At 40.8% G+C, this 108,229-nt stretch overlaps 1 protein-coding gene across 4 annotated transcripts; it reads left to right on the forward strand.

Annotated features, from left to right (window-relative positions):
- Window positions 1-10,024: 10,024 nt before the first annotated feature.
- LOC140483683 (inter-alpha-trypsin inhibitor heavy chain H3-like) lies at window positions 10,025-104,282 on the forward strand. 4 transcript variants are annotated; one of them, XM_072582058.1, is made up of 28 exons: window positions 10,025-10,165; window positions 10,252-10,308; window positions 11,148-11,177; window positions 13,582-13,745; window positions 20,081-20,185; window positions 21,413-21,575; window positions 21,684-21,794; window positions 21,874-22,002; window positions 22,085-22,201; window positions 28,546-28,714; window positions 29,829-29,954; window positions 31,303-31,484; window positions 39,395-39,580; window positions 42,014-42,153; window positions 42,493-42,649; window positions 47,224-47,278; window positions 54,381-54,479; window positions 74,228-74,248; window positions 76,276-76,296; window positions 82,875-82,892; window positions 86,934-86,957; window positions 87,091-87,114; window positions 87,249-87,272; window positions 98,880-98,993; window positions 100,553-100,754; window positions 102,094-102,266; window positions 103,643-103,754; window positions 103,847-104,282. In XM_072582058.1, the coding sequence occupies exons 1-28, from the start codon at window positions 10,076-10,078 to the stop codon at window positions 103,965-103,967; spliced, it is 2,934 nt and encodes a 977-aa protein (XP_072438159.1). In that variant the 5' UTR covers window positions 10,025-10,075; the 3' UTR covers window positions 103,968-104,282. The 4 variants fall into 4 exon arrangements, with proteins under 4 accessions (XP_072438159.1, XP_072438157.1, XP_072438158.1 ...); XM_072582056.1 differs by having other exon boundaries at window positions 10,026-10,165; window positions 42,493-42,656; window positions 47,225-47,278; XM_072582057.1 differs by having other exon boundaries at window positions 10,026-10,165; window positions 42,493-42,656; window positions 47,225-47,278; window positions 82,878-82,892.
- The last annotated feature ends 3,947 nt before the right edge of the window (window positions 104,283-108,229 follow it).

Here is a 108,229-nt window from a genome sequence, read left to right on the forward strand (position 1 = left end):
GTTTTGGGCATAAGCCCTTCATCAGGAATGTTGTGGGGGTGGGGGGAGCCAGGTGGCTGAGAGATAAATGGAAGGAAGTGGGGCTGGGGGAAAGATAGCTAGGAGGGCGATAGGTAGATGAAGATGAGGGGGGTGATGGTGATAGGTCAGAGCAGAAGGTGGAGTGGATAGGTGGGAAGGAAGATAGACAGGTAGGACAGTTCAACAGGGCGGTGTTGAGTTGGAGGGTTGGATCTGGAATGAGGTGGGAGGAGGGCAGATCAGGAAACTGCTGAAAGTGACATTGATCCCATGTTGTTGGAGGGTCCTAAGATGGAAGATGAGGTGTTCTTCCTCCAGGCATCAGGTGGCTAGAATTGGTGGTGGAGGAGACCCAGGACTTGCATGTCCTTGGCAGAGTTGGAGGGGGAGTTGAAGTGGTCGGCCACAGGGCGGTGGAGTTCTTTGGTGATTGTGTCCTGGAGATGTTCTCTGAAATTTTCCGCAAGTTGGTGTCTTGTCTCCTCAATGTAGAGGAGACCACATCGAGAGCAATGGACACAAAATGAGGTTTTTGAATGTGCAGGAAAATCTCTACCAGATGTGGAAGGATCCTTTGGGACCCTGAATGGAGGTGAGGGGGAGAGGTGTGGGTGCAGGTTTTACACCTCTTGTGGTGGCAAGGGAAGGTGCCAGGAGTGGAGGGTAGATTGGTGGGGATTGTGGGCCTAATGAGGGAGTCGCAGAGTCTCTGTGGAATGCTGATCGGGGTGGGGAGGGAAATATATTAGGGGAGAATATATTAGGGGTCTGACTATAGGTGGTGGAAATGCTGGAGGATCATGCATTGTATCCGGAGTTGGTGGAGTGGAGGTGAGGACCAGGGAGGTGGGGAGGTGGGGGGGCGGTGGGGGGGGGGGGGGGGGGGGGGGGGGGAGGGTGGGGAGGGTTTTATCCTTGTTGCAGTTGGACGGGTGGGGTTCAAGGGCGGAAGTGCAAGAAGTGGAGGAGATGCGCTGGAGGACAATTATAGAAGAAACAAGATCGTTATTCATCAATGTGCAGTAAAGTTTGTTATTTAAAACTGGTAGGGCCTGAATCACACAGACATTATAGGCACAGAAATAGCATCCCTTAATTGTGATGGTAACCATAGGAAATCCACAAACAGAAGCCCAACAGCCAAAAGTAGTGTATTTTTACGATCAGAGGAGCCTGGAAGTGGGTTTTATTTATTCCCCCCAATTGCATGATGTTAAGAAGTGTAACACTGTATCATCCTGATATATAGTGGATATATAGTGTATACAAATGGAAGAGTGAATTTTCAGATCTAGCAACTTAATAGCTATCCGGTTGAATAGATTGTCTAATCTTTACATAAGGTTAAAAACAATGACTGCAGATGCTGGAAAGCAAATACTGGATTAGTGGTGCTGGAACAGCACAGCAGTTCAGGCAGCATCCAACGACCAGCGAAATCGACGTTTCGGGCAAAAGCCCTTCATCAGGAATAAAGGCAGTGAGCCTGAAGCATGAGTGAAGAGCTTCAGAGCAGAGGAAATGACCTGGGAGCTGCAGTGGGAGAGGGACTCCCTGAGATTCTTGTAGAGAGAGGAGGAAAACTTCTTCAAGGCAGGCATCCTTGCAAGAGGATTCGCAGTCGGGTTAAAATCAATGAGGTAAAAACAATGACTGCAGATGCTGGAAAGCAAATACTGGATTAGTGGTGCTGGAAGAGCACAGCAGTTCAGGCAGCATCCAACAAGCAGCGAAATCGACGTTTCGGGCAAAAGCCCTTCATCAGGAATCTCTACAAGAATCTCAGGGAGTCCCTCTCCCACTGCAACTCCCAGGTCATTTCCTCTGCTCTGAAGCTCTTCACTCCATGCTTCAGGCTCACTGCCTTTATTCCTGATGAAGGGCTTTTGCCCGAAATGTCGATTTCGCTGCTCGTTGGATGCTGCCTGAACTGCTGTGCTCTTCCAGCACCACTAATCCAGTAATCTTTACATAACCCATTTCAGTGGAATGAACATCAAGTTGGACAATTCATGTCACCAGATGATTGCAAAAGAGATAAAATATAACCACAACTTGTTTTAAAATCATTAAATCATGTTGGTGAACTGTACAAATTAAATGGCAGATGCAACTCCAGTTAATAGCTGTTGATAACTGAGTGAAGACCATGGCAATTTAGGGCAAACTAGTTGAGGACTTTCCTTCTCAAACTCTCCTGCCACCTGAGGAGTGGTGACCCTCAGGTTAAACCACCACCAGTCCCTCTCTAACGAGAGTGCAACCCTATGGTCTACTAGGACTATGGTGATTTTAATTTAGATCTTATTGGTTGAGGAGGTAGTGGGATAGAAACCGATTGTTTTGATATATAATGATGATACTCACTGTAGCCGAGCATGGGCTAATGATTGCCATGTGATTCATTATCCCAAGGCTTACAGTAAAATCCAGCCCATTACTTTGTGGGATTATGATTATATTGCTGAAACAAGAACCTTCCAGATTTGAACTTGACTTATAGATTCATTGCAATTTATGAAGTAAACAATGATTTTTGATTAACTCAATATCACTTCAGTGTGTTAAGAAATTTAAGTATGAATGTGGAAGATACAAACCAATTGAATTTTCAAAGCAATATTAAATCATTCTGGGGAACCAAGTGATATTTATTACACTATCCTTACTGAATCCACTTAGGTTTAGTGAATTATTTATGGGATGTTTTTCAAAATGTGGCTTGTATAATCAGTTGGATAATGTAGGTGCATTCCTGTGTGCACTTCAAGTATCACACATGTGCTGGCAGTGATTGTAAAAGATTAACCAAGAGATACAAGTTCTTACTTGAACAGTTTACATTGTCCTGAAGTATGAGTAGAGAACGGGTATGGACATATGTAAAAAGTGTTGTCTTTTGTATTAATCAACTGCAATGGGGAGCTTTTTTTCAAAACATGTTTGGATCTCTGTTCTTCATTCAACTCTATAACAACCTGTGAGCGGGGGAAGATAAAATAAAATTATGAATAAAATAAAAATGTATCCCAATTACATTGATTGAAACTCATTTCAAATTTTACATTAATAGAATCTGTTTAGAAAATTGAGGATACAAAATTCATCGGAGACATTATCTCAAAATATAGGATCATGCATTCAAGATAGATGTATGGGGGAATTTCTCTGTGAGGGTCGTAAAACTGTAAAATTATTCACTGTGGAGAACGGCCTAGGCTAGGTTTAAGGAAATCAAGGAGTATGAGGATTGGCTGCATTTGATGATATTGGTACATGTGTGCTTTGCACCATTTTTCTTAATGCATGCAAATTTAAACAGCTTCTGTCTGCCCTCCTCTAGATTCTCTCCCCATCCCTGGTTCTCTCTTCTCACAACTCCGTCTGATTGTCTTCTCCCACCCCTATTTTCTCCCTCCCCTCTGACTCCTCCTGTGACCTCTCTGCCGCTGAACCCCATTTCAATACAGTATGATACTTGCATGTGGTGTCGTGTACTGCATCATCTGGATATGTTCGCATTCACATTTCTAAATTAGCGTACATGCGTTGTTGCCTGCAGTTGTGGGCGTCAGCAAACACTGCCATTGGAATAAGGTGGAAAGTGGAATTGAGGATTATCAGATTGGTCACAATCTCATTGAATGGCTGAGCATGTTCAATGGGTCGAACAACCCACTTCTGTTCCTATGTCTTCTGGTCTTATGTTCAAAACATAAATGCAGTATAGCCAATTAGATCAACAGGTCACAATGCCAATACCCATAGATAAGCAAATCTTAAATAACTAAACATCTAAAGTTTGATTGATGCTAAATTTCTTACACTTGGAGCATTTCCATTATCAGAAACAATCTGATCTGAATTCTTTTTTGTCAGTGAACACAGTATTCATAATTCAATGGTTTTATATTTCAAACATTATATTCCCAGATGAATCATTTTAAGCTTTAATAAGCATCACATTGTTGCCTTAATAAACTCTCTGCAACTGGTGTCAACATGTTGACCAAAAACTTATATTTACTTCTCCACTGCATGACTTCTCCACACCACCCTCTTCAACTTAATATCTTTCAGAATATTGAATTCCACATATTTCCCCACATAAAATTAAATCCATCCCACATAAGCTATTAGTTTGACAACTTCAGAAGATTTAGTGAAATATCCAGTTCTTTGCTTTCAATTCCCTTCATACCACCCTCTAGAGAGTCAGATTATTGTTTTTGGAGTCATTCTGACTCCATGAAAATCCAGGCCTGTCTCTCTAGTTCAGTAATTCTCATCATTGATACACCATGACATATACCTTCCTGATCAGTCCCGGTGTCAGTACCTCACTTCCTCTATGAAAGACAAACCTTTAACAGATTATATACTTAGCCTCTGAAGTCTTTCACTAAGCCATTCCTCAAAACCTCCTTTGTTGTATTGGGCTCAACTCCAATTTCTCAGATATTTCCTTCTTCCTCTATTCTCTCCATCAACTGTGTTATAGAGTCACAGTTGAGACCCCTTGACTCATTGATTTGTGCCAATCTATCTGCTAACTCCACATTAAACTCCACTCCATTTTAAATGCCTATGAACATCAGGAATACTTCAGAAATTTAAACTGTTGTATCATTCAAATGGTAAATATTCACCAATCTATACATTTCTTAGACTGATCTCAGGTAAGACAGGATCAAATCAACTCCTTAATCAACACCCAAATCAACTTATTCTTCTCAAACTATGTGCCTCTTGTATTGTGTAATGTCCATTTACGCCATATACTTACAGAATTTGACACAAATGCGAAATGTTAAGTGCAGATGGAGGCTATTTGATCCATTGAGTGGAATCCTCTCAGCCCCTGAACAATGTGAACAAAGAACAAGGAAAATTACAGCACAGGAACAGGCCCTTTGCCCCTCCTAGCCTGCACTAATCCATATCCTATATCTAAACCTGTCACTTCTTTTCTAAGGATCTGTATCCCCCGCTCCCTGCCCATTCATGTATCGACCTAGGTACATCTTAAATGATGCTATCGTGCCCGCCTCTACCACCTCAGCTAGTAACATGTTCCAGGCACTCATCACCCTCTGTGTAAAGAACTTTCCACGCATATCTCCCCTAATAATTGAGTCTCCACTATAGGAAAAAGCTTCTTGCTATCCACCCTATCTATACATCTCATGATTTTGTAGAACCTCAATCAGGTCCCCCCTCAATTTTCATCTTTCTAATGAAAATAATCCTAATCTACTCAATCTCTCTATATGGCTAGCGCCCTCCATACCAGGCAATATCCTAGTGAACCTCCTCCAATACCCTCTCCAAAGCATCCACATCCTTTTGGTAATGTGGCGACCAGAACTGTATGCAGTATTCGAAATGTGGCCAAACCAAAGTCTTATACAACTGTAACATGACCTGCCATCTCTTGTACACAATATTTTGTCCAATGAAGGAAAGCATGCCGTATGCCTTCTTGACCACTCTATTGTCCTGCATTGCCACATTCAGGGAACAATGTAAATGTACCTGAACACCCAGATCTCTCTGTACATCAATTTTACCCAGGACTTTTCTGTTTACCGTATAGTCCACTATTGAATAGGAGTTTCCAAGTTGAATCACCTCACCTTTGCCTGGATTGAACTCCACCTGCCATTTATCTGCCCAGTCTATTTATATTCAAGTGTATTCTCTGACAGTCCCCTTCACGATCTGCTACTCCATAGTGCTAGTGCTAGTGTTGTAAGATTGTGGGTAGTGATGAGTCAATTGGGAAACTGTGCTCAGATCAGGAAAATTTGATTCTTGACAGAAAGGAAGTCCAATTTTCCACCCAAGGATTTAATAGTAAGGCAAGAATCTTGTTAACGATTGGCAAGAGACCAATTTGCATTCAATAACCTCATTATTACCTAATCTTGCCTAAATCATGCATCTTGCTAATTTACCAGTCAATGAAGAGAAACTAGACAATTTCTCTCACGAAAGATTATTTGTGTACCTGGCAGCTCCAGGTTGCCCTTGATACCTCAGGCCATTCTCCAAGGGCAATGACTGCCTGCATTGATCATCCACAGAAATTGGCATTGGACACACAACAGCTCATCTTATCATCATGGCAAACTTTCAAATCACTTGGAACACAATTCACCATTCAGCACTGCATTTTGGAGTCCGTGAACACCTTTCATTGTTGTACTGTTGCCAGAATAGTTTGTTCATATGGTCAGGCATTGAAACAGGGTGGAGCTCAAAGCTCTTAACTTGATTTCTTCACACTCTCTCACTTTGCACTTACTTGATGCTTCCAGCTTTGCTTTATTTTTCCTAGCCTCTGTGAGTATTGTCATCTGATTCAGAATGTATGGCCTAACTGTATTTCTGCTGTGCTTTTCCTGTTACCACAGACTCAAATCCAGGCAGCTTGTCATGTTTGCTGGCAATGAACAATTAAGGGTTGGATGTCTTGCTATATGGCACCATGCTATGACAATATTACACCTACAGTGAGTGCTAGCTGCTCATGCAGCAAACACACTTAATGTACTTCAACCAATTGGCCATATCTGAAACTCGAAGGGGAGTAGTCCTCAGTTGGATCCAGAGAGACATACCGCAATCTTTGAGGTTCCGATGCAGAAAGTCATGAGCATCATATGATGTCTGTTCAGCTCCTTAGACATGTTCAGTCAGTGGGGCAATTGGAGGATCCATATCATCATAGTTGGGGGAGTGGGCCATGGTCAGTCCTACAGATTCAGTTCAATCAGCCTCAGGAATAGTGGTAAGTCAGTCAGAGAGATGCACAGAGATGAATCAGGGGTTTAGTTACTCATCAGTTAGGTCTATCTTTCTAAGTTGGTCAGGGGGTGGATCTGTCAAGTGGTCTGATCATTGAAAGTAAATGGGAGTATCAGACATCACTCTGGTGGTGGGATATTTCAGAATTCAGTTGTGATTATTGGAGACAGCATACTAAGATGCACACGCAATAATAATTGTGAAGAGGGCAAATCAATACATAAGGGTGGGAGACAATAGACCAAGAATTACTATTGGCAGGTGGAATGCAAGGAGATCATCACTGGGTATCACCACCCTGGCTTCAATAGGAGTCAGTGCATAATTATACTAGCATGACACAAGTTTATGCCTGGGGCTCAGGGATTAAAATGGGGAGCCAAGCAGTGATACCTGTTATCACATAATTCTGCATGTGAACCATATGCACTGATGTACTGTCTCAGCTAAAATGTTTGGTCATAAACAATCTTGACCATCTCATTGAACATTGCAAATTAATCCTAGTATTGGTTACAAAGCACAATTAATGTTGGGCGAGCTGCAAAGATTCTCCCTAGTCTCACAATTTGGAATCCCCTTCTAAAGTTTTGTGATCCAGGAGCTGCTCACTTCACATCTTGGACTAGCAAATGTCCAACCATTATAATGTATGCAATGCTACCTTTCTTGGGTAATGTGATCATTGGGGGTGGGGGGAGAAGTTTTCACTTTATTCATACATGAGGAATAAGAGAATGATGAGGGAGAAGGTATGGCCGATCAGGGATAGCAGGGGGAACTTGTGCGTGGAGTCTGAGCAGATAGGCGAAACCCTAAATAAGGTTTTTGCTTCAGTTTTCACCAAGGAAAGGGACCTTGTTGTGAATGAAAACTTTAAGGAGCTGGGATACATTCTTGACCAGATCAAGACTGATGAAGTTGATGTGCTGGAAATTTGGAAAACATTGAGATTGATAAGTCCCCAGGGCCAGACCAGATTTATCCTAGGCTGTTCCGGGAAGCGAGAAAGGAGGTTGCTAAGCTTCTGGCAAGGATATTTACTTCCTCACTCTCCACAGGAATCGTACCGGAGGATTGAAGGGAGGCGAATGTTGTTCCTCTTTTCAAGAAGGGTAATAGGGAAATCCCTGGCAATTACACACCAGTCAGTCTTAAATCTGTGGTCAGTAAAGTTTTGGAAAGAATTCTGAGGGATAGGATTTATGATTATTTGACAAAGCATGGTGAGGCAGTCAGCATGGCTTTGTGAGGGGCAGGTCGTGCCTCACAAATCTTGTTGAGTTCTTTGAGGAAGTGACAAGACAGGTCAACGAAGGCTGAGCAGGGGATGTGGTGTATATGGACTTCAGCAAGGCATTTGATAAGGTTCCCCATGGTAGGCTCATGCATAAACTCAGGAAGTATGGGATACAGGGAGATTTGGCTATCTGGATTCAGGATTGGTTTGCTGACAGAAGGCAGAGAATGGTTGTAGATGGAAAATATTCTGCCTGGAGGTCAGTGTTGAGTGGGGTTCCACAGGGTTCTGTTCTTAGGCCTCTGCTCTTTGTAGTTTTTTATAAATGACTTGGATGAGGAGGTTGAGGCATGGGTTAGTAAATCTGCAAATGACACAAAGGTTGGAAGTGCTGTTGATAGTATAGAGGGCTACTGTAGGCTGCAGCATGACATAGACAGGATGCAGAGCTGGGCTAAGAAATGGCAAATGGAGTTCAATCTGGATAAATGCGAAGTGATGCATTTTGGAAGGTCGAACTCGAATGCTGAATATAGGATTAAAGACAGGATTCTTGGCAGTGTGGAGGGACAGAGGGATCTGGGTGTGCAAGTACATAGATCCCTCAAAGTTTACACCCAAGTGGATAGGGTTGTTAAGAAAGCATATGGTGTTTTGGCTTTCATTAATAGGGAGATTGAGTTTAAGAGCTGTGAAGTTTTGCGACAGCTCTGCAAGCCCCTGGTGAGACCATACTTAGAATAAAGATACAAAGGCTTTGGAGAGGGTTCAAAGAAGGTTTACCAGGATGCTGCCTGGATTGGAGTGCTTGCCTTATGAAGAAAGGTTGAATAAGCTCGGGCTTTTCTCTCTGGAGAGAAGGAGGAAGGGAGGAGCCCTGATCGAGGTATACAAGATAATGAGTGGAATAGCCAGAGACTTTTCCTCAGGGCAGGATTGATGGTATGAGGGGTCATAGCTTTAAGGTATTAAGAGAAAGATATAGAGGACATGTCAGAATTAGATTCTTTATGTAGAAAGTTGTGAATGCATGGAATGCGTTGCCAGCTGTGGTGGTGGAAGCAGAGTCATTGGGGACATTTAAGCGACTGCTGGACATGCACATGGATAGCAGTGAGTTGAGGGGTGCTTAGGTTAAGTATTATATTCTACATTAGATTAAACCTTGGCACAACATCGTGGGCCAAAGGGCCTGTTCTGTGCTGTACTTTTCTTTGTTCGATGTTCTATCACCACTATACTTACAATCTCAGACTGTCTTTGTGTCAAGTGGCCTGTGTTGTACATTTCTGAAACATGTCAACAATGTGCCAGTCCACAAGGATGGATCCTATTTTAAAAGGCAAATTAATGGACAGAGATGGAGCAAGAGCCAGAGTTTTGTCAAGATTTTTGTTTTCTGGCGTTGGAAAGGGCCTCAGTGTAGTTGCACTGAGCTGAGGTCTACCAGCCTCTACATGAGGATACGTGGGCTTTATCATTCACTTCATCGAGATCAGCAAGCTATGTTTCTAATAAGTATGAAAATACTGAGTTGAACAGAGGTATTCTTTCAATCTTCATACAGAAAATTGTCAGAATATCCACTCAACATTCTGTTCCTAAAATGTTTTACCGACATTGGGAAACTGGCAGAGGCCTGGGTGCTTATCCAATCTTGTGGATTAAAATAATTAAGTTGTCAGTTAAATTAATTCTCAATTGCAGTTGTGGATGAATAACAATTTGTGCCAGTGCCAATCAGTCACCTGAAAATTTTTTTTAAAAATCAATATTGAGCTTCATATACAGAATATTCTTTGGACCTGACTGTCCAGATTTCACAATTTGTCCAAAAACATTGTTGTTTACTTTAAATTGCATTGCTGTTTACATTGTAACCTTTGTTGGGTCAACACTTTTCAGTAATTGTGGGAGTAGGGTCAATATCACTGTTGCTCATTAACAGAACTCAGAATCAGACCTCGACCCCGATAGCTCAATTGACCAGAGCATTTTTGCAAAATGAAGTCGGTACTGTCCTATATTTTAGTAATTACTATTCCAGCATTATTATCTGCTGATTACATAATAACAGAATCAGAGCATCATCAGGTAATGTGTTATTTAAAGCACCAAATAGTTAAAATAACTTTATTCTTAAATTCATTGACTTGAAGTTTAGATATTTTACTTTGCAGAGAGATGATACAAACTATTTGTCAAATGTTCTGAAGCTGCCAGGAAGAATACTGAAGGTATATTTAGCTAATTTGTAGATGTAAACTTATTAAGCTTAATTTAATAACTGGAAAAATTATTTCAATTAAGGCATGAAAGTATTAACTATTGATTATGCTTCATGTCTGAGCTTCTTTCATCTGAGTCATTGTTCCCATCAGTTGGGATTCGCAAATCACAAATCTAAGATTGATTTTGAAAAATGCAAATCAGTGTACCAATCTAGGTAACCTTTGCAAATAAAATCTTGTGTGAAAATAAACCAAGGACAATGAATCATCATTGAACTCTCAGGTTTGACTTCAACCACCATCTGGCATCCAATTTGCCTTAATATTATATACATCTTCAATCCTGTGTGATTCTTTATTTTGCTTCATTCTTGATTGACAACAGTTGTCAATGCAGCCACCAACAGCAGACAGTCTTTGCACCAAAATGTTAATTATTATGGTATCTTTATTTCAATAATGTTTTAATCAATTATGTTAGATAGTACTGTATCACTTTTAATTTTTATCAGTTGCTTTGGACAGTATTGCAATAAAATTGAAAATTCAGGTTTCGATCAAAAATAAAAAGCAGTTGCAGCCTGAGATATAGAGAGGTATTTTATTATTAGCTTCAAGTATCCAATTTATTATTACTAACAGTACATTGTCCAGTTTATTAAATGATAATATATTCTGAGACTGCCATGGGACATGAGCCTCCATGGATTCATATGGTGCAACTGATGATTCACAAAATTATATTTGCAGTTTAATTTTATTCCTGATGTTACAATATTTGTGTACTTTTGGTATTGCAAATGCACTTTATAACATTTTTTTATCCTTTTCTTGGTTGGCAACAGAAAAGAAGCACCAAGGAGAATGGCAAAAAGGCAGGTTTGGTTTCTCTCATACTATTTATTTCAGTTACATTTTTTTCACTATGCACAATACCCCAGCTATGTATCTTTCAGACCAGGGTTGACAGCAAACATGGACCAGGTATCTTTTAAGTATTAATCTTATTAATTTTAATTAACTAAATTATAGCTGGGAGAACAACAGCGCATCCTTCTATATATTTCTCTCTCTGCATGTCTGTGTCTTTGTAACTCGTTTCCAGTTCTAACCTGCTGAGTAACTGAGAACCAATCTTAGCTCCTGGTGGTCTGCAGATTGTAGGATCTCACAGCCACAAAAATAGAGTTCACAATCACTATGAAATTCTTTGCTGTGACATTATGACATCCTGGGATATCCCAATTTTAAAAAGGTTTTTTTTATCCTTGCATTCTGCAGTTACTTTAAAGACCCAAAAATAAAATGACATGGTCCTTAAAAATTGGTATTTGTTTTAAATGTGTTGTGAGACTTTTGTCAGTTCTTGTAAATTGTCTTTTTTCTCTCAATAATAGTTTGATTTTGTTTTATGTGTTTAGACCTATGATTCTGTAAAATACATTTCAGATTATATTAGTTGCACACTGTGAGCATTTATAGCAAAAACCTTGGTTGTTGGTTGGCATTTTTCCATCTGCATGAGATGATGGGGAATGAAAACTCAGAACTTTGGTGAAATTAGATAAGATCATCCTCTGCACTCCTTTTGATGATTAAGAAAATAATTATAGCGTCACAGAATCATACAGCACAGAAACAGAACCTTCAGTGCAACTCATCAGCACCAACCAGGCATCCCAATCTAACCTAGTCCCATTTACCAGCACTTGGCCCATATCCCTCAAAACCCTTCCTATTCATATACCCATCCAGATGTCTTTTAAATGTGTAATTGTACTGCCTCCTGTGGCAACTTGTTCCATATACGCACCATATACGCAGCTGTATTCCTGATGCAGGACTTTTGCCCGAAACGTCGATTTTACTGCCCCTCGGATGCTGCCTGAACTGCTGTGCTTTTACAGCACCACTCTAATCTAGAATCTGGCTTCCAGCATCTGCAGTCGTTGTTTTTACCATATACGCACCAACCTTTGCATGAAACAGTTACCACTCAGGTTCTTTTTAAAACTGTCTCCTCTCACCTTAAACCTATACCCTCTTGTTTTGGACTCCCCCTACCTGAGGGAAAAGACCTTGGGGATTCACTTTATCTCTGCCCCTAATGTTTTGTAGAGATTTACCTCAATAAGATAACCTCTCAGCTCCAGGTAAAAAGCCCCAGGCTAGTTTAAGCCTTTCTCTCTGTCACTCAAACCTTTCGGTCAAAGCCACATTGTTTTAAATCTTTTCTGCATCCTCTCAAAGTTTAACAAAATCCCCTATAGAATTCTGAAAAATAAAGTCTTCTTAAGCTTCTGAAACTACATGTCATCATATTTGCATTCTCCTACTCACAACTGATGACTCCATTTTTATCAATCATCAGCTGGAGTTTCCCATTTGTTGTGATCGATATGGATGACTTTCAAGCCTGCACCCTTGCTTTGGGTGGACTGCCGACCTCTTGTCATGGGATTCTTTACCAAAAAGAATATTTTTGAAGATGTGACAATTTTCCATCCTGTATGTGTGTCCAAGCCAGTGATGTCTTGCTTGATTAATATTATGTTACTGCATAATTTCCAAACCAGACAGAGTGTTTACCTTTAAGGCAACAGTGATCTTCTAGTATAAAGAGTCTCACCTCACCTTCATTGTACAGAACATTGAAGTCAGTGCAGTTTGTAATTAGTCAGGGGTGTGAATGCTGCTGCTGTTGTGTTATGAGGCTGCAACATCAGCAAACATTGAACCTAAACTATGTGCATATGTTATCTATCTTATAGCACTGTAAATCATTAGTGTTGTTAATAAACATAAAAAATCTCTTAACAAAAGCTCAGACTTTGTGGTATATATTACGTGGGGTATCATACAGGAAAGCACTAAGGTCGTGTCATGCTGGCAGTGAAGTTTGACCCAAAAAAAACATTAATTAATGCTAACATATTGGCAAGGACTGTTTTATTGGTGACATATGCTGTCAATGATATTTCAGAGGCACCAGAAATGGAAGTGATTGAGCCTTTGTTCTTGGTAGCTACAAATTGTCTATGCATTGTTTCTGTACAGCGATGTGTTGAAGATACAGGTCTTGTAGATAAACATTTTGGTGTTATGAATCAGTTTTTTTCTTGTCAGTCTTATGACATGAAAGTTTGGACAAGACACTTTTTAATCACAAATATCACAGTAGTGCAGCTTACAGTGCTAATTTAAGACAGATTTTCTAATAATTTTAGTCTCTTTCATGAATTGCTTTTCCCTGAAAAATTATACTTTAATTTCCTTCAGGGAAGGGATCTTGAAATCTATAATATGAAGATTGATTCCAAAGTTACTTCTCGATTTGCTCACAACGTGGTAATCAGCCGGGTAGTGAATCGAGCAAATAAGTCAAAGGAAGCTTTCTTTGAAATGGACCTACCCAAGACAGCCTTCATTACCAATTTCAGCATGTGAGTATCAGCTGCAGTATTAAGCAAATTAGCACAAATGAATTGTTTGCATTTTTGATTATTTTCTTGTATAAACCTGGTAAATTTGTGGAGACTGTCGTTTGAAAATATCTGTATTCAATATTGATTCCTTGCTGATGGATTTAGAATGTTGCCATTAAAGGGTGTAAACAGCATGAACACTAAACTAACATCTTGTTTAACTTGTTAAAGAAAAACTCAAGCAAAAGGAAGAGATATTAAAAAAAGGGCAGAAATCCTATATGGGTACATTCTTTGTTTCCTTTTAGCTTTGGATTTAATGGAAGATTGTGTAAATATTGCACAATAAGCAAAAGTAGTCAACCTCTGTTGTGCTGTGCCATTTTGTTACAATTTACAGTGCTGCAAACTAATAAATGAAGAATGCAGCTTTAAAGCTGAATATTATACAGCAGTATAACCAGTAGATGGAGAGCATAACATTACTGTAGCTCCCAAAATCTAGTTCTTTTCTACTGTTTTAATACACTATGTTCAAGATCACTTGCCAATTGAAGTGTAAGAAATTTGTGTAATAGTAAAATACAAAATAAGAAATAAGAATAGTTCTACCAATCCATTGTTCTATTTACACCATCACAGATCCTACTTGTGATGAGGCAGCTCATTCTGGCATGGTTAGATTGTCCTTGATTTTTTTTTTCAGTGAGGTTGTAAACAGCCCAGACTCTGAAAGGTCTGAGAGTTTGGATAGATTTTCGGATCCATTTGTTTACAAATAGCAGATACTGCCTCAGAGAGAAGGCTTTCAAGCTTAACAAAAGCTTGTATAATGAAAGAGGAGTGGCCAGTCCTAGCAGCTGAGTTTTTGATTCAGTTCAGTAGCAGTTTGTGTGAAGCAAAGCTGCTGAGGGCAAGCTCAGGCTGGACCCTCCCTCCTTCTAACCTCACGCCTGTAAGCCCTTGTTATATTTTGGCTTTTGTGTCAAAGGGTTTTTATTTTGATGTTGCAAGTATTTCGGAATAGCATCAGTAAATTGGGATAGCTTATTGTGTTCGGATATGATAAGTTATTTTGGTATTCTATTTTCTGTTCTTTGTGTTTCATTCACTTATCTTGTAAATATCTTCTGTTTTTGTTTAAAACTAAGTAGTCTGACCAGTTAATTCTCTCCTGGAATAGCCACTGTACACTTGCTTAAATCAAATAGCAAAGTTAGGGTCTGGGCTACCTTCTTCAAATGTTTTGAGGAGTCTGGACTGATCCATAACATACCATACTTCCTTAGAAGTTCATTTTTATCTAACTTTTCAACAGAAAGAAGGCAGGTTGGGAGTTAAAACACGATAGGTTAGTTGCTTCCTTTGACCTTGCCCAATTTTTGTCCTTTATAGTCTTAACCTGCAAGGATCTTCAAGCAACTGAGGCACCAGCCTAAAGCAGGCAGAAAGGCTTCATTCATGTATGCAAATTGGAACCAACTACTGATGTAGATGGTAATGGTTCTGAAAGAGTAATGTTGGAGACTCCTTTAACTTCCCACCCAAACTGAATGTTATTAGGATTTGGATGGGAAAAGGGTGAACAACTTAGAATCTTCGAAAGTGAGAATTAGGTTCTTAGGTCTCCTCATACTTGTAGCAACTTACAAATGTATCTTGTACCTGATTTTCACCATGTAAGAAACTACATCTTCATCATAGTCATTTGGTCCACTCACAAGTGTAATCATAGACACAATGTGTAACCACCACACACCACCCCCCGACCCCCCCAATTATTTCCCATGGATATTCCACCTAACCTATACATCCCTGAACACTAAAGGTCAACTTAGCACATCCAATCCACCTAACCTGCACATCTTTGGACTGTGGGAGGAAACCGGTGCAGACATGGGGACAATGTGCAAACTCCACGCAGACAGTTACCTGACGGTGGAATCGAACCCGGATTCTTGGCGTTGTGAGGCAGCAGTGCTAACCACTGAGCCTCCGTGCCACCCCATCTTGTTGAAGACAATAGCAACTTCCTGTTAGGAAACATTGTTGGTTTTCTTCTACCACTGTTGTTCAAGTAAGGCTTTAGTCATAGTCAAGGGAAGAGGATTGTGGCAGTGTTCATACCGGGAGTAGGTAGCCTCTTACTTCAAATCTGGTGAAACAAGCACAGAAGTATGAGTTAGTAGACCTGGGAGGAGCAATACTGATTAGACATTCATCAAAGAATCAAATAGGCAAAGACCCACCTTACGTTCCCCCTCACCTCCATCCAAGGCTCCAAGAGCCTTCCACATCCATCAGAGATTTACTGCGCTTCCACACATGTCATTTACTGTATCCATTAATCTCAATGTGGTCTCCTCTACGTTGGGGAGATAGAAAGCCTACTTGCAAAACTCTTTAGAGAACATCTCTGGGACACACGCATGATGCAACCTCACCGCCCCATGGTTGAACACTTTAACTCCCCCTCCCACTGCCAAGGACATGCAGGTGCTGGGCCTCCTCCATCGCCAAACCCAAACCACCTGACGCCTGGAGGAAGAACGCCTCATCTTCTGTCTTGGGACCCTCCAAACACACGGGATCAATGTGGATTTCACCAGTTTCCTCATTTCCCTTCCCCCCACCTTATCCCAGATCGAACCTTCCAACTCGGCACTGTCCTCATGACCTGTCCTACCTGTCCATCTTCCTTCCCACCTATATGCTCCACCCTCCTCTCTGACCTAAAACCATTACCCCCACCTCCATCCATCTATTGCACTTTCAGCTACCTTCCCCCCAGCTCCACTCCCTCCCATTTATCTCCCCCCCCCCCCCACCCCCAAGGCTCCCAGCCTCATTTCTAATGAAGGGCTTTAGCCTGAAACATCAATTTTCCTGGTCCTTGGATCTTGCCTGACCTGCTGTGCCTTTCCAGCACACTCTAAACTTGACTCTAATCTCCAGCATCTGCAGTACTCACTTTCTCCAAAGAGCCCAATGAGTATAGGCCAAAATCCCTGTTGGGCAAAGGGGAGGAAACTTTAAATTAATGGCGCAGAATGGGTTGACTGAGCCAGAAGTTAAAAAGGAGTGCTTACTTACCACTTACAATGAGTATTGCGTTGAAGCAAGCTGGTAACATGAGGCATGGCTATGAATGGGAAAACAGGAACCTTAGAAGGAATTGAAACTGACATTTCTACGCTGGAGAATGACACAAGGCCAGAACTAAGGTGACAAATAGGCAATTTGACATCCTAGACTGACTGAAGAAAATGATAGAAAGACTTTTGTGGCTGTGATAAAAATGGGAGATCCATAACTTAAACCAAGGTTCAGGTGGAATAAATTTATTCAGGTCATAGGCACCACGCTATGTTTGGGTAAGTCATGGGACAGTCTGACATTGTTGATAGGGCTGTGAAATATAGGAAACCATCCACTTTGTCCATGAAGCAGGAAATATCAACCTTGTCTACAGAAAGGAGAACCTCCATTTTGCTCACAGAAAGTGGGAACCATGCATTTTGACCACAGAAAGTGGGAAACATTTATTTTAACTACAAAGGCTTGGGTAATATCTCAATAGCAGTACAGAGATACACTATAGCTAAATTACAGGGTTTAAAAAGTCTTACAATGCATACAATTCCATGTGAGCCAACATTGAAGTGTGATGACCAATGTCCACAGATTTAGGACACAGTCAAGATGAAACTATGTGGCACAGAGATTCAGAATATTGCAAAAGAAAAAAATATTTGTTTCAACAGAGCAACCATCTTCCATGAAGGGAATTCATGAGTTTAAATAACCCCCAGATAATGTTATGAGGCACGTTCCACTGCAAACAAAATCCAGGAAATTAAAAATCCTCCATATAAGGCAATGGGCTGACCACCTGTTTTACCATGAATGTCAACCTCAGTGAAAGACATCCAAGGTGTAAAAGATCCTTCGTGTACAGAAACTTTACAGACCATGCAGAGTCAAGAACCGAATCAAAGTCAACAATCCTCAAGTCAAAAATATATCAATCTTCCTAGGCCAAAGAGGATGTCTTCCAGAAGAATTGTGAACTCCCCAGACTGCCTGAATTTGGGAAGTATTGGGGCAAATTGGTTAGCAGCAATTGAAATTATATACATGAATGTATAAATGTTAAATACAAGAAAAAAGCTGGATTGAAATGTTATACAAGTTAATGATTCCAAAAGGATTCATATTGGAGTCTGCATCAAGGTCCGCCCATCTGTTGATGTCACAAAGACTTGGATGGGGAAAGATAGAACATCTGAGGATCTTGTATACCCTGGGTCTTCTCACTGTTTTGTTATGATGGTTTCATTTTTCATGATTTTTGTGGACTTCATTTTGCAGAGTTGTGGGGTTACCTAGACTTTTTTTTAACAGATCAATGAAGAGTCACACTGGAACTTCTTTTAACAAGATATTTCTTGGAAACCATCTGGTTCCAGACAATTTCTGGTCCTGCTAAATTGAACTTAGTTCATGCAAATTAACTAACTTTTTTTATGGCTTTGTGTTGTGGCTATTCTGTTTGAACAGTGTTTTGCATTCTTGGCAATGATTTTGAATTCCAGTTGTGGAAGCCGACTAGAAGGAAAGAACTGCTTAGCTTGAGACATCTGTTTTAAGGCATCGTTGTAGTGAACTCAATGTTAAATCTGATTGCCTTCTTGAAGAGTAACTGGAAGAATCTTAATATTGTGTTTCCTGAGCATGCTATGCCTGCCAGAGATATCTGCCTACGTTAGTCACAACAGTTTTCACATGCCAGAATGCTAGACTGACAGCCATCTGAACATACTGCACCTATCTTTCTTTACTACAAGAACTAAAGTTATTGACCAAAGTGAAACTCTGCACAGAGAGATCATTTTTTTCCTCTGCTCCTTGTGTAACTGGTTGTGTGTTTGTATGTGTTTTGGGTTATTTAGAGGAGTAAATATTGATATTTATGCATTACAACTTATGTATTTTAAGCAATTCTGTGTTTTGGTGAAATACTTTTTAAAATGTGTTTATTAATGAAAACTGATTGATGAATCTTTAAATTCTATGTCCAATATAGTGAGAGCATGTTCTTACTAAATTAGGAACTGGGTAGAACAAAGTTTAGATTTCCAAATTAATCTTCCAGAACATACAGGAGAAAATGAATTGCTCAATATCTGATGCAATTCAGGCTTTGTTCAAAGCTAGGAAGTTGATTTCCAAATGCAAAACCCATGTGTTATTAATCGACTGGGCACAGTCCATGTTGGTTATAGTTAAGCTCTTTATTATACTGGACACAAGCCAGACTTCCACTTGGAATTCCAGGAAATATATAAAACACTCCAATTCTCTGAATTCAATGTGCTTGGAGCATTCAGTTCAGAGTCAAAAAAATTATTGGACTATTTACAAGTAATTTCAATAAATGGGTATAAATTGCAGATAATAAATAGCTTGAGGTGAACTACAAATGAATGGTTCATAAACTATCGAACCCTTTGTACTATATTCCAATTCTTTTTGTGTTTCTAATTAATTCCATTTATTTCAGTATTCAGAATCAACACTTGATCATCTGGAAAAGAACAGTTGATTCAATTCACTTCAATCTGCAATATATTTTTTTCCTATCTCTCTTTTTTTTCTGTAGATTTGCAATCTATGAGGACTACTGAAAATTCAATGTTCATGGGACTGTCTCTCTGTGGTTATGATTTCTGTCTGCTTTATGCCTTATCTCAGTCCCAGCCTTCAGGATTCTCCAACCCAGTGTCTGACATCCTTTTCCTTGTCTTTTTCTCCAGAGAAAGAGTTATCCTTATTGCTGTTTCCAAGACTCATTTGCTCATTTTTCTGTATTCATGTCCATCTGAAGTTGAAGTGGTATTTTAAACTCAGACTGCTAGGTGTACACCAGTGTTTAAGTCTGGTACAGACCTAGATACATACTAAAAATGTGTGTGTCCTTACAAGGAATGAAAGGATTTGATTTAAATCTGTTCATTTTGGTTCTTGTAGCAAAGATAGAGAAGCTTTCCAAGATGTCTATGTTCATACAAATTGAATATATTAATTAATAATGGTGCAAAATAGTTTCCCCTGACCTCTATCCAGGCTCTCCAGTCAAAACAGTCATAAATATTTAATCAACACATGTCCTGGCAATTAAAAGATATGTCAAATGTGATGTAATAATTATAAATCTTACTGTGTTTTACAAGAAGACTTTTTTTTACCAAAATAAAGAAAATGTGGAAGACTTGTGGAGCATATATGAAACAAAATTAAGCAATCAGGCTCCTGTTATACCGTCCATGTATTTTCTCTCTCTCTCTCTGCAGGACTCTAGATGGAGTGACTTATGTAGGAGCTGTAAAAGAGAAGGAAGTTGCTCAGCACCAGTACCAACAAGCAGTTTCACAGGGACAGACTGCAGGACTTGTGAAGTGAGAGTAATTTTATTTCACTTCAATGATAACTTTGATCTTTCAATTGTTTATTTCCTTTACTATCTGATGAGTGAAAGGCAGTAATAACAGCAAAGAAATGAGAATGAAACTTCAGTAAGCAGGGTTCATCATCCCATCCAATCCAAAACAGATAAGCCATTGTCCATTTGTCATCACCTCTGGTCAAGCCAGTTTTCAACCCAACTGGCTAAAATTATCTTAAATCTATGCTCGCTCAAAATTTCAAAATGTGCCAGTGTGATATGGTGATTCTACTGTTCTGAGCACTCAAAAGGAATACAGCTGAGAAGGAGTTATTCTGTGAAAGCTTCAGCTCTTGCTTGTAACCTGCATCTGGGAATTCCCTGCTGATAATGGAACATCACAGAAAAACTAATTTATATTATATAAACTGAAAAGATTCCATCCAATCTAAAGGCGTAACTTGAGCAAACCTAATTGGTAAAGTGGGCTGTGAACCATAATCCATTTCTGGTAAAGGGAAAGCATTCATTTAGTCACTCATCCAGCGATTTAGTGACAGCACATCCTGCTCTCCAATGTTTAGCATTCTGACATGCAAGAGACAAGGTTGAGGGTTCATGAAAGCACTCTGAGTAGAGAAAAATAACTTGTCAATTTGTAGGTAGCACCAATAATGCATAAATTAAATAATTAATTTTTGCTGTAGTTCAAATTCAAATCTTTCATTGAGAAACTTCAAATAACTAACTGATACCTCATGATGTAATTCTTATGATGGATATAATTGGTATGATTGAGCTCAGATTTTATATAGGTCAAAGGAGTAACCATGTGTTTCTGATCAACTCAAGTAATTTAATTGCATTAAAGAAATGCTTGAAATTATTTTCTTCTTTACATCTGACTTAAGTCTATCAATTAACATTTTGTATGGATTATATAATTATTTCATTGCTATTTGTTGGGCCTGTTTGTACGCAAATTGACCATCACATTTCCATATATTAAAACAGTGACTACAATTCAAAAGTAATTTGTCACTGAGATGCATTTTTTAAGACATTCTGAATTTGTTGAAGGCACTACTTAACAAACCATCAATCTTTATGCCACCCTTGTCATTTTTCATATAAACTTTACATTGGCATAACAAATTAATGAGAACTTGCTCCTTACAATATCCATCATCTTACATGTACAAGATTTTAACTGCAGCTTTTTGTTTTCTATTAAACGAAGAGCATCTGGCAGAAAAATGGAGAAGTTTAAAGTGTCAGTAAATATTGGAGCAACCAAAAAAGTCACATTTGAACTAACATATGAAGAATTATTAAAACGTAACTTGGGGAAATATGAGATGAACATCAAAGTAAAACCCCAACAGTTTGTCAAAGAATTCCAGGTACATTTCTACTACTTGTCAGTAATTACTAACATATTTTAGATGTGGCTGTTCTGATTTTCCGATTTGATAACTAAACATTCTTGCATTTTTATATGCTGTTTCTAGATTGATGTACATATCTTTGAACCACAAGGCATTTCCTTTCTGAATGTTGATGCAAAGTTCTTAAAAAATAATCTGACTTCACTTGTGAAAAAGACACTTACTGCAACAAGGGTAAGTGGCTATGTACATTTTGTTAGGTTAAACAAAATAATAACTATATAAATTAACATTGGGTCACTGTTTCATTCAGGGCCATATTTCTTTCAAACCAACTCTTGAACAACAGCGCAAGTGTCCTGATTGTCATGAGACAATTCTGAATGGAGACTTCATCGTAGTATATGATGTCAATAGAGACCTATCTGCTGGTAGTGTTCAGGTAATTGAACATTATAATTAAAATGGAAGTTTCATAGGATTTTTTATTCTGATTATTTTATTTTATATTTTATATTCTTTAGATTGTAAATGGATATTTTGTGCATCATTTTGCACCTGCTAATTTACCCAGGATCCCTAAAAACGTCATTTTTGTAATAGACCACAGTGGATCGATGAGGGGCACAAAAATGCGTCAGGTAAGGAAAGTTTTTTTGGTGGAGGAGGGAAAATGAAAATCACTTGTTTCTCGCTCTCTTTCCTACCCTGATGTTTGTGTGTCAACAACCATTCCACACATTCACCACCATGAAAAAGAAGATACCAACTCAAAAATTGTTTTATAGCCAGTGAAGTTTCTGTAGAATAGTTGTTGTTTAAACACGTTAGTTTTGGAGGTCCTTGATCGCAGTTACTAATATAGACACCTGACTGTCTGTAAGCAATTTTGTACATTAGCTTGCTGAACTTGAAGCTAACTTGCAGACTTATCATCAACCTGAGCTAGAAATCCTCTCAAAAATTTAAGCTAGTTTATTGAGTTTGATAAGAAACAGCAGTTCAGATATATGCATTATTTAATGAAATGAAAAAGATGGGAAATATGTGACTCATGACAGATGAGAATGTTTGATTTATCTCAAAGCCATTCTGTAGAAGAGAGGAGTGGGAATACAGACCCCGATAGGTTTGGAATAGTTGAGTGTTTGTCCATGATATTTTACTGTTCATGGTGGTAGTCTTCGCTGGTAAGAGTCCTCGTTCTTCCTTCTGAATTATTTCAGGGAACTCCTTGATTCCATTGATAAACCTTATTTTGGGGACTGGCAATCTATGCTACATCAATTCTCCATCTGAACCATCTTGGCCAATGACCATTAGGCAGTTATACATGACCTCAGCATGACTGTTGTCCCTTTGCTCACCTCTATTTGAAATTTAGTTGTCGTTCCTTCTCAGACCAAAACATTATTATCTCCATAACAACAAACTGATGATAAGAAAGCGCAAACCTGATAAATATTTGGCAGCTGTACAATGGAACATCATGACTTTGGTGATTTTGATGACCTTTTCTTTGTTTTCATATGCTAAAGATTTGTTTTATGTTTGGAGAAGGCGTGTTCATACTGCTAAATGAGGTAACATGCTGCACAAGAAATACTAAATATAAGGGTGACCTCATAGAGGTTTACAAAATTATGAGGGGCGTGGATAGGGTAAATAGGCAAAGTCTTTTCCCTGGAGTTGGGGAGTCCAGAACTAGAGGATATAGGTTTAGGGTGAGAGGGGAAAGATATAAAAGAGACCTACGGGGCAACTTTTTCACACAGAGGGTGGTGCGTGTATGGAATGAGCTGCCAGAGGAAGTGGTGGAGGCTGGTACAATTGCAACATTTAAGAGGCATTTGGATGGGTATATGAATGGGAAGGGTTTGGAGGGATATGGGCAGGGTGCTGGCAGGTGGAACTAGATTGGGTGGGGATATCTGGTCAGCATGGATGGGTTGGACTGAAGGGTCTATTTCCATGCTGTACATCTCTATGACTCTATGAGTCTATGACATAGGAACAGAAATTAGGCCATTTAACCCATCAAGTCTGCCCTGCCATTCAATCATGGCTGATAACCCCATTCCCTCCTTTTCTCCCTTAACCATTGATCGCCTTGATAATCAAGAACCTACCTATCTCAAATATACTCAATGATCTGGCCTCCACAGCCTTCTCTGGCAGTGAATTTCATAGGTTCACCACACTCTGGCTAAAGAAGTTTCTGAGGTAAAAACAATGACTGCAGATGCTGAAAACCAAATACTGGATTAGTGGTGCTGGAAGAGCACAGCAGTTCAGGCAGCATCCAACGAGCAGCGAAATCGACGTTTTGGGCAAAAGCCCTTCATCAGGAATAAAGGCAGTGAGCCTGAAGCATGGAGAGATAAGCTAGAGGAGGGTGGGGGTGGGGAGAACGTAGCATAGAGTACAATGGGTGAGTGGGGGAGGAGATGAAGGTGATAGGTCAAGGAGGAGAGGGTGGAGTGGATAGGTGGAAAAGAAGATAGGCAGGTCGGACAAGTCCGGACAGTCAAGGAGATAGTGCTGAGCTGGAAGTTTGAAACTAGCATGAGGTGGGGGAAGGGGAAATGAGGAAGCTGTTGAAGTCCACATTGATGCCCTGGGGTTGAAGTGTTCCGAGGCGGAAGATGAGGCGTTCTTCCTCCAGGCGTCTGGTGGTGAGGGAGCGGCGGTGAAGGAGGCCCAGGACCTCCATGTCCTCGGCAGAGTGGGAGGGGGAGTTGAAATGTTGGGCCACGGGGTGGTTTGGTTGATTGGTGTGGGTGTCTCGGAGATGTTCCCTAAAGCGCTCTGCTAGGAGGCGCCCAGTCTCCCCAGTGTAGAGGAGACCACATCGGGAGCAACGGATACAATAAATGATATTAGTGGATGTGCAGGTGAAACTTTGATGGATGTGGAAGGCTCCTTTAGGGCCTTGGATAGAGGTGAGGGAGGAGGTGTGGGCACAGGTTTTACAGTTCCTGCGGTGGCAGGGGAAAGTGCCAGAATGGGAGGGTGGGTCGTAGGGGGGTGTGGACGTGACCAGGTAGTCACGGAGGGAATGGTCTTTGCGGAAGGCGGAAAGGGGTGGGGAGGGAAATATATCCCTGGTGGTGGGGTCTTTTGGAGGTGGCGGAAATGTCGGCGGATGATTTGGTTTATGCGAAGGTTGGTAGGGTGGAAGGTGAGCACCAGGGGCGTTCTGTCCTTGTTACGGTTGGAGGGGTGGGGTCTGAGGGCGGAGGTGCGGGATGTAGACGAGATGCGTTGGAGGGCATCTTTAACCACGTGGGAAGGGAAATTGCGGTCTCTAAAGAAGGAGGCCATCTGGTGTGTTCTGTGGTGGAACTGGTCCTCCTGGGAGCAGATACAGCGGAGGCGGAGAAATTGGGAATACGGGATGGCATTTTTGCAAGAGATAGGGTGGGAAGAGGTATAATCCAGGTAGCTATGGGAGTCGGTGGGTTTGTAAAAAATGTCAGTGTCAAGTCGGTCGTCACTAATGGAGATGGAGAGGTCCAGGAAGGGAAGCGAGGTGTCAGAGATGGTCCAGGTAAATTTAAGGTCAGGGTGGAATGTGTTGGTGAAGTTGATGAATTGCTCAACCTCCTCACGGGAGCATGAGGTGGCGCCAATGCAGTCATCAATGTAACGGGGGAAGAGGTGGGGAGTGGTGCCGGTGTAATTACGGAAGATCAACTGTTCTACATAGCCAACAAAGAGACAGGCATAGCTGGGGCCCATACGTGTGCCCATGGCTACGCCTTTGGTCTGGAGGAAGTGGGAGGATTCAACGGAGAAATTGTTAAGGGTGAGGACCAGTTCGGCCAAACGAATGAGAGTGTCAGTGGAAGGGTACTGTTGGGGACGTCTGGAGAGGAAAAAAACGGAGGGCTTGGAGGCCCTGGTCATGGCGGATGGAGGTGTAGAGGGATTGGATATCCATGGTGAAGATGAGGCGTTGGGGGCCGGGGAAACGGAAGTCTTGGAGGAGGTGGAGGGCGTGGGTGGTGTCTCGAACATATGTGGGGAGTTCCTGGACTAGGGGGGATAGGACAGTGTCAAGGTAGGTAGAGATGAGTTCAGTGGGGCAGGAGCATGCTGAGACAATGGGTCGGCCAGGGTGGTCAGGCTTATGGATCTTGGGAAGGAGGTAGAACCGGGCAGTGCGGGGTTCCCCGACTATGAGGTTGGAAGCTGTGGGTGGGTGATCTCCTGAGGTGATGAGGTTCTGTATGGTCTGGGAGATGATGGTTTGGTGATAGGGGGTGGGGTCATGGTCGAGGGAGCAGTAGGAAGAGGTGTCCTCGAGTTGGCGTTTGGCTTCTGCGGTGTAGAGGTCAGTGCGCCAGACTACCACTGCGTCCCCTTTATCCGCTGGCTTAATGGTGAGGTTGGGATTAGAGCAGAGGGATTGGAGGGCTGCGCATTGTGAGGGTGAGAGGTTGGAGTGAGAGCCTGGAGGAAGAACGCCTCATCTTCCGCCTCAGAACACTTCAACCCCAGGGCATCAATGTGGACTTCAACAGCTTCCTCATTTCCCCTTCCCCCACCTCATCCTAGTTTCAAACTTCCAGCTCAGCACTGTCTCCTTGACTTGTCTGGACTTGTCCAACCTGCCTAGCTCCTTTTCCACCTATCCACTCCACCCTCTCCTCCTTGACCTATCACCTTCATCTCCTCCCCCACTCACCCATTGTACTCTATGCTACTTTCTCCCCACCCCCACCCTCCTCTAGCTTATCTCTCCACGCTTCAGGCTCACTGCCTTTATTCCTGATGAAGGGCTTTTGCCCGAAACGTCGATTTCGCTGCTCGTTGGATGCTGCCTGAACTGCTGTGCTCTTCCAGCACCACTAATCCACTAAAGAAGTTTCTCCTTATCTGCATTCTAAAAGGTCTTCCCTTTACTCTGAGTCTGTGCCCTCTGGTCCTAGTCTCTCCTACCAATGCAAATATCTTCCGAACATCCACTCTGTTCAGGCCAATCAGTATTCTGTAAGTTTCAATTAGATCCCCTTTATCCTTCTAAATTCCAATGAGTATTTACCTAGAGTCCTCAACCATTCCTCATATGTTAAGCTTTTCATTCCTGAGACCATCTTCATAAGCCTCCTCTGAACCACCTCCAGGGCCAGTACACACTTCTAGAGATATGGAGCCCAAAACTGTGCACAATACTCCTAATGTGGTCTGACCAGAGTCTTAGAGATACTGAGAAGTACATCTCTGCTTTTATATTCAAGTCCTCTCAAAATAAAAGCTAACACTGCATTTACCTTCCTAACTACAGACTTAACCTGCAAGTTTACCTTGAGACAATCCTGGAGTAGAACTCCCAAGCCACTTTCCACTTCAGAGTTCTGAATTTTCTCCCCTTTTCGAAAATAATCCATGCTTCTATTCTTACCAAAGTGCATGACCTCACACTTTCCCTCATTATATTCTATCTGCCACTTCTCTGCCCACTCTCCGAATCTGTTAAAATCCTTCTGCAGTCTCCCTGCCTCCTCAATGCTACCTATCCCTCTACCCATCTTTGTATCATCTGTAAACTTAGCTGGAATACCCTCAATTCCTTCATCCAGATCATTAATGTCTAAAATGAAAAGTTGCACAACACCATCCTGAGAAAAATGCTTTTATTCCTACTGTTTGCTCTCTGCCAGACAGCCAAGCTTCTATCCATTTTAGCACCTTGTCTCTAACACCATGGGCCCTTATCTTACTCAGCAGCCCCCTGTGCGGCACTTTGTCAAAGCTCTTCTTGATAACCTCCATTGACTCTCCTTGGTCTGACCTATTTGTTACTTCCTCAAAGAATTCTAGCAGTTTTGTCCGGCATGGTTTTGACTTCCCTTGATGAAACCATGCTGACTTGGCCTATTTTACTATACACTTCCAAGTATTCAGAAATCCTTCACAATGGACTCCAAAATCTTGCCCACGACTGAGGTTAGGCTAAACAGCCTATAATTTTCTGTCTTCTGCCATACACATTTAACAAACTCCCAGTCCTCAGGGATCCTCCCTGGTTCTAGCGACTCCATGAAACCCTGAAATAATTCAGTTTTAAAGGGGTCCCCAACTTCCAACAGCGCAAATACACAAACAGTAAAGTGATAATAACCAGGTAACCTCCTCTTTTTCTTTGAAGTGGGATGCTGTGGGATGTTTTGCAACTGAGAGACAAGTGGGACTTTACTTTATCATTCCATCTGGAAGGTGGTACTCTCTCAGTATAGCACTGAAGTAGCAATGTAGAGTTTTGTGCTTCACTCTCCACTGAAGCAAAGGCAAATGTTTTGACATTGAGCCAGATGGCACCAAAAGGTGTTGAATTGATCAATAAGATGTAGATGGTTGAGGTCCAGTGAAAGGTATCCCTCTGATTATTCCCTGCTTTTATTGTGCTGCACCTTTATCCAATGCTTCGATAGAGCAGCTGATAGAGATGGGTTGAGTTTGTGTGATCACCTCATTGGAATTTAGCTTTGGTGGTTCGTGGTACTTGTCCAGCAGTCAGGAAATATTATGCTGTGAAGCATATCATCAAGTGATCAATGATCAATTAATGCCAGAAATGCTGATTATTTTGGTTCAGTATTTGAGGTTCACTGAATCAAAATGCACAGATGTAGCCTCACATTGAATCAATAAAGAATAATTGATGCATATTCACTTTAATTTAAGAAAGAAGACAATAAAAAGTAAACAGACTACTAGATTAAATCCACACTAGAATATGTTGACACTACTTCCTTAATATTGTTAATATTTCAATACTTAATTTATATATTTATTCCACTTCAAATTATTTCATCAAAATTCTTTGTCAGTTCAGCTATGATTCCTAGGTACCATCTTCACAGGATAGCAACTTGACATGAAAAATGGCATCAAAGCCTGTTATGCACAACAACTAATCTTTTCGATGAAGATGATGCTCTAAAGTTAAATTTTTAAACTGATGTTTTGTCCCCTCCAGACAAATGAAGCTCTTATAAAAATTTTAGATGATATGGACTCAAAGGATCACTTTGGAATTATTATCTTTGATCATTCTTTTGCAACATGGAAAAATGCAATTTTTCAAGCAACTCCAAACAATGTGACTGAAGCTAAACATTTTGTGAAAAAAATTTCAGCCAAAGGAGGTAAAGATTACTGTTTATCCCAATTGGAGATGAGACTTTCTTGTACTAAGCTCTTCAAAATTCATTTGCAGAAAATGTAATTCTTCAAAGCAAATCCCGAACTTGTCTCTGCAAGAGAATTAGACTCTGAATTAATTCTACTTTAAAATGTCAATATCTTACAATAGATTGAAACAAGTATAAACTTTAATACTACATTTTACAGTCTCCGGGTGTACAAGGCACTTTTCAGCCAATGAATTACTTATGAAGTGTTTGTAGTCTCTAGTATTATGCCAGTAGACGCAGTAATTAATTTGCTCACAGCAAAGATCCCACAAACAGCAATCGGATTAGTCATCAGTCACTAGTTTCTAGTGTTGTTGGTTGAAGGTAAATGTTGAGCACTACTCCTCTTCAAAAGGTGTCATGGAATCTGTTACCTGTGGCAAAACAAGAAGATTGTGCTTCAGTTTGGTTGACATCTGAAAGATGACATATCTGCCAATGAAAAACTACTGCACTGAAATATCACCCAAAGTTATGCACTCAAACTCTTGCGTAGAATTTGAACATTCTAACTGAGGTAAGGTTACTACTATTAAGCCAGGCTGACAAGATACTGGAAAGCCTTGTCTATGTATCTTAACAAAGATCAGAAACATGATAATGCTGTTTCCATATTACAGATGTAATAAAGGCACCAAATATCCAGTATTGTGCACAGCTTGCAGTTATTTATTCTGCACTGGAAGATTGCAGTAGCTTCAAGTGGTGTTTCTTAGAATAATTTCTGCCCCAGAATCCTTTTCCAATCCATCAAAACCACCAGTGCTGCACCAAAGAATTTCTTTGCTTTCTTTGGAGTTTGGACTGCCTCTCGCAGAATGGGCTTTTGGTCAATTCATTCTTTGCTGATGGACAATGGCAGAGCAACACAACCAGATAGAGTGTAGTCTACAGTTTTCAATGTGGATACACTTATGACCCATTTTGCTGGAATTATATCCCAGAAAGCAGTTTTCAATTCTTAAATATTGGCGGTCATCTACAACTTAGCAGTCGAAAAATGTTTTGGTGGCATCACACAATCAGACTGCAACATTTTAAAATATAATATTGCCTTTTGTTGCAGGAACAAATATAAATGACCCTATGCTAGAAGCAGTGAAACATCTGGATAAGGCCTATCATGACAAGCTTCTGCCTGAAAGAAGTGTCTCCATGATTATTTTGTTAACTGATGGTGATCCAAATGAAGGTTAGTGAAAATAATTGCCTTCTATACAGGACTTGTGAGAGTCTAGCTAACAGATCTAAAGCTTAAAACTGAACAGGGTAATGGAATACCTGAGACCAACAATTATAGAATCCCTAAAGTTGCAAGCAGGCCATTCAGTCAACTGAGTCCACACTAACCCTCTGAAGAGCATCCCACCTCGACCCACCCTAACCATACACCTCCTCATCCACCAGTCTGCACATCCCTGGACATGATGGGCAATTTATTATAACCAATCCACCTAACCTGCACATCTTTTGGAATGTGGAAGAAAACTAGAGCACTCAGAGGAAACCCATGCTGACATAGAGAGAATGTGCAAACTCCACACACACAGTTCCCAAGGATAGAATCAAACCAAAGTCCCTGGCAATGTGAGGCAGTAGTGCTAATCATTGAGTCACCATGCCACCCCAATACTGACCCTGGTGTTCTGATGCTTGCTATGTAATTATTTTTAAAGTTTAGCTTCTTTGGTAATGGAGAAAATTCAACCATCAATTTCTTAGAAGCTGATTCCACAAGCAGTGGAACCATATATCATGACCATATACTTTTTAAAATATGATCAGGACATCGGTGAAAACTATTTTTCTTCAAACTAATGCCAAGGGATCTTTTATATCCACTTGGTAGTGTTTGATTTCTTGATGAAAATGGCATCTCCAGTAGTGCAGTGTTCCCTCAATACTTCACTGAGAGTCTAAATTCCATGTTCAAGTCTCGAGTGGAACATGATCCACACAACCTTATGGCTGAGAAGTGACGGAGCTGTTCAAGACACAATGTGCCCCTTCCATTTCTCCAAGCGCAGATCAAAGAATGCAGGGTGATATTTGAATCACAAGCTGCTTTTTAATATTAGAGATAAAACATACAGAAAAATGATTGAGAGTGGATTGATAATATTTCTTCAATAAACATTTATGTAGTATAAAATAGATCAACTGTTTATGGGAAGCTAAGTTATTACTGAAGTATTTGTTGCATGCAATGTAAGGTACATGTAAAGTTGCTATATTCTTACCAGGTATCAGGGCTGCTCTCACATTAGGGAGATATGTGATTTAACCAGAAGTTCATACCTCAGGTGAGGGGAGTGGTTGAGAAGGCGAATCCTTCATAGTAGTCTCAGCAGGTGTGGGAATTGATTGATCAGTGATTAAAGTATTGTTGGCAGTCATTCTAATTATGGGGCTTCAACTATTAACACAGTGTCAAGTCAATCTACCATTCCTAATAGAGCCCCTTAACAAGTCTGTAAAAATGAATTGTGTTCATTAAATGATTGATTCCAAAGTAAATTGTATGTTTACTTTTATTACAGGAGAATCAAACCCAGTAAAGATTCAGCAGAATGTTAAAAAAGCTGTCAATGGCAAATACAATGTGTATTGCCTTGGGTTTGGTTATGATGTTAAATACAGTTTTCTAGAGAAAATGGCACTTGAAAATAATGGTATAGCACGGAGGATTTATGAGGATTCAGATGCTCCCTTACAGCTCCAGGTAAAATGATTATTAAATATTTGGCTGATTAACTATGGCCCTGAGTTTTCTCAGAGTTGATGCCAAAGCCCTATATGCACTCGTGAATGAAAATACATCCACTCTTCCAGTAAATTTAAACCATTGCTGTTGGAGCATCTCTCTGGGTAATTGCATGCATTGTACTGAGCTCTGTGTTTTTTTTATGTACTTTGTGATATTAAATGGCATGATGGCAGAGAAGTTATACCTTGCAAGTATGCTGCTGACCTGCAGTTAAACAATCAGAAACACTACATATTTAATTCAGTCTTAGTTTCACTTGAAGTGTGGCATGTAAATCAATAAGGAATTTCTATCTGACTGAGAACAACCCATGATGAGTATTTTTTTACAGATAAAATGAAGGAGCAGTTAAATGCTGAATTTGCTGAGATGGTGGTGAACCAATGACTCATGAAAATGGCTATCACAAAAATGCAATATTATAGGTTTGAGACCTGAAAGATGAATGTTGAAAATATTGACTGAATTAAATATGTTTGTCACACTTACTGATTCATGTCTGTTTTGTGATGGAGCCTCACTGTAGTCACCTTGGTGAATAAGCTTCGGATTAATTTTCTGCCACCTACTTCTATTTAGGTTGGAATCTAAAGAGTTTGACTGGTTGAGTGTGGTAGAGAAACATTACATAGTATTTGAACAAGAACTGGCTCTTTTTGATTTGATTTATTATTGTCACATGTACCTAAGTACAGTGAACAGTTTTGTTTTGCATGCAATACAGGCAGATCATAACATACAAAGATGATAGGGTGATCAAGCAGAGCAAGGAATACAAAATTATGGCTTCAAAGAAGGTACACAAAAAGCAAGATCAACATTAGACTTGAAATTTGAGAGGTCCATTCGGAAGTCTAGTAACAGTGGGGAAGAAGCTGTTTTGAATCTGTTGGTGCGTGTATATAAGATTTTGTATCTTCTGCCTGATGAAAGAGATTGGAAGAGATTACAACCAGGGTCAGTGGAGCCTTTGATGCATTTCTGAGACAGCCATGTGTAAACTGAGTCAATATATGGAAAGTTGGTTTGCGTGATGGACTGGGCTGTGCTCAGAATTTTCTGTAGTTTCTTACAGTCCTGGAGAGAGCAGTTGCCATACCAGATTGTATTGCATACAGATGGAATGCATTGTAAGGTGTATCTGTAGAAGTTGGTGAGAGTCTTTTATGGACATGCCAAATTTCCTTAGCTTCTTGAGGAAGAAAAGACATTGTTATGCCTCCTTGACCATTGCATCAACGTGGGTAGTCCAGAAAGATTGTTGGTGATCATCACTCCTAGGAACTTGATGCTCTTGGTCATCTCTACCTCAGCTCCACTGATGTAGATAGGGGCATGACCTCCTCCTTGCTTCCTAAAGTTGATGATCAGCTCTTCAGTTTAGCTGCAATTGAGGGAGAGATTGTTATCTTTACACCATGCTGCTAAGCACTGTATCTCCTTCCTGTGTCCTATCTCATCATTGTTTGATATCCGGACTACAACAATGGTGTTGTCAGCAAATGTGTAGATGGCGTTCAGATGAGATATGGCCACATAGTCATGAGTGTACAGGAAATACAGTATGGGGGAGAGTACACATTCTTGTGGGGCACCGGTGTTGATGATTGTCTTGGAGACAGTGTTGTTGCCTATCTTTTTTTAAACATCCACAATGCAGACATGGTAGAAGTCAGGTACAAGTTACATTGGTGTGATAGACATTAATACTGAGACCTTGAGAGAGACCTATAAAGAAGGTCCATCTCCTTAGAGATCCAAAGCAGTTCTCCACCCAAGTCCACATAACATTGAAATATTGAGCAATGCTTTATGCGTACCTTAGCTTTAATATATTTTCAGAGCCTATAGCATAGTAATAATTTGTACATATTCATATATATAATTACATTTACCAATACTGTATCTCTCCTAGGAATCTGACTTCACAAATTTAGGCAATCTGGTAATTTTACTATTCCACCAGAACATGTTCACTTTGAATGTGGAATATTGGTAGGTCTTTAGTTGAACTTGATTCTGTTATTGACAGCATGAATTCTGTAAAGTCCATTAACCTAGAGGACAATTTATCTTTTGGATATCCTTTTTCTTTCCCGCTAAAAAGACAACTACTCTTATACCTCATCTGGTGAACCTTTATGCCACTGAATTTCCTTCACAGACCACAATTTTCCTGCTGAACCAAGCATTTGTTCCACTACATGATCTGGAAGACATTTAATCTCATGAATTTTCTTCATGGAAGTTGGTTGTACTTTAGTAACAGGCACTTCTTTTTTGCAGAATCCAAAACTTTTAAAATAAGTGCCTTTCTCTTTTCAAAATAACATGAGCTGGGCAATTTCTTCTTTACCATGTAATGAATCAATGGAGATTTGTCATTTCATCTCAGTAGGGTCTCCCATGGAATTATATGCAAATAATCTTCAACCTGTGTGAGCAAATGTTTGTTCATAAATGGCTGACAAAGATGTGTTATATATATAGACTCTGTACTTCAACTTGTTGATTAGTTTGCATGATTACATTGACCCACATGGTTGTTTGTCTGGTGAAACGAATATGTTCACTTTCCCAGTATTACTACTGGAAGATTGTTCCTTATGAAGCATGATTTCTATCTTAATGACAGTTGTCTTGTGCCAACATAGCTGTGATTTTGGTCAAGGCTAGCAATGGAGTAGGACGCTCCAGCCAGAGTTTGTCTGCTCCACCCATTCTTCTTCTTTTCTTCACTTCATTTCCTCTTAGTGTTTCCTCCTTGTTCTCTCCTGGCATTTGGTGATGACCCTGGCCTTCAGTGGTGACTCCCAGCCTCCGATGACTGGCGACTTCCCAGCCTGGTGCAGTGGCCTCTCAGTGTGGTGTGGCAACCTACCATTCTGGCATTGTGGCCTCCCTGCCTATTGTAGCAGCCTCCCAGCATGGTATTCTCTCGGCCCATGGTCACCTCTCAGTCAAGCATGGCTTTGTCGGCAGTCTGAAATGATCTACCAGCCTCATGATCTTAAAGGAAAAGCCTGGCGCGATCTGGAGGCTTGGTGCCAATGTGGTCTGGGTTTGAAGACTGTTGTTCTGAACTTTTATTTCTGAAATGCTGGGCATTCCATTTCTTTATTTTCTCAGATCTTGTAACTAAAGGAGTTGAACCTAGGTACCTTTGTATCTAAGTGGTGCTGTAAGTGGGGATATATAAATTTTTCACTATACTCATTGAGTATATACAACAATAAAGGTTAGTTCAAATTCTAAAATTCCATTCTCAAGGGATTCTGTATTGTTAGTCTCCACAATGATCCTAAGAAGCCTGATGAAATTTTTTACTGGTTGTCTCTTGACTGTCCATTACCTGGCATTTCCTTCACTTGACTGACTATTCCTTGAAAAGTTCTAACTTGACTGGCTGTTTCTTGGCAGTTATCTATTGTTTAACTAATTCAGTTCCTTTTGTAATTTGAAAAACCGAAGGCCAACGCACGCATTCAAGAGTATCTCTTTGCCAAAGTCAGTTCACCTTTGGACTAATAATTCTCTCAAATATTCAGAAGTACTTCCAACAAGAATTCCGTCTTTTATGAATTCTGACTCCAAAGATCCATGGTTACATTTGTCCACTAATTTCTGGAGATTATTATCTGTTGGCTCAATGACATTTTCTTTCTTTATTCTTCCTGGATCCTGGTTGTCAATGGAAAGGCCAGTCCACCCATTTTCTCTTGAACTGAGTGATTGGCTAGACCATTTCAGGGGACAGTTAAGAGTCAATCACATTGCTATGGGTCTTAAGTCATACTTGGACCAAACCAGATAAGGACAGCATGCATCCTCCCTGAAAACAAATCTGTGAATCGGATGCATTTTTACAGCAATTGATGACAGTGTCTTGACTATCATTAATGAGATCTGTTTTCAATTGTAGATTTGTGATTTGTTTGCAATTCCACCAGCCATCATGGTGAGATTTGAAGACATATTTTACAGACCATTAGCCTGGTCCTCTGTGTTACTAATTCAGTGACATTGCCGCTATAAGTGTCTCCTTTGATGCTGAACTTGCCTATTTAGATTTCTCTTTTCAGGTGTTTGTTTGTCATAAGATTACAGTATTGCTCAAAATCTTGCATAAATTTATCAGAAGTATCTATTGCTTCTTTTGTGCCTTGTTGAGGTACATGTTGATGTGCTATAGTCACAATTGAATGTAAAATTACATTTACCTGATGGGTTTCTGATTTAGTATCTACTTTAAAATTAATTCTTAATAACTAATTTTAAAGTAGATACTAAATCAGAAATTTATCAGATAAATTAATCTTGAGAAGTGTTTTCTCCAAGATGTCCCACTCTGTGAACTATTTGGCTCATTTCTGAAATTAACTTTTCTTGGCAATATTAGTTCACTGTCATATCTACTTTATGTAATTATTTATTCACCTTAGTTTAAAGGAGTTTGATTCTGCAGTATCTCATAGAATCATACAGTACAGAAGATACCTTTCATCATATCAAGTCTGTACTGCCAAAATATACCACTACCTACACTAGTCCCACTTCCAGCACTTGGTCTATAGCCTTGAGTGTTATGACACTTCAACTGCTCATCCAAGTGCTTTTGAAAGGTCATGAGATTTCTCACTTCATTTCCCTCCCAGGTAGTTTATTCCACCCTCTGGGTGAAAAAGCATTTCCTCAAATCCCCCCTAAACCTCTTACCTTTCATTTTAAACTTATGTACCTTGTTATTAACCCTTCAAATAAAGGGAACAGCTGCTTTCTATTCACCCTGTCCATGCCACTCATAATCCCATAGGAGAAAGTGAGGACTGCAGATGCTGGAGATCAGAGCTGAAAATGTGTTGCTGGAAAAGCGCAGCAAGTCAGGCAGCATCCAAGGAGCAGGAGAATCGACGTTTCAGGCATGAGCCTTTCTTATTCCTGAAGAAGGGCTCGTGCCCGAAACGTCGATTCTCCTGCTCCTTGGATGCTGCCTGACCTGCTGCACTTTTCCAGCAACACATTTTCAACTCATAATCCCATATACCTCTAACAGGTTTCCACTCAACCTTCTTAGCTCCAAAGTAAACAATCTAAGCTTATTCATCCTCACTTCATAGATGAAATGTTTTATCCCTGACAACATCCTGGCAAATATCCTTTGCACATCTCCAGCAAAACCACACCCTTTCTATGCTGCAGTGATCAGAACTGTATTAATACTCTGAATGTGGCCTAAGCAAAGTTCTGTACAGCTCCAACATGATGCCCCCTTCCATCCCCTTAGAATGCATGCCTGAGTAAGTATCCCTTTTGCCTTCTTGACTAACTGGGTGGCACGGTAGCACAGTGGTTAGCACTGCTGCCTAACAGTGCCAGAGACCTGGGTTCAATTCCCGCCTCAGGCGACTGACTGTGTGGAGTTTGCACGTTCTCCTCCGGTTTCCTCCCACAGTCCAAAGACATGCAGGTCAGGTGAATTGGCCATGCTAAATTGCCCGTAGTGTTAGGTAAGGGGTAAATGTAGGGGTATGGGTGGGTTGTGCTTCGGCGGGTCGGTGTGGACTTGTTGGGCTGAAGAGCCTGTTTCCACACTGTAAGTAATCTAATCTAACTATTAACAGGTCCTGCTGCCTTCAGGGATCTGTGCATATGCACCCCCAAATCCCTCTGTTCCTCAGAACATCCTAGTATCTTGCCATACATTGAGGACTTCCTTACCTTTAGCATCAATCCATTCCAAGTCTTACACTTTGTGTACAGATAAAAATAAAATACTGCAGAGGGTGGAAATCTGAAACAAGCATGGGGAAAAATGCTGGAGAAATGCAGCAACTGTGGAGAGAGAAATAGAGTTAATATTTCAAATCTGTGTAATTTCTACCCATGGTTCTGCACTACAAAAGAAAAGTCAGAATAGAAGCATTTCTGCATTTCTGAAGACACCCTAAAAAGTGAGGAGCTATTGATTTTCATAAAATAGGAGTTGAGTGGCAAATTCCATGAGATTGTCACTCTTTGTAAAATGCAGTCTATAGTTTCAAGTCAGGATAATGTCAGGGTATTTCACTGTCCTTGTTTGTTACTTTCTGTTTGGTGGTGTGAACAATTATTATTCTTTTGCTGTGAAATTGACAAAAATACTGAAGCCAATCAGTCTGCAGGCTCTCCTCCAAATTGGATTTTTCTTTATTGAATAATACCATTTGAACTTTACAACTGTCTGAAAAGAGAGATAGAAGAATAGAATGCTCACAGCGTGGAAACAGGCCATTTGACCCAACAAGCCCATACCAACCTAGACCAATCCCACCTTTGTAACCCTGCATTTCTTATGACTAATGCGCCTAACCTATACATCCCTGAACACTATGGGTAATTTAGCATGGCCAATTCACCTAACTTGCATATCTCTGGAGTGTGGGAGGAAACCAGAGCACCCAATGGAAACCCGTGCATGTACAGGGAGATTAGGCAGTCACCCAAGGCTGGAATTGGACCTTGTTCCCTGGTGCTGTGAGGCAGCAGCACTAACCACTGAGCCAGCATGCTGCCCCTTAGCTTCAATTTGACGTTTTATCTGATAGATGATCCTCAACAAACCTGTCCGACACTATGACCTGTGAAATGTCAGAGACTGTCAATGTTGCCTGAAGTGTCACTGTGATATGATGCAGAAGTCAAGGATGAGCTTGAACTAATGACACCGGACTCAAAGGCAGAAATGCAGACTGATATGTGGCCATTGAATTGTGGGAGGGTGGAGAGACTGTTACACATCTCCTTCTGGAATGTGCCTTTGCAAAGGAAGTCTACAGAAAGACTTAATGGTTTTTGTCAAGGTTCGTCCTAAGCAGCTCCGTGATGCAGGACACACACCAAGACAAACATCAACCGTGTCTGGAGGGCTATCAACTTGGAGGAAGATGCTCTTTGATCTGCCTGAAAGTTGTTTGTCTTCCAGAGCAAGGAGTTGACCCCAACTTTTGCAGACTGGCACATTTCAAAGTCCAGGACTAGGTGCTGAGGAATGCACTAAAGCTTGGTGCAGCTGCCAACGAGGCACAGTGGAGGAAGACCATTGTCTGAGCTCTTTCTGCTGAAGTTAAATGGGGCTCTGTTCAGCTATTGGACTCTCCCACTGTCTCATTATAGATGTAAATATAATATTGTATAAGTAAGAATTGCCTTTGGTTTTGTTGGATAGAGTCAAACTTTAATGTTTGTTTGTTTTCTTCATACGCTACTGTACAGAATCAAACTGCTTTAGTGACTATGTATGTACATATATTTTTTACGAATAAAGTACATGTTTGAAATAAAACAATTTGGCCATTGTAGTACTTTTAAAATGAGGTGTTGTGGTACAAAGTGAGCCAGAGGGTGGAAGTTTAGGTTCCACTCCGCGACTTCATGCTATGAAATCCAAGTTCATAGCTCAGACAAATAGGTTGATTATCAAATTGTAAATCCTTACAATGTATTTTGGCCACTGATAAGAGTGGGAATGTCTCTTGGTCTGCCATGGTGTAGCACCTTTCAAGCCTCTAGTGACATCCACCAAACTGTTTCAGGACAAATTAGCTATGGAAACAGACATAACCATGGGTTTTCTCTGCCTCGTGCATACTATGTGTGGGAAGATAAAAGAAAAATAAATAGTACCTTAAATAATCATCTGGCCAACCAACTGTAGTGAGAATTAAAACTAGCTGGAAAATCTTACATGTACTTAATACCAGGAGTAAATCATCCTCCAAATGCATTCTGACCTCAGTTTGTGCTTTGCTATGAATTTCCAAGCTAAAATCAAAAGTATTACAATTATTTTAAAAGTATGCTCAATCTTTAATTTTTCTTTTTCACAGGGCTTTTATGATGAAGTGGCAAATCCCTTGCTTTTGGATATTGAATTGCAATATCCAGAGAATGCCATTTCAGAGTTAACTCAGGCCAATTTTAGGCAGTATTACGAAGGGTCAGAAATTGTAGTGGCTGGCAAGATTTCAGATAATAACCTGGAGTCACTCATTACAGAGGTCTTTGCACAAGCTGTAAGTACTCTCTTGAACCTACTCCAAATCATTTATTTACGTTTTAGATTAATTATAGAATACAATATTGTAGCACAGTGGCAAATCATTTAACCCATTTTATCCGTGCCTACTATTTGAAATAAAGACTGTAAAATTTCCTAATACTCTTACAAACAAAAACCCCAAAAATCATAGAGATACATTTGAGAAAGCCATTACGTTTGATAGAGCTAAATAATTGGCCTTACTTTCTTACATTTTCCTTGTAGCCCAGAAGCGTTTTTCTTTACGGTATTTATCGAACTGTCTTTTTAAAATTTATTATCAAATCTGCTTTCATAACTTTTTCAGGCAGTGCATTCTACATCATAATAATTCATTGTGTTAAAAATGTTTCCCATGTAGCTGCAGCCATTTGTCTTTCAATAGTTCTCATCACCAGCCCTTTTGCCCCAGCACCAATTTTTCTTTATGTACTCTACCAAAATCCTTCGATATTTAGAGCAAATTTGCTTTGAATATTCAGTGGTACGAGAACAACTTTTGTATTTCTAAATGATTTAAGTCTTTCTTCCATATTTTCATTTTCATAAAGCTCCTGTACGTTCTTCCTAATGCCTTAACATCCACCCTGAAATATGGTATCCAGTATGTCCACAACACTCCAGCCCCAGGAACCAAAAAGTTCTGTAAAGTTTCGATATACCTTAGTTATTTTTGTATTCTATGGCTCTGCTTATAAAACTAAGAATGGCTTTTCAAATACCCTTGTTACTTGTTCTGTCCCCTGCACAAGTTTGCATACCTACGCACCCTGATTTCTCTATCTAGCACAGGCTTTAAAATTTCATTCATACCAGTGGAGAGCCAGACTTCCATTAGTTTGTTTAAATAGGTGCCCACATAGGAACTGTTACTTGTTTGACATTATACTTTTCTCTGACAGCTTTTTGACTCAATGTTTATTTACACAAGATGAAGTGGTGTCAAGTGCCTGTAGTTTCTGCAATTTTTACTTTAATTATCTGATCACAAAATAGTTATAGCAGCAGTTTTTTTGTTAAAGAAAGCCATGAATGGTTGTTTTAAAATATTTTTCACATGTACAATTATCACAATTTGGTTCACACACACAGGGTGTGTGTGCAAGGAAGTGCCATAATTGGCATGGAATATTTGATGAACCATTGGGGCTGGATGGAGGAGCAAAAGCATTATAAGAAATTATGAGAGAACCCTTGAAGGTGACTTGCATGACAAGGCACTCTCCTGGACATGCATGGTCACTTCATCCTACCTTAGTCATTTAAGTCCTCTCCTTCAGTACTGGTTGCCAGCCTAACAAAGATTTGCGCACAGTTTCATTCATTTGAAGTTCACATATTTGATTACTTTAAAATGTAATCATAAAGGAAGAATTGCAAATAAAATCTTTCATACACTTCTGAAGTTTAGTCAATGTTACTATGTAGACAGCCAATTTGCACACAGAAAGACACAAAAGCAGACATTGAGTTCCCCGACTAGTTAGTCTGTTGCACAATAAATGTTGGCCAAACAGTTGGAAACTTCAAATCAATGCAAAACAATAATAAGATATTAAGGGCTAAAAGTTATATGCTCTGCTGGTCTGTGTTTCTGGTGTTAGACTGTATAAAATAGGGCAGGTGCCCAACCCTCAACCTTCTCACCCAATCTCACCCTATCGTACGTAGGGTAAATGGGTGCCAAAATTGCAACATGTGTATTCAAATAAATAAGATGCAATTGAGCTTGATAAAACCATAGTTGAACCCAATGTTATGCACCTCATGATGTATAAATAAGCCTGTATTTAAAGAGATTTTAAAGGATGATAAGTAAGTGGACATTATCTTGAGAAGGGTGCCATTTGTACATTCAGGTACTCATCCAGAAGAGATAACCTATTCCTTTCTCTCTGCATGGTCATTAAACCCAGCCTCTGTTCAAGTAGGCCAAACCCGGACTAGACAATGGCCCTGACTTATCTGGGTCTGGGCTTCCATCAGGCCTTCCTGGTGGGCCTACAGTCAGATTGGTCATCAACTCAAAAAGGCAAGAATTCCTTCCACTGAGGAGCAGAAGTACCACAACACTGCCCACAACATATTGTTGCTGAGGAGCAGGTTTCTTTCAGATTTGTTAGCTGATTTCTGAATTTCCTTCTGGGTTTGGGGTGGGAGAAGCAGGAGAAGCCATACATTTCTGCCCTATCTGCTTACATCATATATATCAAGAATCCTATCAGTTTTTAGTTTTCAGTTGATAGAAATAGTTGTGTCTAACATGTAATAATAATATAACAAATTATTGCAATTGTGTAATTAGCTGTAAATTATGAATTATGTCATGTAACAAAGATCAAAATGTAATATACTTTACCAAGCATTTTACTATCAGGTTCAACCTAACACTTTAATTCTCCAACAGGCTAATGAAAACTTAACTCTAAAAGCGGAAGTGCAGGTATCAGAAGTTGAAAATGTTACTGCGCAGCAGCAATACATTTTTGGTGACTTCACTGAGCGACTGTGGGCTTATTTGACCATACAACAGCTTTTAGAGGAACGGTAAAATAACAAAAGCTTTTTGTCTCTGAAATGGAAATTTTACATTTGTAGTTTATATACAAATGCAGTTGATAAATATCATGATTAATATCAAAGATATGTTAATGTTTTGGTTATCAATGCCATGCTATCCTTCCCAGCAGGAGCTGTCACTGTTGCAAAGCAGCCTGTAATCATTATAATTTAATCTTCCATTTAGATCACATAAGGACAAAAATCACTTAAACCATTAAAATGATTGACAGAACATTTGTATAAATGGCAGCAGAAGTATTTACTGAACTGGATTGCAATATGTAATAAAATTATTTAATACAGGGTATTAATTGTTTCATTCAGGATTTCTGCAGAACCAAATGAAAAGGGAAACCTAACCAACAGAATCCTGGAACTGTCACTCAAGTACAGCTTTGTAACACCATTAACGTCAATGGTGGTCACAAAACCAGAGAAAAATGAGAATGGCACATTTGTTGCTGACAAACCAACAGAAGATGATGATGGTTGGATAAAATTAACATTGACTATATCTTGATTTTGCAATTGACATGCACCATATATATTAGTCAGCTATGTGTGTGAGCTCAATTTTAAAAAAACTACATATTCTGTTCCCATGTATGTCCTTGATTTAATGTTTCATTCAAAATAGAGCAACCTTTGGCAGTACCGAACACCCTCAGTACTGGGGTGCAGTGAAAACCAATCATAGAATCCCAACAGTGTGAGAGCAGGCTATTCAGTCCATCAAGTCTGCACTGGCCCTCCAAAGAACATCCCGCTCAATCCCCATAACCTTGCATTTCCCATGGCTAATCCAAATAACCTGCACATCTTTTGACTAAGGGAGGAAACTGGAGTACCCAGAAGAAACTCACACAGTCTCAGGGAGAATGTACAAACTCCACATAGACAGTTGTCTGAGCCTAGAAATGAACCCAGTTCCCTGGCATTGATCCACCGTGCCACATGAGATTTCTATTCTCAAAACTTTAGAATGAGATGTCGATCTGTGAACTTCCAAACAGATGAGTCACAATTGACACAATTTTTACTGTACATAGAACGTAGAACATAGAACTTTATAGTGTAGTACAGGCCCCTCGGCCCTCAATGTTGCGCCGACCTGCAAAGTTAATCTGATGCCCATCTAACCTGCACGATTCCATCATTATCCATACGTCTGTCCAATGCCTGATTAAATGCCCTTAATGTCAGCGAGTCTATTACTGTTGCAGTCAGCCATTCCATGCCCCTACTACTCCCTGTGTAAAGAAACTACCTCTAATATTTCTCCTAAACCTATAATTCCTCAATTTAAAGCAATGTCCTTTCATGTTAGCCTTCACCATTGGAGGAAAAAGGCTCTCAATGTCCACCCCATCTAACCCTCTGATTATCTTATACGGCTCAATTAAGTCACCTTTCAACCTTCTTCTCTTCAATGAAAACAGCCTGGATTTCCCTCAAACTTTCCTTGTAAGACCTTCCCTCTCTGTTCATCCATACTGCCAAGAATTTTACCATACTCTGCATTCCTGTTACTTCTTCTGAAGTAAACTACCTCGCACTTTTTTGCATTAAAGTCCATTTGCCACTTCTTAGCCCAGCTCTGCATCTTATTTATGTCCCTCTGTAACCCATAACATTCTTCAACACTATCCATAACTCTGCCTACCTTAGTGTCATCTGCAAATTTACTAACCCATCCTTCTATGCCCACCTCCAGATCATTTATAAAAATGACAAACAGCAGTGGCCCCAAAACAGATCCTTGCAGCACACCACTGGTAACTGAGCTCCAGGATGAACATTTCCCATCAACCACCACCCTCAGTCTGCTTTCAGCTAGCCAATTTCTGATCCAAACTGCTAAATCTCCTTCAATCCCGAAACTCCTTATTTTGTGCAATAGCCTACCATATGGAACCTTGTCAAATGCCTTACTGAAATCCATATACACCACATCAACTGCCTTACCTTCATCCACCTGTTTTGTCACCTTCTCGAAGAAGTCAAAACCATGTTGACTATCCCTAATCAAATTATTCCTTTCCAGATTATTATAAATCCTATCTCTTATAACCTTTACCAACACCTTAACCACAACCAAAGTAAGGCTCACTGGCCTGTAATTACCAGAATTGTCCCAACTCTCCTTCTTAAACAAGGGAACAACATTTGCTATCCTCTAGTCTTCTGCCACTACTCCTGTTAAAAATGATGACACGGGCAGCACGGTGGCACAGTGGTTAGCACTGCTGCCTCACAGCGCCAGAGACCCAGGTTCAATTCCCGCCTCAGGTGACTGACTGTGTGGAGTTTACACATTCTTTCCGTGCCTGTGTGGGTTTCCTCCCACAGTCCAAAAATGTGCAGGTTAGGTGAATTGGCCATGCTAAATTGCCCGTAGTGTTAGGTGAAGGGGTAAATGTACGGGAATGGGTTTGGGTGGGTTGCGCTTCGGCGGGTCGATGTGGACTTGTTGGGCCGAAGGGCCTGTTTCCACACTGTAAGTAATCTAATCTAAAGGTCAAAGCCAAAGGCTCTGCAATCTCCTCCCAGACTTCCCAGAGAATCCAAGGATAAATCCCATCCAGCCCTGGGATCTTATCTATTTTCAGATCTTCCAAAATTGCTAAAACCTCCTCTTTGTTAACCTCAATCCCATCTAAACTTGTAGCCTGTTTCTCCGTATTCTCACTAACATTGCCCTTTTCCAATGTGAATACTGATGAAAAGTATTCATTGAGCACTTCTCCTATGTCCTCAGATTCCACACACAACTTTCCAATACTATCTTTGTTTGGCCCTAATCTTGCTCTAGTCATTCTTTTATTCCTGATATACTTATAGAAGGCCTTAGGGTTTTCCTTGATCCTATCTTCCAACAACTTTTCATGTCCCCTCCTGGCTCTTCTTAGCCCTCTTTAGATCTTTTCTGGATAACTTATAACTCTCAAGTCCCCTAAATGAGCCTCAACGCCTCATCCTCACATAAGCCTTCCTCTTCCTCTTGACAAGAGCTTTAACTTCTTAGAAAACCATGATTTTCTCTCTCGACAACTACCTCCATGCCTGATAGTATATGCTTACCAAGGACTGTAAAGTGGTGAATATCTGCAGGGTTCGTCTATTCGTCTACTATAAGTTAGGTGGTAGAACAGAGACTTCCAGTGGCAATTTATAGTCTATGGTTTCTATGTTGAATAGAATTAGGGCTGAACTTTATCAAAAATCAGCACAGTCTCAGTTTCAGGATTTTCAAGAAGGGTTTCTTTCTGTGAGCACTACTGAATTATCTCGTGGTATCCTCTGCAGCTTGCCTCATGAGCTATGTACTATACCTCTTTGACATCCTAATTGTGCTATCATGTGCTCAGCAATAGTGGCAGTAATTGCCACTGCTAAGAGTTTCCAGGATTCCAAGTATTGGCACCACTTTTAAAGCCAGGCCAAGCACTGCCAAACAGGAACATCCTTTCACTGTGCAAGTGGTAGGAGGAGAACGAATAAGAAGCACTCTTGAGGTCACAAATATGGTCCAAGTGACACTTTATAGCAAATGCAAATACACATTTATAAATGTACTGTTTATTTAAATCATCACCCCTCTGATTCACTGTCATAGTAACTGCAGTGACACAGGTTTTCCATTCTTAGCATCATCCCAATTTAACTACTGCTAACCTAATGCCCAGCAAAGCATCACCTTTTCCCATTGTTCAATATGGGAATGTCACATGCTGGAAAACCTTCCAACAGCTAAAGATATTCACTTTCATCCAACAGCAGCAAATGCAAAGCGAAGTTGCATTTGCTTCTGGTATCAGCTTTTGGTCAACAACAAATTTATAGTCAATGACTGATTACTGCACCCAACTCATATATATTGAAATCCAGTTGTCAATTAAGTCCTCTCTAGTTAGTTGTACTGGACACTGCACCACTGTAGCCCACCTCTTTGGAAGACTGCTGCAGCTCTCCCTGCTTTTCAAATCCCCTCTTTGCCTGCTCCACCAGAGCACAGAATGTGAACATGGCAAGCCATCGTCCCGTAAACTGATCCAAGCATCAGACCTCATCCAAAGCCAGTCCTATTGCCTGGTCCATGATGGCTCTAGTTAACGAATGGGCTGCATTGCTCAGCAACAGTTGGGGATTGTGTAATAGAATAATCATAGTACCATCCTTGAAAGGCATCTAGGCCTTGAAATACAGCAAGAACATAAGAATTCTCCGACATCATGGCTGCGCCAGGGTACTTGGCACAAGGACATCCAGATCACTTTGTACATCCCCAATTCCCAAAATATCACCATTTTAATAATAATCATCCCTTCTGTTTTTCACACTGTATCGTGTAACTTCACATTTAGCTACATTGTACTGCTGCTATCATGTCATCGCCCAAACACTCAATTGGTCTGAATCACCTTAAAGCTTACTTGTCTCACAAAATCATAGAATCCCCACAGTATGGCGACTGGCCATTCAGCTCATCAAGTCCACACCGAACTTCCCAATTAGCATCCCATCCAGACCCACCTCCCGACCCTACCCCAGTAAGCCTGCATTTCCCATGGCTAATCCGCCGAGCCTGCAAATCCTTTGACACTATGGGAAATTTAACATGGCCAAGTCACCTAACCTGAATAGCTTTAGACTGTGGGGGGAAACCACAGCCCCCAGAGGAAGCCCACAGAGACCCGGGGAGAATGTGTAAACTCTACACAGGCTGTTGCCCAAGGCTGGAACCGAACCCAGGCCCTTGGCGCTGTGGGGCAGCAATGTTAACCACTGTCTCCTCCTCACAACTGCGCACAGTTTTGTGTGGTCAGCAAACTTGCAAAAGTAACATTTGTTTCCCTCATTCAGGTCATTTATATATATATTGTGAATAACTTGGGCCCAAGCACTGATCTTTGCAATATGCCACAGTTACAGCCTACTTAAGAAAAGACTCACTTATTCCCACTTCTTGTTTCCTATTGACTAATTCTTGGACCATGCTAATATATTATCATCTGTTCCGTGTGCTGTAATTTTACTTAATCCCTTATCATTTCAGATAATGAGGAGCCATTAGCATTTAGAACTCAAACTGCTGGAAGATCTCATACACGTAAGATTTTTTAAAAGAATATTAATCTTATTTAGAGAAGTTTGTGTGAGATGTGGTAAACTGATATAACAGTGTAGGAGATATTGTGTCACATACAAATACGTGAAGAAAGCTATGATTTTAAGCAATTTCCACCTTATTTATCAAATACAGAAAGGATTGCAACTAGAAGTGCTATTAACAGGAGATAAAATAGTTGCCAAAACCACAATGGCTGAGGAATAATGTATGCCAATGAAACAAAATGAGAAGTCCAGCAGAAGCACGATGGAATGTGAAAAAGAAATGTAAAGCGTATCTGCACATTCACAGAAGTTTTTATTGTGTAATGGGAATTGTAATTGATTTCATGAAAGATGGTGAATCATTTGGGATTGGTATGTTACTTTAGGAATGATGAAGAATAAATTGCTCTCCAGCAAATAATTCACCTCCTGACTCCCCTAAGCTTGTCCACCATCCAGACAGCACAATTCAGGAGGATGAAGGAATACTTCCCACTAGACTGATTGGGTGCAGCTTCAAAAACCACTCAAGAATCTTGACACCATCCAGGACAAAGCAGCCTTTTGATTGGCACTGCACCCACAAATATTCACTCCCTGTACTACTGACATTCAGTAGCAGCAGTGCATCTAAGAAACAAAAAGCTCATCTCTAAACTCAGTGACCTAGGTCTTGGTTTGCCCCTCTGTAACTTGCTGACCTATATACCATAATCAGTAAGAATAGGCAACAACAGCTCTTCCACCATAAACCTCAACATCGGTGCCCCAATTATACTCTTTATACACTTAGGACTATGTGGCCAATTTTCTGCCCCGCTCCACTTACAACAAGTTAGCTGACGATAACACAGTTGTAGGTCAGATCTCAAACAATTATGAGAATGCAGAATACAGGAAAGAGATTGAGTGTCTCGCAGCATGGTGTAAAGACGTCTCCATCAACGTCAGCAAAACTAAGGAGCTGGTCATTAACTTCAGGAAGTGGAGTAGAGAACACACCCCTGTCAGCATCAATGGTGCTGAGGTGGAGGTCCTAGTCCACCCACATCGATGTGCCGGTCAAGAAAGCACAACAATGTCTCTTCTTTCTCTGGATGCTAAGGAAATTTGGCATGTCCACAAAAACTCTTACAGTTTTTACCATTCCAGCTGGTTACATTATAAGGCCGCAAGAAACGACACAGTCATGAGCACAGCTCAGTCCATTATGCAAACCAGCCTTCCATCCATTGACTCCATTTATACTTGCCGACACCTCAGGAAAGCAACTAACATAAGCAAAGACCCCTCTTTGTTATATTGTCTTCCACCCTCTTCTGTCAGGCGCAAGATATAAACATTCGAGTACATGTACAAACAGATTCGAGAACAGCTCTTCCCCGTTGTTATCAGACTTTTGAATGGACCTCTCAAATGTTAATCGTGATCTGTTGGTGCATGTGACAACAATAAATCAAACCAACAAATCTACAAGGTGTACTGAAGAAATTCACCAAAGTTCCTTACGCAGCATCTTCCAACCCAAGACCTCTTCTATCGAGAAGGATAAGGTTAGCAGATACATGGGAGTGCTATCAGCTACAAGCTCCCCAAGTTACTCACCATCCTGACTTGGGAATACATAGCCTTTCTCCTGTCCAGTCAGTGATACAGAAGCTGCTGAGGAAGATTGTGAGGGATAGGATCTATTCCCATTTGGAAGAAAATGAGCTATTTAGTGATAGGCAACATGGTTTTGAGCCAGGAAGGTCATGTCTTCTTTGAGGAAGTGACAAATTGTTTGATGAGGGAAGGGCTTAGATGCCTTATACATGAACTTCAGTAAGGCATTTGATAAGGTTCCCCTTGGTAGGCTGACAGAGAAAGTGAAGTCACATGGGGTCCATGGTGTTCCAGCTCGTTGGATAAAGAACTGACTGGGCAACAGGAGACTTAGTGAAAGGGACTTTCTCAAAATGGAGAATTGTGACCAATGGTGTTCCACAGGGATCCATGCTAGGACCACTGATGTTTGTGATATACATAAATGATCTGGAGAAAGGTATAGGTGGTCTGATTAGCAAGTTTGCAGATTGGTGGAGTAGCAGATAGTGAAGGGGATTGTCAGATAATACTGCAGAGTATAGATAGATTGGAGAATTGGGCGGAGAAATGGTAGAGGGAGTTCAATCCGGGCGAATGAGAGGTGATGTATTTTGGAAGATCCAATTCAAGAGCAAACTGTACAGTAAATGGAAAAGCCCTGGGGAAAATTGATGTACAGAGAGATCTGGATGTTCGGGCTCATTGTACCCTGAAGGTGGCAACGCAGGCCAATAGAGCGGTCAAGAAAGCATACGGCATGCTTTCCTTCATTGGACGGGATATTGAGTACAAGAGTTGGCAGGTCACGTTACAGTTGTACAAGTCTTTGGTCTGGCCACATTTTGAATGCACTATACAGTTCTGGTTGCTATATTACCAAAAGGATGTGATGCTTTGGTGAGGGTGCAGAGGAGGTTCATCAGGATGCTGCCTGGTATGGAAGGCACTAACAATGAAGAGAGGTTGAGTAAATTAGGACTATTTTCATGAGAAAGACGGAGGTAAGGGGGGACCTGATTGAGGTCCACAAAATCATGAGAGGTATAGACAGGGTGAATAGCAAGAAGCTTTGTTCCCCAGAGTGGGGGATTCAATTACTAAGAGTCATGAGTTCAAGGTGAGAATGGAAAAGTTTAAAGGAGATATGCATGGAAAGTTCTTTATACAGAAGGTGGTGGGTGCCTGGAACGCGTTGCCAGTGGAGGTGTTAGAGGCAAGCATGATAGCATCATTTAGGATGTGTCTAGACAGATACATGAATGGGCAGAGAGCAAAGGGATACAGATCCTTAGAAAATAGGCGACAGGTTTAGATATAGAATCTGGATCAGCGCAGGCTTGGAAGCCGAAGGGCTTGTTCGTGTGCTGTAATTTTCTTTGTTCTTTGAACCATTTAAATTAATTTACATTTAATCAGGTAGATGTTTGATTAGTTTAATTAGCCATGTCCTCAAGTTGTTCATCAACACGACCTTTTCTGCCCCAGACAGATGTCACAACCTGAATATGTCACACATGTCACCCTTATCCCAAGAGGTATGACAAAATCAATCAAAATGCTCAAATTATTTTTTCAGTTTGTTTTCCCCCACCTACTGAGCCATATTTAATTGTGGCATAGTGGAAATGTCTCTGCCTCTGAGCCAGAATTTTCAGGTTCAATTCCCACTTTGCAACTTGGTCCATGAAATCTGCATTTAAAGTAGGACTGACTATGTTTGTTGATTGTGAATTCTTCCAGTACATCTTTAGCAAGTAGTGAAAATGGGAGAATGTTCTAGTCGACTGTGCTTGATGCAGAGTGGCACCCCTCAAGATAAATTCTGATAGCTGACTGGTGACCTTTTGCAGGAAAAAAGTAGCCATGGAAACAAACATAAGCACTTGTTTTGTATGCCTCATGTTTCACTCGGAAGCAAGGAATTATATGCATCTAATAATTAAATTTTTAATTTAATGGATAAGTTTACATATCACATAATCCTTTAGAAATGCTGCTAAGTTGATTCCAGCTATCAATACCTACTAGAACAAAAGAACAGAAAAGAAATTCAGCACAGGAACAGGCCATTCGGCCCTCCAAGCCCTACTAGATACAGATTTTTGGACATAATGGAAATACCAGAAAGACTTTATGGGGCTGTGTGATATATAAAGCAATGAGTGCTTTTAAACCTTTTAAATGAGATGAATCATATTTCGACATGTTTTTGAGAGATTACTCAGCTTTTATACAAATGAGTCAAATAATTGTTGAGGTGCGCTTCAAGTTTTGACCTGACATGATAGAAGAGCTGAACCTTTGCTGTAGAGCTGGGAGTGACTTGGAGACTTTCCCATTAACATGCGGCATCTCCCAGAAATGTAACAAGTGTTTTGGCAGGCATATGTTTGTATATGGTAAAACAGTGACTGCGGATGCTGGAAACCAGATTCTGGATTAGTGGTGCTGGAAGGGCACAGCAGTTCAGGCAGCATCCAAGGAGCAGCGAAATCGACGTTGCGGGCAAAAGCCCTTCATCAGGAATAAAGGCAGAGAGCCTGAAGCGTGGAGAGATAAGCTAGAGGAGGGTGGGGGTGAGGAGAAAGTAGCATAGAGTACAATGGGTGAGTGGGGGCGGGGATGAAGGTGATAGATCAGGGAGGAGAGGGTGGATATGTTAGTCATTGTGAAGCTTAGTGTTTTCTTTAGTTTGATGCAACAGAGGCTTGATAATTGATGTTTGATCTTTAAGGTTTTTGCAATGGTCTATAACTTGGGCTGTGGTTAACTCACTGAGCTGCTGGGTTATCATGCAGGCAGTTCATTACCATGCTGGGTAACATCATCAGTATTACTTCCATGAAGCACTGTTGTTCTGTCCCGTTTGGTTTTTATGTGTGTCTGGTCTGTTGGGGTGATTGTCACCTCCATGTCCTCTCTGCAGCAGTTTGTACACTGGGTCTATCTCAATGTGTTTGTGGATGGCACTTTTTGTTGAAAACCAGGCTTCCAAGAACTTTCTAGTATGTATCTGGTTGGCTTGTACTAGAATGGTTACTTTTTCATGGTCGAATTGATGGCCCTCTTAGTCTGTGTGTATGGAGATGAGGGAGGGTGGATGATGTCATTTAATTGCCAATTGGTGTTTGTGAAGTCGGTTGGCTAGTTTTCTTCCTGTTTGTCTGATATAATGCTTGTTTCAGTTATTTTGCAAGGAATTTTGGATAGCATATTGGTCCTACATGGGTATTGGGTCCTTTGTCCTGGTAAGTAGTTGCCGTAGTGTGGCTATTGTTTGGTGTGTTACCATAATACATCGTGGTTGTAACAGCCTGGTAGTTAATTCTGACATGTTTTTCACACAGGACAAGGTGGCCAGCAGATCGGTAGATACAGTGTCTTTTTGGCATTGCCTGTTGGGCAGGCATTGGTTGAATAAGTTGATGGGGTATCTGTTGTTAGCACAGACCTTGTGTAAGCATTCTTCCTCTTCCTTGCGCAGTTCTGATGTTTTGCAGTGTGTCAAAGCTCTTTTGAGTAGTGTCCTGACACAGCTCTGTTGGTGGACATTGGGGTGGTTACTATTGTGATTGAGGATCTGGTCTGTGTGGGTGGGTTTCCTGTATACTTTGGTTGTAAATTCCAACCATTGGTCAACTGTTCTATCGTGCCATCTGGGAATGGGAGTTGGTGGTTGTATACTGTTAATGCGATGGTGTCTTTCCTTGAGCCTTGTACACTTGATGATAACAAATGTGTCATCCACATAATACATCTATAGTTTTGGTTGGATCAAGGGAAAGTTGTGTTTTCAAGTCTTTGCATGATTGCTTCTGCTATTAGTCCTGAGATCAGAGAGCCTGTCAGTGCACCATTGATGGTACATCTGGTTGTTCAAGACAAAGTGTGTGCAGAGAGATAAGTCTAGTAGCTTGAGCATGTTGTCTGTGCTGATGGTATTGCTAGGAGTCATTATCACTGGATCCTCTAGCAGTAAGGCAATTGTTTCCTTGGCTAGTGGTATGTCAATGGAGATGAATAGGGCTGTGACATCAAATGAAACCATGATGTCATCATCATCAATTTTAGCATTCATGAGGCTGTCAATGAGTTCTAGGGCCGGCACTTTGGCAATTTACCTCGCTGGCATCCTACTTACCATGAACCATACCCACCTGGCATCTTATTCTCCCTCGCACCCTAACTTCATACTTAATGTACTTACAGCAACTGTCAAAGTTACTGTCAGGACTTTTACATATCAAAATACTGTGGAAAGGAGCTATGGTCTGTCTTCCCCTGTCACCTCTGCACTACAACAGAACTGTCAGTATGGAATTTCCACTTCACATTTCGGACAGAACCCCGTGTGGAACCTCCTGTCAGAAATGCAGAGTTCCTTTCTTTTGTTCATAAAAAGGGCAGAATGGCAAGCTGCATGAAAAAAATCCAGAACGATAAATCCAAAGGAAGCATAAACCAGTATGTGAGCAGGAATGGAGAGATGCACATTGTTTACCCATTCCCAGAAGGCCGATTTGTCTGATACCTCATCGGTATTGCAATTACTTACATGACAGAAGGAGTTTTATCCCCGTGAGTAGTCTGTCACTTAACTTAAGATAGATGAAGAGGTGGTTTGGATGGGCAGAAATGGTTAGTATTGGGAAGAAGGTTGCCTTGGAAACTATAGGAGTGCCTTATTATCAATGAAAGCTTTTGGAGACAGTTTGTGTGAGTTTAGTTACTCTTCTAAAGAATTATATAATTCTAACGTATCTTCTGATATGGAGGTCAATTAGCACAGATGTCTAGACAGATGGTTTGCAATGCAGTGTGACACCAAGAATGTGGATTCACCATGAAGATCTTGCCTTCTCACACTTTCTCCTTGCCTGAGGTGTGATGACCCTCAGGTTAAACTCACCACCAGTTGTCACTCTGTAATGAGACAGCAGTCTATGGTCCTCTGGTGGTACATGACGACTGCTACTATCCAGTTATATATTAAATTGCTAGCTATATATATTTATTTTCCCGACCTAATTAAGAAAATAGCTTAGAAATTTGATCCGTCCATTTTGTGATATTTCCTGGTTATGAATACTAAAGGATAAATGCTGCTTGTTCATTTTTACCATTTGTGACTCACCATGAGAACCATCTCAGTTCATTAACAGCTAATCAATCAGATATTTGGTTTAAAAGTCAGCGAACACTAAGTTGAAACCACATTTGTTTTTTCTCATCTCATATAAATACTAAGCTCTGAAATATGACACTTTATAGGTGGAATGCCCTTCAACCAAAACTTACTGAAAAACCGATGAATCAAACTTTCTCATTCCAACTCACTGAACTATACGCAGCTAATAATTCAATTTTGAATATAATGTTTACCAATCATGTAATTCCTTTAAAATGTCGCGAAATTTTAAATGTCCAACAACATTCTGTGGATACATGGTAAACATAGTTTTTTTGACAAAGTAATATAAATTGGTGTATGTTTATATTTCTTTTTTCAGATTCACTTGTGTATCTAAAACGTCCTGTACTCAGTCCTTCCAATCGTCGGGGCATCCTCGGTTTTCCTGGCCTTTCTCATTCTTCATTTCGTGGACTGAGTAAGATTTTCAAAACAAATCTTAATCGTATTTTTAAGTTGCTTTCAAAACTGCTTTACAAATTTAAGGAACTCTCTGTCAACTTATAAAGATGTGACAACAGCCATGATTTCAGAGACTGCCACTACGTTTGGTCTAAGGGATTAGGTGAATTGAATTGAATTTATTGTCACGTGTACCGAGGCACAGTGAAAAGCTTTGTCTTGTGGGCTATACAGGCAGATCACAGAGTTAAGTAGCATACATAAGTAAATAATAGGTAAACAGCAGCAAAAGCAAATGTTAAGAGTTTGAGAGTCCATTCAGTATTCTAACAACAGTAGGGTGGAAACTGTTACAAAACCAACTAGTGCATGTGTTCAGGTCTCTGTACCTTTTCCCCAATGGTAGAGGTTGTAGAAAAGCATTGGCAGGGTGGGATGGACCTTTCCTTGACAGAGGGCCTGGTAGATGGATTCTATAGATGGGAAGTTGGCCATTGTGATTGTCTGGGCTGAGTTCACCACTCTCTGTAACCATCTCCGATCTTGAATGGTTCAGTTGCCATACCAGATAATGATACGTCCAGACAGAATGCTCTTCATGGCGCACCTATAAAGGTTGGCAAAGGTATTCGCTGTCACGTCAAATTTCCTCAGCTGCCTGAGGAAGAAGAGATGTTGTTGGGCCTTTGTAACCAGTGCGTCCACATGAAGAGTCCAAGAAAGCTTGTTAGGGATGACCACTCCCAGGAGCTTGACACTCTCCACTCATCCCACTTCTGTGCTGTTAATGTGTGTGGGGGGTATGAGTAACATTCTGCTGAAAGTCAATAATGAGTTCCTTGGTTTTGCCGGCATTGAAAGCTAGCTTGTTCTCAGTGCACCATTTTTCCAGGTTTTCCACCTCCTGTCTGTAGTCTGGTTTGTCGCCATCTGAGATTCAACCGACTATAGTGGTGTTATCAGTGAACTTGTAAATAGCATTAGTCTGGTGTTTGATGACGCATGCATGGGGATACAGTGAGTACAGTAGGGGGCTGAGTGCACATCCCTGGGGGGCTCCAGTGTTGAGTGTTAGTGAGGATGAAATATTGTCCCCAATCTTTATTAATGTGGCCTGTGGGTCAGGAAACTGAGGATCCAGTTGCAGAGAGTGGGGCTTAGTCTGAGATCTCCAAGTTTAGTACTCAGTCTCGAGGGGATAATATTGTTGAAGGCTCAACTGTAGTCCATCAGTAGGATTCTTACGTAGCTGTTCTTGGCGTCAAGATGTTCTAGGGAGGAGTGAAGGGCAAGTGATATGGCATCTGATGCGGATCTGTTGGTTCAATAGGCAAATTGAAGTGGGCCAAGCGTAGTGGGGAGGCTGGAGTTGATTAATGCCATGACCAGCCTTTCAAAGCACTTCATGACCGCTGAAGTTAGGGCCACTGGGCGGTAGAGATTGAGACCTGCTGCATTAACCTTCTTAGGTGCAGGGATGATGTTGGCCGTCTTGAAACAGGCAGGGAGAGGTTGAAGATGTCCAAGAGGACCTCTGCCAGTTGATCTGTGCATGTTCTGAGTGCACGGCCTAGTAGTCCGTATGGTCCCATCGTTTTCCTTGGATTCACATGAAGGAAAACTGATCTGACCTCTGATGCAGTGACTGTTGGGATAGGTTTGTCAGGACTTGTCAGAATAGGTGTTAGCTCTCCATCAAAATTCTATGCAAAGCAAGCATAGAAGGCATTGAGACTATCTGGGAGGGATATGTCATTGTCTGCTATCTTGCACTCTCTCTTTTTAAAACCTGTGATGTCATTCAGTCCTTGCCTTAGTCGCTGGGTGTCTGTCTGGGTCTCTAGTTTGGATCGGTCTTGGTCATTGGCTGTCTTAATGGTTCTGCAAAGGTCATACTTGTATTCTTTATATTTGAGTGGGTTTCCTGATCTAAAGACCTCATGCCTGGTTTTTAGCAGATTTTGTATATCCTGATTCATCCAGGGTTTCCTATTGGGGAACACCCGGATTGACTTCTTCAGTGCAGTCCTCCACACACTTGCTGATAAAGTCTGTGATGGTGGTGGCGGACTTGTCCAAGGTACCTGCGGACTGTTTGAACTTGGCCCAATCAGCCGATTCCACACAGCACTGGAGTTGATCCTCTGCCTCTTCCAACCAGCACTGGGCCTGTATCCGCGAGGGGGGTCTCCTGCTTGAGGTTTTGCCTGTAAGCTGGGAGAAGAAACACGGCATCATGGTCAGAGTTCCGGCGGGGGATGGAGCAGTAGGCATCTTTCACAGTGATGTAGCAGTGGTCAAAAATGTTCGGGCCCCTGGTGGGGCAGGTAATGTTCTGTTGGTACTTGGGCAACACCTTCCTTCATTCGTATAGTAGCTTCATTAACAGGAGATGCAGAAGGAATGCATTCCTGAGCCAGAAAGTTAGAGAAAAAAATTATGTCAGTGGACTGATATGGAATTGAGAATTCCAGTGGAAGATTAAACTCTAATTTGAGCAGGAGATGGAGGAAGGTGCATCATTTACAGCTTTACCCAAGTCCAAGTTACAGGGTGATGACTTTTCGGAATTGTAATTGGTTGCATGATTGAAGGAGTTTTCAGTATGGGTAATTTATTCTTTCGAAGAGATGGAGGATAAGTTGAATGGATGGAAATTACCAGTATTGGAAGGAGCTTGAAATTGAAAGTGTAATGGTGTTGGTGAAAAAGGGGAAGAAAGGACCAGTTGGCCAAGATGATGATATTGTGCTAAAATAATTGATTCTGAAAACAGAATGGGAACAGATATGGAAAAAAATGCTGGCAGAATCTCAGAGGATGTGAATGAAGTGAACTATGGTGAGATATTTGTGAGTATTGGATGGGGCCAGGAGTCATTCGATGTCAGGAGTATCCTGGTCCATCTTCTATGCTTTTGACAAGTAGCACAATAAGCTCCTTGCTTGGCAGCAACAAGTTTCCAGTTCACTGGATTATTACTTGTTGAACGCCTTGTTCACAGACCAACTCACCTCATTACTATTCAGCTTCCAATCTTAGAAAATAGGCTAGATGTCAAAAATTCTCAATATGGAAGTTAGGTACCTGGCAAATCCAGCTGGTTGCTTACTTGAAAGGACCTCCATGTTGGATATAGGACACCAACAACTCAGGCAATGCACCATGGGTATCAGCCACACATGCCCCACATCCATCCAACTTGTGCCATCCTCTAAGAACACTCATGGCACATCTCCAAAGCACTTACAGGACACTGGTAGCCATCATTGTAATGCTGCAGCAAGGACACTGTGCACTCAGAGACACACACTCAGCTTATGGACTGGAGCAGACTACATCTCAGGGCATTTCACTTGCTGCTGTAGCAATCACTCACTATGACCCTACCCGATGCTCACAGAATCCATGCCTTGTCTTGCCTTTGGATGCTTTGCCCCTTTAGTCAGATATTTGAGGATATGACTTGTACCTTGCCTTAATGATTAGCACAGACACCAAGGAAGGAAAAGTCGAAAAGTGAAGCACTGGAAAAGCACAGCAGGTCAGCCAGCATCTGAAGAACAGGAGAGTTGATGTTTTGGGCATAAGCCCTTCATCAGAAATGTGAAGTGGGAAGGGGCTGAGAGATGAATGGGTGTGTGGAGTTGGGGGAATGTAGCTGGGAAGGCGATAGGTGGATTTGGTGTGGGTTAATTGTGATAAGTGAGAAGGAAGATGGACAGGTAGGACAGGTCAAGAGGGTGGTGCCAAATTTGATCTGGAATGAGGTGGGGATGGGGAAGGTTTGAAAACTGGTGAAGTCAATGTTGATGCCATGTGGTTGTAGGGTCATGAGGGGGAAGGTGAGGCGTTCTTCATCTAGTTGCCAGGTAGCTTTGATTTGGTGATAGAGGAGGCCCAGGATTTGTATGTTCTTGGGGGAGTGGGAGGGAGAGTTGAAGTGGTTGGCCTCAGGGCAGTGGGGTTGTTTGGTGTATGTGTCCCAGAGATTTTCCCTGAACTACTCTGCGAGTTGATGTCCCATCTCCACAATGTAGAGGAGACCACATTGAGAGCAACAGACCCGGCAGATGAGACCATAAGATCATAAGACATAGGAGTGGATGTAAGGCCATTCAGCCCATCAAGTCCACTCCTCCATTTAATCATGGCTGTTGGGCATTTCAACTACACCTACCTGCACTCTCTCCGTAGCCCTTAATTCCTTACGAGATCAAGAATTTACCAATGTCTGCCTTGAAGACATTTAATGTCCTGGCCTCCACTGCACTCCATAGCAATGAATTCCATGGGCCCATCACTCTCTGGATGAAGAAATGTCTCCTCATTTCCATTCTAAAGTGACCCCCTTTAATTCTAAGGCTGTGCGCATGGGTCCTCGTCTCACCGCCTAATGGAAACAACTTCCTAGCGACCACCCTTTCTAAGCCATGCATTATCTTGTAAGTTTTTATTAAATCTCCCCTCAACCTTCTAAACTCTAATGAATACAATCCCAGGATCCTCAGCCGTTCATCGTATGCTAGGCATATCACTCTAAGGATCATCCGTGTGAATTGCCACTGGACATGCGTCAGTGCTAGTATGTCCGTCCTGAGGTGTGGGGCCCAAAATTAGACACAGTATTCTAAATGGGGCCTAACTAGAGCTTTAAAACAACTCAGAAGCACATCGCTGCTTTTATATTCCACTCTTGAGGTAAATGACAACATTACATTTACTTTCTTAATCACCGAATCAGCCTACAAGTTAACTTTTAGAGAATCCTGGACTAGCACTCCCAGATCCCTTTGTACTTCGGCTTTATGAATTTTCTCACCATTTAGAAAATTGTCCATGCCTATATTCTTTTTTCCCAAAGTGTAAGACCTGGCATTTGCTCATATTGAATTTCATCAGCCATTTCCTGGACTACTCTCCTAAACTTTCTAAATCTTTCTGCAGCCTCACCACCTCCTTAGTCCACCTAACTTCGTATCATCAGCAAACTTCACCAGAATGCTCCCAGTACCTTCAACCAGATCATTTATATATAAAGTGAACAACTGCAATCCAACTCTGAACCCTGCGGGACAGCACTAGTTACTGGCTGCCATTCTGAAAAAGAGCCTTTTATCCCAACTCTCTGACTTCTGCCAGACAGCCAATCCTCAACCCATGCCAGTAGCTCACATTGAATACTATGGGCCCTCACCTTACTCAGCAGCCACCGGTGAGGCACCTGATCAAAGGCCTTTGCGAAGTCTAAATAGGTAACTTCCACTGAGTTTCCCTGGTCTAACCTACATGTTCCCTCTTCAAAGAATTCTAACAGGTTTGTCAGGCATGATGCTCCCTTATTAAATCCTTGCTGACTTGTTCTGATCCAACCCTGCACATCCAAGAATTTAGAAATCTCATCCTTAATGATGGATTCTAGAATTTTACCAACAACCGAGGTTTAGGCTAATCAGCCTATCGTTTTCCATCTTTTGTCTTGATCCTTTCTTAAACAGGGGGTTACAATAGCAATTTTCCAATCATCTGGGACTTTCCCTGACTCCAGTGACTTTTGGAAGATCACAACTAATGCCTTCGCCATTTCCTCAGCCACCTACCTCAGAACTCTAGGATGTAGCCCATCCGGGCCAGGAGATTTATCTATTTTTAGATCTTTAGCTTTTCTAGCATTTTCTCTTTTGTAATGGCTACCATACTCAACTCTGCCCCCCGACCTTTCCTAATTTTTGGGATATTACTCATGTCTTCCACTGTGAAGACTGATACAAAGTACTTATTAAGTTCTTCAGCTATTTCCTTATCTCCCATTACTAGCCTTCCAGCATCAATTAGGAGCAGCCCAATGTCTACTTTTGCCTCTCGTTTGTTTCTTTTGTATTGAAAGAAACTTTTGCTTTCATTCCTAATATTACTGGCGAGCCTGCCTTCATATATGATCCTCTCCTTCCTTATTTCTATCTTTGTTATCCTCTGTTAGTTTTTGTAGCCTTCCCAATCTTCTGATTTTCCAGTGCTCTTCGCCACTTTATAGGCTCTCTCTTTTACTTTGATACATTTCCTGACTTCCTTTGTCAGCCATGGCTGTCTAATTCCTCCCACCCACGGATAATCTTCCTCTTCTTTGGGATGAACTTCTGTACTGTGTCCTCAATTACACCCAGAGACCCCTGCCATTGTTGCTCTACTGTCTTCCCCACTACTGCTTCCAGTCGATTTTTGTCAGTCCCTCTCTCATGCCCCTGTAATTATCTTTGTTTAACTGTAACACCATTGCATCCGATTTTGCCTTCTCTCTTTCACATTGCAGACTGAACTCAACCATATTATGATCGTTGCCTCCGAAGTGTTCCTTACTTTAAGATATTTTATAAAGTCTGGCTTATTACATAGCACTAAGTCCAGGATAGCCTGCTCCCTTGTAGGCTCCATCACAAGCCATCCTGTAAGCATTCCATGAATTCCCTTTCTTTGGATCCACCTGCAACATTACTCACCCAGTCCATCTGCATATTGCAGTACCCCATAGAACATAGAACATAGAACATTACAGCACAGTACAGGCCCTTCGGCCCTCGATGTTGCGCCGCCCTGTCATACTAATCTGAAGCCCATCCCACCTTCACTATTCCATGTACGTCCATATACCTGTCCAATGACGACTTAAATGCACTTAAACTTGGTGAATCTACTACCGTTGCAGGCAAAGCATTCCATACCCTTACTACTCTCTGAGCAAAGAAACTACCTCTGACATCCGTCTTATACCTATCTCCCCTCACTATAAAGTTGTGTCCCCTCATGTTTGCCATTCCCATACTTGGAAAAAGGCTCTCCCTGTCCACCCTATCTAACCCTCTGATTATCTTGTATGTCTCTATTAAGTCACCTCTCAACCTTCGTCTCTCTCTCTCTCAAGGCCCTCAGCCTTTCCTCGTAAGACATTCCTTCCATACCAGGCAACATCCTAGTAAATCTCCTCTGCACCCTTTCCAAAGCTTCCACATCCTTCTTATAATGCCGTGACCAGAACTGTACACAATACTCCAAGTGTGGCTGTACCAGAGCTTTGTACAGCTGCAGCATAACCTCCTGGTTCCGGAACTCAATCCCTCTATTAATAAAGGCCAAAACACTGTATGCCTTCTTAACAACCCTGTCAATCTGGGTGGCAACTTTCAGGGATCTGTGTACATGGACACCGAGATCTCTCTGCTCATCTGCACTCCCAAGAATCTTACCATTAGCCCAGTACTTTGCATTCCGATTACTCCATCCAAAGTGTATCACCTCATACTTGTCCACATTAAACTCCATTTGCCACCTCTCAGCCCAGCTCTGCATCCTATCTATGTTTCTCTGCAACCTACTACATCCTTCATCACTATCAACAACTCCACCGACCTTCGTGTCATCAGCAAATTTACCAACCCACCCTTCTAAGCCCTCATCCAGGTCATTTATAAAAATGACGAACAGCAGTGGACCCAACACCGACCCTTGCGGTCCGCCGCTAGTAACTGAGCATTTTCCATCAACTACAACCCTGTTTTCTTTCAGCAAGCCAATTACTGATCCAAACTGCAATCCCATTCCCACAATCCCATTCTTCCGCATTTTGTATAATAGTCTACTGTGGGGAACCTTATCGAATGCCTTGCTGAAATCCATATACACCACATCAACCGATTTACTCTCATCTACCTGTTTGTCACTTTGTCAAAAAAGTCAATAAGAATGGTTCGGCACGACCTATCCTTCACAAAACCATGCTAACTGTCCCTGATCAGATTAGTCATTTCTAGCTGGTTATAAATCCTATCTCTTATAACCTTTTCCAACACTTTACCAACAACTGAAGTGAGATTCACTGGTCTGTAATTACCAGGGTTGTCTCTACTACCCTTTTTTGAACAAGGGAACTACATTTGCTATCCTCCAGTCCTCAGGCACTATTCCTGTAGACAATGATGATTTGAAGATCAATGCCAAAGGCTCGGCAATCTCTTCCCTTGCTTCCCAGAGGATCCTAGGATAGATCCCATCCGGCCCAGGGGACTTGTCTATTTTCACACTGACCTCCGTGGATTGGGTGAGTCATGTTGCAGGTGGATCCAAAGAAAAGGAATTCATGGAATGCTTACAGGATGGCTTGTGATGGAGCCCACAAGGGAGCAGGCTATCCTGGACTTAGTGCTATGTAATAAGCCAGACTTTATAAAATATCTTGAAGTAGTAAGGGTATGGAATGCTTTCTGACATGTCCTATCTATTTCCTGGTACATCTTGCTCCCCTGGTCCTGACCACTGTTAGGAGGCCTGTGTATACCTCCCATTATGGTTTTTTTGCCTTTGTGGTTCCTCAACTCCACCCACATGACTCCATATCATCTGACCCTATGTCATTCAGTGCCATAGATTTAATTTCATTCTTAACTAATAAGGCAACCCCAACCCCTCTGCCCACTTCCCTGTCTTTTCGATAAGTTGTAAATCCTTGGATGTTTAACTGACAGTCCTGAACCCCTGCAACCACATCTTTGTGATGCCTACCACATCATATTCATTCATGATGATTTGTGCCTTTAATTTATCTACATTGTTATGAATACTATGAGCATTCAGGTAAAGTGCCTTAATGCTAACTTTCTTATCATTGTTACAGATATTGGAAATCATAAGGTGTCCTAAGTTATCCTTCGTTTTTGCTGCATTCTTATTCTGCCTCGAGCTTAAACCCACCTGCACACATGCTATCCTGCTGTTTATCTTTCCATTTAATTCCATGCTCCCTGTTGCTTTTGCTTTCCCTTCCCCTCAACTCAGAAGTTTAAAGTCCTACTTATCCTACTTATCCTTTTCACTAGAAAACTGGTTCCACATTGGTTCAGGTGGAGACTGTCTCAATGGTACCGATCCCCCCCAGTTCCAAACCTGATGCCAATGCCCCACAAAATGGAATCCCTCTTTCCTACACCAATCCCTTAACCACAAGTTTACTTCCTTAACTTTCGTATCCCTATGCCAATTGGCAAGTGGCTTGGGCAGCAATCTGGAGATTATGACCCTTGAGGACCTGGACTTCAATTTCCTTCCTAGTGCTTGATAATCCCCAAACAGGTCCTTCATCCTAGCTTTACCTATGTTGTTAGTCCCAACGTGGATCACAACAATTGGATCTTCCCCCTCTCGCTCCAATATCCTTTCAAGCCAGTCAGAGATGTCCTGCACCCTAACACTGGGCAGGCAACACACCATGCAAGACTCCTGATCTGGCTCACAAAGGATACTATCTGTCCCCCTAATTATAGAATCCCCTATAACAACTACTTGTCTTTTTGCTCCCCCTTCTTGAATGGCCTTCTGCATCATGGTGCCGAGGTCAGCTGGCTCATCCTGTCCATAACCCTTTTCCTCATCTGTAAAGGGAGCAAGAATCTCATCCCTTGTTGGACAAGGTCAAGGGCTGAGCCTCCTCCACTCCTGAACTCAGAATCCTCCTACCTGCCTCACTTACAGTCATACCCTGTTGTCCCTGAACACTTACTGAATTTGAATTACATAATCTACTCGGTGTGACTGCCTCCTGAAACAAAGCATCCAGGTAACTCTCCCCCTCCCAGATGTGCTGCAGCGTTTGAAGCTCAGATTCCAGATCATCAATTCTGATCCAGAGATCTTCCAGCAACAAACACTTGCTGCAGATGTGGTCACTGCCGTTCACAATAGGATCATCCAGCTCCCACATCATACAGCTACAGCACATCACCTGTCCAACCATTACGACTTATTTAATTAACTTTTACAATTTATGTATTAAATAATTTCTAGTGCTTCTCTGCTACAGTCTTATTCAATTAACCAATTAAACTTTTAATCAATCACACGATACACAAGAAATATAAATTGAAAAACCTTACTTTAACAACACACGAGAGTCCTTCTTGGTTAGAGCTTCCACTCCTCCTGCTGCTGGAAATGGAGGGCTCCGCCGGTCAAGGTAAGTTTTTTTGAAAACTTAAACTAGTGACTTACCGTGCCTGTAGACCCCCATTTGATGGTCCCATTCTTCCTGCTGTGAGTCTGTGGACTCGTATTTAGATTAGAGGAAGAGGGACGCCCTACTGTGTAGGAACTGGGGTTAGACCACAACAATTAAATAGCAATCACTTGCCTTCCCAACAGCCTCCCTACTCTGAGCTTACTTCTGCCCAGCTCCCGCTGCAGTCTGCTGTAAAAAAGACCGCGGGCTTCGAGGTAGGTGCTTTAAGAGCAAAGTGCTTAAATGAGCTGGATGGATGTGCAGGAAATGCTGCTGGTTGTGAAATAATCCTTTAGGGCCTTGGATGGAGGTGAGGGGGGATATGTGAGCATGGGTTTTAGACCTCATGCAGCGGCAAGGGAAGGTGCCGCGTGTGGACGATGGACTGGTAGGGGGCATGGACATAACGAGGGAATCACACTGGACATTAAGACAGAGAGGTGCAAGAAGTGGAGGGAGATATTGGAGATAGTCCATGTGAACTTGAGGTCAGCGTGAAAGGTGTTGGTGAAATTGACGAACTGTTCAACCTTCTCGTGGGAATATGAGGTGGCACCGATACAGTCATCAATGTAGAGAGGGAAAAGGTAGGGGATGGTGCCAGTGTACCTGAGGAAGATGAAATGTTCCACATATCCTACAAAGAGGCAGGCAGAGCTGGGGCCCATGGGGGTGTGCATGGCTACCTCTCTGGGCTGTAAGAAGTGGATGGATTCGAAGAAGTTGTTGTAGGAAGCTTGTCATGGTTGTCAGGAGGCTATAGTGAAGTCCAGGAGGCTAGTTCTTTGCTCAGGGGTTCCCAACACAGTGAGAGAAGGGCAGTCTCTGATAGCTGACAATAGGCCTAGGCACAGTGGGGGTCAAACACTGGGGATTGTCAGAGTCACAATGCTCTCCACACAAGGGAACCAAATGTCATGTAGACCACCATCCATCTGGATTCTTTCTTCCTTAGTTGGAGTTGCTTTCCTCCTAGAATGAGAGAAAGGTAGGTATTAAGGGAAGTGAATGTGGGTCGCACATTGAAGTAAGATTTGGCACTGATAAATGGGTTGATTGGCAGGATGAGATAAGTGGGATCTCACAGAAGTCTATGGTACAATCTCAACTTTCTACAATTTATATCATTGAATTAGGTGAAAGGAGCAAAGGTATGGTAGCTCACTTTGCAAATGGCACAGAGAGGAAGGAAAGAATGTTGTGAAAAGAACGTAAGATGTTGCAGATTGACATAGATAGGTTGATTGCATGGCGAAACATCTTGTATATGGATTATAATTTGGGAAACTATAAAGTTGTGTACTTTAGCAGGTAGAATTAAATGCAAAACATTACTTAAATGGGGAAAGGCTGCAAAACTCTGAGCTGTAAAAGGATCTAAGTGTTGTACTCATAACATGTTATATGTCAATACAGGAATTAAGAAGGCTAATGCAATACCATCACTATGACAGGAATGGAACATAAACATAACATGATGAGACTGCAACTTTAATACTGTGTGCAATTTTGGTCTCCTTAATTCAGGAAGAACATAAATATTTCAGAGGTGACTCAAAGGAAGTTTATTGATATCTGATGTAGTAGCTTGGAAATGATATTGCCTCTTGTGAGTCAGTTTAAATTGAGGAGACACTGTTTTAAAATTAGGTAGGGGTAGCACTTTTATGATAGATGAGGAGAATTTTTTTTCTGAGGGTGGTGCAATTTTGGAATTTGCTGCCTTAGAAGGTGGTGGAGAGGAAATTAATGAATATTCTTAAGGCAGAGGGAGACACCTGCTTGTTAAGCAGGGGAATCAAATGTTATCGGGGAAAATGAGAAAGTGAAATTCAAAACTGAACAGCACAATCATGATCTTACTGAATGGCAGAGCAGGCATAATGGGCTGAATAGCCTACATCTGCTTATAATTCATTTTTCTGAAGAATTAATAAATACATTAAAAGAAATACACAGGTCGATATTACATTTGCAAGTTAGATAGGTTGCCTGCCTAATCTTTGGCAAAATATAGTGTGAGGACGTTGGGTCAGAAATGGAACATTACTCTGTCAGTTTCCAATATAATGGAAGACAAGAGGATGCCGGAATGAGATACCCATCTGCAATTGTGAGAAAAATATTTAGCAAACTATGGTGCTTAGTAAAAAGCCAACTGAGTTTTTGCTGTCCACTGCACAGTTTTCTAATCACACAAGAAAGACATTCATTGTGATGGTATACTGGGGGAGGTGAGCACATCAGTGCACAAGACAAAGCTATAGCACTCACTGCAAACGTCTGAGTGGATGAATCATCTCAGCCTCCTCCAGATGCCCCAAGCATCGCAGAATGGTATTCAGAAATGGGAGGCATTAGATATTACAAAGAGTATGAGCCCTGACAACATTCCAACAATAGTACCGAAGACATGCTCCAGAACTTGCTGTAGGATAACCAGCTAGAACATTGGGTATTTACCCGACAATGTGAAAAATTGCCTATGTATGTCCTATACACAAAAAAGCAAGACAAATCCAACCTGATCAATTACCACCCCATCAGTCTACTCTCAATCATCAGTAAAGTGATGGAAGGTGACATCAGCAGTACAATTGAGCAGCATCGGCTTAGCAACAACCTATTTAGAGTCATAGAGTCATAGAGATTTACAGCATGGAAATAGACCCTCCATGCCGACCAGATATCCCAACCCAATCTAGTCCCGTCTGCCAGCGCCCAGCCCATATCCCTCCAAACCCTTCCTATTCATATACCCATCCAAATGCCTCTTAAATGTTGCAATTGTACCAGCCTCCACCACTTCCTCTGGTAGCTCATTCCATACACGTACCACCCTCTGTGTGAAAAGGTTACCCCGTAGGTCTCTTTTATATCTTTCCCCTCTCACTCTAAACCTATGCTCTCTAGTTCTGGACTCCCCGACCCCAGGGAAAAGACTTTGTCTAGTTATCCTATCCATGCCCCTCATCATTTTGTAAACCTCTATAAGGTCACCCCTCAGCCTCTGACGCTCCACGGAAAACAGCCCCAGCCTGTTCAGCCTCTCCGTATAGCTCAAATCCTCCAGCCCTGGCAACATTCTTGTAAATCTTTTCTGAACCCTTTCAAGTTTCACCACATCTTTCCGATAGGAAGGAGACCAGAAATGCATGCAATATTCCAACAGTGTCCTAACCAATGTTCTGTACAGCCACAACATGACCTCCCAACTCCTGGACTCAATACGCTGACCAATAAAGGAAAGCATACCAAACGTCTTCTTCACTATCCTATCTACCTGCAACTCCACTTTCAAGGAGCTATGAACCTGCACTCCAAAGTCTCTTTGTTCAGCAACACACCTTAGGACCTTACCATTAAGAGTATAAGTCCTGCTAAGATTTGCTTTCCCAAAATGCAGCATCTCGCATTTATCTGAATTAAACTCCATCTGCCACTTCTCAGCCCATTGGCCCATCTAGTCAAGATCCTGTTGTAATCTGAGATAACCCTTTTCACTGTCCACTACACCTCCAATTCTGGTGTCATCTGCAAACTTACTAAACGTACCTCTTATGCTCACATCCAAATCATTTATGTAAATGACAAAAAGTAGAGGGCCCAGCACTGATCTTTGTGGTACACAACTGGTCACAGGCCTTCAGTCTGAAAAACAACTAACCACCACCACCCTCTGTCTTCTACCTTTGAGCCAGTTCTGTATCCAAATGGCTAGTTCTCCCCGTATTCCGTGAGATCTAACCTTGCTAATCAGTTTCCCATGGGGAACCTTGTCAAATGCCTTACTGAAGTCCATATAGATCACATCTACCGCTCTGCCCTCACCCAGTTTAGATTCCACCAGGGTCACTCAGCTCCTGACCTCATTAAAATCTTGGTTCAAACATGGACAAAAAATTGAGTTTCAGATGTGAAGTGGGAGTGACTGTCCTTAACATCAAGACTGCAATTAATCAAATGTTGCATCCCATCACAATGAATGTCTTTCCCTAGCAAAGCTGGAATCAGTGGGAATCAGGTGGAACATTCTCCACTGATTGGAGTCATACCTGGCACATAGGAAAAAGCTGTGGTTGTTGGAGGTTAATTATCTCAGCTCCAGGACATCTCTACAGAAGTTCCTCAGAGTAATGGCCGAGGCCCAACCATTTTTAGCTGCTTAATTAATGACCTTCCCTTCAGCATAAGGTCAGAATTGAGAATGTTTTCTGATGACTGCATGATGTCCAGCACCATTCACAACTCCTCAGATACTGAGACAGTCCATGTCCAAATGGAACAAGATTTGGACAATATCCAGGCTTGAGCTGAAAAATAGCAAGGAACATTCATGCCGCACAAATGGCAGGCAATGGTCATTTCTAATAAAATACAATCTAGTCGCCTCCCACTGACATTGGTAACCATCACTGAATTTACCCACTATTAATATGCTGGGGGTTATTGTTGGCCAGAAACTCAACTGGACTACTCATAGATATATACAACGGCTACAAGAGCAGGCCAGAGGCTAGGGATAGTGCAACAAGTGATTCACTTCATGACTCCCCAAAGCCTGTCCACCATTTATAAGGAACAAGTCAACACTGTGATAAATACTTCCCATTTGCCTGGAAAAGTGCAGCTCCAACAACACTCAAGAAGCTTGAAAACATCCAAGTCCAGCAACCCTCTTTTGTGCGTATCCACTACCTCCACACCAATACTCAGTAACAGTATGTGTACAATTTACAAAATGAACCCCAGAAATTCACCAAATGCCTTTAGACAGATCTTCCAAACCAATAACCATGATCATCTAAAAGGACAGAGGCAGCAGACAAATGGGAAACCGTCACGTGCAAGTTCCCTTTCAAGCCATTCATTGTCCTTACTTGGAAACATATTGATGTTCCTTCAGTTTCATTGGGTCAATGCCCTGGAATTTTCCCCCAGTGGCCTATGGATCAGACATACGCTAATGGGCTGTGGGAGTTCAAGAAGGCAGCTCACTACTACCTTCTCAAAGGCAACTAGAGGCAGGCAAAAAAATCTGCCATTGCCAGTGATGCACACATCCCAAGAATAAAGAATATTATACCAGGTATGTTTTCATGGTGTCTAACTAATTGGGTGAATTTAATAATACAGAAAACTGAATATTAATGTGGTCAGCTGGTCTGTTAACGATGTGTCAACAAACGATAATACTAATAAATTGGCAGCTCACCTCGCCAGGTGAAAACTCCTGTAAAAGTCCTTCTATGGCTGTATTGAACAGTTGAGACTGCTTCTGAAGATAGCAATGCCCAGCAGCTTGTAGAACACCATTTCTTCAGCTTTTATAGACTGATAGAGCAATCAAGGAGAGTGAATGGTCAGGGGGTCTTTAGGTTGCAGACTGTGACTAACATTTGGTTCACAGTTTAACCACACTCTCATACCAAAACTCCACCATAACTAGATGCCAAATTTTGCACAGAGCACCCATTTCCCAATGCTAATCAATCAGCATTCCAGCTAATTTAGCTGACTGTCACTTGATATACCATCCTGAAACAGCAGGTATAGGAGTGAGCAAGCCATGCACTTCCTGGTTCACCAGCCTTCTTTGCCATCAAATGCCAAATAAAATCCAACAAAATAGTATGAATTTAAAGCTCCAAATGGCTGATAGACTGTGTCCAAACCCCTGAACTGGTATCAGAGGCAGGATCCCCTAAGTAAGGACTATCCCTCTTGACTTCAGTGAGGCTGAATGACAACCATGACAAGCTTTCTTCCTTTATGCTTGTGCTAAATGACAAGGCAAGACTGAAATAATATCAGCCTAATATCTCCAGGTGGGTAAAGAGTAAAATGGCAATGCAAGTCAGGGATACTTTGAGAATCCAGGTGGGGTCAGATTGAATGAGTGCTATGACAGCAAGCAAATCCCCCAGAAATGCAAACTGGTCCAGACCAGGAGCTAGATGTGCGTCCCTAAGTACAGAATGCCCTTGGTACAACATTACAGCGGATGTTGGTGATGTAGCCCAAGGTACAGCATTGAGATGCAGAAGCATCCAATATATAGACTGAAATTGTCCTATAAGAATTGATCAAGGCTGGTATATATTGGATGCCAAAGTGTGTGGACATGGGTATGTGTCCAGCACCCAAGGAATCTGTCTTGTATCTAACATGGAGCAAGCAGTCAGCTGAATGCAAAAATGTAAGAATGTAGAGTGCGGCTGCAATTGGCGTGTTGTGCATAGTTCTGGTCACCGCATTATAAGAAGGATGTGGAAGCTTTGGAAAGGGTGCAGAGAAGATTTACTAGGATGTTGCCTAGTATGGACGGAAGGTCTTATGAGGAAAAGCTGAGGGACTTGAGGCTGTTTTCGTTAGAGAGAAGAAGGTTGAGAGGTGACTTAATAGAGACATAAAGACAATCAGAGGGTTAGATAGGGTGGACAGGGAAAACATTTTTCCAAGAATGGTGATGGCAAGCACGAGGGGGCATAGCTTTAAATTGAGGGGTGATAGATATAGGACAGATGTCAGAGGTAGTTTCTTTACTCAGAGAGGAGTAAGGGTATGGAATGCTTTGCCTGCAACGGTAGTAGATTCGCCAACTTTAAGTACATTTAAGTCATCATTGGACAAGCATATGGACGTATGTGGAATAGTGTAGGTTAGATGGGCTTCAGATTGGTATGACAGGTCGGTGCAACATCGAGGGCCAAAGGGCCTGTACTGCAATGTAATGTTTTATGTTCAATGTTCTATGTTCTATGTTCTATGTAAGAGCATCCTGGTCAGTTGTGCTTGATGCAGAGTGACAACCCTCAAGGTTGACTCTAATAGCAAGTTCTTGATCTATTTTAGGAAAATCTAGTCGTGGAAACAAGTGTAAGCACTTGGTTTGTCTGCCTCATGGAAGATAGAACATAGAACATTACAGCGCAGTACAGGCCCTTCAGCCCTCAATGTTGGGGCAACCTGTGGAACCAATCTGAAGCCCATCTAACCTACACTATTCCATTCTCATCTGTATGCCTATCCAATGACCATTTAAACGCCCTTAAAGTTGGCGAGTCTACTACTGTTGCAGGCAGTGTATTCCATGCCCCTACTATTCTGAGTAAAGAAACTACCTCTGACATCTGTCCTATATGTATCATCCCTCAATTTAAAGCTATGTCTCCTTGTGCTAGCCATCACCATTCAAGAAAAAAGGCTCTCACTGTCCAACCTATCTAACCCTCTGATTATCTTATATGTCTCGTGTTTCACTTGATATAAAAGAGATTCTAGGAAGGAATTACATGAATCTAATAATGAATTTAAAATTCATTGGATAAGTCTACATTTCACACAACCATTTTGAAATCCTATTTAATTTGATTCCAACGACTTTCTATGAAAGTCTTATAGGTACGTATTTTGACTAATGCCATAAAGCATTAGTTTTCATTTATTTTCAAATATAAAAGGATTATCACAAATAGGTTTCTCTGCTGAAGGATTGAAAAAGCCTAAGTGGTTTTAAATCAGTCTTACTTAAGAGTAATCTTATTTTGATGCATTTCTGAGAGATGTGCTAAGCATCTATATAAGTGAAAATTTGGGTGGAGTGGAACAGTTGTTGAGGGACAATGCAAGTTTTGACTTGACATAGCAAGGAGAGATGAACTTATTTCATAAGGTTGGGAGTAACCTATATATATGCTGAAAGTGTGGCATTAAACAAAAGTGTTTCGGAAAGCATATCTTGGATTATGTTAGTTAGTCATTGTGAATATTTTCTTTCTTTAGTGTAGGCTCTTAATTAACGGTTGAACTATGTTGGTTTTAAGTTGTCACAGTAAAAATGTGAAATCATCTGTTTTCATTATTTCCATTGTTTGTTTAAAAAAACTTGTCTGTTTGAAAATGTGTCAGTTGCTATGGAGGATTGCAACAATATGCACTACTTATTAAATTGTCTCTGATGATGCAGGTAAGAACACATAGGTAAGACCCTTAAAAGATGTGAAAGTTTGGGGTCTGATGCCCTTGATCAATGAGTTATTACAAAACTGACCAGTAAAGTTGTTTCAACTATTTTTCAGAATTTCTTTCCACCAGTACTCTGAATTTTATAAAATGAATTATCAAATTTGTGTGCGATGTTACATTTTAAAATAATTTGCTACATTTGGTTCCAATAACATTATATGAATTTATATCAGGCACCGAACATTCAAATAGACATTTTTACTTTCATCTTTAGAAAATAACTGGGCACAACCAGAAATACCAAAAGTATTTATTTATTCGGAACTTTTTTTGAAAATACTCAACATTATTTTAAGTATTTCTAAGAGATGGGCAAGCTGCGATATGTTGGAGATATTTTATCAGAGCAATAATGGTTTCAAAGATATCATTATTGTAAGGCACAGCTGTTTTTATTTACCAGGTTTGGCAACTGTGTGCAGAAAAAGCAAAAAGAGTGGCTGCTGGTATAGTGAAAATAAAAGTTCCAGAGGAAGTGTAAACCAGTGTGCAAGCAGAAATGGATAGATGCACATTGATAATACATTCTCAGTAGAACCCGTTGTCTGATAGCTCATCCGCAATGCAGTTTATTACTTTACTGAAGGAGTTTTATCCATAGGTAAGCTGTCACTTCAACTTAGGGTCAATGAATATGTAGGTTGCATGGGCAGAAAGTTTTAGTATTGAGAAGAAGGTTGTCCTTGGAAACTGGCATGGTATGCCAATGTCAGTGAAAGAAAGCGAGAAAGCATTTGGAGACAGTTTCTATGAGTTTGTGTAATTGTAATGTATCTATTATAATTAAGTTGCTTGCTGTGGATAAATTTTTTTTAATCACAACTAAGAAAACTGAGCAATTTCTTCAGTCCATTGTGTGAGACTTCCTGGTTATGAAAAATAAAGAATAAATAGTTGCTTATATATTTTGCTGTTTGCCCATTTTTGCCATTTGTTCCTCACCAAGTGAACCATTTCAGTTCATTTACATTTAATCAATCAGATGTTATGTGAGTTTAAAGGTCAACTTTCTCCTTTAAGTTGGAGACCATTTTTGTTTTTTCTTGTTCCACATAAATATCAAGCTGTGAAATATAACGATTCTGAGGTGGGATGCCCTTCCACCAAAACCTTTTTTTTGATTAGATTACTTACAGTGTGGAAACAGGCCCTTCAGCCCAACAAGTCCACACTGACCCTCCGAAGAGCAACCCACCCAGACCCATTCCCCTTTCACCTAACACTACGGGCAATTTAGCATGGCCAATTCACCTAACCTGCACATCTTTGGACTTTGTGAGGAAACCAGAGCAAACCCACACAGACACGGGGAGAATGTGCAAACTCCACACAGACAGTTGCCTGAGGCAGGAATTGAACCCAGATCTCTGGCACTGTGCCACTGTGCAGTTAACGTAGTTGCTGTGCACTTATCACAAACTGTTGAATCAAATTAATTTTTCATCAGACTTTTCCAACTCATTGAACAATATGCAGCTAACAACTAAATTTAGAATACAAATGACAGAATCTAATATGGGTCTGAGTAACATGGCAGGGTCAGGCAATGGTGTGGCTTGTTAAACGCACAGCTCACTTCACTTAATATTCAGCCTCCCACCTTACCAAGCTCATTGGCAAGCTCAAGATGGATACATGTTAGACACTGAATTTTTAAAGAAGTTGTTGTTTATATATTTCTTTTTCTGTTACAGGTGATGTAGTAGACAAGCCTGGTACGTTTTTCTGAAACATCTAATTTCATTTAAAGCTATTTTTAAAATTGTGCCAAATTGCTACACACACAGAAGAGTTTCTGAGATACAAATCATCTGACAATTGCGAGCTGTTTTTTTTTGCCGTGTAACCCTTTTAACTACTTGTAAGAATGATGATCCTTTTAATTGGCAAGGAAACCAAAGGAAATACCTGGGGGATTCAACTCACCACTTGCTTCGAATGACTTCATGTCGCCTATGAACAAACTGTAGCCTGGGCCCAAACATATGAAGAGATGTTTCATGATTAAATACCTTAAGCTGATTTATCTAATTCATCCACAGATGCCAACTGCACATATTCTTATCCATGGATTGGCATCTGGCATCAGTCATATTATTCTGGAACTTCCTGGAACTTTTCCAAAGCACTGGCAATGCACTTTGGCAGCACCGACTTGCATTGCAGAGTACACTGGCACCTAGCATTGAAAGGCTACAGGAATATACAACCAGCCCACAGATTGGACCAGGCTGCATTTCCATACTGCTCACTTGTTCTTGTAGCCCTCACTCACTTAGCACTTACCTAAGTAAGTGACTGAAAGCCCACAGCCTCCATTCATTGTCTTGTTGCGCCAGTTAACATAGTCAAACAACCAGGCAAATTGTCTTCCTGCTGAGCAACCCTCAGTTTAGGTGGCAAACATCTTGCAGTACAGCAGTGTGCTATGTCAATCTGGCACCTGCTCCATGTGCCAGAACCTTACACAGCAAACACAACGTATGCCCAGTAAGCAGGTAGCCATGTCTCAAAGCCTTAGAGGAGTAGTTCTCAATGAAGTCCATTGGAGCAGCCATTACTCAAGGGTCCTTGCACACTTCACAGTAATGTCAGTGAAGGGAATTAGCCATAGTTAGGCATTTATTTGGAGCTTTCTCAGTTAGGGGGTCCATACATCTCCAGTCCATAGAGTTGGTCAAGGGTCAGTCCTTTGGCTCCATAATGGCCAGTCTAGGGTGGTAGATGCTAAGTGAGTGAGGACTAAGAGAGCAAGTGAGCAGCATACGATGACACAGTAGCTCAGAGGTTCACAATAGTGGAGATATATTAGCACCAGTCAGGGGTGTGGGGCACATCTTTCCTGAGGCTGTCAGACCAGGTCAGTCAAAGGCATGGGCCACGCTCAGTTCATTGGATTCATCCACAGAAACTACGGGAGGAAGGTTCTTGCAAGTCTGACCATTGCTGTGGGCACTGAGCCTCAGAAAGTTATTTGCCAGCACTGGTGCCTTCTGTTTCTACAGAATGACAAAGTGTGGATAGCAGAATTTGCAAGGGGGATGATGAATACAGTAAGGCATGGTGGGAAAGTCATGGGATGTCACTAATTGACTGGCTGACACTTGATATATCGATCTGAAATGCACTGCCTGGTCCACCACCCTTTTCTGCCATAACAATATCATTAATTTGTTAACTGTTGAGTATAGGAACATCAAAAAAATACAACTAAGATCTTTGCATTCATAATTTTAAATGTCCATTTTGTGATACTTGTTTGATATGAATATGGCAGTGGAATGCTTCCTTCCATTTCTGTTATTTACACATTCCTCATTTTTGAATAAATCACAGGTCAAGTAAAGGGAAGAAATCTCCAATTTGGCCATAGGGTATTTGGCTGGTTTCTTAGCAGCTAAGCGATTATTTCTAGAAAACATAACTTTGCTTTTGTCCAGTGGAGAGTCTTTAAAGGTATAACACTTTTGAGCATGTGACACCTCTGAGCTTATATTTTTAAATGCTATGCCCATGAACTAAAATGAATTAGAAACTAAGCAACCAAATTGTTGAAAAAATCGTTTCTGTTTCGTCCAAGCCATGGAACTATCTACAGCTAACAATTAAATTTAGAATTAAACAAATACTATAAGACCTACATCTTGCTTTTGAAAATGTACTGATCTTTAGTCTGTGGATACATGTTAGACACTGAATTTTTAAAGAAGTTGTTGTTTATATATTTCTTTTTCTGTTACAGGTGATGTAATATACAAGCCTGGTACGTTTTTCTGAAACATCTAATTTCATTTAAAGCTATTTTTAAAATTGTGCCAAATTGCTATACACACAGAAGAGTTTCTGAGATACAAATCATCTGACAATTGCAAGCTGTTTTTTTGCCGTGTAACCCTTTTAACTACTTGCAAGAATGATGATCCTTCTAATTGGCAGGTCTGAACGATGTACTTCAATTTACTTCCTCTGTTGCAAATGTTATCGACCAGATGAAACTCCCTCAAAATACGTTAAGCACAAAGTCTAGAGTCTAACTTCTTATTCTTTTAAAGGTAACTGTAAAACTGTTGCATTCCTGATACAATTCAAACAACTTGGCATTAAGCAAAACACACCTTATCTTTCTACTTCAGCTAAAATACAGACAGAATAAAAACAAAATAAAAGAATTGGCTTAACTGTAACTCTACTGAAATGCTTAAAAATAGATATATCAATTATTGCTAATTAACTGTTCCACATAAACACACCCTGGGCAAAGGCAAATTCAGTAAAATAGATTGACTCACATACAATTTTAGCAGTAGGAAGAGAACCCTAGCTTTTATCTACAACATTGGGAGGAACAAGAGCTCCCACAGCCAGTTTGAAAACCCCAGAAACTGAATAAAAATAAAAATAAAACTCTTGATTCTATGCAAACTTGAGCCCACCTATTCAGGCTGCTTCTATTGTTAAAAAAAGCCCCAAGGCCTCTAGAGATGTTTACTCTATTGGCTTTGAGCAGACTGCTCTACACTTCTGTTTCAACCTTTTTTTATAAAAAACACCAGGACAAAATACATCTCTAAAGCCATAGTATTGTCACACCTCGCCTGTGAATCGAAACCATCAATATACAAAGAACTCTTCATTTTTAAAAACCTTTAGCCTTACGCTATTAGAACACGACAATACATATAGATTACATTAGCTCTAAGCATGCAAACATTCACTACTACAGTCCATTTCAATCTTTATTTCCCACTACCAAATATCTCCATCTTCCTTCCTCAAGTCGCGACAACACATCCGCAATTATGTTCTCTCGACCTGTCACATGTATAATTTTTAAACTGAATTGGCTGCAAACATGAGCTCTTTCGAAACAGTCTGGAACTTTTGTCCTTAAATTTCTCCAAAAACCTTAACGGGTTATGATCAGCATACTGGCAATATACATGCTGAAATGTTTCAATGCCAACACCAAATTCAAGATCTCCTTCTCACTTGTGGAATACGTCTATTGGCAATTATTCAAGTTTCTGCCAAAATAACCATTAGGTTTTCTATGCTCTCATTGTCTCCTTGCAAAAGGATAGCACCGAAACTTACATCTATGGCCACCTTGAAATGCTTTGCATAATTGAGCGTAGCTATCACTGGAGCAGTGGTTAACACAGCTTCAAGGCCGTCAAATGCCTTCTGATATTCCTCCATCCACTTCTTCAACAAGTCAGTCAGCCACACTGCTAAAATGCAGTACAAACTTCTGATTAAAGCACTCAATCCCAGAAATCGTAGTACTTCCCTCTTTGTCAATGATATAGGAAACTCACCAATTATCTTTGTTTTTACATCCTGTGAGGTCATCCCTTCATGTTCAATAACATGGCCCAGGCCCGTGACTTGGGCTTTTGCGAGCTTACTCTTAGCTAGGGTGATCACCAAGCCTGCCTCCCGAAGTCAATTGAATAATTCCAATAAATGCTGCAAATGTTCCTTCCATATGTGACCAAACATTATCAGATCGTCAATGTACACCACACAATCGGGTAATCCTGAAATGACTTGGTTAATATATGAAATGTGGCTGGCACATTCCGAATGACATGATTTTAAACTGGTATAGTTCTTTTGACATCACAAAAGACAAAATCTCCTTTGTTCTTTCGGATAAAGGTATCCTTTAAATTAATTCAACTTAGAAATGTAAGTTGCTTGTCCCATCTTCTCAATATACCATGCTTTCAGAGATCCGGGTTCAATTCCCACCTCAGGCCACTGTCTGTGTGGAGTTTGCACATTCTCCCTGTCTGCGTGGATTTACTCCGGGTGCCCTGGTTTCCTCCCCCAGTCCAAAAATGTGCAGGCTAGGTGAATTGGCAATGCTAAAATTGCCCGTAGAGTTAGCTGAAGGGGTAAATGTAGGGAAATGGGTCTGGGTGGGGTGCTCTTCGGAGGGTCGGTGTGGACTTGTTGGGCCGAAGGGTCTGTTTCCACGCTGTAAGTAACCTTTCCATTTCTTTTTCCTCTGCTTTTAATCATAATTCAAACTGTCTCATTCCCCTTTCTCTTTTTTTTTGTTCTGTCAAGGCTATTTCTGTTTCCCTTGCCATTGCCTCTAATTCAAGCTGTGCCGTTCATTGTTGAACTTTAAAGATCTCAAATGATTGAGATTGCATTTCTGGCAATTGTAAATGTAGAGCTATTGCTGCAATTACTTCTGTTTCCTCACAGACACAGGTTACTCCAATCTCAAATTGTTTGCCAATTCTAAAAGCTTTGTCTTGATTACTTTTGGTAAAACATCCAAAATGACTTCTTCCAGCCCAAGGAAACTCTTAGTAACTGAATAAGCCATGACTACGCAAGGTGCAGCAAGGTTTCAAATGACTGAATTAAACACCCAAAATTAAAAACTGCAACACTCACCACAAACTGCGTTTGAGTCCAATAATCCTAAACCCAGTCTGGAATTAGCAATTTTGAAGAATTGGCTTAACTGTGACTCTATTGAAATGCTTCGCAAAATAATAGATTTATTAATTCCTACTAATTAACTGTTCCAATACAGTAGCATTCCATAAACATGCTCTGGGCAATGGGAATTTCAGTAAAATACATTGTCTCAGCTGTAATTCTAGCAGCAGGAGGGGAACCCCACCTTTGAGCTGGAACAGAGAGAGGAATAAAAGCTTCCACATCCAGCTTCAAGATCCCAACAACTGTAGAAAGCAACAATAAAATTCCTGGTTCTGTGGGAGCTTTGCCCGACCTATTCAAGCAACTTCTATTGTTCCAATTTTAAAAAAACTGAAGGTCTTGCCAGATGTTTACTTTACTGGCTTTAAGCAGACTGCTCAAAACCTCTGTCTCAACCTTCCTTCATAACACTGAATAGGACAAAGTACAGGTCTTAAAGCAATAGTATTGTCACATAAATCAAAAACTGTGTTAGGGAACAGAGTCATAGATAAGATTACTTACAGTGTGGAAACAGACCCTTTGGCCCAACAAGTCCACACCAACCCACCGAAGCATACCACCCATACCCCTACATCTAACACTACAGGCAATTTAGCACGGCCAATTCACCTAACCTGCACATTTTTGGACTGTGGGAGGAAACACACGCAGACACGGGGAGAATGTGCAAACTCCACACAGTCAGTCACCTGAGGCGGGAATTGAACCCGGGTCTCTGGTGCTGTGAGGCAGTATAGCACAGAAACAGACCATTCGGTCCAACCCGCCCATGCTGACTAGATGTTCTAACCTAATCTAGTCCCATTTGCCAGCACTTTGCCCATATCCCTCTATACCCTTCCTATTCATATATCCATCCAAATGTCTTCAATTGTACCAGCCTCCACCACATCCCCTGGCAGCTCATTCCATACTTGCACCACAGTCTGCATGAAAACGTTGCCTCTTAGGTCCCTTTTATATCTTTCCCCTCTCACCCTAAATCTATGCCCTCAAGTTCTAGACTCCCCCACCCCAGGGATAAGACCTTGTCTATTTACCCAATCCATGCCCCTCATGATTTTATAAACCTCTATAAGGTCACCCCTCAGTCTTCAATGCTCCAGGGAAAACAGCCCCAACCTATTCAACCTCTCCCTATAGCTCAAATGCTCCAACTATCGCGACATCCTTGTAAATCTTTTCTGAACGCTTTCAAGTTTCACAACATCCTTCAAATAGGAAGGAGACCAGAATTGCATGCAGTATTCCAACAGTGGCCTAACCAATGTCCTGGTCAGCTGTAACATGACTTCCCAACTCCTATAGGAGAATCGACGTTTCGGGCATAAGCCCTTCTTCAGGAATGAGGAGGGTGTACCAAGCAGGCTAAGATAAAAGGTAGGGAGGAGGGACTTGGAGGAGGGGCATTGGGAATGCGATAGGTGGAAGGAGGTTAAGGTGAGGGTGATAGGCCGGAGAGGGGGTGGGGGCGGAGAGGTCAGGAAGAAGATTGCAGGTCAAGAAGGCAGTGCTGAGTCCGAGGGTTGGGACTGAGAAAAGGTGGGGGGAGGCAGGACCAGATGAGCCAATGGGCTGAGAAGTGACAGATGGAGTTTAATTCAGATAAATGCGAGGTGCTGCATTTTGGGAAAGCAAATCTTAGCAGGACTTATACACTTAATGGTAAGGTCCTAGAGAGTGCTGCTGAAAAAAGAGACCTTGGAGTGCAGGTTCATATTTCCTTGAAAGTGGAGTTGCAGGTGGATAGGATAGTGAAGAAGGTGTTTGGTATGCTTTCCTTTATTGGTCAGAGTATTGAGTACAGGAGTTGGAAGATCATGTTGCGGCTGTACAGGGCATTGGTTAGGCCACTGTTGGAATATTGCGTGCAATTCTGATCTCCTTCCTATCAGAAAGATGTTGTGAAACTTGAAAGGGTTCAGAAAAGATTTACAAGGATGTTGCCAGGGTTGGAGGATTTGAGCTATACGGAGAGGCTGAACAGGCTGGGGCTGTTTTCCCTGAAGCGTCGGAGGCTGAGGGGTGACCTTATAGAGGTTTACAAAATTATGAGGGGCATGGACAGGATAAATAGACAAAGTCTTTTCCCTGGGGTCGGTAAGTCCAGAACTAGAGGGCATAGGTTTCGGATGAGAGGGGAAAGATATAAAAGAGACCTAAGGGGCAACTTTTTCATACAGAGGGTGGTACATGTATGGAATGAGCTGCCAGAGGAAGTGGTGGAGGCTGGTACAATTGCAACATTTAAGAGGCATTCGGATGGGTATATGAATAGGAAGGGTTTGGAGGGATATGGGCTGGGTGCTGGCAGGTGGGACTAGATTGGGTTGGGATATCTGGTTGACATGGATGGGTTGGACCGAAGGGTCTGTTTCCATGCTGTACATCTCTATGACTCTATGACTGTAAGTATCTTAAGCTAATTTACTTAATCTATTATGCATTTTTATCTTTGCATAAATGGCCCCATATTGTAAGTTTTATCATTTATTATTTCATATAATATTTTAATACGGGACAATTATGGTATAGCTGCAGTGCCACTGGACAAATAAACTCAAGGCCTAGGCAAGCTTGTGTTCAAATCTCATCATGATAGTTGGTGAATTTTACATTCAGTTTTTAAAATTTTTGAATTTGAAAGCTGGTCTCAGTACTGGTAACCAAGAAACTATCATCAGTTGTCAGAAAAATACGTATGGTTCACTAATAACCTTTATGATAAGAAATGTGCCATTCTTACCAACTCTGGAGTTGTCAGGCCTATATTTAAGTGGTTGATTCTTAACTGCCCCAAATGTGATTAGGAATGAGCAATAAATGTTGGCCCTGCCAGTGACACCTGTATTGGATGAAGTAATGTAAAAAAAAATATTTCAACCATAGAAGACATACACAGATCTGAATGAACCGTATGCCAGACTACTGAAGGGCTGAGGGAGGAAATTACAGGGGCCTTGACCCAAAATTTTAATTCTGGTGTGGCCAGAGAGGAGGTGCCTGAGGACTGGAGCACAGCTAATGTGTTCCACATTTCAAGAAGAGTGGTAAGGATAAACCAGGGAATTACAGATCCATTAGTCACACATCAGTGGGAGGGAAAAGAGGAACCTCCATTTGGAGAGGCAAGGTTTGATCAGGAATTGTCAGCATCATTTTTTAAGAGGGTGATCATGCCTAACAAATTTGATTTAAGTTTTCAAGACCGTGACAGGAGTGTAGATGAGGAGAGTGCAATTGATGTAGTTTTTATGGATTTCAGCAAAGCCTTTGACACAGTCCCACATGGGAGACTGATAAATGAGATAAAAGCACATAGGATCCAGGGTAACTTCGCAAGATGGATTCAAAATTAACTTAATAGTTGGAGACAGATGGTGGTCATCGAAGACTATTTATGCAACTGAAGACCAGTGTCTCCTTGTTTCATATATGTATAAATCAACACACAACTGAGGATTGGGAAGTGGGGTTGGTGATAAGTAAGTTTGTGGATGTTACAAAGTCCGGCCAGGTGATTAATAATAAGGAAGATGGTATTTGGTTACAACAAGATACAGGCAGGTTGGTTAGATGGGTGGATCAGTGGCAGGTGGTATTTAACCCTGAAAACTGTGACATGATGCCTTTTGGAAGAAGTAACAAGCCAACAAATCCATTGAATGGTAGGGCACATGAAGCTCAGAGAAACAATGGGATCTCAGGGAACTTGTCCAAAGATCAGTGAATGAGACAGGATAGGTTAATTGGGTAGTCAGGAGCATATGCAACACTTGCTTTCATTAATCATGGAACAGATTACAAGATGATGCGTTGTGATCAAATATCTTAAGTTAATTTACTTAACTGATCATATATTTTCTATTTCAGCAGAAATCATGCCTATTCGTAAGTTACAATTTGATCATTTATTATTTCATATAATATATGAATAAGGCGCAATGATGGTAACCAGGAAACTAAGCTCAATTCTCAGAAAAATACATATGGTTCACTGATATCCTTTAGGATATGAAATGTGCTATCCTTACCTAGTCTGGGGTCGCGATGCCCATATTTATATGGCTGTTTCTTAATTGCTCCTGAGTGTGATTAAGAATGAACAATAGATACTGGCAATAGATGTAGTTTATATGGATTTCAGCAAAGCTTTTCACAAAGGTCCCATGTGGGACACTGATAAATAAGATAAAAGCGCATAGGATCCAGGGTAACCTCACAAGATAGATCCAAAATTGACTTACTGGTAGGGGATAGAGGGTGGACAGAGGGCTATTTGCATGATGGGAAACCAGTGTCTAGTGGATTCCACAGGGTTCAGTGCTGTGCCTCTTATTGTCCATATATATATAAAAACCAATAAATTGGCAAGAATTTGTAGGGTAAGGTAAGTGATAAGTAAGTTTGTAGATGGCAAAAAGATTGGTCAGGTGATTAACAATGAGGGAGGTGGCATTTGGTTGCAGGAAGATAGAGACAGATGATATATTGTTTAGATGGGTGGATCAGTGGCAGGTGGAATTTGACCCTGAAAACTGTAACATAATATATTTTGGCAGAAGTAACAAGACAAGATACACAAGGAATCACAGGACACATAAAGTTTGGAAGAACAGTGGGGTCATGGGGTGTGTTTCCAAAGATCAGTGAATGAGTCAGGACAGGTTAATTGGGTAGTTAAGAAGCATATCCAACACTTGCTTTCATTAGTCATGGAACAGACTATAAGAGAATGTGTTGTGATCAAATATCTTAAGCTAATTTATTTAATTGATTGTATGTTTTGTATTTCTGCAAGTATCTTTCCCACATTTGTTGATCCTAAGTTATGATTTGATCATTTATTATTCATACACTCTATGAATAAGGCATAATCATGGTAAAGCTGTAATGTGTGTGGAGAAATAATCTTGAGGCCCAGGCCAGTTCTCCAATTATTCAAATATATCAAGATTGTTGCTGGAGGTTTCAGAAAATCTAAAGGTGGATAAATCTTCAGGACCTGATCTAGTGTATCCTGGGGCATTGTGGAAAGTTAGAGAGCAATTTGTGGGGCCCCTTACAGAAATATTTGTATCATCTATGGGTGAGATTCCAGATAACTAGAGAGTGACTAATGCTGTGCTTCTGTTTGACAAGGGATGTAAGGAGAAGCCCAGGAACTTTAGATCTCTGGGTGTGACTTCAGCGGAGGTAATTCTGAAAAATAGGATTTATATGCATTTGGAGAGGCAAAGAATGAATAGGAATAGTCGGCATGGTTTTGTGTGAGGGAAATTGTGTCTCACAATTTTAATTGAGCTTTTTGAGGAACCAACCAAACAGATTTGATTTGATTTAATTTATTATTGTGACATATACCTGGATATAGTGAAATGTTTTGTTTTGCATGCAGTATAGGCAATCATAACATTAATGATCATAGGGTGATCAAACGGAGCGAGGAATATAAAAAAGAAGATTGATTTTACATTTGAAATTTGAGGGGTCCATTCAGAAGTCTAATAACAGCCAGGGAGAAGCTGTTTTTGAACTTTTTGTTACATGTGTTGAAACTTTTGTACTCTCTGCCTGATGGAAGAGGTTGGAAGAGATTATAACCAGGCTGGGAGTGGCTGCCTTTCTGAGGCAGCAAGGAGTGTAGATGGATTCCATGGATGGAAAGTTGACCTGTGTGATGGACTGGGCTGTGTTCACAACTATCTAGTTTCTAACGGTTCTGAGCAAGCAGTTGCCATACCAAGCTGTGATGCATCCAGATAGAATGACTTTTATGGTGCATCTGTAAAGGTTGGTGAGAGTCCTTACAGACATGCTAAATTTCCTTAGCCTCCTGAGGAAGAAGAGGCATTGTTGTGCTGCCCTGACCATCGCATCAATGTGGGCAATCCAGGACAGGATGTTGGTGAATGTTGGTGATTCAGGACTTATGAGGGCAGAACAGTAGACGTTATTTACTCGGTTGTTGGTCAAGCCTGTGACAAGGTTCTGCATAGTAGACTAATTGGTAAAGTTAGATCACATGCGATTTGACTTAACAGCAAGAGACAGACCTGTGACCAGCAATGTTCCACAGTGATCAGTGCTGGGTCCACTTTTGTTTGTCATTTAGATGAGAATATAGAAGGCTTGGTTAGTCAGTTTACAGATGACACCAAAATTGGTGGACAGTGAAGAAGGTTATCTAAAATGACAAAGAAATCTTGATCAATTGAGTCAATCAGTTGAAGAGTAAATGGAGTTTAATTTGGATAAATGTGAGGTATTGCATTTTGGTAAAACAAACAAGGGCAGAATGTATACAATTAAAAGTAGAGTCTTGAATAGTGCTGTAGAAAAGAGAGAGACCTACAAGTTCAGGTACATAATTCTTTGACATTTTCACCCTATAGAAAGGGTGGTTAAGAAGGTATTTTGCCTTCTTTGCTCAGAGCTTTGTGTATAGGAGTTGGGATGTTATGCTGACGTTGCACAGGACGTTGGTGAGACCCCTCTGGTGTATTGGGTACAGTTCTGATCGCCCTGTTATGGGAAGGTTATTATAAAAGTGAAAATGCTGCAGAAAAGATTTACCAGGATGTTGCTGGGAATGAAGGGTTTGTTTGTTATATGGAGAAACTAGATAGGCTGGGAATCTTTTTTTGGAGCATTGAAGGTTGAGGGGAAATCTTATGAAGGTTTATGAAGTCATGAGGGGTATAGATAAGGTGAATAACAGGCACCTTTTCCCCCAGGTGGGGGATTTCAAGATTAGGAGAAATTTTTAAGGTGTGAGGAGAAAGATTTTAAAACGATATGAGGGGCAATTTTTTTTTTAACTCAGAGAGTGGTTTCTGTGTGGAATGAACTTCCAGAGAATGTGGTGAATGCAGAGACAATTACAAAGTTTAAAAGACATTTGGATAAGCACACAAACTGGAAAGGTTTGGAGGGATATGGGCCAAGTGCAGGCCAGTTGGACTAATTTAGTTTGGAATATGGTCAGTGTGGACTGGTTGGAACAAAGGGTCTGTTTCGAGCTGTATGATCTATGATTCTGTAAGTTAGTTGATAAACCTTACAGTCAAGTTTTTAAATATTTGGATTTAAAAGCTAGTCTCACTAATGGTGACAAGGAAACTATGCTCAATTGTCAGAAAAACATGTATGGTTCATTATCGTCCTTGAGGATAAGAAAAGTGCCATCCTTACCCAGTCTGAGGTCACGAGGCCCATAATTATGTGGTTGCTTCTGATTGCTCCAGAATGTGATTAGGAGTGGACCATAGATCCTGACAATAGAAGTAATTTACATGGATTTCGGCAAAGCTTTTCACAAGGTCCCACATGGGAGACTGATAACTAAGATGGGATCTTATTTGGGGATCTGGGGTAGCTTTACAAGATGTATCCAAATTTGACTTAATGGTAGGGGATAAAGGGTGGTTGTAGAAGACTATTTGTATGACTGGAAACCAGTGTCTCATTGCATTTCCACTATTGTTCATATATATATATATAAGTGAATGTATTGACAAGAATTTGGAGGGTGGGGTTGGCAATAAGTAAGTTTGTGGATGGCACAATGATTGGCCAGATGATTAATAATGGGGAAAATGGCATTTGGTTACAGGAAGATGATATATTGGTTAGATGGGTAGTTCAGTGGCAGGTGGAATTTGACCCTGAAAACTGACAAGATGCATTTGGTAAAAGTAACAAGACAAGATACTCAACGAATGGCAGGACACTATAAAGTTCTGAGGAACAGTGTGATCTTGGGGTGCTTGTCCAAAGATCACTGAATGTGGTAGGACGAGTTAATTGCCTAGTTAAAAAAATCTGACACTTGCTTTCATTAATCAAAGAACAGATTATAAACTCATGCTTTGAGATCAAATATCTTAAGGTAATTAACTTAATCAATTATACATTTTTTTATCTCTGCAGCAATCATGCCCATATATCCTACTGGTAAGACATGACAATTAAGCAACATATCTGACACTTGTTTGTATGAATCATAGAACACATTACAAAAGCATGCTTTGAGATCAAATATCTTAAGCAATTTACTTAATCGATTAAACATTTTTTATCTCTGCAGAAATCTTGCCCACATTTATTACTGGTAAGACATGGCAGTTAAGAAACATATCTGACACTTGCTTTTATTAATCATAGAACACATTATAAAAACATGCTTTGAGATCAAATATCTTAAGCTAATTTACTTGATGGATTATACATTTTTTATCTCTGCAGATATCATGCCCACATTTGCTCCTGGTAAGACATGGTTTAATAATTTATTGTTTCATGTACTATATGAATAAAAGACAATGATGGGAGATTATGTTGGAGCTGTACCAAACTTTGGTAAAGCCAAAGAGTTTGTACAGCTCCAGCTAGAGTACTGTGCGCAGTCCTGGGTACAACATAATAGAAATAATATGATTGCAGTGCAGGGTATGCAGAGGCCATTTACCAGGATGTTGCCTGAGATGGCATGCCTTAGCTATGAAGTATGGCTGGATGAGCTCAGGCTGTTTTCTTTAGAGCAGAGTGAGTTGAATGGGGAGCTGATAAGCTGTATAAGATGAAGAGGGCAGGGACAGGGTGGATAGGACACAACTGTTCCCTTTAGTTGAAGGGTCAGTAACAAGGGGACATAATTATAAGGTGAAGAGCAAGCGGTTTAGAAGGGTTTAGAAGAAAAGAAATTTCACTCAGAGAATTTGTGGGTTTCTGGAATGCACAGCCTGGGAGTTAATAGAGATAGGAAACCTCATAACTTTCAAAAGTACTGGGATGAGCATTCCAATAACATTCAAGGCCAGGCATTGGAAAGTATGATTGGTGTAGATAAGTCAGCACGAATTCATTAGGCTGAGGGGCATCTTCTGCACTGTATGGTTCTCTGGCTCTATGTCATTGCTCAGTTGATAACATTCATGTCTCTGAATTGGAATATTGTGGGTTCAGGCGCTGCTTCAGAGACATGAACACAAAACTCCAGATTGTCTTTCCAGAGTTGTATTGAGAGAGCGCTGAACTTTTGGAAGTGCTCACTTTCAGATTAGCTTTTGAACCAAAGATCTGTTTGCTCTCTGAGATTAATGAGATAGATCCCACACAATATTTTGAAGAGAAGTGATGGGATTATCCCCAGTATCCTGGTAAATATCTATCCCTCAATTATCATTGTAAAGGCAGATGACCTAGACACATTGCTTCCTACAATCAAATGGTGGTTTAAGGAATAACTCATTGAATCTCTACAGTGTGGAAGCAGGCCACTGAGTCCACATCAACCCTCTGAAAAGTATCCCACCCAGACCATACCCTATCCCTGTAATCCTATTTACAATAGCTAATCCACCCAGCCTGCGCATCCTTGGACTTTGGAAGGAAACAAGATCACCAGGAGGAAACCCACGCAGACACATGGAGAATATGCAAACTCCAAACCAACGGTTGCCTGGAGCTGGAATTGAACCCAGGTCCCTGATGCTGTGATACAGCAGTGCAGACCACTGAGGCACCGTGCTACCCTCATTAGCTGTAAAGTGCTTTCAAGGTCTTGGCTTCAATCCATTCTGCCATAATTGAATTCAGCCCTGCCACATTTTGGAAGGGAAAGTGAATTATTTCTGGTCACTATGCAAGGGACTTCATTTTTTATTATTCATTCATGGGAAATGGCAGTTGCTGGTTGACCAGCATCTATTACCTGCTTTGTTGCCTTTGAGAAGATTGTGGCGAGTGTCCTCTTTGAACTGTTGCAAGTCCACATGTGATAGATAGAGCCACAATGCTCTTAGAGAGGGAATTCCAGGATTTTCACCCAGTGACACTGAAGTTACAGCAATATATTTCCAAGTCAGGATGGTGAGTGGCTTTGAAGGGAACTTGAAGGTGATAGTGTTCCCATGTATCTGCTGCCATTGTTCTTCTAGGTGGAAGTGGTCATGGGCTTGAAATTTCTGTGGATGGTGCACAGTGCTGCTAATGAGTGTCAGTAGATGCTTGTGGATGTGGTTCCAATCAAGCAGGTTGCTTTGTCCGGATGGTGTCGAACTTCTTGAGTGCTGTTGGAGCTGCATCCATCCAGGCAAGTGGGGAGCATTCCATCACATTCCTGACTTGCGCTTTGTAATCGTGGATAGGCTTTGGGAGTCATGAGGTGAATTATTCACTGCAGTATTCCTAGATTCTGACATTCTCTTGTAGGCACTGTGTTCATATGGTGAGTCCATTTGAGTTTCTGGTCAATGGTAACCCCAAGGATGCTAACAGTGGAAGATTCAGTGATGGTAACACTATTGAATATCAAGGGACAGTAGTTAGATCATCTCTTATTGGAGATGATCATTGCCTGGCATTTGTCTGGCACGAATGTTACTTGACACTTATCAGTTCAAGTCTGGATGTCGTCCAGGTATCTTTACATTTGAACAATGGTTGCTTCAGTATCTGATTGTCCAAACACCAGAAAACATCTCCACTTCTGACCTTATGATGGAGGGAAAGTGATTGATGTAGCACCCAAAGATGCTTAGGCCTAGGACGCTAGCCTGAAGAACTCCTGCAAAGATGTCTTCGAGTTGACATTACAGTCTTCTTCCTGTGTACCAAGTATAACTCCATTCAGCAGAGAGTTTGGCCCCGATTCGCCTTGATTCCAGTTCTTCTTGAACTCCTTGATGCCACACTTGATCAACTGTGGCATTAATGTTAAGGGCTGATACTCTCACCTCACCTCTTGATCTCTGCTCTTTTATCCATGCTTGAACTAACACTGTAGTGAAGTCAGGAGCCAAATGGCCATGGTAGAACCCAAAATGGACCTCACTTGGCAGGTTATGGTTGAAAGTGTGGTGCTGGAAAAAGCACAGCAGGTCAGGCAGCATCTGAGGAGCAGAAGAGTCAATGTTTCGGGCATAAGCCACCGAGTGAAGGGCTTACAACCAAAAGCTCGATTCTCCTGCTCCTCGGATGCTGCCTGACCTGCTGTGCTTTTTCCAGCATCACATCTTTTGACTCTGACTCTCCAGCATCTGCAGTCCTCACTTTCTCCTGAGCAGGTTATTGCTGAGCAGGTACTGCTTGATGGCACAATTGACGTCACCTTCCATCACTTTACTGATGATTGAGAGTGGATGGATGGGACATTAATTGGTTGGATTGGATTTGTCCTGCTTTCTGGGTATAAGACAAAACTGGGAAATTTTCTACATTGTCAGGTAGATGCAAGTGTTGTAGCTGTACTGGAACAGCTTAGCTAGGGATATGACAAGTTCTGGAGCACAAGTCTTCAGTCATATTGCTGGAATGTTATCAGGGCCCATAACCTTTGCAGTATTCAGTGCCTCCAATTATTTCTTGATATCGTGTGGAGTGAATCAAATTGGCTAAAGGCTGGTAACTGTGATACTGGCAACCACTGGAGGAGACAAGATTGATCATCCACTTGGCACTTTTGGCTTCTGACTTCCATAATTGAGAATGGGAATATTTGTGGAGCCTCCTCCTCCAATGAGTTGTCCATGTCCATTTATGACAGGATCTGATTTGTTGGTTGTGGGATCTCTTAGCTCTGATTATCATTCGCTTGAAAGTGTTTGAATGTCAATGTCAAATACTCCTATGGAGAAAGTGAAGACTGGAGATGCAGGGGATCAGAGTTGAGAGTGTAGTGCTGGAAAAGCACAGCAGGTTCAGCTTATGCCCAAAACATTGATTTTCTTGATACTTGGATGCTGCCTGACCTGCTGTGCTTTTCCAGCACTACACTCTGGACTCAAATACTCCTGTACAAGCTCTCACAGCATGGACACTTCACAAACCAACTCCCTTCCACTCAGGTGACTGGTCTTCCTGAACTGACAACTTGATTCTTCTGCAAGGAGGAAACTGTTCTTCCTTCCGAACTAAACTGCTAATTCTTCTGAACTGAAGTTCAAAGCTAAGGTAATGGTCTTTGGTCAGCTTTTCTCTATATCTCAGAAATATCTCAGAAACCTAAACAGTTTTTCCTCAAAAGGGGAGGTAATGGTGTAGTGATATTGTCATTGGACTAGAATCCAGACACCCAGGTAATGTTCTGGGGACTGGGGCTGAGGCAGGTGGTGAGATTTGAATTCAATAAAAATCTTGAATTACAACTCCAATGGTGACCATGAAACCACAGCCAATTCTCATTATAATTGGTCCTTATTATAACTGGCCCTTACCAATCTGGCCTATATTTACTCCAGACCACAGCGATGAGGTTGACTCTTAACTGCCAACTGAAATGATATAGCAAGCCATTCAGTTGTATCAATTACTGGAAAGCCTGATAGAAGGAATGAAACAAGATACGCATCAACTGAAGTGAAAGAAAAGTCGAAATTAAACTCAGCCCTATTAACCCTGCAATGTTCTCCTTACCAGCCTCTGTGGGCTAGTGCCAAAATTGTCAGGCAGCAGTTTTGAAATAGTCATACTCATAGAATCTTACCTTACACACAGTGTCCCAAACAATTCCATCACTGTCAATGCCATCTTGTCATCAGAACAAACCGAGGACAGATCAGCTCAGGCATGATCAAGGAAACATCCTGCTGATTGCCATGCCAAATCCCCTTCTCCATGCCGACCCCACCCACTGGCTGATAAATCAGTGCTCCTCCATGTTCAACACCTTTTGGAGGAAGTGCTGAGGGTGGCAAGGGTACAGAATATTCTCCAGATGGGACACTTTAATGTCCACCATCGGAGAGCTCAGCAGCACTAATACTGCCCAGGCTGGTCCAGTCCTAAAGGACACAGCTGCTAACTGGGTCTGCAAAAGGGTAGGGGAACCAACAGGAGGAAGAACATACTTGACTTCATCATTAATAATCTGCTTGCTTCAGATATGTCTGTTCATGACATTATCAGTAAGAGTGACCACCTTCCTTAAGTGAAGCCTTGCATTCATATTGAGAATACTCTACATTGTGTTGCATTGCATTATCACTGCAGTAAATGGGATAGATCTGTACAGATGTAAGACTGGCCATTCATGAGGCACTGTGATTCAATAGCAGGAGCACATTTGTCCTCCAACACAACTTGCAAGCTCATTGCCTGGCCTACCCTCCATTCAACCATTACCATCACATCAGGAAATCAACCCTGTTTCAATAAAGAGTGAAGGACAGCATGCCAGGAGCAGCACCAGGCATACCTAAAATAGAGAAAATCTTGTAAAGTCACAACACAGGACAAACAGTGCAGCAGCAAGTGATAGACAGAGCTAGGACTCCGACAAGAATCAGATTTAACCTCTGCACTCCTGCCACATCCAGTCATGAATGATGCTGGCCAATTAAACAACTCACTGGAGGAGGAGGCGCCACAAATATGCCCATCTTCAGTGATGGGAGAGCCCAGTACATCAGTGCAGATAAGAATGAAGCATTTGCCTTAAACCAGAAGTGCTAAGTGGATGATCCATCTCAGCCTCCTTCAAACATCCCAGCATCACAAATCTTAGAATTCAGGCAATTCGATTCACCCACATTCTGACAAGAAATGATTGAATGCTGCAGAATAATTGAAAATATTTCAGCAGTTATGCTGAAGACTTGTAGTCCAGGACTTGCTGTATCCCAAGCCAAGTTGTTCCAGTACAGCTACAACACTGCCATTTACCTAACAATGTGGAAAACTACCTTGGTATGTCCTGTCCACAGTTGGACAAATCCAGCATGTACAATTCCCATTGTATCAGTTTGATCATCAGTAAGAGTGATTGAAAGAATCATCAGCTGCCTCAATATTTCACTCATGGTGATCGACGTGGCGACGCAGCTCACAGCATTGACTTCTGGTTTGGAAAGCCACTGACATGCATAGACTTCAGGGGATTGCATTGAAGAAAAAAGAATTGAACTGAACACTGGTCATCAAAGGTGTTATAGAAAAACTATCAAGTAGAAATAAGCCATTGATCAGTCTGGAGATCACCTATGCCATGGGGTCAATCTTTTGAAATAAAAAAAGGCTTAGAAATGTAAGAGCAGCAACTGGACTGGCCAACCTATCTGCAGACCACACTGCTACAGACGAACTTCTTATAGCTTCTGACACAGAAATATCCTTATATGCAGGGGAGCTGTCATCATTGCTTAGCAATAATCTTAGCCAAATATATAGAACACCACTATGTACAAGTCCCCTCCAAGATTAATGTTAAAGCCATGCACTATCTTGAAGTAGAGCAGTGACCTAGTCAGTATTTACTTTCAATCATCCTGACAAAAACAGATGACTTGGTCATTGACACTTTGTCGTTTATGGGAACTGGCTGTGTCTGTATTGACTGCTGTGTTTGCAAAATACAATAATGACTATATTTCAATAGCAACTATGGATTTAACAGATCATGATTTTTTTGTGTCATGCAGAGTTGTGGCTCTTTAAAGATTTGATATTTAGAGGTTTGATATGTCTGAGCCACACGTTCAGATGAAATGCCTATGTGTTACAAAATACTTTCAAAAATATATGATTATATGGAGAAATGTACTGAACTTGGCTATACGGATGTATGCTACACACAATTCTTTTTTTAAAATATGCATAATTAAAAAGTTTAATGTCATTGAGAAACACCAGTGATAGCCCAAAAGGGTTGCAGAAAGTTTTTGAAATACTTTAATTGGATTTTTTTCTGGGATTTCTGGCAGGATGTTGTACACATATAAGAGTTTCTCTGTCAAATCCAAACCACCCAATAATTATGAACTGTTTCTTTCTACTTAACTACTATAATTACTTGAAAAAGCAATTATCTTTATAATCAGTAGATCTGCTCAATGTAATTATTCCTGTGTAACCCAGAATATAATACAGGGATGTTCAGTGATGAAATAACCTAAAGCCAATTTACCGACTTGAGTATACTTTATTGCTTTTTTTCTCTGTAGCTATGATATCCACTTCCACTTCTGGTAAAATACAACTTGATTATTCATTGTTCCATACAGTTGTATTAATAAACCACTCAAGCTTATGCTTTTACAAAGGAGGTATGGCTCAGTTGATGGTACTGATTCATAGATTCAAGACCCACATGCAATCACATAATTGTTACAACACAGAAGGTGACCATTCAGCCTGTCGTGACTATGCCAGCTCTCCATAGGAACAACTCACCCACTATCACAGTCCTTAGGTGCAGTCTACCCTCTCATCAGTGAAATTTAACAAGCTTTATTACAGAAACATGTTGCAATTCTATATCATCTGACAGTACCACAACGTAGTTTGCTTTGCATGCTGAAAATAAAGACATTATTAACCCTTTATTCTACAACTGTCCCCACAAGTTATTTTATTACATTTCACCACTAACATTTCAAGAGGATGTAAGAGTGTACAGGATGCATGGGCTCCTTTATCATCATCTGGGAGGTCAAATACATGGGTGGGATATGATGCCAGCTCTCCTGTGTATAAGGGTATTTCTGTATCAGAAGCTTTAAAACGTCCCTCTGTAGCAGTGTGGTCTGCAGATTAGTTGGTCAGTCCAGTTGCTTCCTCTTACATTTCTAAGCCCTTTTTTTTCAAAAGATTGACCCCATGGCATAGGTGATCTCCAGACTGAACAATTGTTTGTTTCTACTTGATAGTTCTGTGAACGTAAAGGAAGACACCTGTTCTTTTCCCCAGTAGAATATTTTTAAACATCAGATCATCACTGTTCAATTGGAGTAGGAAGTTATCCTCAGCTAAAACTTGGCTTGATCTTGAAGAGCTAAACATTTCTGTGAAAGAGAGATGTTTTCTGTAATAAATGTGGCTCTGCGGCGTGCTAATTATGTAGCAAAGCCAGTAGTCTCTGTGAGGAACTTTGGACTTTCAAGTCAACAATATCTACAAGGTAATTATACCGCTACAGTTCTTGTGACTTGAAGATGCCAATATTGGACTGGGGTGGGCAAAGGTAAAAATCATACAACACCAGGTTACAGTCCAACAAAATTCTTGTTGATTTTGATCTGGTTGAGTTTCTTCAGGTGTTCTAATGTAAGCTTTGACAGGACATTCTGCATCTCTCCAAGATCTACAGCTTGATATCCCAGTTGGTGCTTGGAGTACATGGAGTATTGTTCAGACATATTTGTACATTTGGCTGCCAGTTAAGCAGTTCATTCATTCCTCAATTCTGACTATTGATTTGGTCCAACTCGGACATGTACTTATCCTTGCATAAAGCTGTGTTAATTGCATGCAATTTTTGAATTTTTTTCTTGATGGGCTGTCTGCAAGGTTTGAAGTTTTCACTAAATATGTCAGGATTGTGTTTAATAGTCTCTGTACATGATTGTAAAAATACATTGCCTGTTGAATTAGCTTTAACTGCTACAAGCATCCATCATTCTGCCTGAAACTAAATTTGCATTGGAGCTGTGAAATTATTTTCTTACACAAATGAAGATCCGTTTCTTACTTATAAGCTGATACAGCTCAGGCACATCAGAAGCCATTATTAGTTGTATTATATGAATCTTCATTTGCTTTCCTTGATTATTTAATTAGTATAAGTTTTGTTCCTGCTTCCTTGTGGTGGTTTGAAATCCTTCACATGGATGAATTTCTTTGTCTAATTCTGGTTGCAATTTCTGTCTTTGCAACTGTACCTGTTTACTTCTTCAAGAGAGAGATAATTCTCCTCCTGCGGGGACCTCTGAATCAGTGGTTATACAAGGGTTCAAAGTCTCAGGCTGACTAAATGAACAATCTGAATCACTCTAACTGTGTCCTGAAAGGGCGATCCAAGGGACTAAATGCACTCTGAAGACTGATCGCCTCCGACTTTGGTGCCTCTTCTTCCGGGCCATTTGAGCTTGAAAAAAAAATTGGAAAATGCATTCCATTTTTGTAATCCTGGAATTGCAATGTCTGCCATGCAGAGTGACCCTGTCATTGTGAATTGTCTTCAGCACCTCCAGTGTCTATTAATCAAGGAATATTTAAAGCTACCCATGCAGCTCCTCAACAAATGGAATTAATAATTAGAAATAACAAACAGGGTCTCTGTGATCTGTCTTCCATTTTGGAAAAGTGTAACTTGTTTTTTGTTTTTTCATGGGATGTGGGTATCATTGGCGGGGTCAATATTTATTACCCATCCCTAGATACCCTTGAGAAGGTGCCTTCTTGAATCACTGCAGTCCATGTGCTGTTGGTAGAGCCCACAATGTCATTAAGAGATGGTGTTCCAAGATTTTGACCCAGAGACACTGAAGGAACAGTCATACATTTCCAAGTACAGATGGAGATTGGCTTGGAGGAGAGCTTTGCAGGTGGTAGTCTTCCCATGTATTTTTTTGCAATTGTCCTTCCAGATTTAAATGATCATAGATTTGGAAAGTTTTGTTAAAGTATCTTGGATGAATTTCTGCATTGTATCTTGTAGATAGTACACATTGCTGCTACTGAGCATTAGTGATGGAGGGAGTGAAGTTTTGTGGATGTGGTGTTAATCAACCAGACTGCTTTATTCTGGATGTGACAAGATTCTTGAGTGTTGTTGGCACTGCACTTTTCCAGGCAAGTGGAGAATTTCCATCAGATTCCTGATTTGTGTCTTGTAGATGGTAGACATGTTTTGGGGAGTCAGATGAGTTGCTCGCCATTGTATTCCTAGCCACAGTATCTCTATGACTAGGCAAGTTCTGTTCTGATCAAGGGTAGCTGCCTAGGATGTTTACAGTGGAGGATTCAGTGATAGTTGCCACTGAATATCAAGAGTGATGGTTAAAATTTCTTTTGTTAAAAAAGGCCATTGCCTGACACCTGTATGACCTAAAATGCTATTTGCCACTCGTCAGCCTAAATCTAGATATTGTCCAGGTCTTGCTGCAGATGAACATGGACGGCCAATGAGGAGTTGCAAATGATGGAGTTATCAGTGAATATCCTCACTTATGATCAGTGTTCCCTCTAAATTTCTTACCGGCCGCGAGAGTGTCAAAGTTCTGTGCACGGCAGCAATTTTCAGGACAGGATGGAAAGGCCATGATTGGCCTGCCAACACCAATCGCCGTGCACAGAATCTTGGAGAGGCTGTGCATTTAGAGGGAATTTGCTGAAGAAAGGTCACTGAACTCTCAGACCTGCTGAGTTTCTCCAACACTTTATTTTCAATAGGAAAGCACAAGGCCAATCACAGACTCTTGCAGAGGGGAATTCCTCTCTGCTCCCACATTGTCCAACAGATTACATTGACAAATCTATGAAGACAGTTACCTTCGATATCTCATACCAGTGAAGCACCCTAATGAAGTCATACTGATAGACATCAGGCTAGCTAGCAGCATAGAGTCACAGAGTCATACAGCACGAAAACAAACCCTTCAGTCCAACTCATCCACATCGACCAGACATCCCAAGCTGACCTAGTCCAATTTTCCAGTATTTGACTCATATCCCTCTAAACCCTTACTATTCATATACTCGTCCAGATGTTTTTTAAATATTGTATTGTACCAACCATCCTCTGGCAGCTCATTCCATGCATACATCACCCTCTTTTTAAAAACGTTACCCCTCAGGTACTTTTTAAAATCTTTCCCCTCTCACCTTAAACATATTCCCTCTAGCTTTAGACTCCCTGATCCTATGGATGCCATCCAGCCCTCTGCTTATTGAACAGGCCATTTTCAGATTATCTTTAAGGCTACACTACCTTACATTAATTGGGCCAAGATCATTCTGTGTATCTCAGGAGCTGGTTTCTTTGAGTTAGGAATCATTTTGTAGCTCTTCTCCAGACCTTTTCTTTATTTGCCTAAATAATTGCACAACGAAGCAACATAAAACTAGAGATCTCGGCTTCAACCCATAACGTTATAATCATATGCAGTACTGCTGCAGTGAGGAAGGGAAAATGAATCAGTCTTGATCATTATACAGCGTACTTCACATGAATGAGCTTGCATACGCTTCTAAAATGGAACTGTGCCCCTTTAAGGACAACAAGTCAAATGAATATAAATATGTGTGGCCCCAGGAGACCAATTTCATAATTATTTCATGAGATTGAGTACAGTAATTGTTTTAAAACCTAACATCCTGTCAAATTAAGAACACACAGAAGGAAATGCCTGGCTTTTACATCTCTAATACTGGGTTGAATATTTTAGGGGAGGGGAAAATTGTTTAAAACCCAGGAAAAATAATACTTGAACATTTGTGACTGACTTTATAAGAAGTTACCCCGCCGTGATCAAATACTGAGACAGCCATAGTAACCTGAGAATGGGACTTCTGCCCCTTACGGAAAGGAGGTTGTCCCTTGAGAGCTGAGCCCAGCAGCACCAAAATGAAGTACTGTAATGGATGATGGTGCTGCTTATTCAAATATACCTAGCTAACTGCAGCATTTTTGAGTGGCTGAGATCAGGAATGCGACGGACTCAAGGGAAACACTATGAGTTCATGGATTGGCTGATTTTGGAGGTGCGCCCCTAACAAAGCAGCCCCTTCCCTGTCTGCCTTTTCAGCACTGTTAGTCAACTCGATAGGCTTAAGGAGACCTCAGGGGTGAGCAGGAACCCAGTGGGGGAACCTTAAATGGAAATGAAAATTGTGATTATTACGGACCTCAATTTTGAAGTTTACAAGATTACAAGACAAGTCATACCAGTGTGTCTCACTCACTAGTTTTAATGGGTTTTCCTTCTCAAAAGGTAGTGAGCTGGCTACCCATCCTGTGTTACAAAGATACCTTCCATTCACGGGGTGGAGGTTGCAAAAATCTCCCCCTAGTGTGTAAAGATAAATGTCAGAAATGCAAAATTTGTTGTGTAAAGAAGTGGCAATGTATTAAACGTTTTAACCTCGTATCTTTTCAAGTTGACAGCGATCCTCACTTTATCATTTCAATAAATGATCACAATGATGCCATTTGTTTCAACGCTGATGGGAAACCAGGGGCAATTCTCAGTCTGGTCACAGATCCAGTTACAGGTACGTGCAACTTGTGCTAAATGCTTTCACAAGAAAAGAAAAATAACAATGCATTGTGACCGAATGTAAATGGACTTTCATTTAGAGGATCATACAACAGCACATTGGCCATTCTGGAATTCAACTATTTGACCTTCCTACATTTCTTACTAATAAAAGAAGATCTAATAGCAAAGGAGAAAATACAAGGAAATAACAGCAGTCATTATTTGGAGTGAATGTTGCAAAAAATTCAAGACTCAGATTTATCCAGGTGCATTTCCACATTTCAAAATAACTATCACCTTTAGCAGGATTTGAACTTGTCATCTTTTGAACTGATGGTCTAGTGTAAGGTCTTACTAACTTTGTAAGATTTGTACGAAGTAAAAGTGCATTTGGTGGCCAGAATATGTTGGAGACAGCAGAAATACTGCCACTGGGGTCAAAGGTGGGGGGGAGTTATGAATATCTCTGTTTTGATTATGCAGCAACATCCAGAGCTGCATTTTGCAAAAACGGGCAGCCATTGCTGCTGGAAGAGCACCTGTATGGGCATGAAGTGGCCACAAAGGAGGTATTAAACTCCGCAAGCCCAGAGACTGCAGGGCTTGTCAGCTCTCCTGCCATTGACAACACTGAATGGCTGCTGGAAGACTTCCTGCTGCCAAACTTTTATCAGCCTTCCCACTTTGCAGCTGTTGACAAATGACCCTGAAAACTCCACCAACTATTTCACCTCATTTTTACCTATTGACTCTCTAAAGGAACTGCCAATGAATAAATATGATTGGATGATTCCCTGATAACTGCAACAAACATCTCACCATCCTTAACATCAAGCCATTTCATTGATTCATACTAATATGAATTTAAAATCAATTGAAACCAACATGCACTTTATGAAGTTATTATATATACTACTTATCAACTTTTTAGCATCGTGATGAAAAATGTATAGAAAATAATAAATATCATGTATTTCAGTTCAGGTTATACACAAAAATTAGTTTCTATTCTTCATCTTGTGTCTATATAATAGCATTAACAGGCTTTGTTGAGATGTTTGGCAAAGTTTCCACTGGAATTGGTTACACACAAAGAATCAATGTTTGTTTTTCATTTTAAAAAATCAGAGGACATTGGAAGTGTAGAGCAAATAAGTTGGCATCTAAAAAGAAACAAGAGAGGCATCGATGTTTTGTAATGTAAGCCTTCATAAGACCTTACCTATGTGATTCCAACATTTGTAGTTAGTTTCTGTTATGTGTTATATTATAATTTTTGTCAATTCAGTTAATGATCCTCAATGTAATTTATATATAAATCAAAGGGAGCTTTTTTCTAGAAATGTCTCATCAACAGACAAAGATTGACCACGATGAACAATTTCCTTTCCTGGCACTTTCTGCTTTTTCTCAGATATCAACAGTCTGTCAATTCCATATAGTCACTTGTTTCCTCTCTTTAACCAGTCTCTGCACTTATCATTCACTTCTATGAAGAATGTCTCCAGATTTTAATTTAGCATTGTCACAATTTATTAACAAAAATTCATGTGCTTTTAAATTTACATGCAGGTCTTACAATAAACGGAAAGTTGAATGGAGAGAAAAAAATAGAAACTAACAAGAAAACAAACTTATACTTCAGAAAGTTTGGAATTGTGAACATGAAAGTGGATGTAAAAATTGAAGTGTCAACAAAGATGATTAAAGTCTTTCAAGGAGAAGACATGATTAATCTCCCCTGGTCAGCAACAGCGTCTTTAATAAAAGAGAGGTACAGTTTATGTAGTGATACAGCAACATTGCGTTTGTGTTTCAAAACCCAGTTGATAGCAACAGGAATGAAAATAAAGTGAAATAAAGAATTCATTCTCACAAATTTGCCTTGCAATGGTAATGTCCCTATATAGGCATTATTATACCTTTGTAATTTTTGAATTGTATTAGTTACAATATGTAATGGAATAAAGATTATAAAATTACAAATAAGAACAGTGGCTCAGTGGTTAGCACTGCTGCCTCACAGCACCAAGGACCCGGGTTCAATTCCTGCCTCAGGTGACTGTCTGTGTGGAGTTTGCACATTCTCCCCATGTCTGCATGGGTTTTCTCCAGGTGCTCCAAGTTTCCTCCCACAGCCCAAAGATGTGCAGGTTAGGTGCATTGGCCATGCTAAATTTTCAACTGTGTTGAGGGGTGTGTAGGTTAGGTGCATTAATCAGGGGCAAATATTGGGTAGGGGAACAGGTTCAGGTGGGTTACTCTTCAGAGGGTCAGAGTGGACTTATTGGGCCGAAGGGCCTGTTACCACACTGTAGAAATTCTAACTGAGAATTCACCATCTTACATACTAGGCAGGACTGTGTTATTACTGCAAGGACAAACTGAATTGAAAATTCAAAAAGCAGGCAGATACTGAAGTAATATTAACCTGATTGATGCATGTTAATTAAAAAAAACTTGGATGAATAGCCTAAAAGAAGACTTGCATTAGTGCCTTTCATTTTTTTTTTAGCTCCCAAACCATTTAGCTTACAGCAAAGTATTACATCATGCAGAGTTTTGGCTGCCTGAAGATTTATGTCCCAGTATTTGCCATACTTGGTTAATATTGATAAAAAAGCAGGGACAGTCCTCCCTCCTTAAAGGTTGCTACGCCTTTCTCCAATTTGCAATTTCCCTTTCCCTCCATGCATCTGCTCCAATTGCCAGCTACTCTTTCACATTATGTTCTATTTCACAGCCAGAGTCCAACACAAAGTGCATTTTGTTTTGTTTTAAATATTAAAACAAATATTAAATTGGAGGAATGTGGACTGCAGTAAGAAAAGGTGACTTGAAGGAACCAGGAGCATGGGAATGGAGTCTCAGACCAAGATATTTTTGAGCTTACAGCTGTGCGAAGGTCAGGTGCACAGCCAGCATCTATTTGTTAAATTATTATCTGAATGGATCTATCAGTACAATAATCACCACAAATCAATTGAATGGCACTTAATGGAAATGGATTCTTAAAACAGACAACTTTGAGACCTTTCTTTTTGTTTATTCAATATTGAAGACATTTATGTTTTTAAAGTAGGTATTTATCATCTCTAATATCTTTGTCCTAGTTTCTCAATCTCAATTATAGAAGAAAGGAATCTCACACTAACAATGGGAGATGATGCAACGTTTGTTATTGTGCTGCATCAGACCCAGAAAAATCACCCTCTCCACAGAGACTTTCTGGGACTTCATATACTTGACAGCCACAGGCTTTCAAATATGACCCATGGATTATTTGGTATGTAGCAAGTTCACTTTATTATTTGCAAAGTCACAGTTAAACACTGAACAACTGTAAAAGAGTTATAACTCTTGTAGAATGAAGTGTTTTTACAAATACCTTTGCATCAAAAATGTTGTTCTACTTGAGTACCATATTTAGTGAAGACTCTGCAATGTGAATTCCAAGGGCACTAATTTTCATTCTTCACTAGAATTGAGAATGAATTTCACACGAAAAGGGAAGTAAACGTTCAGACTAGCTTTCTCACTCAATCATGAAAAAAGTGAAAAGAATAGTTAAAGAGATTTCAGTTTGTGAAGTATATTATTATTTGGAAACTTGAGTCTTAAAATAAATGGAATCACTTATAGGTTTAAGGGTGAATTATATTTCTATATTGTGTATTTTAAGAAGGATATTTTATCTTCATTCTGAGACTGTTAATGAGTTGTGTGGATTTTGTTTACATGCATTGAGATGTAGCTTTTAAAAAATTATTGAGATAAATAGTTCGGTGCTCTCAAAAGCAAAAATAGAAGTGAGAGACATAATGTCACTTGTTGCCTAGCAACAAGTTGTCCTATTCATTAGGGAGATAGAGATAGAAACAGTTCCCTTGAGAGAAAGAACCATCCGGAAGTTTAGTAAGCATGAACAAGATTTCTTTCAGAGAATGTGCAGGTTTATTTTCAGAGAGAGGGAAGACATGTATCCAGCAATTCGGTTTAGCAGTCTCAAGACTAGCCCAGGGAGGAGAAATAAATCCTGAGAAGGTACAAAAACAGAAGACTGCAGAGAAGAAGTTTAAGGAACTCATCAAGAAATTAGTAAGCTGTGTTAGCAGTTTGCTTTAGGGTCTTGTGAGGACATAATAATGAAAGCAGCTAGCATCAAGTGCATGCAGACATTTTCGAGAAAGAAACCAATTATAGCCATGCCAACTGCACAAGGAACTTTAAAGGGGGAAAGGGTGACTCTTCAATTAGGTTTGAGTGTCTGTAAAGTTGTTTTTGCAGGAAGAAAGGTTGTTTCTTTATTTCTGATACTTTCTGCTAAGACAATTTCAAATAATTATTATATAGTGTAAAATATTTGTTTTTTCCTTTTGTCACAATAACCCTTGGTGTTGCTTTATTTGAACATCATTTTGTTATATTATCAAATTAAATATTAAATTACACAAGGAAAAGCAATGCACAGTGAGAAAACTCAAAATTTCAGTTTAATCATAAAATATAGCAACAGCTTCTAAACTCAATCAGTCATTTTGCTTTATTAGGTATTCTTCACCGGTAAAATAAAATCATTGTTCTTTTTCTCCTTGGACATCCTGCACTCAATGGACTGTATTGCATTTTCAGTTAAATTAATTTACCTGTTCTTTAACACAGGTCAGTTTTACCATGAAGTAAGTGCTGAGGTACATAATAGTCACCCTGGATTAGATGAAAGCAAAGCTGATGCAATGATGATCGTAAAAGGTCACAAACTCCGAGTAACAAGGTAATGTGACTAAGATAGTCTTCACCTTTTTGACTAGGTGTAATCTGTCTATATATTTCTTACATGAATTTTATTGATTATTTTGATTTCAGGGGGTACCAGAAAGATTACAGTATTCCATGCTGGCACGTTCACTACGATGACAAAGAATTAATTGACGGAAGCCCCACTGATTACGTTCTTGCTTCTTTATTTGACTCCCTATATTCATAACCTGAGAGCGGATGTTGAAAGTTTATTCCTTTCGTATTGCTGGCATGTCCTTATTATTCAGTGACTTACATGTCAAATATATATTGATTAAAAGTTGTAAATCTGTGTATCTTCAAATATAAATTCCTCTGTTCATTTACCATTAAAACTGCTTCTTTAAGATGACCAGATTTATTCTGAGTATTTGTCCAGAGATGAAGAGCTAAAGATGGTGAGTTTGAGAAAAACTCTGTAATTATGCAATTCAATGTATTGGATGTAATAATATTCACAAAATATATCAATAATAAATTCATCACATTCATTTGAAACAAATGCTTTACTCATCACTTCTGTTCTAACATTATTTCTTACATATGGGATACTGCTACCCTTTTCTCCTGTGTTGAGACTCATGTGCTTTGGATCGTTAGATATCCGCACTTAATTTGTCTGCAGGTTCACCTGCATTTTAAGTCTCCAAAACATTCAGTTTGTTGGGCATTATACAGTTGGTCACAATGTGTTATATTGCCATATGTTTTAACTGAATTCTATAAGATGTAATGTCATAGAGTCATGCAGCACATAAACAGACCCTTTTAACCAACTCATCTGCACGACCAACTTTCCTAAACTAGTCCCATTTGCCTGCATTTGGTCCATATCTCTTTAAAGCTTTCTGGTTTATGTACCAATGAAAATGCCTTTTAAATATTACAATTGTACCTACCTCTACCACTTCCTCTGGCAGCTTATTCCATACACGCACCATTCTCTATTTTAAAATGGTGCACTTCAGGTCCCTCTGAAATCTTTCCCCTCTCACCTTAAAGCTATGTCCTCTAGTTTTGGACTCCCCTACCCTGGGAAAAGGACCATAAGACCATAAGACATAGGAGTGGAAGTAAGGCCATTCGGCCCATCGAGTCCACTCCGCCATTCAATCATGGCTGATGCACATTTCAGCTCCACTTACCAGCGTTCTCCCCGTAGCCCTTACTTCCTCTAGACAACAAGAATCTATCAATCTCGGCCTTGAAGACATTTAGCGTCCCGGCTTCCACTGCACTCCGTGGCAATGAATTCCACAGGCCCACCACTCTCTGGCTGAAGAAACGTCTCCGCTAAGGACCTTAGCTATTTACCCTATTCATGCCTGTTGTGTTTTTATAAACCTTTGTAAAACTATTCCTCACCTTCCAATGCTCTAGGGAAATAGTCCCAGCCTATTCAGCCTCTCCCTTTAGCTCAAACCCTCCAATCCCGGCAACATTCTTATAATTTTTTCCAAACCCTTTCAAGTTTGACAACATCCTTCCTATAGCAGGTTGACCAGTATTGTATGCAGTATTCCAAAAGTGGCAGCTGCAACACGATATCCCAACTGTTATACTCAGTGCTCTGACCAATCAAGACAAATGTGCCAAATGCCTTCTTGACCACCATGTCTATATGTGATGCCACTATCAATGAACTAGGTACCACACCCCTAGGTCTCTCTGTTCAGCAACACTCTCCAGAGCCCCAAACTATGTAAGTGCTGCCCTGGATTATTTTATTAAAATGCAACACCTTACATTTATTTAAATTAAACTCCATCTGCCACTCCTTGGCCCATTGGTCCATCTGGTTAAGGTCCCATTGTGTTCTTAGATAATCATCTTCACTGTCCATTACACCACCGATTTTGGTGTCATCTGCAAACTTACTAACCATTCCCCTACATTCACATTCAAATCATCAGAACTGTAATATGCCAATAACTCAATATAATTCTTACTGGGGTGAACGGGGACTATGATTGGTCAGAGGTACCTCAACAGTCAGCCAAGGAGCTTGTCCACTTGTATTAAAGGGAGTTGCCACAATCAGATATGAAGGTCATATGTAGATGGATCAGTCATTCAGCAATAGAGATGTCAGTCCAGGAGAGTAGGGCAGATTATCCTCTAGTGAGATAAGGAGAGGGATTGAGTATGACGGAGTTAAAGGCAATTCAAGGTGGTGCACACAAGCAGGAGAAGTGGGGAGACATGGTGGCTCAGTGGTTAGCACTGCTGCCTCACAGCGCCAGGGACCTGGGTTCAATCCCAGCCTCAGGCGACTGTCTGTGTGGAGTTTGCATATTCTCTGTGTGTGTGTGTGGGTTTCCTCTGAGTGCTTTGGTTTCCTCCCACAATCCAAAGATCTGCAGGTTAAGTCAATTGACCATGCTAAATTGCCCATAACATTCAGGCATGTGTTAGGGGTAAAAGTAGAGTATTAGGCTAGAGGAATGGTTTGGGGTAGGATACTCTTCGGAGAATCAGTGCGGATTTGTTGGGCTGAAGGGCCTGTTTCCACACTGTAGAGATTCTATGATTCCAAGTGGTGAAGTGTCCCCAGTGAGTGAGGAGGAATCATGAGTGTAGGAGTGACTCATAGTTTGGGAGGATGAGGTGGGTAACAGCCATTGAGCTGGCGTGATAATGCAATAGTGCTTGTTGTCAGCCATGAGTCCTGATATGATGCATGCACAGTGGGAGAGTTAAAATGATTGGTGGTTCTATGAGTGTGAGATAGCAGACAGAAGATGGTCCCGCAGAATACGGAAGATCATTGACCTTCTTCTGTCCCTGTTGGTCATGCATTTCAATTTGGGGCACAATACTGACCTAAGCTGCAATTTCTGTCCAGTCCAGCTGGGACTGTTAGTGTAGGCACTTTTGATGGTCAGCAGGCGAAAGGTCTGTCCTCTGCACCACCCCATCCAGCAGCCCCTTTAGATCCCTGCCTGTAAAGCTAGGAACTAGCTCACATTTCTTCTGAAACCCAGGCTTCTAGGAGCTGCAGCTGGAGACATGTCCCACACACATGCTAGCCCTGGGCCTTGGAAATATGCCCAGACTCCCACGTAGAGCAAAAGGAACAAGCCATGGCATTGTGCTCTTCTGTCATGACCCACCTTTTTGGATTAAACCTTTAAAAGGCTCTTAAAGTCAAATAATATAAATTCCTTTAGGGCCCGTCTTCCCTTGATCTCATTAAAACAGAATAAAGCCTTCACAAACTATAAACTCAACCAATTCCTGCTTGGCTAGAATGTCCTTTTACAGCCCCCCCCCCCCCAAAGACCTCCAGGTTTTATACCAGCTGACAATCTCATGACAGTTTGGGAGATTGTTCTTAGCTTTCAGTGTCTGACATAGTATGCAGTACAGCTTTAATTCAGGCACCAACACATAAGCCAGGACTTGCCAGTGACAAACATTTCAACATCTCTAGCCAAGTTGTTCACTGGGAAACACACCCAACAGCTCAGTTACATAATTAGTGGGTGAAAAGTGGAAGATTGTCTGAGAAAAACATGCCGTGGACCATGACGAACTGAATGCCATGAGATTCATTCGGCACCATACTTCACCAATGGGAAAACTCAGTCACCTGTCTCACTTTTCTCTCCCTGTGGATTCTATTATAGCAGTAAACTTTCAGTTTCTTTGCAATATTCACTTTAGTCCAGAGGAGGAAAGTAAGCTCTCGATTTGTCACGCTCTGTTATTGTTAGATTTGTCCCTTCAACCAAATATCGATGTGACACTGATGGAGTCTCTGTCCAATCTTCACTAGGTATGGGAATGTACTCAATCCCTTTTACGCCAACTCCAATTACATACTTCCCCTTATCTTCTCAGTGGCTTCTCACCATGGTCTTCCAACCAGCACCAAACTCTCTAACTTTCATGTGTGCTACATCATGGCTTATCTTCACTTCATGTCACTCTTTTCTTTGTTATTGGCATCAGGTTATTGGCAACCTGTTGGAGTTGTACAAGTCTTACCAGCCCCAGAAACAGATCCAGGAATCTAAAGCCTTCCCTCCTGCTCTAACTCTTCAGCCACATATGTATTTGTTCTATCCATCTACTCCTATTCTCACTAGCACACAGCAATGTGGGTAATCCCGAGATTACAGCTTTTCAGGTCCTGCTTTTCAATTTGTGACCTACCTTCCTAAGTTCTTCTTCATCCCTCTTTCTCCCAATGATGTTGGTCCCTGTGTGAACTACAATCTCTAATTGTTTATCCTCCCTCTTCAGAATGTCCTGTTATTGTGTAGTGACATCCTTGAGCATATATCTAGAGCATGTCTGCAGCTGCCCTGTGTGTACCCCTCACTATTGTGTCTGCTACCTTGATAGCTCTCCCTGTCTGCTCCCTCTGGTTGTGGAGCAGGGCTCTGACTGTACTCCCTAAATGAACTGTCACTCTAATCGATTTCCAACACAGAAAAACTGCTC

The sequence above is a fragment of the Chiloscyllium punctatum genome, chromosome 12 (genome assembly GCF_047496795.1).
Source record: "Chiloscyllium punctatum isolate Juve2018m chromosome 12, sChiPun1.3, whole genome shotgun sequence".
NCBI classification, from domain to species: Eukaryota; Metazoa; Chordata; class Chondrichthyes; order Orectolobiformes; family Hemiscylliidae; genus Chiloscyllium; species Chiloscyllium punctatum.

Excerpts from the sequence above, each read along its gene's own strand:
- LOC140483683 (XM_072582056.1), top strand. The coding sequence starts at position 10,076 with ATGAAGTCGGTACTGTCCTATATTTTAGTAATTACTATTCCAGCATTA. Across the intron at positions 22,003-22,084 it reads TATCTGCTGGTAGTGTTCAG|ATTGTAAATGGATATTTTGT; the intron begins GTAATTGAACAT and ends TATATTCTTTAG. Across the intron at positions 87,115-87,248 it reads CTTGCCCACATTTATTACTG|ATATCATGCCCACATTTGCT; the intron begins GTAAGACATGGC and ends TTATCTCTGCAG.